Here is a 142,191-nt window from a genome sequence, read left to right as displayed (position 1 = left end):
AGCTTCAAAATCCTTGTAAGGATGTTCAGGACTTGAACTAGTCCTAGTTACTAACATAGTTACTAGTAGTAACTGGGCATTGTAAACTAAAGCACAGATTTTCATGCCAGTTACAGCTGTAAATGTTCAATGTATGTGAACTCCGTATTCTATCACATACTTGATTCTGTTTCACAAAAAGGAAGAATTTAGATGTAATGAATGTAGATGTAAAGAATGTAGATGTAAATAATGCAGATGTAAATAATGCAGATGTAATCATCACCTATGAAAAAGCTTGGCTGAAGCTCTTTTTCTAGATTACCTGTCAAGTGTGTTGCATCCTGCCTCTGAGCACACAGCTGGAAGATGGTAAGGAGCAAGTCTTCTGAGGATGGCATCAGCAAACACCCTTTCACTGAGCTGAAAAAGCTCGAGGCCACATCGCAGATGAAAGATACTGATGGCTCAGTATTTCCAGCTTCAGAAAGATCCTTTGCTTTAGACAGAGCTGCTTGAAGTTTATCAATAATCCTTTCAACAAAAGTGTCACCTATCAATGATTCTATTGGGCAGAGGAAAAAGACAGTATGCTTTGACTGCTTGATAAACACGACCATGCAAAGACATCATATTAATATGGACCACCTTGATTTCTGTTTACTAATTTTGAATGCAAAATGAAGTGCAAAGCAGTTTCAGTCTAATAGATACCTAAACTCTCTTATTTCACAGACAACTGCCAACATTCCACAGTGACAAATCTCTTTTCTCTAAACTAGCTGAAGCAGCTTTGAAAAAGGTATTTAAAATAGAGCAAATATAAAGTGACCCCTCTCCCTTTTATGCCTTTAGCTTTTGGCAACCAACTGTGAGCCTGAGACTTCACTGTACTCTTGCATATAGCCATGAACATGCTTAGTTCCTTTTACATGGGATACAAGCAAGTCAATCCCATTTATCCTCAAACTCCACAGTATCCTGTGGCAGTGAGTTCCATTATTTAATTATAAACTGCATGAAGAAGTGTTCTTTTCTCACCCCTCAAGACTGTTATCTAAGGATGTGTTAGAAACTCAAGTTCTTCCACTGAAAGAAACAATGACAGATTTATCACTGTTTGCATTTTCTATACAAATTGTGGGTTTTGGCTTTTAAGCCAACCCCATACCAAATCACTTCTACTACAAGCTAAAAAATTCTAGTCTGTTTTCTTGCCTCTGCAAGCAGAAGCCATTGCTTGTCTAAGCATCCCTGCCACATTCTTAGGGCATATTCAAATTCTATTACATGTTTTTCAAAAGCATATAGGTGAACAAGAATATTGCAGTGACCAAAATTACATGCAGTATTCCAGATATTGACAACATATTCAGTATATTGACTACATGCTATAATGATTTTCATTTGTCCTCTGTTTTTTTCACAGCAGCTCCTAATAACCTGTAGTCCTTTTTTACAACCTGTCACTTACAGGGAAACAAAACAATGACTGAAGAACTCTTTTTGAGTTTTATCAGGTCAGGGTGTATCATTGAATTGATACAGTTACAACTGTGTTCTTCCCATGTATACTGTAATATTTATTGGCTTTGAATTTCTTTTGTAATCTTTTGTATCAGTTAAGCATTCAGTATCTTATGAGTCTGTGAAGTTTCAGTAACAACAATCTTCCATTTCACTATTTATCCTGTTTCTCCTTTAATTTATCATAGGCTACTGATCTACAAAAGGCTCTTCCATTTCCTCCAGGACAATTTGCCTTAAGAAACACAGATAAGAGATCTCATTAAAAAAAAAATCCTTTCCAACGTCCAATACTCTACTTTGGTTTGAATGACTAAGTCAAGAAACACCATAGCTCCTCAAAATCTCTTAGGCTTCATCCAAAATTATTTAAAAACAGGTCACCCAACACCCAGCAGAAAATGAGCTCAGGAGTGTCTCCCCTCTAGAGTCAAAAAGCAAAACACTGAACAATAAACCCTAGAATCTACATCACAGACTCACAGGCACATCTGTTGAAACTCTCAGTGGAGAGAGGAAACAGGTTTTTCTGATGGTCCTTTACATCAAAAGTTCCAGTAATAGAAAAAACAATCTTAGGACACCTTCAGGATGCCTTTTCTAAGAACATCCACCACAGTGAGCTGCCTGTGTGCATCTTTGAAACTCAAAAGCACCATGAATGTGCACAGCATCCACTGACACTGAAATGTGTCATCTCAGGGATCAAAGAAATTGCTGAGTTTACATGGAAAACATGAAGAAAATTGAACTCCCCAGGAAGTCTATATTAGATACTAAAATTGCAAGGAATAAATTAATTAGGATGTTATTAATAAAAAAATCAGATTACATATACAGCATAAGACTACACACAGAGTTATTAAAAGACATGAAAATAAATGGAAATGGCTCAAAACAATCCAGTGTTCCTGTAATAAGGCATTACGAAAACACATACAGGTCCATAATAATTGATGTGGCCTTCTAGTTTTGAAGGTAAATTTCACATGGTATGTTCTAAAAAATTATATCATTTTGCAGCACATCTGCTGATAGATCAAGCTTACTTCAATTTTCCTGAAGTTTTCCAAACTTGCAAATCTGCATCTTCTCTTTAAACACTGCCCTTGTTTAGCAACAGGGACCAAAAAAATGGCAGCTACTGCTGCCAAGTTAGTGTTGACAAAATTAAATTGATTGTAGTAAACTGGCTAAGGTATATAAAAAGCCCAACTAAGAAACAAAAACCCCAACAAAAAACAACAAAACACTACCAGGAGAAAGCCTAAATGTTCTACATTAAGTATTCTGGAAGATTCCAAGTTCCTTTCAACCTTAAGCAAAGCATAAGTGCAGCTTTTACACTTTGTGAACTCCAAGGATTATATATGCTCACCATTTTTAACGTGCTGTGACAACACCAAGCTCAGGAGAGTCCACCTTTCTGAAGAGGCTGATCCTGATGAGGCTGCTCTAGGTTTCAAACCCAGGTGACACAGATCATCTGCCAGCATTACCAGCCTTTCTCCAAGTGTGTCTCCTTTCAGCCAGTCAGAGACCAGGGAAAGTTTCGTTGTGCTTGAGCATGCCTGGATCATAAGAAAAACATTCCAAGAATCTTTTGAGGGTATAGAATAATAGAATGCTTTGGGTTGGAAGGGACTGCAAAGATCATTTTCCAAGTTCCAATTTAAGTACCAACCCCCTGCCATGGGCAGGGGCATCTCCCACTAATTCAAGTTGCTCCAAACTCCATCCAACCTGGCCCTGAACACTTCCAGGGATGGAGCAGCCACAGCTTCTCTGTTACTAACTATTAACTTTTATTACTAATCAAAAGATTAGTATGTCCAACTTGCACACACAAAGTGAGAATTATATCATCTGCCACTAACAGCCTTTAGATTTTACATCTGCAACAACACCCCCAACTTTCTTTTTGTCAGAGACAGCATCTTATGGCTGGGTCAGATCTCTACTGCAGAGTGAAACTAGTCACCTTCTGAAAATGCTTCCTTTACATTTCTCCTCCAATTAGAGAGTCCAGGAAATTCCTAAACTGGAATTAGAAAAATAACTTCTGGATGACCAAGTTGGCTGAAATAAAACCTATTTAAAACATAAAAACTGTTTACAGGGTCTGAATTTCTTTAAGAACAAACAGGAGGTTGCAAATTAAAAATATTATTTTGCTGATGAGCCTCTGTAAGCTACAAAATCATAAAAAATGAGTATTCCTAAAATATGCAGCATATGTGAGGGAAGATCCTGTGGTCTATGCAATGGACTGGAAGTCAAATTCTATGAGTTCTTGTCCAAAAATTCATCACATGCTTCCTATTTCATCCATGCAATTACTTAAATGTCAGTTTGTCAATATTCAGTGTGAAAAAATGGAATACTACCTTTTCCTTATAAGCACCTTTTAAGGATGATGATATAAATAATTATTTAAATTATTGTTCTAATCCCCAGGTCCATTATTTCTATCTTAGAAGAAATGATCAACAAATCAGGAATCCCTCTGGCTCAAAAAGCAAACTGACCAAAAACAGAAGGGACAGAAAATTCTTTTGTTTTGGCATTTCATTTTTAAGACTATCCCCAGATTTAAAAGCATTTAAAACAAACACTATTATGAAATTGTAAGATTTTCAAACTATGGAAATTATCACTACAAATCCATGTGAGTCTCAAAGCTAGTATCAGAGATTTACTGGAAAATATGCATAACAAGAACAAAAAAAAAAAAAGATCTTAAGAGGTACCTTTTGAATTATCTGGAGAAATATAACCCATTTCAGATCCATCTGAAAAGAAAAACAAAATTCCCCAATATTTAATAAAAATCTTTGCTGAATAGAAAGCAATAATGCCATTTTAACTGTTCTATAAGCTTAAACAGAAGCTGCTAAAATCCAATAACAAAGTTATTGATTATGTCATTTTTGTCTTCCAAATCTTTCTCTCCCACAAAATTCAGTAAGGAACTGTATTTACAAAAAAGGCTACCAATGGCTACTATTAAAGTATACTGTATAAAAAAGCCAGAACAGGGAAATTCTGATTATATTTTTTTAAGATTTATATCATATAGAAAGAGACAGAACCTTTCACCCCAACACTATCATGTCCAACTTTCCTAAAACTACCTTCCTTATGCTTAAATTAACCCAAATTCATGTAGAAATATCTTCCATGTGACACTGCCAAAGTAAGATTATTAAGGAACTACAACCCACAGTAACTGTAATGACTGATAAAAATTAGTAACACCATACACAAGTCATACCTTTGTTAAATCATCAAGAATGACTTTCCTTTCTTCATTATTGTTGCAACAATGGAGTACACTGTATAAAATATCAACCAGGAAATGGGTGTCTTTCCTCCAGTCTTCTTTCAGCCAAGTTATTAAATTGAGATACAGAAATTGTACAGATGGACTTTGGTTATGAGCCTTCAGTTCATTTTGAGATTCAGCTTGAGCAGGGCTTACATCATTTCCCTGTTCTAAAAGTACTTGGAAAACTCTGTTTGAGGAGAAAGAGTTGAGCAGGGCAGAGAGGAATTTCAAATGCTGTTCTGACTTCTGTTCATTGACATACACAATGCTCAGCTCAGCCAGGTTGCAGACTAAGTTCTCTAGAGGTTCTTTTCTTAGATGTGAAGTTTGCTGCAAGTCAGCCTGAATTTCAGAGTCACCACTTCTCACTTCTGTGAGCTTTTGACTCTCTGTGTTCCTTTCAGATTCATCCTCATTTGTAAATCTGATCTTTAGAGATTTCTTATTGTTTGGTTTTGTAGCACTCTTTGGATTCTGAAGAATTTCTAGCATACCAGATATGGCAATAAGTAATTTTTCATCAGCATCCAGCCTATCAACATGAAGCATACACATTCTTAAAAGATGGTCCCAAAAATCTGACAACAGTTTCTGGAAAACTTCATCTGTACCATCATCACTGGAGAGTTCTGCTTTAGCTTCCCAGGAACTCAGCATTTCTGCTGTTTGATAAAATAATGGTCCACTTTGTAACTTGGGCTCCTTAAGTACAGTATTGGTAAAAGGAATTAGCTATAAAGACAAAAAAATGTATTAAAGAACAGTGATCCAATTTATAAGATAATTTTATTATTTATAATGCCAAGAGATTATATAATTCTAAAAAACATTCTGGAGCAATTTTGCAAATATTAGAATTATTTATGTTTGAACACTTTATAAAAATATACAGGATGAGAGGCACTCTTTTCCCCCCTTAAATATAACTTCAATTGCATAGTAAAAAGGATGATTTCATGGGAAGAAAAAACCCCTAAATTCAGTACATTTACTTTTGTTACACATTGCTCTTTACACCTCCCTGAAAGGAGGTGGGGGTGGGTCTCTTCTGCCATGTCTCTAGTGAAAGGATGAGAAGGAATGGCCTTAAACCGCAGCAGGGGAAATTCAGACCAAGTATTAGAAAAAAAAAAAAAATCACTGCAAGTGTGGTCAGGCATTGGAATAAGTTGCCCCAGAGAGGTGATGGAGTCACCACCTCTGGAAGTGCTTAAGAGACACCTGGATGAGGTTCTTGGGGACATGGTCTGGGGGCAATCTTGGTGGTGCTGGGCTGATGGTGGGACTGGATTATCTTGAAGGTCTTTTCCAGCCTTGACAATTCTGCGTGTTTTTTTTCATAAAATCTAGGGAGATTCTCAACAGATAAGTAAATCCTCACCTAAAATTCACACTTTTCTTTAATTTTGACTTATTAAATGTACACACAACAATATTCAGTATTTCTGATTAATACCTGGTCACATATAAGCATTTGATGAATTTGGCTTTGGTCTTCTTCCCTTTCCTGTAGTACAGCAAAGCACAGACACTCCGTAAATGCAGTTATAATTGCTGAACTTTCTGAAGGGCTGGTTATTGTCTTCTCACTTGACAACCTGAGGGAGGACACAAGGTCAGCTTTGCTTCCAAGAAACCCAGTATGAATGTCATCAATGTACCCTCAGTTATGTTGTTCTGAACCAGATACCAGTACAGGATCATAGAATCATTTACAGGAGTCAGATCAAAAAAAGTCAATTTAGAAAGTTAATAAACCCAGTTAATAAACTCCTACATAATTCTCTTCTCCAAGAGCTCTACTAATTGCCATACCAACATCAGCTGAGAACTAATATTTTTTAAATAAATAAAATTTCAGTATTTCATAAAATAATTTCTATATGCTTTTGAGTAAACAATGCACAAATGTACATTTAAATTACATTTGATTGAAAGGTGGTTTGGATGTATTTTAAAGGCACAAAGTAAAAGCAGTTTTACCCTTTAAAAATGAGTATGACAAGAATTACAGTTCCTGCTTAAAGGAAATGTTACTATCACAAGGCTTATCCCCTCTTTAAGAATCACACACTGGAGAGAATAGCCTGATTCTTAAGAGTCACCCTTAATTATAATTAATGTTCCATATTCAAATTGGACATGGAATAAACACAAAGCTTTGACAAGGAAAGATAAGAATGCTTCATGTAAGGAAGATGTAGGAAAATCAAAAGGAAAACTGAAGGTTTAAGGCAACAAAGGACTGACTCCAGTTTTAGACACCAAAAAGAATTTTAAAAATATGATCTCATTCATCATTAAATGCTTAAAGATTAGTTTCTTTATTTCCAAATGTAAAAGAGACTGACTCCAAACAAATAAATTTTTGGTCCATACCCTTGAATTATAGAGCTGAAAAAAATTCTGAAGTATTCCAGCTTGGGTTCCACAACATCAGGAGGCACCTTGCTAAGGAAGGGCAGGAGGTTTGGGTAGATAACAGTGGCTAATCCTCGCCCACCTTCTCGAAGCACTGTCCACAGCTTTGGCAGAACTCCTTTTCTGGCATTCACATGACTCCAACAGTCCTACAGACAGAAATTCACTTACTATAAATTAAACAACAATATGTTGCCTCAGAAGAACTCCCAAGGCAGCCATTTAACATACCTCCCTGTATTATAGCTGAAACAAATTATTGTGAAATTTAAATTCTGTTAAGTTACTCATGTGCCATATTCTTTAAAATCACATTCTCCCTATTTTGGCTGGTGAAGTTAACATGATAAAACTATTTCTGCACTGTTTAAAATCAACTGACCTTCCTTGCTAGCCAATCAAAGGTTTCTTTTTAATAATGTTTTCATGATGCCTCATAAAAATCAGTACTGTAATTAGTCCTGTATTTAATTTTAAGTTCTCATTATCAAAGCAAACAAATAACTGACCTTAGAAGTATCACCAACTTCAAAACACTTCAAAAATGTTCTGATGGTTAGAAAATGCATTGGAACTTCTCCCTCATTACACTTTTTTGTCATCTGATCTATTTTATTTATTATAGTTCAAGGTATCTATATTTATAACAAACTGAACAAAGACTGTTTAGGTTTTCTTTTCACGAGAACTTGTTACAGTTCATTCCAGCAGCTGCAAAAGGGATCTGCAGATCTAAACCCTCAGAGTATCCCAGTCTGTGACAATATCTCATCTGCTAATTCAAAGCCAGTGTTTCACTTAAAATTAAGGGTAAACAAATGAAAGAAAAAGCGATAGAATCCTTACTTTTAAAGTGGAAACACATTAACCAAAAATGTACTGCAGGTCATTTTTGTAACTGTCTTTAACACAGAAAAAGGTTTTAAGCATTATTTGACTTATTAGTAACTATATTTAATGAAAGGGTTCCAGGTAAATTAAATTAAATTCATAAAACAACTGTAATTTTCAGATATGCTGGACATGATATATTTGAAAGTTACACTGAAAGAAGGAGGATGTAGCCTTAAGGAGTTCCTGTTGTTAATCATGAAGAAAACCCAGTCAAGCCTGTCTTCCTAATTCTACACAGAGAACAACACTTGGTGAAAAGTTAAATTTGATGAAAATATCTGCCCCTTATGCCTCCCACATTACCTCAATAGTGGTGATAGTGTAAAGCACTGCTTCCCAAAGAGCAGGACACACCACTGCATCACTGTCATCAATGCTGAGAAGAACAGCAGGACAAACTCTTGGTGCTTCAGCTTTCACTGCCTCAGGCAAGTGCTGGCAAAAAGCAGAAATCAGCTCAAAGAAAGCTGAGCGAACCTGGCAGAGGCCACAGAAGGAAAAACAGAATTTGTCACTACACATAGCTCGTAAGATTCCTTTTGAAGTCAACAAAACCTTACAACACACTGTCACCATATTTTATCATATTAACAAAGGTTAAAATATTATTAAAAACAAAGAAAACAGAGACATTTTTAAACGGTCTTATCCAATATTTTAAGATAATTTCTTTAGTGATAAAGTGTTTGTCAAAATTCTGTTTTTATAAACTTCTCCAAAGGTGTTTTTTCTCAGAAGCAACTTAAAACTTTTAAACAAAAGACTATTGCATGAATTCATCACTTCATGCACCACTGCTCTTGGCAGACTAAAGACCAGTAAAATGGTTTAAAAAATTAAAATCCAAAAGCACTAAGAATACATGCTGTAAGTGGAAAAAGTTTGTATCCTCTACATGAATTTTAAATTACAGCAGATTGCCAAGAAGTAGATCATGATGATATGGAAATAAAAATTCAGCCTACTGGATAAATTTTCAAGCAATATTGTCCATATTGACTTTGGGGGTTTTTTAACATTAAGTCTGGTCAGATATTAGTACCAGATCAAGAAGATTTATAATTATGTTAACTGAACAGTCTCTTTAGCCTTTCTGCAATCTACTTAGAAACCTGAAGGCTGTTCCTAAGCAAAGTACCAAGTTCATCCTTGGAGAATATCAGTAATTAATATTTCCTTAGGTTAAGGGTATTACATTTAACAAAACCCAAGCAAAATAAAGAAGAAATTAAAAAGTCACCTGTGATACGTTGTTTTTGCTATATTTCCAAAATTTGTTTTGAGACAGAAGTGACATTAACTTTTCCTCCAATGAATGCAGCTCTTTCTTTGGCAACATGCTGAGCAACTTTTTTAAAGCTAACAAGGAACAGGTCAGAATCCGGAAAAATTTGGCTTCCCTTTCTTCTTCTGGTACAGTTCTCAGAAAGCAAAACAAACAAAAAAGTTACAGATGGACTGCAAATAAACCAGGAGGCATCCCAAGTTTGTCTAAACTAAACTACCTTCATTCTTTTGTGGTTTGGTTTTTTTATTTCAGGTGCAAAGTAAATATATAAACTTTCCATAGATTCTAAAGTACACTATAAACTGTTAGGAAAGAGTTTACAGTCATCTCATCTTCCAGCTACTCACAAATGCTACTCTTAAAACAGCTGAAACAAGAACTAGATAACTGATAACACTTTTAAAACCATTTACACTTAAGTTCCAAAGTTGCTGGGATCTGGACTCAAATAATTATTCTGTCTCCTGAAAAAAAACTAAATTCACTACTTCCAACAACAGAGAACAAAATAAAGAACAGTATCTAAAGACTTAGATATACATTTAAGCAGGCAAACATACTGAGGGTCACTGAGTGTATCAGCTGTTTCCTTCAGAAGGTGATCTTGAAGTACCTATGGGGGAAAAATAATGCATATAAACATTAAGAAATCTAATACTTATATGTGAACAATATAGTCCACACATTATTCAGGTATAGTCCTACAATAAAATTTCACAATCTCTGAGTTGTCTAATATTTTTAGACATGTTAGTAAACATGCAAGAAAAGAATTTGAGTCATGCTGAACATAGTAGCTGTGGTACTGCCTGAACTAAGTCTTCATAATACTTAGTAAATTGCAGCCCTATGCCAATGAGCTCCTGCTAAAAGGAAGCCAAACTGGGGCATATCCAAACAGCTAGGTTTGCACATGATGGGCCAGCAATGAAATCTTCTACCTTTTTTTAATTCAGTCAACTGAGGATCATATCTGACTGGCAGAAGAGCATAGAACTTGGTCAGAATTAAACTTGTAGATGCTGAAACACTGCTCAGCATTCTTCATTCCTTTTTCACTGTAGCTTAACTACTCCAGCATCATTATTCCATCTGTCAGCAACATTATATGTTGACTGGGCATCATTACATAGGAATGCACAGAAGGAAATTCACTATTCATTCCTTTGGTTACAGCCATTCTCATCCCAAGTCCAAAAAAACAGATGCATTTTTTTTTCTCTGCATTCTTTATTATTCTTCTTTTTTATACTTCCTTACAGAATAAATTCTTCCCTGTGAGGGGGGTGAGGCACTGGCACAGGTTGCTCAGAGAAGCTGAGGCTGCACCATCCCTAAAAGTGTTCAAGGCCAGGCTGGATGGGGTTTGGAGAAATCTGGTCTAGTGGAAAGTGTCCCAGCTCATGACGGGGTGGAACATGAAGACCTTTCAAAAAGGTCCCTTCCAACCCAAACCATCCTATGGTTCTCTTCACAGGGGCAAAGTTTCAGGCAAGAAAGAAATTTAATCATGAAGAAGGGGGAAAGAAGGATGACTTTTAAACTTCTAATATAACTTGATATATACAAAGACTTAAAGAAATACAAAAGGATACACTCACATTAAGAATTTCATCCTTACAGAATACTAAGGCTTCAGGTTGTTTGCTCGAAGGAAAAGCTTTTTCAAAAGCTACTTTTGCAGCAGAAGCAGCAGGGGAATAAGTGTCACACTGAGCAATCAGCCAGTAACCCATGATACTTTTTAAGTAAGGAGCTAAATGTTTTTTCACTTTAAGAATCAGTTGCTCAAAAGATTGCTGAGTTGCTTCTCGAACACGTCGATCATGATCCTGTTAAACAAAGAAAAGAAGGAAAAAAAGAGAAAGGTTTATTGGTTTAAGAAATGTACCTTTGCTTTCAGGTACTTCAAAGCAAAAGTGGTGATTAAAAAATCATATTGGCAATTAACTGGATTTGACATATAGATTTGAAAATACACATCAACAAGAAAAAAGTTTTCGTATCCCAAGGTATGAGGAGAGTTCTAATTTAGAACCATCATATTCTCAAAGTGTTGTACACTCAGAATTGTAACCTTTCCCTGATATTTCTAACAACAGTTTTTGTTTCCAATTTATACAAACATTTTACAGACAGACAAGAGGTAGGAGAAACAGAAAGCCTTGAAGACATCTTTTGAATTAGAATTACCATAAAGCTGTGCATTGTTATCCTTTATCTGCACATGAATTTACAACATCATGATTTCCTACAGTCTTGACTCCAGGTACAGTAGGAATTACTCTAATGGGTAAGAACAGTGATTAATTTTGTCCCATATAATGTTTTCAACAGTATCCATACTAGAATCTTGGAAATATAGTAAATATGTCAATAAACTTATTGTTAATCTGGCTACTATGGCCTTTTCATATTAAGATTTGGGGATTTTTTTAAAAGTGTTAAGTCTGGTCAGATATTAGTCCTAGATGAAGAAGATTTATAATTATGTTAACTGGACACTCTCTAGCCTTTCTGGAATCCACATGAAAGAACTTTTCCTAAGAAATATAGTACTGCCTTTTAAACATAGAAGTCTAACAGACCTATCAAGGAAGTACAGCCCAGACAACAAGAGTTAAAGATTCCACTCACTGCCAATACAGAATTATGTCCACAAAAAAAAGCATAGTATTTTCCTTCAACTTTGATGTTTCTCCTAGAACAAGTCAGTAATTCCAACAAAGGTAAACAGGTCAACAAAGACAACTTTAGAGGTAGTCACATAAATTAAATACTTCAATACTTACTAGTGAAATTTTACAATAAATTCTCGGCCAGTAAGGAAGAACACCTTTAACAACTTCTGCTTCTCTTTCCTTGCACATCATCCCAAACTCTTGCATAGCCTAAAATCAAAATATCAAGAGCATAACTTCAGAAGTCAGGTAGATATGTTCTGTAATTTACCAGTTTGTATCTGAAACTGCAACTCCCTTTTCCAAAAATCAATGCATCTTTTGCAAATGAGCATCTATAGAAATAATTACATGATTATACATGGACCTTGCTATAGGTTATCCAAGATACCTTCTGGACTGCAGTTCTAGCAAATCCACCAATGTGAAATTAGCGTTAGCTACTTCCTATTCCTTTTCCACCCAAAAATTGTATTATTACCCCAATTAAAAAATAAATAAATCGGGGGGGGGGGGGGGGGGGGGGACAAAGGATACACCTACTTTTAACTTGGTTGTGACATCCCTTTTAGAAAGTTTCCGCAGCACCATTCGGAAATCAGCATCCACAAGGCTGTCAATTTCCTCTGCTCCTTGAATTGCAGGAACATATCCCAGGTCACTCTGAGATGTTCCAAAGCCAATAAACCCAGGCACTGTTCCACGTTCTTTGGCAAGGAGCTCTGCAGCTCGGCCACTGCTAGAAGGCTGACAGAAAACAGGGACAGGAGGCAATTATCTATCTAATTTTAGTTTGCATATATCATGTATTTAAAAATATGATTGTATTTATATTGTATAATTAAGCTTCTAATAAAAATAAAGTCTCTCAAAGAAGAGTCCACCTGTGCTTTAAACATAGAAGTTTGACCTAGAAAATGATTCTTCTCTTTAGGATCAGGCTGAGAAAGTTGAGGCTGTTCAGCCTGGAAAAGGCTCCAGGGAGCTCTCATAAAATCCTTCCAGCACCAGCAAGAGCCTACAAGGGAGCTAGAGACAAGTCTTCATCAGGAACTGTAGTGATAGGGCAAGAAGGAATGACTTCAAACAAAATGGGTTTAGATTAGGTATGAAATTCCTGCCTGTGAGGTTGGTGAAACCCTGGCATAGGTTGCCAGAAAAGCAGCAGCTGCCCCATCCCTGAAAATGTTCAAGGCAGGTTGGATGGGGCTTGGAGTCTGGTCTAGTGGAAGGTGTCCCTCTCCATGGCAGGGGGTAGGACTGGATGAGGAGGTTTAATGTCCCTTTCAATCCAAATCTATAGACTCTGTGAGTCTACTCAATGATTCTGTGACTCAGAATTCTCTTTTCTCATAACGCACGAACACTTACAGAAAATTTCATTGCTTTTATTGCTTTTTATTGCTTTTTTTGCTATACAAAAAAGCCAAACAGAAAACTCCCTCTGCAAGCAAACAATTTATTAAGGAGATTTATTAAGAAACTATTAATCCTCCTTCACTATTTCTGGGTTTCTTGGCTATCATGGGCCAATAGAGCCACCAGGGAATGCTCCTTTCTTCTCTGAACAAATAAAAACATATAGACAAAATAAAGGATTCTCCCATCAACCAAGTGGCCGAAAATTATTTAGAGGAATGGAGCAAAAGCATGCATATGTAACAAGTACAATAAATATCACCTAAATAAACACACAGTGTGTGTTTTGGAGCTCAGCAGATCTTCTAGTTTACCCCTTTGCTCATTGTATTACTGTCTCAGGTTTGTTTCAACCACACTCTATTGGAAAGACTGCCCCAAATCTGACTGATGCTTTAATGTCCTCTGGGACATCTCATAATGCAAATACCTTTTATTTCCTAATGACAGCCAGCAGTTTTGTGAGCTTGTGGGGGTTTAAATCACCTTTTCTGCATGTGAGTTGTTAAGGGCATGACGCTTTACGTTCCCTAGTCTTCCCTAAATCCAGGGAGGAATTAGGGAACCTGAACACCAGACTTCTCCCACAATCCTGAGTGACAGGACAGATGTCACATCATCTCTGGCCTTGTGGCAAGTGTACTCTAAGACTCTGCGCAGAGGAACACACCGAAAGTACCACCGGCACCTTGATGCATCTGCAGCGCTTTTGCTGCCCCTCTCCGCACAAGCACCGTCCAGCAGAAAGCACGGCCCAGGCCAGAGGCGGCCCCGGGCCCGGCCCAGCCACCACAGCGCGGTGGGAGCCGGGCCCCGCCCGGGGCACCCGCAGCGCCGGAACCCGGGGGCCGAGCCCGGCCCGGCCCCGCCGCCCTCCCCGGCCCCGCGGGCCGCGCTCACCCGCAGGTTGCCCTTGGTTCGCTGCTTGTTCTTGCCCCCCATGGCGGCGGCGGCACCGGGAGCGGGGCCCGGCCGGAGCCACCGCGGGCACCGCGACACTTCCGGGGCGGGGCCGCGCGGCGCGGGAGGGACCCTGCCCCGAGCGGCTTAAACCAACAACACCCTTTAAAGAAAAATAAAATAAAATAAAATCCTCGATCTTAAACTGCGGGCGTCCGGCCTTTGCGCGGCGTTCTTGTACACTTACAAGGACTTTGGATTTGGGAAAAGTTTCACATTTTCGAATGGCATCGCTGTGAAGTGTCCCTATGAAAGGTGTTCCAAATCCGTACCAGAGAGCTGAATGACAGTGATTTTACTAGATGTGTACGGAAACATTTAATCAACATTTAATAAAAATATTTAATACAAAGAAACTAAAGTCTGCTTTTTCTACCATGGCATTCAGATACAGTATCCACAAAAATAGCATTCATTGATACAACTTTGTTGAAATCCCACTCAAAAACATGCGCAACATAATGCACTTCATATTACAGGAGTGAAAACTTGCAATCTCAGAAGGCTGAGGACAGTTGCAGTTTTGGAGCATGCCATAAAGTACACTGCTGTTTTTACACAAACCAAAATAACAGATATAGTGGATCCACCGTGGTATCTATCTTACCTCACACAATTTACCTACAGAAAATTCTTATGCTTTAGAGTAAACATCCTAGCTCATCTTAGCAGCATGAGTAAGACTCTTGTAAACTTGCTCCCTCCCTTTGTTCTTTTTTAAATAAAATATTGATCTCATGGCTTTCTAAACTTTCAGGTAGAAAGTAGAAAATTGTCTTTAAAAAAAGTTTTCATTAAGTATACATAAACAGTAACAAGTAATGTAAACATCATGTTCTCATTCCTGAGATATCCACTCTGCAGTTTTGTCTTTTCTTATTTGTACATTCATTCACCATATTCCATCTGTTCATCTATAGTTCTGTAAGTGTCCAGTAGGTTATAAAACACATTTTCTTTCATTTGAAATAGGTATGTACCCTAAATCTCCTTAACACCAGAAAGTGCATAAAGCATTCCTATAGTAATTTTCATTATTCAGGATTTCACTGGATATTTGTTTTCATTGAAAACTGGATTCATCACATAAATCATGGATTATTAATCCCCTATCTGGCCAACAGCTGCAGAAAAACTCATAGGTGCTGGGGCCTGTGGTGATCTTCAACCCCTTCAATGTCCTTCAACCCCAAAGTACATTTGAAATATGTCAGCACATCCTTTTTCTTCTAAAAAATGATATAGTTGCCCCAAGTCCATATGGTTTCCCCTGGCACCATGTGCATCAAAACATTTTTCTTCCAAAGTGGAGAATTTTCGTTGCTTCTGGATCTCAGCATGTCCTTCACCCTCCAAAGAAACATCTTCTCTGTGCCGAATAAGAATTCTTTTCCATGTTAATCTTCTTATCCTGAAAGCAATTGGGAAAATATTAATCTACCTAAAAAAATTAAGACTGTTTTAGGAAATACTATGGAATAACTATCATCATGAAAGTCAATAAATTTTGTTTGTGTGTATAGATTGACAGAGATAACGGTTCATGAGCTGGTGATAGAAATAGCACTCATATACAAATACTCTCATAAGGAAAGGCTTGTTTTTTTCATATCTCCTCAGGACTGAAAAATTTTAATGCTATTCTTCACAAAATAATGATTGAGGATGTGGTTTACATTTCAGGGCTCACTTCTGTCTTCCCTGTGCTAAGAATTCTCACACAGTCTTAGCTGATACAATCTAACCACAATGCTTATTTACTCAGCTCCACCCAGAAGGAAAAATGATGGGAGCAGAATTAAACACGAATGTGATGGCACACATATCCAACACAACTGGGGTACTGCAGTCCATCTCTATAAAAGTGAAACACAGAGGAAAATAAACGTCCACCATGCAATACTAGTAGCTTTGACTGTTGCAACCAACAGTACAGTGGATGTTCAGAGTTGCACATGCATTATTATAAACACAAATACTTTGCAGATCTTCACAGCTTGGCAGGTGGTTGGATTTCCCACCTTGTGGCCACATGTACAACATGACAAAATTCAATATTCTAACTACTAATTGCATTTAAGTACAAAGAGGAACTAACCTTGACCAGAACTCTTCACAACTACTTTGTAAACCTTCTACACAAACAACACCTGGTTTCCCTGGCATGCAAAACCCTGACAGAGAAAGCTCCTTGGCCCAGTCAATAATATTCTTTCTTTTTTGCTTGTTGTAAATGTGATGACTGTAGATCCACAATCGAGTGAACGTGGTGGCTTCTGACTGTGTGGCATCTGAGGCTGTCACTGAGGAGGATGAAAGATCTTTGTCAATGTAAGCAGCTGCATGGTCTTTAACCCATTCCCTCGCACTCAGCATGCAGGGCTCGCCACTGAAGTTTTGCATCAAATATGTTTTTAGATCAGAGTTCAGGAGAATCTGCTGAGAGCGGCTTAATAATGATGACCTAAAGAAAAATAGAAATGCATATGAAGATATATGTGTTCACAACTTAGCATCTTTTTTAAAAACATGGAACAATAGAATCCTTAGGTTTGGAAAAGACATCCAAGATCAAGCCCGACCTTTGACCAATGATCAGAGCACCTCCAGGGAGGCGACTCCAGCACTTCCCTGGGCAGCTCCTTCCAATGACTGACCACCCTTTCCATGAAGCAGTTCTTCCTAATGTCCAACCTGAACCTCCCCTGAACCTGGCACAGAGGCCATTTCCTCTTACTTGCCACTGGTTCCCTGGGAAGAGAGGCCAATCCTTCATGCTTTTTCCCTTTCCCTCACTTATTTGCTGAGCACAGCAGAGAAATCATAAGCATAAGCTTCAGCAGTAAACCATCAAAATAAAATGACTGTTTTCTCTGACCATGCCTGTATTTGTGCAACACACTCTAACTTATAAATGTTTTTATTAGCAGTCATACCTCACAGTAATTTCAGGGAGAACAGCTGGATATTTAAATGGTAAAGCACAGGCCATAGAGAATTCCACCTAAAAACAAATTTGCAAATGTTTACTTCACATAAGTCATAAAATCCCAAAAAGTAATACAGTATTTAAAAAAAAAAAAAAAAAAGGTGTTTACAGTACCATAGAGGCATTAGGCACTTCTGTCTTTACATTCAGAATAAATTGGACTTTTGAAGATGGCACCTCCGCAGACTCATTTTCTACATAATGTTTCAGTTCAGCTAGAGCCAGTTGGTCTGTCACAGCAAACTCTTCCACATAAGGAAACATGCTAGACAATAAATCTAACTCCGAAATTTGTATCTCTGCTTCTTCTTGGTTGGCCATTTCCGTTGTTCCCTGAGCAAAGAAAAGAATCAGGAAAAACACGGCGTGATTATGGGACAAAGTTCAATAAACTACTCCTATGCAAATCATATTACAGAATCACAGAATATGCTGAGTTAGAAGGAACTCACAAAGATCATCGAGTCTGACTTCTGCCCCTGCACAGGAAAATCACGAGTCACACCCTGTGCCTGAAGAGCATTGTCCAAACGCTTCTGGAGCTCTGCCAGGCCGCTGCAGTGACCACTTTCCCAGGGAAGCTGTTCCAGCTGCCAACCACGCTCTGGAGACAAGAACCTGTTTTTTAATATCCAACCTTAAACCTTCTCTGACTCAGCTTCATGTCCTGCCCTCGGGTCCTGCCACTGGTCGCCAGAGAGTGCCTGCCCCTCCAGTTCCCCTCATGAGGAAGCCGTAGACTTAATGCATAGTTACGAACAAGCCCACCAGAACTGGCTCGTGTGTGCCGGGTAATCTGGGCCACGCACACACGCTGACAGCCCACGCGGTTTCCGCCGCCGGGAGGTGGGACAGGACGGCTGGTGTGTCACCAAACCAGCGTCTTCCACACAGGGCTGTCGCTCAGATGTGCTGAGGTGTCTCCTGCCCTCGAACACTCCGCTTCCCCCACACCGCTTCACAGAGGAGGGGAGAGCCGGCGTGGCGCCCGCGCATGCGCGTCCCCCGCCCCGCCCCCGGTCACGGCCCCACAATGCAGCGCGCGGGAAACACGCATGGCAGCCGGTGACCGCCGCCGCGCCAGCGGTGATTGAGGTGAGAGGTCTGTCCCGTCTGGTGGAGTCATGCGCCACCAAGTCGTTCGCCCCGCCGCGCCGACAGGTGAGGGACGGGAGCCCTCCGGGGCCGCCGCCGCGCTCCTACCGCCTCGGCCACTCTCCTCGCCGTCCGGGATTCACTCCGCCGGTGCGCTGAAGCTGCCGCTCCGGCCGGGAGGCACGGGACTCCCGATTGGCTGCGGCAGCTGTCAGTCATGGCGCGGGCCAATGGGACGCGGGCGGGGCGGGGTCGCGGGGGCGCCGGGCCGGGGTTCACCTGCTGGCCGCGGCGCGGAGAGCGCGGGCTGGCGGCGTGCGGCCCTCATAGCCGGGGGCTCCGAGCGAGCTTCTGGGGGCTTCTCTCCAGGGTGTCAGTCAAACGCAGGTGCGCGTTTGGTCCTTTACAGACCGCTCTATCTTCTGTTAAAAAAATATAAAATTCTTGAGTCGCTTCGGCAGTGCATTTCTTCGTGAGGGCAGTGCCCTGGAAAGGCTGGTGCAGAGCCTGTCGGACAAGTCTGCCCAGGCACAACGTGGCGAAAATTAACAGCCCCACGTGTCCATGCCGTCCTGCCTTCCCGGCAGGAGCAGGGACAATTCGGAAAGGATTTTTTTAGTTAGAAGTTCTTTATGCAAGATTAAGCGTGGTAGCTTTTTGCAGAAAAAAAATGTGCTGTAGAGGAAGGTTGTAGGATGAACAGTTGCTTTTTTTTTTCTGAACAAGTTGAATGCTGGGTTGCAAAAGTTGATAATTCTTCTCTCGATGAAGTGGCCATCACCAGCCCTAAGAGCTCGCTCTTGCAAACATGCTCATGTTTGTAAATGGCTTTTCATACAAAATGTCCTCTGTGTGTATCATGCCTAAGCTCTCCCCTGATTAATTTTTCTCACTGGTTTTCTTGGTCTGGGTTAATTTTTTTTGGCTGTGACATCTCCAAGTAGCCAGCTGTGCTCTGGGGCTGGTGTGCTGCCAAGTATAAGCAAAGAAATGGATTTGGTAAGATGAATTAATACAGATTCAGTGCTGGTTGTGTTTACGTGAAGGGTGGGCAGCAGGGTTAAACTAGCCTGCAAAGATTGCAGAGACTTGATTTTGAACCCTTTTGGTTTCCTTGTTTTCATTGTACAACATATGTTGAGTTTTAAGTTTACCTGAGGTTTTTGAATGATCTTTTATCAGGCAAGGTACAGAGGCTACAGACTAGAAACTAAGAATGTTCTATCACATGTATGGTAACCACCCATCTGGAGCCAAACTCTTGGTTTAGGACTCTGTAGTACCCTTGTTGAGAAGGATCCTCAGGTGCAGTAGATAACACACCTGTCTGAATTATTTGCTTCTTATGTGGGAAAAGTAATGATAGGTCGTCCCAGTAAAGAAATTGAAAAATCTGAATTCCTGTTGTCTGTATATTTTGAAATATGCTGAAAGTATTTTACTTGTGTCAGACTTCGTCAAAGACGCAGGGAATTTGCAATAAACAAAATGAAAAAGTTGAAAATGCTTCGAGATTTAATTGGGACAAAACCAATTATTTTTCATAAAATCTTTGTGGTGTCTGTTAAAGTCCTTAAGGTTTATAGGATTTTTAATACTGAAGTATCAAAAATTTATTATTTTGTGCAATGCTTTTGATTTAACTTTTTAAATCATTTACGTTTTGTAATTCGCACTGTGATCTTGTCTGTACAGCAGTTACTATTGTTTCATGCTAAAATATAATTAATATTTTGGTTTGAAAATGTCACATTAAAGCAAGTTAATTCACCTCAAGGGACAGCTTAGCCATAGAAACAACTTGTATAGCAATGAACAAAGAAAACTAAAACTGCCTTCTAATCTTACTGTTTTTCTTTGTTAGGTCACTGTTCCTTTTAGGAACAATTACAGACAACAAAGATGGGGAAGAAACGCATCAAAGGCAAAACCACACAGTCTGATGAGGCTCTGGATATACTGAGTATGTTTCCTTGGAGAAGTCTGTGGACATAATGTTTCTTTTAACCTTAAAGAAGGATTGAAAGCTGGTTAACATTAAAAGGCCTTCACACTAGTCACTGGCTTTGAAGTCTCACTTACAAAATCTGGATTATTAATTGAAACTCAAGTCTAACAAGAAATATTGTTGTCATGATTTTTCTAAGTATGTTAGAAAGTAATAATCCTGTCTTGAAAACTGAGATTAGTTTCTGGTTTTTCAGGAAACTCAAACACACAGTTCTTTGCTGATACAGATTGTGTAAAATTACTCAGAACATAAAGGGTTTGTGGAGTCAGCTGCCAAGCTTAAGTTGCATCTTCTTAGTGAAAAGATTCTTGCTTTATCAGTAAAAGCTGTGACTAAAATACTTTTTGTGAAGCAATTTGCCTTTATTTTAGCAGCTAATTTGGTATTGATTCTGGACACTTCAGCTCTCATAGTGCATTTTGGTTAAAACCTTTCTGTTCTGTTCCTAATAGTTCCTAATCCCAGATACTAAATTTTATTCTCCTAGCTCCACTGGATCTCACCTGTTCTTTTTTTTTTTTTTTGTCTTGTTTACCCTTGTTATGTAGCTTTTGTTTTTACTTGTGTTGTGTTGCATTCACTTCTATCACCTTATCTACCAGGTCACAGATTGTGTCTTCTCATATTTTTTTTGTTGATCCCAACTGGGGAAGTGAGTTGAACCAGATTAATTTAGTTGAGAGAGAGAGAGAGCACTTAGTGTTTGAGGAGGCTTGGTGGGATGGTGTGGTGGTTTGTATAAATTTCCTGATATCACTTTCCTATTGAAGTCCACTCTGCTTTGGTTTCCTGATTGTCCTGGTCTTGCTGTGTTAGTTTCTGTCTCTAATGCCTTTTTTAACTGCTTTTGTCTGGTTTGGCTCTTGGGGCTGTTGGGGGCTTTTTTTGTTTCCTGAAATCAGGGTCAATGTTTACTGTAAGTGTTCTCCTTTTTCTCCTGCAAAGAGATCAGTTGTGTTCTACCTGCTGGCATCTCAATTTTTTGCCTATAAATAAATTATCTTATGATGACAAAGACCTATAAAGCCACAAATTAAACCAAGGCCAGTCATGGTGGATAATTCCACTGCAACAGGAGTTGCCAATATACAGAATTTTTTTAGTTTTGTTTTTTAAATGACAATTTTGAGGTTGTAAATGAAACTTATGTTTTTCAAAAAGGCTAAAAGAATGCTGAATATCTGTGTTTGTCTCTTGTTGACTAGCATTTGCACTTTGATAAAATCCTGTAATCATGGATAGGAACAAAACTGTAGGTACAAAGATTTGCACCAATTTCAGATTATGCCACTAGAAGTTTGCAATCTTGAGACTCAAAGATGGATTCAGAGCTATCACACTATCTGAGCCATAAAAACACCTCAAAGTACAGTTTAGGATGCAGCAAGAGTATACCCAGATTGTGAATGGTGGTAACAAAAGGTTTCTTCTTTCTTTGGCTCTAGAAAGACTATCCTAGTTTCTGAATTGCTGCCTGTCTTCAGTGCTTGCATTTGTTATGCTCCCTACATCTTTCTTGTGCTTTTTAATTTGTAGAACCTGTGTGCAAGCATATTCGTAAAGGACTGGACCAAGGGCATGTGAGAAAGGCACTGCAGAATGTGGAGTGGCATGTTTGTCAGGACTGCAAGGCAGACAGTAAGACACAAGAGAAGGCTGAGGAGGAGGAGACTGATGAAGGCACTTCGATATGGTTATGCCTAAAATGTGGCCATAGGGTATCTCTTTTGTTGTTAATTTGTCTTAATACCTTTCAGTGTCTTGTAATACAGTGGAACAAGAGAGTTTCTAATGTAACTCTTATATACCCTCTTTCTTATTGTGAAGATGGTGCTACCTAGATGACTTTACATACTGTAGAGTGTGATTTAAAGATGTCAAATGAAGTACTTGGAAGATGGCCCAGAGGCATTTAGCAGGCTTAAGGCTAAAATTCTATTTTGAGAACTTGTTTTCCTGGAAAGTTTGAATAATTTTGCTGAGGAAATCAAAATGCTCCTAATCTGTGATTTTTTTTACAAGATCTTAGTGCTCACATTACTTCATGAAATTTAGAACTCTGCATGGTGGAGAGGTTTGGGTTCTGTTTGGTTCTTTCAGGTGGTCAGACTGGAATCTGTTCATTAAATGTTCAGTCCCATAGCAGCTTTATTCTGCACACGGTAAATTGCCCATCTGCAGAAATAGGTATTTTGAAATAAATAGCCATCTGTTGATCCCAATTACTTGAGCATAATTGAAAAGTTTTGATTGTAATACTTTGTTTTTACTCTGACTTTGTTTCATTGACAGTCAAATGGATTTTGTGACACTTTGGTTATCAATGTTGTAGGGCTGTGACAGAAATTCTCCAGAGCAGCATGCTTTAAAGCATTATAAAACACCAAGATCAGATCCCCACTGCTTGGTCCTCAGTTTGGACAACTGGAGTGTGTGGTGAGTTTGTCAGGCAGCACAAGAGCTGGAGGGGAACAGAGGCTGGAATATAATTTGTCTTTTCTTTGTGATTTCTGAGATTTCTCCCTAGGCATATATTAAAGAGTCTCCAAACATGTAATTTCCAGCAGCCTTTGCTGAGATTTGAAGAATAATGTTATTTTTTTGTAAAATTTATGTTTAGAAAATTTTCATAATTAAGGTTTAACTCGACCGACTAGTAGATGTGGTTGACTTCATATTTTACTGCTTTTACTTGGTCTGAGTACTAACACATGGAAACAAATGTTGATCTGTAGCTCTAAATCTTAAATTTTGACCTTGGGAGAAGGTTCTTTCTGATGTGCACTTAGTGACAACCTAACTTTTATTTCCTTGGTAAATACAATTTTTTAATACCACATATGGACAGGAAGCACAGCTAGAATTATGAGATGCTACTGGATCAAGCAATACAAAATCTGTGTCCCTGGTAGTTTTTGTTTCTCTCAAAAGTAATTATACCATTATATATATAGTAATGTTCATTTTATATAATATTATCTATTTATTTGATCATACTTGCCACTTTCATGTAATGATTACTAGTTTTAATGAATTCTAGCATGGAAATTATTAGTAATATTATTAATTAACTAGTGGATTTCTCTTTGTTAATTTAGATTGATGTTAAAATTGTGGGTTGGAAGTGCTCTATTTTCCCTGTTTTTTTAATCAAAATATTTGCAAATGAAAGTTGTCAAAGTAAGGTGTTTTGGCTTCATTCTGGAATTTCTTGGTTGTACAAACTTGCTCAAGAAGTGATTCAAAGATTGATATATTGGCTATATATTAGTTATAAATCCAACCCACAGTGAGAATAGTCAAGAACTGTATTTCACAGTGGATCTAGTACAAAAATTCTGATCAAAACTGCTTTTGCTTTTATTAATTATGTGAATGTGTGACCAAATTGCTCTGTGGTTTGCATGCACATATGGTTCAAATTGGATATAAATAATACCCATAAAGTTTAAAGACATCTTTTTGAGAGGAAAGAGAGAGTTGTAGGAATTCACTAAGTTCTGCTCTTATGGGTTTACAAGTGCTGTTGTACTTTGTTTTCAGTGCTGATTAAACAGCCATCACTAACAAAGCCTTTTCCAACCCATTGATTCCTTCAAGGTTGCCTACAATGTTTTTTGACAGGTAGAAGTTTATGGTGTTAAAACACACCATGGATGTAACTATCCTTTGTTATTCCAGGAGTGAGAATGTCTATTTTTGTGATAAACCAGATAGACAATAGATAAACAATCAGGGATCCAAAAGCTGAGCCAATTTTTTAATGAGATACAAGGAAATGTCATTACTATACCTAATGCCAGGGATGCCAGAAATTTGGGGAAACACTTTGCTGCAGACTTCTTCTGCTTTTAATATCAGAAAATTGAGTCTGACTTACAGTAATCCTGAAGTCTGCCTAAGAACTGTAATTGGGGTTTTCCAAAATGCAGAAGTATCAGTACCTTTTGTTTCTTCAAAGAGTTGATTGGGTGAAACTACAAAATTAGTACATATAAAACTCCTTCAGCTCTTTGTGTTCTGTCAGGGTTTTATCCTTCTTAAACCTTTATGACTGCAGCTTCTCCCACAATTTTCTCTAAAGCAGATTATTAAATACAATTAAGTATTTGCTGGACTAGAATATTCAAAATATTTTTCCATGCCATAATATGCATAAGTCATTTCCTTTAGGGCTTGATAGCTTTGTTTCTTGATTTTTGGCAAAATTTTCCAAGCTTTTCTCTTGAAGCAAGAAGCACATATCTTAAAAGTATAATTTATACTTGTAAATTGCAACTGCCAGTCACCAAAATAATTTACTAAAGATAATTTAAAGTGTTTTATTTCTTTGCTAAGTAGTTTCAATTCTTTTCTAAGACCTATAAATCTTACACTAAGCCTTGTAATTTTATAACTTTGTGTGATGAAACAAGTTTAGGATTTTTAATAATAGAAAAAAAAATAGGATTAATTGTTTTCTTTTGGGGGCGGCGGAGACAGGTGCTACCTATGTGATAAGGAAGTTCCATATAAAACTTCAACACTTTTGGGCCAGACTGTGGATTTTGTTAGAAAACAAGTTGGTATTGACTCATCACATGCAGGTAAGTAATTATAGTATAGATATAGTAAATCAGAAGATCTTCTAAATGTTGGAGACTACTATAAATCCAGAATTTACACTACATTAGATTTAACACCTTATGGTAAAGGAAAAAACTAATTTCTCCCCTTTTATTTATCTTCTTTGTTGCAATTCTAATAGCATAATTAACATCCTAGCCCATAGACCTAATTCGATCAGGATTTTCCTCAGCATCCCCTAAACTTTTACAGAAAAGACATACAAGAATAGGAGGAAAAAAGGCAGTTTTATTGTGACTTTTTTAGAAATGTGACATTCAGTTTTTCTGCAAATAGGCATTTGCCTTTCAGTAAATAGGGTGCTGTGTTTATTCATCAGTGTTGTTCATTCTGTCTTGAGATCTAAAGAAAAATTGCTTAAGGATAATCTAATTTGATTTTTTTAAAGTCTTTTTGTGGGTATTTGTGAATTTATCAGGAATGACTAAGACTCCAGTTGATGCAGCACATACCCTAATGGAAGGAGTAGTATACAGAGTTTTTGTCACTGGATCTGTACATTTAGTATAGGCAGCTGCAATGCTTTTAGAACTCTGAAATATTGTGTTCAGCCTGCAGTCTATGTGAAAGATGCAATTGTTTAAAAGAAAACAAACCCAGCAAAAACCCCCTCATTCCCATAATGGCAAAACTGATTTTGTACAAGACATTTCCACCAGAAAAACTGGAAGAATTTGCATATGAAAATAAATCCTATAACAAATAACTGTCAGAAATTTTAACACTTGAGTGAAATCACAGGCCTTGTGGGAAATGGAACACAAACATCCAGTAATGCCACGTGGTTGTCTCTGAATTCAATTTTTTCAGAAAGCACCGGAGATTTTCCTGCAGGGAGCACAGTTTTTTGAGTGGTCAGCCTTTCCCAAACACACAGTTGAACTTCATATCAGTTGCCAAAATTTTCTTCTTGGGTTTGAACTGGAAAACCACTGAATACCTGGGTGCAGTTGTTGTTTGTTTCATGTGTTCTGTATGTTGTTGTCCATCTATCTGTTTCTTGTCCTAAGATTGTATTGTCTGTTTTCCTTGCTTTCTCTGAACTTATGTTACTTTAAAACCAAGTTGGTATTAGCTCTCAGCCCTATTTACCAGAAACCTAATCAATAGCTGACTGCCAAACTGGCAGAACCAGTTTGGATGTTATTTTGAAAGCTGCTTGAAACTCCCTTACAGCTTTATTCAACAGGGTCTTGAAATTTTCAGCAATACACTGAAATAATTTGAGGAAAAATAATTTTAACTAGCCTTGAAGGCTGTAAACCTTTCAGTATCATCTGTTTAGATGAACATGAAATGAATATGAGAATGCTTTGACAGTGGGAGCCTGTTGGATGTTGTAGAAAGCCCTCACATAAGTGATTTCGACAGTAACGAAATTTGAGATAACACTTCAAGAATTTCAGAGGATGTTGGCATGAATGGCTTGTGGGCCAAGAGATGTTTAATTTGCTGATTTGAAACAGCATTTCAGAGGGTTTGTGATTTGGTTTTTTGTTCTGTTTATTTTTCTTCTGTTACCTAGACAATTTAAGAACCTAAACCAGTTGTTTTATATTTAAAAATTAAATAATTAATTATCATCTGTATAAGCTCTAAACATGATAGATTGCTGCTGGGTGTAATAATTTCCCTAGTCTGTACCCCATAACTATGCTAATATGTGCTATGTTTTTATTATTTCTGTAGAAAAACAAGAGAACAAAAAAGTTGAAAATAAAAAGGTAGAAAAAGACAGCAAAAATGAGCAAGAAAAAGAAGATTCACTAAAAGAAGAAAATTCTCATTCAACTGCTAATGGAGAAATCACTGTGAAAGGACTTAGTAACCTGGGGAATACATGTTTCTTTAATGCAGTGATGCAGGTACAGGACTTGCTGTTATTTTTAGAAAAACTTTGAATAGGAAAAAAGCCACAAACAAAATGAAAAACAGCCCACAACAACCCTGCCCCCAGCATTTTACAGTGACACAATTAGAATGTGATTTTTTTTTTTTAATCCACCAGGAATGATGGCTTCTTTCTAAAAATAGTGTGTTGGCCCAGAGAAATAGGAAGAAATGGAGCTGCAGGTTGAGACTTGCTCTAAGTGGCAATACAATAAATTGCCTTGTCCTTGAGGGACAGCATTTTTCACTGACATTAAATAACCATTCCAACTTCTAGGTATTTTAAAAAATATGAAATAGTCTGACACATCACCCTTGTGACCTCTTAGACTATAAGAGGTTAGTACTTAAAGACCATGGGTGTTTATTGAAATAAAAATACCTCTCTCAGCAACAGAAATTCAAAACTAAATATTGGATGAAAAAGCCAGGATGAGCATGTTGCAGACATTGCCATCTTGTGTGATTTGTTCATCTGAGAAGTGTAGAATAAACTTGTACTTCCATGTGTATTGGAACTGATGTGATCTTGTGTTCTTTGGCTCTTGATACTGAAGCTTTATTTGAACAAAATTCCCACTGTTCTTGTAGATTTTAGTAAACTGCTTTTGATTTACTTTTAAACACTTTTTAAACCAAGCAAATGCACACACTGCATTTTATCCTTTGATTTTTTTAGAAACAGACATTAGTAAATACACTTGTCAAACAGTCTGAGAAAAAAAATATATTTAGGGTTTCTGCAAAATGAAGTAATATTTACAGAGGGCATTGAAAGTCCCATTAGCTATATGGGACCTTTAAGTCTAAGTCTTAAACACCAGTGGGGATTCTAGAGTAGCAATTAACCACTTTAGTCTGTGTTTGGGAAAATAAATTGCTGCTGAACTGGTTGCTACAAATTCCATGACAGTTCAGCTGCCTTTCCTGTTGTTCCCATTTTCCAATCTCTTTCTGTCTTTTATGTTCTACAGAATTTATCACAAACTCCAGTTCTGAGGGAGCTGCTTAAAGAAGCTAAAATGCCTGGCACAACAATTAAAATTGAGTCACCTGAGCTGTGCATGGTAATATGCTTTGACCTCCATAGTGTTTGTCCTCACCTTTCAGTCTGTTAAGGAAACAAGCAATATTTATCTGTCAATTTTAAAGCTATTCCTGCTAAATACTAGCAAGATTAGGATATAAAATCAGCAGGAGCTTCACCACTGATTTACATCAAGTTGCTTCTGAAGTCAGTGGAGGTGTTTTGTTCAGAGTGTAAGAGGAGTGATTCAGTACTCTGTGGTAGGAGGAGTGCTTGCCTTATGATGATGTTATTTAAAGGATGAAAAGATGTCATTCTTGCTGTAGTGCTACTTGTCTAAATGCAAAATAAGAAATTAGAAGATGTCTGTAGCACTAGCTTAAATAACACAGCTGTCATTACAGTTAAGAGATTGGGACAGCAAAGAAAATGCACAACCTTTTTAAAGAAATTGGGGTTTTTTCCTAGTAAAGACAAGAAATCCAGACTTTGAACTAAGTAATAAATAACTGAGCTTTGCAATTGTTTCATGATAAATCACATGCTGTTTTTGTCAGTTTAACTTATTGCTATTTTGAAATTTTGTGTATTCTATTTGACAATAATATTTTCATGAACTGAAAATGAAAAACTTACTGCAAAAGAATCTCCCACCGAATGAAGGCAAAATAGATCTGTTGCTTTTCTTTCAAACAGGAACCTCAGCTAATAAAACTAGATCAGCCAGGTCCTTTAACACTAGCCATGCATCAGTTTGTGACAGAAATGCAAGAGACAAAAAAAGGGGTAGTGACTCCTAAGGAACTTTTTGCTCAGGTTTGTAAAAAGTGAGTATCTGTACAATTGCACGTTATAGTGAGTATGAAAAAGTTTGTTTTAAGACTGTCAGTTTTCCCTCTTTTTTATCTCTAGCTCAAAACACAGCATATAAAATTTGTAGAATGCTTAACAATTTTTGAAATAAGAACAAAATACAAATGAATAGCAGTAAAATGAAAGATTCTCAGTGACATATTGAGTATCTGGCATCATATTTTTAGAAAATATGATATGTAGACACTTGTTGCTTTTATATACATACATTCTGGAGACTTTGTCCATGTGTGTTTAGTGTGAATAATTTTTGCCTTATCTCTGAGTTCAGTTATACTTTACAATTTCATTTAACAGAGCAATACGATTCAAAGGTTATCAGCAGCAAGACAGTCATGAATTGCTTCGTTACTTACTTGATGGAATGAGAGCAGAAGAAATCCAGGTGAGTGCTAAAGTCATAGTTGTGCATACCTTTCTTCTTCATACCCCAGACCCAGACTCTTTCTTCTGCTGAGGGGAGAAAGAATCTACTTTCTGAGATATATCAGCCTCAGTACCATGGTCGTGCTGTCCATAGCTCTCACTTGCTGCATTTTAGCAAAGAGAGCCCACAGAAAAAGTGGATTTGGAGTATGTGTAGTCACCCTAAAGAATGTCCTTATGTCTTCATTTCTGGAGTGACTTGTAGAAATTCCATAAGGGCTTTTTGCCAGTTTTAATTTGAGGACATTTCATCCTTAGACTGATTGTCTTACATACTAATTAGAACATTATGGTTGCAACTTCTCAGTTGATTTTTCTCTTTGTGATTTCTACAGGAACTATTGTGTGGTTCTACAGGTATTTTTGTTGTTTGTATTGATTCTCTTAATTGGTGAAGGTCATACTTTTTCCTCCATCTGAAATACATCATAAAATGAAGTAGCTAACTGAATTAATTTAGGAAATTTTACAGAGTATATTTGTTTTGAAAATTTCAGCAAATAAGTGTTGGAATACTAAAGGCGCTGAGTGATTCTAGCAAACAAAATGAAGAAGAACTTAAAAAGAAAATTAAAGGTAAAATAAATTATCACACCATTACTAACTTCTAATATCTCTTTTGTTGAAGTATATAAAGTAACATTAATAGTATCAACTAAAAGATACACATTTACTTGTTTAACTTTATGCCACCTCCTGAGTATGTGTGTACCTATACTAAGAGACTCAATAGTTTTAGGCTTTATTTAAATGTCTTGCTGAACTTGGTGATATTTCCTTCTTAACAGGATAAGAGAGTTGATTCTATAGACATCATACATTAAAATATGTTTGGGCTATGATTAGTTATTCAAACGTGTAAGAAATTAAAATACTAGTATGTGAATATAATTTATGCAGCCACTAATGCAGCCCATTGTTACTTACTAGTAGTATAAAAAAATCCAAACCATGAGCAGAAGAATTTTTACATTTTTCAACATGACTTAGAAGATGAGCTGCCAATTTAAATTCAGACTGTATTACTCTAAAATTACAACTTGAGGGAATTGTTTTGTTTGTCAGAACAACGTTGATGCTTGGTTTTATTTGTTCAGATAGTTGTTTTAGTCTTGAGAGAAAACAGGAATTCTTACTGAGAGGCAGTACTTCTGAAAAAATAGAAAATGCTTTTGAACAGAGAAAGTGGTAGAGGTGTGGTTTAACCAAGCTGCGTTCAGGGAATGTGTTTTCACCCCCATTCTTTTGATACACAGAAGAGTCTTAATTTAAGGATCTTGCTGTACTTGCTATCCTGAGGAAAGCAGAACAGGCCAACATGTTTTATCATACACCTTCTATGTTATATTATTCTTTTTTATTCAGTGTACTGTAATGAAATTGATTGCCAGTATACTGTATGTGATTTTTAAACTTTACTGTATACTTTTTGAATTCTCAGAATATGAAAAGAAAAAGGGAATACAAAGTTTTGTAGATCGAATCTTTGGCGGAGAATTAACCAGCACAATTATGTGTGAGGAATGCAGAACTGTAAGTAAACTGCCTGCTGTGAATAACCTAGAGTGTTATGTCCTGTAATCTGCAGGAGAGCCCCAAAGTGATTGTCTGTAGAAGTAACACTTGACTAGCTGGAATTTGGCTGGGATCTTTCTTCTCATGTGTTTTAAAGTTAATCTTTCAGTTCCTTTCAAAACCCTTCCAGAAAAAGAGGTCAGCAATAGCAAGCTGCCTCTGCCCAAATTCTCTCCTAGATTCCCAGTGAACACCTTCCAGTGGTACAGATCATAGAGCAAATTAATTGCTATGGGGCCCTTTTGTTTTTCATTCAGGGCTTTCCCCTTTCCCACAATGAAAAGAGACCATGGGATTGCCAGGAGATCAGTTAAGAGGGCACTACTGGGATAATATATCCTGAGAATGAAGTAATTGGGTGTATTAGTAAATGGGCTCTCTGAATATCATGATAGATTACAGCTATGAGTCTCTTAGGCCCTAATTAGGGTGCAGTCTCACTAGATACCTGAAATTCATAAAAGTATGTCATGTTCATTTCTGTGGTAATATGTCTGCTGGATTTTTGGTCATTGGAAACTATTTGTGGAGGTGAATAAGCTGTGTTTTACTGTTGTGTGCACAAGTAAAAGCAGGCCTTGAATGCAAACCTGCAAATACACCTATTGACACAAACCACCTACTGCCAAACAAAATTTAATTGGAGCCTTGATTATTCATTTAAAGGTATCCTTGGTCCATGAGTCCTTCCTTGATTTGTCACTTCCTGTACTAGATGTTCAGGTAAGAAACAGTACATAGGTGCTTCTCAGCTTTTTTGTTTATTTGTTTATATGAAAATACTTACTATACAGCCATTAGGAAGAGCATTTTATTATACAGTCATTAGGAAGAGAATTTAAGCTTCTTTCTAAAAGTCTCTTTAGCAAGTCAAAATTGCACAGAAAGAAAGTAAGATTTTTTAATGAGAGTTGGTCCTATAAGTTGTGGCTCATAAATTGTCTCTGGAAAGTCAAACAAGTAGTTTGAGTTCTTTGGGGATTTGTTTTCACTTTTTTAATCCATTTTCCTGCCCAAGTCTAAGAACACTTCTCCTAGTATTCAGGTTATGGAATAAAATTAAGAAATGTTGATAGGGTAGGTATGTGAATACTTATTTGATCAATCTCCAGACACTCGAAGTACTTGATTAGCTTTGTGTTTTGTATTGTTAATCTGTATATGTAATATTTCAGATTTTTTGTGTAGCACTGCTTATTCATAAATATTAGAATGGAAGCCCCAGAGTCAAAGGGGTCACACCTTCCACTACAAACAACTTTCATTTTAACAGAAGCAAACAAATTCTGTGGCAGGCAATCCAACTGAAAATGTCTCTGCTTGTGTTAAACATTACTCTTCAATGCAGTTAATTATATCTGTCAAAGGCAAAGGTGATGTTGCCCCTTTACAAGTTTAGAATTTGGCTCTCTATAGTCTTACTTTTCATACTGTTTGATTCTGTTTATTATGGACTCTCTGAAGTGTGGCACTCCTGCCATTAACAAGGGTTTGAGTGAGTTGTATGTTACATCATTAAAATGTTACATTTGAGCTGAAAACTGAGATAACATCTCTATTTCTGTGGTTGTTTGGCTTTTGTAGAAAGTGAAAATTACAAAGAGAGAAAACATTAAAAAAAACAAAGAAAAGGAATCTGAAGATGAAGAGGATAAAATCAATGACCATTACCTTAAGCAGAAATATGAGCCCCCTGGTATGAGTAAACACCTTCAGAAAAAAATGAAGAAACAGACTAAAAAACAAGCCAAGGTGGGTTTGGATAGGTATTTCACTTTGTGCTTGCTATTTCTGTTAAAAGAAATTCTTTTTTGTTTCCTTAGTTCACATAAAGGAGGACACAGCTTAGAATTTCTTCTTCAAATATACAGCTGAAAAGACCAACGATATCCATGTCTTTGCTGTTAAAATGTTCTCTTGAGTGTTTCTGTGTAGGAATAATATAATAATATCCAGTAGAATTTGTTACCTGTCTGAAGTAGCCTTAATTTGTATCAGACTGTTTTCCAGTCACTGATTGAAAGAATATTCACAAAATTTTAGAATACAGACACAAGAAAGATCAGGAAGACAGAAAGGGCGCCATTAGCTGTATTTTGATAGTACTGTGTAACAAGGAGCAGTGGGAACTACATCTGAGTGAGGATAAATTCAGTATTAGTGGAACTGATAACCTCTGATCATTAAATCATAGATTATTCTTCCCCCTCCTCCCTTGTGCATCTATGGCATGCAAGAAATGCTGAATGTAATTTATATTTACTTCGCTTTTTGTACTCTTGTTTATTCAAATGTGCAGAGCCAACGCCAGCAGCAAAAGCGTCAAGGAAAGGTGCTTCAATTGACAGGTCTCTCTGCAGCTGAACAGCCAGAGAGAGATGTCCAGTACAACCAAGAATCAGAGACTGAAATGAGCTCTGAAACTCTTGATAAGAAGCAAGAAGAGGAATCATCACATGACTGTGAAGATCAGTGCTTAACTCAGAAAGACTTGAATATACAGGGAAATAGTTCAGAAATTAGTTCAGAGAGCAGGCATGAAAATGCAGAGAAGCCTGAACAAGAACAAGAGTGTGAAGAAAATGAGTCTGTCACGGATCTCTCTGTGGAAGGCTCAGATTCTCCTGTGAAGTTTGTCAATGGCCTTGACAACTTGTCTTTGAAAGAGGAGGATGATGACAATGAAGATGAGGAAGAGCTTGCTACGGACTTTGCAAAACTCCACTTGGGTACCAGTGAATCTGACACAAGTACCTTGGATGATCTTCAGCCTGTTCCTAACAAGACATGTGAAGTATCTACAGATGACCCTGAAACAGCATTTTGTACTCTGGCCAACAGGGAAGAGCTGAACCCTGAGGAAGATTCCATCTATCATTGTTTGTATCAATTTACCCGTAATGAAACACTTACCGAGACCAATAAACTACTGTGTGATGTGTGTACACAAAGGCATTGTGGACCAAAGAACAACATAAAAAGTATGACAAACTTTTTAAAAAGAAAACTTTAAATATATACTTCTTTACTTCTTGAGTGGGTAAAGGGTACCCTAAAGTAGTATTTGTATAACTTAGTCTACTTTCATTTATCATCTTGAAGGAAAATCCTCAGCTTCTCAGTTCTTGTAGTAGATGACATTGTAACAGTTTAAACAGTGCAAATTAATTTAATGCTGTAACATTTGTTTTGATATAAAACACTTGTTTTAATCTTTGGCTATTTTTCTTTTCTGCAGGTGTAAAGAAGTATGTTTATACTAATGCCAAAAAGCAGATGCTCATCTCTCTGGCTCCTCCAATTTTAACACTTCACTTAAAGAGGTTTCAGCATGTAAGTAGCAGGCTGATACATATATAAAGCCACATGTTAATATGTATATGTATGTACAAAAGCATATAGTACTAGCTTAACTTGAAAACATGCTAGTGTTATTTTTGTTTTCTATAAAACTCACTTGCTTTTTTCCCCCTAAGTTTAGAAGGCATTAGTGTGCAGCATTGTGTTTTGTGGTCTTTGAAGTATTGAGATGTGTTTTCCTGAAAGAATATTCCCTTAATTAACTGGAAAACACTGTTTTTTGAGTGTATTCACAATAGATCCCCTCATTATTCTTACTATTTACTGTATTAAGCAGAATCTTAACATTAATGGTTTCCTACTATTACAGCTGTTCATGGGCTCATATATTTCAGTAGGTATAAATAAATAGGATCCCTTACTAGTAACAAATAAGTAAAAAGTTGGCAGAAGTGGAAAAGAGAGGATTCTGAGCCTTGTGGGGAGATAAGGAAGTATGAAAGGAAAGCAGAGTAACTTAAGTTTTATTTACAGACACTGAAGTCACTTACCTCTTTATTCCCAAGTTGTAGAAAAATTTTAAACTCAGGGGTTCAGTTTTTCAAGAGAGAAGGAGGAAAGGAAAAAGAAAGAGTACTGCCTCTTCTGAATTTAAACCTGTTTGGTGTTTTGGTCAATATACTTGAAAAACAAGGGAGGCAACGTTAATTAGATGAAAACCAATTTCATATAAAAATGGAAATGTGTAACCTGTTCCAAGAGACTGTAATAATGAAGAAAATAACATTTATCATCATCTCCTTTTGTTTTTCCAGTTTGATACTGGACGATTATTTGATTAAGGTGGGAGCACAGTTTGCATCAGTTCGGATGCTCTAAGATCAGATCCTCAGGCATGTTACAGTATCTGAGAAGCAAGAGTTGTCCTCATAGTTACTGAAGTACATTAGAGCTGATTCTTTTTCCACTTCTGCTACCATTATATTAATGGATGAGTGAGCTGAAGAGCCATCTTAACTTGTGCTCCAGTGCAGCATGTAGGGGCAAGGAAATAATGCTGGAATACTGGACATCAGAGAAAATTTAAAAATTGCTTTTTCCCAGTTTTGTGTAATGTAAAACTAATTTGTATTGTCGAAACTTTAACCTGAAACATTTAGTAATTAAATAAGGTTATATTATGCTCCATTTTAACATTATGGGGTTTTCCTTCTACTTTGATTGTTTAAGGCTGGATTTAATCTGCAGAAGGTTAACAGGCATATCAAGTTCCCAGAAGTGATAGACTTGGCTCCTTTCTGTACAGCTAAATGTAAAGTAAGTGGGAAAACAATCAGATTCTCCTTTCCCATGTTCTAACATGCTTTCACAACAAAGCTGCTTAGCAAAATCTTTGTAAAACGCTTATTAAACCTGTTACTTTGTGTGGTAACTTGTATTTCACGGCTTGTAACTCTAGTGCTTGCATGAATCTTTAATAATCAGTTTCCATTTCATCAGCAAAAAATCAAAGAGTTTACATTCTTCAAAACCCAGAACTTGGCTGACATAGCTAAACTTGTGGTTTTCTAGAATGTGGCTGAAGGGAATACAAAAGTCTTGTACTCTCTCTATGGAGTTGTTGAACACAGCGGAACAATGAGGTCTGGGCACTACATTGCCTATGTTAAAATGAGAGCTATGACCAACCACCTCTCTGATCTTGTCCTTCGAGGACAATCTCAAGGTAAATCATTAGAAATATTTTACAAATTATTTCTTACAGAATCACAAATGGTTTGGGTTGGAAGGGGCCTTAAAGATCATGTAGTTCCAACCTCCTGCCATGGCCAGTAAGTTCTCTGAGAAGGGCAATGAAGCTGGTGAAATCCTATGAGGAGCAGCCGAGGGAGTTGGGAGGGCTCAGCCTGGAGAAAAGGAGGCTCAGGAGGGATCTTACCATTCTCCAGAACTGCTAAAAGGAGGGTGTAGGAAGGTGAGGGTGCAGCTCTGTTCCTGGGCAGCCAGTGACAGGACAAGAAGAAATGGCCTCCAGCTGTGCCAGGGGAGGTTCAGCTCAGACATTGGGAAGAAATTAAGACAAAATGGTGGTTAAGCATTGGAAGGATCTGCCCAAGGATGTGGTGACATCCCCATCCCTGGAGGTGTTCAGGGAACACCCAGATGTTAGCACTCAGGACTCCGTCCAGTTGCCAAGGCAGTGATCAGTCACAGGCTGGACTCAGATCTTGGAGGTTCTTTTCCAACTCAATGATTCTGTGATTGTACTCTATGTTTCTTATTGAAGAACAGTAATAGAACTGATTGTTTCAATTCTTTGTAATAACTTTTACTCCTAATTTTTTCCCTTCAAAGCCTCAGAAACGGAGCCAGTCAAAGGTCAGTGGTTCCACATCAGTGATACCCACGTCCAACCTGTCTCTGTGTCCAAAGTGCTGAGCTCCCAAGCCTATCTTCTGTTCTATGAGAGGCTGCTCTAACTCATCAGAAGAGCCTGCTTGTGTGTGCAGCCACTTTAGGAGGTCTGAGAGAAGGCAGACTTGCTAATCATGTTGTTAACATGTTGGAGCTACTGTATAGCAGGAATTCACATTATGCATTTTAGACACAGACAAGCGGTTAACTTATACTTTTTCCAGTGTTTCCACTACTTTTCAATAAAAGGTTTTTTTCAAAATTACAGCTTTGTGTTTTTGTTGAGTAATTTTGGTGTTGATATAAATCTTGGTCAGCAGCTTTTTTACTTTAAAGCAACCAGCTCTACTTTTGAATTGTTTATCTTGGCTATCATGTGTTCCCATGTGTTTTTCAGACCTGGGTTCCAAGTATAAGAAGCCATTTCTTACTACACATTTTAGGAGCCTAGACAATCCCAGCTTCAGCTCTCTTTTCACTTTTGGTTTATGTCCAACAGAGGAGCCTTCAAATTTGCAAATGCTCCAGGAATTATTTTGCTGGTGCTTTGGCAAGGCTGAACACTTGGCTCTCTCTCACTACAGGCAGTCCCACGTACCCTTTCCGCAGGCATGAGACCAATAGTCCTGTGCTGACTTGTAACTTTGAAGTTCTCCACAAGCTTCATGTTGGCTTTCATGTGAGTAAAATCTTGGCTCTGCCATGCTAGAGCAGCAGCTGCTTACATTCAGTGCATTTTTCACAACAGCCTTACTAAGAAAATGGGCGTCTTGTTCTTGTAACCCTTAGAGTCATCAGCAGTGGCCCTCATGCAGCTGACTACAGCAGTATGCCAATCCTTCTGAAAACTTGCTGAGTTTATTTTTCAGCCTCACCAACTACTGACTATAAAGCCAGCATTAGTAGGGCTGTTGTATGGCAGCCTTATTTAGGCATAAGATAGTTCCAGACTTGATTTAGCTTTCCACTCCCTTCTGGTTGTGAGATAGAGTAGCGCTGGCAAGAGTAGTAAAAGGATTAATTATTGAACTGGCTTGGATTTCAAGTGCAGTTCTCCTTTCAAGCTACTTTGAGACACATACGCTGTTTATTTCCCAAGATTAATCGTAATAGGGGGCTTCAGTTGAAAGATTCCAGCATTCTACATCATCCTGACTAGTGCTGCTCTGCATTTATTTTTAAGGTCATTAGAATGTGATGCAATTCACTGCTGTCAGGATGCCCTTTTGAGAGCATGGGAACTTAAAAGGGTGAGAGATGCATGTTAAAAAAAAAGATGAATCATAGAATCATAAATTGGTTTGTGTGGGAAAGAATCATCCAGTTCAAACTCCTACCCTGGGCAGGGACACCTCCCACTAGATCAGGTTGCTCCAAGCCCCATCCAGCCTGGCCTTGAAATCTTCCAGGAATGGGACAGCCACAGCTTCTCTGATCAACCTGTGCCAGGGCCTCACCACTCTCACAGGGGAGAATTTCTTCCATGTATCAGTCCTAAATTTCCATTATTTCAGTTTGAATGCATTCCCATTTGTCCTGTCACTACAGTTCCTGATGCAGAGTCCCTCTCCAACTTCCCTGCAGCCCCTCCAGATACTGGAAGGTTCTGTGAGGTCTCCACAAAACCTTCTCCTGGCTGAACAGCCCCCCACTTTCTTTGCCCCTCTCCATAGGGCAGGTGCTCAGTCTCCTTATCAACTTGGTGAGCCTACTCTGGATTTGCTGTAACACTTCTCTGTCTTTCTTATGTTTGGGGCACATCTGTACACAGTGCTGCAGGCAGGGCTCAGGAGAGGGGCTACTGAATGCAGGAGACCTGCTTCTAACAATTATTTCAACATCAATCTGACTGCTTACATCTAGTACTGGCCAGGAAATGCAAATAAGAGCACAAAGAGCCACAACAATTGTGGATCATGAGCTTCCTGCAGCAGGCTCATGGTCAGCCTCCCTGCACATTGAGTTTCTTGTGCCCACAGCAGGAATTGGTATGTGATCTCCCCCTTTAACTCAGACCCTGAGAAGTTCTGCTTCCTTCCTCACCAGAAGAGTGGCAGCCAGCCAGCCAGAATCAGCCCATCACACCCACTGTGTCATTCATCCCCTACACATTCACAGATTGGGAATGACCATGTCAGGCTGGCTCCAAATGAAGTAAGTGAACATTTTAACAGTGAGTACGTTTATTGAGGTGTCTGAAGTTATGCACTCCATTGGACACTGTTCATAATTTAAAGGCAAGAGAAAAACATTGTGACAGGCTCCAACTGGGATATTAAAAAACTCACACAGTCATGTCACATAAGAAATACAATTAAATTGTTCAGTCATTTTGGTCTTCATCCCAGTCTTTCTTTCCTGATGGAGGTTTTGGGCCACCAGCTGGTTTTGCCATAATGATCTTGAAGAGAATAGAGAAGCAGAAAAAATTAATGTTAAAATCAGGTTTGTACCCTTCTCCTACAGTCACACAATACTGACTGCTAGCATTCACTACATTCATGCAGTTTCCCTACACTGAATCAAGCCAGTGAATATCCATCTAATTGAGGTATTAACAACTTAGTTATTTTTTTTCTTGAGTATGGTAGAGGGTGAGCTCTGATACAGTAATGAAAGGTATTTTACCTCATTTTTGCATGCAAAGTAAGACTTCAGTTAGTCTACAGAAAGTGAATGCTTAAATAGGCCAACAGCAGAGTAGTTTACAGGGTGCACACAACAGAAAGGAGGATTATCAAAGCTATTGTTCTCAATTCTTGTCTCTAAGTAGCACACTTTAAAACCATGAAGTCCATCAGTCCTACCATGGTAAAGCTCATTCTCTGCACTGGCTACATGGACAAGTAAAGTAAATCTGAACATGTACTTATCAACTCTTCCATGAAAATTTGGATTTAGGAGCAGAATCCATTTGCAAAGAGCACAAATACAGGATGTAGCAATCAGCACACAGCAGAAGACAGCAGTGTTATGTGTTCTCAAGGAGCATCCAATCTGCCATGTGCTTGTCAATGAACTCATGCATGCACTCACACAGATACCTCTCTCTGCTAGAGAAACAGAGCTTACTGCACACTAGTTTTCAGGCTCATCTTGCCAGTCATCCTTATCCCAATGTCCTTGTTGCTTAGGGGCTTTTGGACCGCCTGCTGTTTTTGCCATAATAATCTACAGAAATTTTACATGCAAATTCATTTTTGCTGAAGTTTCACAAAGTAATAAAATACTTTTATCATCAAGACTGTAACCTCTAATTTTCCTAAAAATTGGATTTTCATGTAAAAATATATGAGAGAAGGTTTCTTGCATTAAAGCTTGTCCCTACAGAAATTAGGGCAACTCTCTGGATACAAATATCAACTGTCTTCAAAATATCAACAAAAATCTTTAAAAAAATCCCAAATCAGACAAACATTAATAGTACTCTATAGAAGCAGCCACATTCCAGATTACAAACTCCTGAACAACCTCCTGGCTTCCAGAAATAAACAAACCACATTCTCAAGCAGCATTATGTTTACACCTTGCATTTCCAGGAGGTTCCATCTATTTGCATGAGGGTTCTGCCAGGCTTTAATTCAGCACCCAAATGATACATAATCTTACCTGATCAACCCTTAGGACAGTTACTGCTGCATTTGTAGCTAGCTTGATACCCCAGAATTTTCCAAGATATGTGTCTAACACACCAGCTTCCAACATGTCCTTCACTGCAGCAGCTTCAGCCTGTGAGATGGGGGAAAAAAAATATGCAAAATTTTCTCAGGCTTTCACCTAGCAATATGGTATCACTTTTTATTAATCTCATCTTCTCCCTTCAGAAAACCTTCCTTTCTAATCCATTAGCAGGAAGACAAAGTCAGTAATTACTGAAGATTTAGTCCCTGTCACATTAGTTCAGGATTCCCCTCCACCTCTAAGTGGAGGCCATTATATTGTACTGAATTAAACTGCTTGCTGATAAAAAGAACATTTACAGATCTCAATTCCAGAAAGTTATTATTCTAGACTGTGCAACACAGATCTTGCAATAATTTAAAATAATCTATAAATACTTCATACTGATAGAAACACTACTAAGTATAACCCTGTACTGCAGGGCAGCCAGTAACCTGAGAGACTATTTACCTCAATATCAAATCCAACATTTTTCTTCCCTTCCTGATGCACAGCATAAAGTTTGGAGATGACCTCATTAGCCTTTACTCCAGAGTTTTCTGCCAGTGCTCGAGGAATGGCTTCAAATGCCTCAGCAAACTTCTTGATGGCATATTGGTCAAGCCCAGGACAAGTCTAAAATGAAGTTGAAAACCATGTCAGCATTTCAAAAACTGTAAGACAGGGAGGCATTTTCCCCCACACTTGTTATTACACATACATATATGCTGGTATGAAATAATATCTGTATTTTTGTAAGATGTGTGTGTGAAGATGAAAAGCCAAGAAGCCTGTTTGCTGTACCTCTCCATAGGATGTGATCTGCTTGGCTAATTCAATCTCTGTTGCACCACCTCCAGGAACAAGACGTTTATCCTGTGGAAAGACAACACCAAAACACAATGTTTTGCTTAAAGCATCCATGACTTATTTTTTTAGGATTTTTCCAGTCTATCAAGAATGCAACAGAACTTTATTCCACTCAGACTTACTAAGAATCCACTTCAGAACAAACATGCACTGTAAGGGAAATCTACAAAAATTTACTCATTCATTCCAATGTCTTTGAAAAAAACAACTTATTTTATAAAAACCAAAATAATAATGCAGTGGGTTTTGTGTCTGGGATTTTTTGGCGTTTTTGTTTTTTTTTTTTTTTACATTTCAACTCCTGGTTAGCTGTAACAGCATTCCTAGATTTACTCATATTTTCTATTATTTTGGTGGGAAATATCATACAGGAAACCAATCTACAATCTACTGTACACTAAGTTTAATATGTCAACAGGTATTACAAGGTGTTGTGAGTTCTTGTTTTGTTTACATTCATTTTTAATTAAGCCTTTTGGACATCTTTTGGCAAACCAGAATTTACTTACTAACTCTGGTTACACACAAAGTAATCATCATAAATCTTAAAACAGAACAACTTTGGAGATAGTAATAAATGCACAGCATTTCTATACTCAAAATCAATGTTCATGTCTTGGTATGTACAGGAGATTAAGATTCTAACAGTTTTAACAATTCTTGCATGCTGTTTTCCAAGTAAATGCAGGAACATTTTATTTTGTATAAAAAAAAAGAAAAATTAAATAATAATATTTAAGACCACATGAACTGCTCCCAAAAAAAAAAAAAATTCCTCTGTAAAACCAAGTTCTTCCATCTATAAAAAGCTATCTGTATTATGTGGAAGAAGCATGAATTATCACCAATGAACTAGAAATTGAGTCTGCAACCAGTTTCACCCAATCCCAAGTGACAAAGTATCTAACTTTTCCTCTGTGCCTGGTTTCCAAGGAACATTATAAAACATTTAGGCAGTAACTCAAGGAAAAGCTGACTGCCTTTAAAAAGTGATAAGGGTAATCCACCTTCAAGAACTCACTGATTACTGGAACACTGAGAGCAGCCCATGTTGAGCACCACCTTTTATACACCCTATGTTCAGAAGAACAGCAGTCTTCTCCACACAGCCTCTCTCCAGCTCCAGAAGGCACCTAAGCAGATTCATATCTGCAGCCTTTGTAGCAAAAGAGCACAGAGCAGGCTCAAGCCTTGCCTCAAACTGATCCTCTTCTCATTTCTGACATCCCAAGTGTTCTCATTACTTACCCTTGTGAGTACTTTGAAAGTATTGACACCATCATCCACTGCTCTCTCTATGTCATCCATCAGGTTGTCTGTAGATCCACGAATGAGGATAGTAGAAATGGCACCATCCTCCTTTTCTGTTCAGAGACATGCATTAATGAATTAATTCCTTAATCTCATATCCAAAACACATACAAACACACTTTAGAACAGCAGTGTCAGCAGTTACACAGAGCATACATACCATGCTTAAACACCACAACCTGTGTATCTCCAACCTCTGATAAATACACACTATTGCAGTGACCCATTTCTTCAAGAGTAGGAGGAGTCTAGAAAGAAGAACATGAGTTAAGAACTGAACCTGCTCATCAGTTCTCACCCTCCTGCACTTTATTTGGGAAGCACATACCAGTCTGGGTAGGGCTGTTGCACCAACAGTTTTGCACAGTCTTCTCAGGTCCCACTTGGAGTTCAACCTTTAAAAACAATTTTCCATAATGACATTAACACATACAAGAGTATTCTCTTAACTTGGCAAGTACATTTCATAAATCTGGTATTCCAAATGTTTTCATGTGCTCCTAGTACTTACCTGACTAGCATAAGATTGTACTTGTTGGCATAATGAAGAGCCATATCTGCCACTTTGCCACCAGTTACTACAACATTTGCACCACTATCTGCAATAGCTTTGACTTGCAAGTCCATTAGATTTTCTTCTCCTTTGCTGAAATTCATCAGTTCTTCAGCATTCTTTATTAGCACGGTGCCCTAGAAGAACACATACACTGTTACAACTCAGCATTAAACCATATGCTTACAAGTTTCTGATACACCATTTTGTTTCCCAACCTATCTATAAATCTCAAGTCATCCTATTTTGTAATACTGACATCCTCCCCAGGCAACAGAGTAAAACAAGAGGGGAAAAAAAAGAAAATCACCAGGCAATTCTAGACAACCTTGAGTTCATAAAATTCATCTGTAGTTTACTTCAAATAACCCAACAAAACCATGACCATTTCCCTGTCTCAAAAACCCTGTGAAGTAATCAAAGTTCAGAATTTTTCTATTAACTTTTTTAAACTACAAAAATCAATATTAACCAAAATATCTCAAGTACCAAGTGTCGAGAATATTTATAGCTAAGTCTAAAAATAAGAGCACATATGCATAAATAGAGATGTAACTTATTTTGAGCTTTAACATACCTTAGTTTCAGTTATCATACCATCAAAAGGGCAGGAATACACAGCTATTTTTGCATCTTTGACAGAAGTAACATCTCCTTCAGTTTCTTTTTTAAAAACCATGCCATGCAGTACTGAGGAAGCAGAAATACCAGCACCCTGAAAGGAAATAAATAGAATCTGAGACTTTTTACAAGGGCAAGTGGTGACAAGACAGGGGAGAATGGTTTCCCACTGAAAGAAAGTCAGTTTAGATCAAATATCAGGAAAAAATTATTCCCTATGAGGCCCTGGCTGCCCAGAGAAACTGTGGCTGCCCCATCTCTGGAAGTGTTCAAAGCCAGGTTGGACAGAGCTTGGAGCAGCCTGGTCTACTGGAAGGTCCCTACCCATGGAACAGGGCTGGAAATGGGTGATCTATAAGACACATTCCAACCCAACCCAAGTTGTTGCTTGATTTTATGAATGGGGGAACATTGCATTGCTGACCATTTATTGTCAGAAAGCTGCACTACTCTGCCTGAAAAGGAGACCTTATAAACATTTGGATTGATACACTCCCCAAGTATCAGACTTTAGCTTATTCAGCAACAACAAACATTGTCTAAGAGGTTCCCATTTTACATTTCTTTCAATATTAATGGTTTTTGTTTGTGAATGCTCCTACTGGCACTAAACTAATTTCAAAAATTTAGTCCACGTGCCACAACAAAATTAGGAAATAGTCTCTGGAAGTTGATAGATTAACCCTCATTACACTCTTTACCTCAATAATTACAGTAAAGCCAGCTACTTCAAACTTACCACAATTTTGCACACTCTGATATTATCAACATTGAAATGACCAGAATCAGGAAGAATAGAAACTGGCAAAAAACAAACAAACAAAAAAAATTAATATGTCTTGCCTAATGAGTAAAGAAGAACAATGACACCATAAATAATGCCTGGAATTTTTCTGAACTACTAAGTTTCAGTGGTTTGAGAAACTGCCTTAGTTCAAGACAATTATAACTTGCTACTACCTGGCATTAAGAGAAAGAGAAATTTTGGTTTTACAAAGTAAATCAGAACATTTATTCAGACTGCTCAGTTAATTAAGTTCAAATATGCACTCATATTTGACAGGTAGAGTCAAGAGATAAGTCTGACCCAGAGTATTTAGATAAACCACTGGAACTAAAAATGAAGGTTTTATCCCAGAAATTTAAAGGGAGAGCAACTCAACAGAACTACAGTCTTACTTCCATTGTTTTGTGGCTGTGACTAATAACAGCTTATGTGAAGCTCAATACGTCCTCCTAATGATACAAAAAGAAGGAGAAAGATGAGTTTCTGCACTAAAGGACCTGAAAGCTATTTCTAGAAATGCCTAGTAGAAAAGGCAAACCTTTTCTGAGCTACAATGCCAATACAGAGTTCAACACGAGAAGATTACTCTCATGTCAGAGCTGAAGTGTTCCATCCAATCCAACCTGCTAAACCAACAATACTTTCTATCCTACATGAAGATGCAAGGACCATCAGCAAACCTACTCAGCTTTTTAGCTGTGTGCCCACACCCATTCCTGCCCACTCACCACAGGCCTGAGCAATCAGCTTTGCCAAGAACCGTTCATTGCCATACTGTTTGCTCATCACTGATGTGTGCAACAAAGATGCCACTTCTTCAACATCCCGAAGGTTCTTTGCAGAACAGCACACCAGGTCTGGAAGGATTTCTAGGGCTTTCTTGCAAGCCTTTTCATATCCTTCAATCACCTGTGCAGCAAACAGTAAATAATCACTACAACACTTTATACTGCTTTTATCTGCTTTACAATTAGCCATAAAACATGAACAGATGCAAAAGTTTACAAGGGAAGCAAGCAATCACAAGCAACAGAACACACGGCTCCCCTTCAAACATCTTTATCTAAAAATTAGGTAAGAAGAAAGCAAATGATTCACAGTATTACGACCCAAGAGTACTGATTAGTGGCAATCTGGATTCAAGCTGTGTGAACTGTAAGGAGACTATAACTTGCCTCTGAGACAGATAATCCCATCCTCAGAAGGTCTTCTGCTAACTCCAGAAGAACTCCAGCAAAAACAAGGACAAAGTTTGTTCCATCTCCAACTTCCTGTTCTTGCATGTGTGAAGCCATCACAAGCATTTTTGCAGCAGGATGCTGGACCTTTAAAAGAAGTTACACATCTTGGTGACTAACACCCCATCTAAGATTGCAGCTTCAGGCTTTTCTACACATCTTTCTAAGCTCTCTTATTTCAAATTGTACCTAGAGATACTAAGAATGCACAAAATTGGAAAAGAAAGCAGCACAGATAATCTTAACTGGCTAGCTACCCTAGTAAGAAAAAGCACAAACACATATTTAAAAAAAAATCAGAGAACTGAACTGGCACTACAACATGCATTTGACATCCTTGACACTGGTTCTGAGCTACTTATACAGAATGCAGTGGCTTCACAACTGAGTTCTGCAAGAGGAAGAGTTTGGAGTTTAGATCTTCAAATTGAATTTATGTGTAACATACAAAGTATATGTCTAAGTAACAGTTTCATTTTAAGGACAGGGGTGTGGCACAGTTCTGCTCCAAGATTGCTTCACTTTTCTTTCAAATACATGCAATAAAACACTATATTCCTGAGTATTTATACCTGACATTTTATAACAGAAAGTAACATGCAAAATGTATCAGATTAGGTCACTAGTATGCAGATTATATATTTTAAAAACAGAACTGAGATTTCCAGTTATTTTACTCATACTGAACACCAACAAACTGCATTCAGTGAGGAAATACTTACATTATTTCTATCACTAAGTGTAAAATTCAGTGAAGTATTATCCATGTTGTGTCACAAATATCAATTTGATTAATTTGAGGAAGAATTAGGAGAGGACAACCTTTACATGGCTTTACAGTATTTACACAAGGATGCTGCTATAGCCTCAGATTCTTAAATTCAACTGATGGATTCTAAGCAGTCAGGAGAACATGGCAAGCAACAACACTGGGAGATGAACTCAACAGCTATGTCATGCAGACTTTTCCAAACCACTGCACTTCTAGACATATCCTACTGGTTTTGGGGGAAATAGGGAATTATTAAGCATCTCCTACAACTATTAATGCTGCTTCACAAAAGAATTGTATTCTTCATTGTGGACCTCAAATTCAGTGAAAAAAAGTAAATGATTTTCAAAGTGACATATGTAAACCATCTGGCAGAGTGACATTTCCTCACTGACAGTCAGAACCATGACAACCCATGAGAAGAAACTCTGGTTCACACCTGGCATCACCTGAAGCAAGAAAACTTACCTCTAGCTCTCTCAGGATAGTAGCAGCATCATTTGTAACAAAAAGCTTTTCCAGATGATTGATAACCATTTTGTTCATTCCTAAATGGGAAAACAAAACAATTTATAAAAATCATTAATTATGCAAACAATATTTTGTACACAGACACTGTTTCCTAACTTTCAGGTGTATCTTGCACATAAAATGTTAGCTCTGTTTATAATTTAAGAACTTTTAAACATTTTTGTGAAATAACATTCGAAGTGGGAGACATTAAGGGGAAATCAGTAATTTCTGAGTAAGCAGTTTTCTGTTCAGAAGTACTAGCACATTATTTCATTAAATGATACAGGAGAATCTTTTTGTTTCCATATATGTGACTGAACAAGATTATGTTCACTATGACTACCTACCATGTTATTGTGTTTCCTTAAATTTTTATGCTTTTTCATATAGTTTATACCATGTTTCAAAGAGAACACAGTAACTGCTACAAAAACTTGAGGAAAGCAGACACTGAGCATAACTCAAGAGCTGTCAAAACAAAATCTGATTTCTACAGTCACAAAGAGTCACATATTTACAGTTTCAGAGCAAGTCCAATGTGTTTCCTCAAGAAACAAACAGCTGCTTCTTTGTCAAGGTATATTTAGCCCCCAAACACAGCATTTGTCTCAAAAATGCAGCAATAATTTTAGGATTTATTTACCATTTGGTCCATACGCTGTACGGGTGGTTTGAGCAAGTTCTTTGCATGCCTGGATGTTTCTGTAGACAGCTTCTTCTAGTCCTGAAAAATGCTAAAGAGAAAAATGACTGATCAGAATTAGGCTAACAAAAAGAAAAGTACTGAACTAGTAACTTCTCATCAAAGCAGCATCAATCTACTGAGTCCTTCAAAGTTTTTTATTAATATAAACTTGGTATTTCACTTACAGTTTAAACAGACACCAAACCTTACCCCAAGACAATGACATCTACTGTGTACACCTTGTCAACTAGGTTGCTCAGCAGGCACAAAAAGCTTCTAAATAGAAAATATGAACAGTGACCTGACTTGCAATACAGTTTGCATCCCCCTCAGTCTTGTCTTGTGACATGCCAGAGAAACAGAGATCAATCAAGACTCAGTTGTTGGGAGAGGGGCAGGGGTTTCTGTATCTGCTTCTTTATTTGCACCTTTGTACACTACAAAAATAATTTAGCTCAGTTCTGCGTTCAAAACGTGTGGTTTGAAAATTTGGAAGTAGAATGATTGAGAAGGTGATCAGCCTGGCTTCAGTTTGGAAACCTTAAGATGGAATCCTCAGAAAGGACCTTAAGGAATAAAAAGCAGCAGAAAAAGTACTGTGCAGCCCATAAGGGAGAAAAGTAGCAATAATATTTACTCTCTAAATACAAACCAAACATCTTAGATTGCCAGCTGCCTCCTTGTTTTGCAGAAAACAACTCTTGCTGTTCTGACCTCGAATTTTCTAACAATGAGGCCACTCTGCTTCCCTGTTCTGCCCCTGCCCTGAACATATGCCATTATTTGCCTCCAAAGAGGATTCTGAAAGGAAACACAAAGGGCTTTCAGAGCTGCTACCTTCACTCTTCTTGCTATTAAATAACAGCAAACAGAAATTCTTCCTATTTTCCCTCTTTCTTGGAAAGAGGGATTTTGGACAAGAACCTGGAGAGACAGGAAAAGGGGGAATGGCTTCACATTGAAAGAGAGTAGGTTTGGATTAATTTTTAGGAAGAAATTCTTCCCTGTGAGGGTGGTGAGACTCTGGCACGGATTTCCCAGAAAAATGTGGATGCACAATCCTGGAAGTGTCCGAGACCAGGCTGGATGGGGCTTGGAGCTAAATGACCTTTAAGGTCCCTTCCAATGCAAACTCTTATGTTGATTCTATGAATAATAATAAAAAAAAATTAAAATAAACACCAAAAAACCAAAAAACCCCACACCTGTTTGCTTTCTGTCCACTTTTCAAAGAAAGCTTCTCTTTTATTAAGACACAGTGCTTCAACTTTACTAAAATCTTTATTATATTGACGTTAGATAGAATTAAACCGGATTTATTGCCAAGCAAATACACAGGAATCATTGCATTGTTCTGCATCACTGACAAAGGAATCAGAAAAAGTCAAGCAGAACCACCTGGACACTTCCGAACAGCTTCAACACCAGGGCCCGGCTGAATGCTGCTGTCCGGCCCCGTGCGAGCCCCGGGAACAGCGCGGGCACGGGCCGGGCCCCGGCGCCTCCCGGGATGGAGCGGCAGGCCGGGCCCGCGGGAAGGGCGGGGAGCGGGATCCCGGCCCGCAGAGCTTTCTGGAAGGCCATGTGCGCCGGGCACCGCCCCGCGGGGCCGGCCAGGCTGCGATCCCCGCAGCGCTGGGGCCGCCGAGGGGCCCGGGCCGGGAGCGGCAGCGCCCGCGCCCCCGCCCCGCGGGACACGTGGCGCCGCCGGGCCCCGCCGGCCTGCCGCGGCTTTGCCCGCACCGCCACCCCCCGACTGCCCCCGCACCCATCCGCGCGTCCAGCCGCGCGGCCATCCAAAGGCGGCCTCACCTTCGCCCCCTCCTTGAGCATCTGGGCGAAGCCCGGGGCCTTGGGGACGTGCAGCGCCATCTCCGCTCCGTGCCGGGGCTGCGGCGGCGGGAGCGCGCGGGGCACGGCGGGAGCGCGGGGCCGCGCAGGCGCGGGGCGGGCGGGCCGGAGGCGCCGGGCTCTGCCGCGCCCCCGGGCCGGAGCCGCGCCGGCCGCGCCGCCCCCCGGGCCCCGGGCCGGAGCCGCGCCGGCCGTGCCGCCCCCCGGGCCGGAGCCGCGCCGGGCTCTGCCGCGCCCCCGGGCCGGAGCCGCGCCGGCCGCGCCGCCCCCCGGGCCCCGGGCCGGAGCCGCGCCGGCCGTGCCGCCCCCCGGGCCGGAGCCGCGCCGGGCTCTGCCGCGCCCCCGGGCCGGAGCCGCGCCGGCCGCGCCGCCCCCCGGGCCCCGGGCTCGCCCCGCTTGGGCCTGGCCGGTCCGCAGCCGGGGAGCGCCGGCAGGTGGGTTGGCTCCCTCAGAGCCTCGCTCTCCCTGTCCAGCCCAGAGCGTCCTCCTCGGGCGTTCCTCGGTACGCTTTGCACTGGGTGGCTCAGGAAAAGTGCAGAGCTTTTATGGCCGCCGGTGAAAAATGCTGGTCGTGAAACTAACCAGACTCTAGTCAAGCGTTTTGTTTTGTACATGCTTGTCCACGTGGAAGCACAATACACAGATCAGAACATTAAGTATCACAGAACCACGGAGTGATTTGGGTCGAAAGGGGCCTTAAAGCTCATCCAGTTTCAAATGTTGCCATGGGCAGGGACACCTTCCACTAGACCGGATTGTTCCAAGCCCTTTCCGAAGTGGTTTCGGACACTTCCAGGGATGGGGCAGCCACAGCTTCTCTGAGCAACTGTGCCAAAACCTCACCACTCTCACATGGAAGAATTTCTTCCCAATAACCAATCTAAACCTGCTTGTTCTCTGTTTGAAGCCATTTCCCCTTGTCCTGTTGTTGTCCACAAAAATCAGATTTGTCAACCTCGTGTGCAGCATACCCATAATTAAACACTCAAGAGAGTCATTGACAATTTTTTTCAGAGCTGTACAAGCCTGGGTTCTGTATGCCCACAAATAATACATGCCAACTATGAAAACGTATATGTTTTAGCAATCGTAGGAGTTAGTGTTCACTGGCTGCAAGTTACATAGTTCTCTTATTAATTATTATTCTATCTGCCTTTTTTAATGATTCTTGCTCCTCATACCAATTAGTCTTTTGAGTCAGTGAGTTTCTTGAGTTGGTGGCCCGTGAGTCAGTGGTAATGATCTCCCCCTGCCAGATTTATCCTTCACCTAGTTCAAGCTGATTTCAACTGTATTAGTTTTTGGGGTTTTTTTCTGCCAGATATCCTCATGGCCCATAAATTCTGTATTCTCTGTGTCCGATATCACTGGGTATTAGTCTTCCCTTTGTTTTCCTTCCCCTACATCTGAGCTCATTAAAGTGTATCAAGTATTAAATCTTAACAAGACAATTCTGCCAACAAGTAATTTGATTTTCTGACACCTGGACATCACTTACAACTTGCTTGTTAGGTGCTGTTCAGAGGTTAAATTTCCCTTCTTGTTGATTTGGCTTGAAAGTATACAAAGACCAAACATTAAGGAATATCGTCTCTTATGAGAATTTTATATATTCCACATTTTGCAAAACTGTCACTGCATGCCCTTGTAAATAGTCTCCCATCTTCCTTGTAGGCTCCCTTCAAGTGCTGAAAGGCTGCAATTAGGTCACCCCAAAGCCTTTTCTTTTCCAGGCTGAATCCCAAGTCTCTCAGCCTTTCCTCATAGCAGAGGTGCTGCATCCCTCTAATCATCCTGGTACCTCCTCTGGACTCACTCCAACATGTCCTGCACTGGGGACCCCAGAGATGATGCAGGACAGTCAAGTCCTTGTTATCCAGGGTAATGCCAAGTAATATGCTCACTGCAGAACATGGTGAAGAGCAGTTTGGAGCCTCACCTTGACACCTTTACAGGTATTTTGAGGTCCTGACAGGAGACAATGGATCTACTTTAAGTTCGACAAGTTTTGTTAACTTCAGTGCCACACTAAATCCAATACACTGCTTAAAGACAAGAAGTTCAAGACTTTAGAAATAATACTGCAGTACCTGGGCCTGTAAGCCAACAGAGACTGTTACCCCTACCTCTACAGCAGGCTCCCTGCAAGGTTCATTAAAGCCCTTGATATGTGTTGCTTAAGTAACCTCAGAAGAACACAGTTTACTTTAACTGTCCTGTAATTCTTAAAATTAAATTGTTTTACCCTATAAAACAGGGTAACAGGGTAACAGTTTTGTATACTGTCCCTGGAGGTATTAAAAAAAGTAATGATAGAGGAAAACTACGTAATTTGCTGCAGAAATGAACTTTAAAAATTCTACATGCAGTTTTGCGAGAAGTGTTTGGAAGTAGATGCCACTTGAAGCAGAAACTTACTCAGCCGTGTCTATCATGACCAAGGAGTGTGTGGGCATTTCCAAAAAGAATTGAAGGTAGTTGGCACAAAGGGTGCAACTCCATTTGTCCCTCTCTTCTTTTTTCCAGTGTATCTTGCACCAACTGCAGTAAGGGAAGAAGAAATAGCCATCCTGTTCTAGGGTCAAGATACTTTAGAAAGCAACATCTGTAATCTAATGTTAGCCACGAAGAACAGAGGAGGTACTTACTCCTAAGTCAGCACAGAAAACTAGATTCTATGGATGGATGTCTGCTAGTGATACAGCTTGAATAACTCTTAGTATTTTGCCCTAATTCTGCAAGTCTTTGTACAAATTTTTCTCATTATAATCTACATTCTCTCTGTGCCATTGCTGTTTTCTGCTGTCTCCAGGTATTTGTAAGGAATTTAACAAAGACAAGTGCCAGATTCTGCAGATGGGGCAGCCCCACATGTGTGGACAGACTGGAAAACAAAATGCTGGAGAGCAGTGCTGGGGAAAGGGACCTGAGGATCCTGGTCTATGGAAAGTTGGATATGAGTCACAAGAGGGTCAACTGTGTCCTAGGGGGCATCAGGCCAGCATCACCAGCTGGACCAAGGAGGAGATTGGCCTGCTCTGCTCTGCTCTGCTCTGCTCTGCTCTGGGATGGCCTCACTTCAAGTATCAGAAGGATGTAAAGATATTAGGGAACGTCGAAATGAGACCTACAGAGGTGGTGAAGGACCTTGAGAAGAAGCCCTGCAAGGAGTGGCTGAAGTGACTTGGCTTGTCCAGCCTGGAGGAGAAGTGACTGAGAGGTGTTGTCATTTAGGAATGGTACTCCTCAATTTATTGCTTCCACTGAAACCATGCACTGCTCACTGCCCTTCCTTCCCACCCTACCCCACCACACAGTGGGCTAGAAAGGAGAACAGGCAGCACAAAAGGTAAAGATCACTGGTTGAAGTAAGAACAATTTACTTGAAACACTAATGAGTTTAGAAAACAAGTACTAACAGCAACAAGACTTCTGACAGAAGAAATCAGCAACCCACACAAAAACCCCCCAGCAGTAGAGAGTACTTGACTGCTCCATCAGCAGCACTTACTCAACTGGACTTCAGTGATCCTTGTGGGTCTCTTGCAACCCAGGATACTCTATGATACTATAATTCTGAACTGCCCTCTTGGTACAGTGCTTTTATCAAAACTCATGCTACCTAAATTTTTTAAAGCCAGAATACCACTAAAACCATAATATATATGTATGCTTGTGACTATGAATACAGACAATATATGTGTATTAAGCTGTATTGAATTAACACTAAAACACCTCTATGTGTTACAACCAGGATTTCTTTGGGGACTCAGTGACTTATCACGCCTTTTGACTTGGCCTTGATCTTTTTTTAGCTATGCATCTACACCATTTATTTTCTGCACAGACATTGCCGTGCTAAAGGACCATACAAAGGTCAGAGGGCTGGCTATTGGCTGTTGGCTGCACTTTCACCACCTAAAATCTATAATTGTGCACATGGAAATCCCCAGCTTATCTGTCAGGACTTGTTTGTCAAATGCCAGGACGGTAAAAATTTAATAAGATCTTGGGAAGCTCGTAAAAAGGGCAGAATGTTAATTTTTGTTTGCTTATTCAGCTGTGGGAACCTGAGCAATGGAAGAGTTTGAAAAGCATCTTCTGAAGTGCAAGTAGAATAATTGTGTTTCACCAATAATACTGGCCAGTGAAAAAAAATGTGAGTGGCATCTTGATGGAGGGCAAAGAGCCATGCTGAATTTGCAGAGAATTATGCTTAAACCTGAAACAGAAAATTGTGAGCCACATAGTCCTGAACATTCAGAATAATTCTTTTAGTAACACTAGCAGCAGATATTTTAGCTTTCCTCCAGACTGTACTTACGTCACTTGTAACATAATGGGAAGGAACAGGCTAATCAACTAGAGTACATCCAGTCAGCTAAGTACTACTTAGGTCATTGCTTTACAGGTCCTGGGTTAAACACTGCCCTCATCCTGGCCTTCTCTTGCTTGTGCAGAGGATTGCAAGCTAAACAGGAAAGCAAGATTTCCTTACCATTTGGTATTCTCTCCCCAGTGTATGCTCTCTCTGCTATAGCTAATCCAGTAGCTTGAGTCACAGGAAAGTATTTCTGGGGATTTTAGAGGAGTATAGCCTTAGCTGTGCCTTAAATGCTGTGCATATGGAAGTGTTCAAAAGACTTTTAGATGAGGCACAAAGGGACAAGGTTTAGTGGTGGGTTTGGCACTGCTGGGGGAACAGTTGGACACAATGGTTTCAGAAGTCTTTTGAAACCTAAACAATTCTGTGATTCTACCTGCACAAGTGACAAGAATTCAGAAGTTCCTCAAAACAAGCAAATTGGAAAGGATGAGTCTCAGAAAGGAATCAATGCTGTTTATATTGAGTTTGTATTGCAGGTACAATCAAGATGTTGTGACACTGCTACAGTACTCAACAAAATACAATCCAAAAGCCTTTATTTCATGAGAGAAAGCAAAATTGTTGAGATCCTTCTTGTTTTGTTGTCATAAGGAAAAAAAAACATAATTGGGCAAAAATGACATGTCCACTAGATGATGAGTTCTGTTTCACTTGAGAAAATGAATTACAAGATCACATAAAAGTTAGAAAAATACCTCTCTTCAGTTTTCAGCTTGGTCATATGGGAACTCTTATCCAGTAGAGTGCACAGGAGCCTGGAAATATCTGGAAAAACATTCCTACTGCTACTGAAAGTTCAACTGCTGTTGTTGGGTGAGAAGGACTTACCAGGACCTATGTGGTGATGGAAACTTGGAGAACACCAAATTGAGGAGTGAGGGAAATAGGAGTTTTAGGCTGTAAGTGGAAAAGATAGGAAATAGTGGAAGAAAGGGGCAAGCTCAGTATTGAATAAATGAAGACTTCTGAAGAAACAATACCCAAATGAAGTAATGAGGAGTAGGATAAATAACATCTATCTGCAGCCTCCTGGAAATAAGCTGCTACCACCCCTGATTTGCATTTCTTTCAGCTTTGAAAACACTGAACAAAAAAAAAAAATGTAGCTAAAAAGGCAGGATTCTGAGATCAAGACCAAAATTTATGCTGTCTAGTGCTGAGACACTGACATCTGTGGTCTTCTTTTTTCACTTTTTCATATTGTTACTTTGATGCCCAATTTGGAATTTTTTAAGGATCCTCTAGTACTACATCTTCAGTACAGAGACAAAAGCTTTTCTAATTCTTAGTACTTTGTTTCTCCCCTAAATAATTTTAAAGGCCTTCCCCAAGTAACTAAAATTATTGTTTCTCATATTGTCCCCATTATTATTTGAGGATTAATTTTAGGGTTATTCATTGTGTGCCATCTGAATATACCTGTTGAATATACCTGTTCCAGAACTCAGGTCAGTGGGAGTCTTCTGGCCCAGAGTCTGCAAGGGCACTGTCATTCTTGCTTCCAGTGTGGAGTGTAACCCACCAGAATGACCTGGGGAACTTCAGCATGTCCCATTATTTCCTGGCTATTCTGTCAGCCTCATGTATCTGTGTCCTGGTTTGAAGGACAGGTGTCTGCCAATAAAGGCAGGAGCTTCTCTTTGAAATAGAGAATGTAACCCCTTCCCTCCAAATAATTATAATTTTAAAATTAAACAGCTCTCAGGCAAAGATATGGGAATTAGGAACAACAGTTCTTTACTAGGAAAATTAAAATAGAAATGCAGTATTACAAAGAACAATCCCAAAAACACTGACACAGTCAGAATACAGCCTGACACCCTGTCAGTCAGTCAGGGTGTTGGTAGCAGTCCCATTCAATGGTGGCTGCATCCTCCTGCAGTGGCAGATGTGGTTCAGCTGGAGCAGTGCTCCTGTAGAAGGTGCAGTTTTCCTCTGAAGGTCCAGGGATGATGTGGAAAGGTCTGGTTTTCCTCTGGAATCCAGTGGGAAGAAGGTGTCTTGGTGTCCAAAATCTCAGTTTTTATCTAGGTAGGAAATGTTTGGCTCCTCCCCCTGGCTGGAGCATCTCCCAGTGGGATGATGTAATTTTATCAGTCATGCAGTGGGACTGAATGGGCCCAGCAGCAGATGATATCTTCCTGGAGGGAGGATGGGTTGTGGAAAAGATAAAGATGATTGTCCCACCTGGTTTTAAAGATGGCCCATTAGCAGATGGTATGTGCCACAGAGATAAAGGTCATTGCCCCACCTGGCTTCAACACACGGTGATATAATAGAAATCTCTGATCACAACAACAAAAGATAACATCCTGCTGTTAAGTCCCAAGCTCACTGATAATAGCTAAAGGATGTCACCAGACACTGAAGTTCCAAACTGAAGGTGACAACAGTCAACTGTTTGACTCAATGATCCCTGGAGGTCTTTTCCAACCTTAATGATTCTATGACTCAGGCAGATTTAATTTCAAACCCTGTATTGGGGTTAAGATTCTTGAAACAATAACCAAGCTGTAAAGAAATCTCTGCCTTTTTTTTTTTTTTTTCAGGATAATTGTCCAAATGCTGTTTCATTATCAGTACTGCTTATCTTAGTAACTTTGCAGGGTAGGTATTCATTGCTTATCAAGAATAGATTTTATCCATGATGTATCTGAGTGTCCTTTTCCTTTTTTTTTTTCTTTTTATTTTTTACATAGTACAGTAAAGTGAATGTCCAAATGTTTATTATGACTCTTTATGGCCCAGGTTCTGAGTTCTATTGACTAAAATGTGGGCATCAAGGAGAAGAGTGAGGGGAGACCTCATTGTAGTCTACAACTTCTTCAAATCAAGGGAAAGTGGAGGAGCAGCACCAATCTCTTGACTGGTGATTGGTGAGAGGACTGAGGGAACAGCATGAAGCTGTGTCAGGGAAGGTTTAGGCTGGATATTAGAAAGTTGTCTTTTCCCTGAAGTTGTTTCTCCATGATTCTAATCCTCTACAATACAGTGTAACCAGCAATTTGTCTTCAATGTTGAATTTTTATTACTGCTGGCATGTACAAAGAAAATATAAAAGAAAATGTTCTGTTCTGATGAGACTTACAAAGGATTATGAATTTGAGAGCTAATAATTGATATTGCATACTAGAATCACACTCCAAGCTGAAACATGGAAAGGGTGCCATGTACAATATTTTTGCTGTTAAAAATTTTAAAATTATTTTACCCACTGATGATGTAGGTTAAGTCACTAATAACAGTATGGCTTATTCAGTTAATCTATTGTCAGACTTAGGAGCTACAATAAACTATCCCAGGCCATCAGTAGGGTGAAAATAAGGGAAATCTTAGAACAAGTGGGATCACCAGTTGTATGACACCAAAAGGTTGAAAATGACCTGCAGACTTCTCAGTAGCTCTAAAGAATAGATAATTTTCAGTTGGGCATGTAGCTCTACTTGCCTGTGTTAGAGGATTCTGGACACATGATTTCAATGTTTCTCCCTAAAATCTAGAATAAAACAATGAGTCCTTTGCACATCATCTAACAGTCTCACAAAACCTGCTGCTTTAACTTTTTGTGTCTATTTCTTGGTTTAAGGAAGCTTAAGTGAGATTATGGTGAAAATTGTGAATGGTTGTGTGAAGAGGAATAGCAAAACTTTCTAATATGTGGGTATACAGAACTTAAAAAGAAGGGGGTTAATCAGCAAAAGATTGGACAATGTTTATTAATTTTCACATTTTTGTAATCATTAATGGAAAATTATGCCTTGTAAAAAAATTTTGTAGAAGGAAAAATATTTGAAACTGTTTTATTATACTTATTTTTTTGCATGATAATATTTAAAACCAGTCTCTCATGTCTGTTTGCCACAGATTTTGTAACTTTTGAAAGTAATGCTTTAAAATTCAAATATCATCAGCTGCTAAGCTGAAATTATATAAATTGTCAGTTCTCTGTGCAAAAAACACTCTATAACTTTTCAAGAATTATGAGCTGTATTAATAGCTGGCTTAGTTAATTTTAAAACCACTTTGATTTTATTTATAGCTGTAAAACTAAGAACTAGGTGAATGGGATGGGAGTTATTTCTATTTTAACTAGCTCAACAGTAATTTTCTAATTTTGAGTTGTGTTTGAAGACTTGAAATTCTCAAATAACAGGCAATTTGATCATCTAAATTATAACCTAGAATATACAATTTAATAAAAAAAATGTATGTGCCCTCTTTTTTTTTTTTTTTTTTTTTTTTTTTTAATCAGGACTTAGATGCCTCAAACAGGAGCTACAGCAACCTGTCTTTAGTTCATAGTGCTAAAACAATTAGCTGGTACTGCCAGTGGATCTTCTAAAAATTTATTACAGGTTTAGTTTGGAGATTTCATTTTGCTTTTGGATTAATATGGATGATTATATGAACAAAATCATAAAATTAAAACAAGGTTGTCACTAGGCGCTAGCATGAATGTGGAATGGGGCATCAAGGTTCTTTTTTGGACAAAAATTGCTGTGGCAAAAGCAATTTATTAAAGTGATTAAGGAGTTTTACATGAATGTGCCACATGGTGAACAGTCAGTAGCACAGAGTCAATAGGTTTCAAATGCACAAAAGGGACACGGACCTGCTGGAGCAAGTCTGGAGGAGGCTACAAAGATGATCAGAGGGATGGAGCACCTCTGCTATGAGGAAAGGCTGAGAGAGTTGGCAGTGTTCAGCTTGAAAAAACACAAGGTTCCAGGGTGCCCTAACTGCAATCCCAATACCTGAAGGGAGCCTACAGGAAAGATGGAGAGGGACTTTAGACAAGGGAGTGATGGGACAAGAGGAATGGCTTCCCACTGACAGAGATAAGGTTTAGTTTGGATATTAGGAAGAAATTCTTCCCTGTAAGGGTGGTGAAGCCCTGGCACAGGTTACCCAGAAAAGCTGTGGCTGCTCCACCTCTGGAACTGTCCAAGGCCAGGCTGAACGGAGCTTGGAGCAACCTGGTCTAGTGGGAGGTGTCCCTGCTCACGGCAGGGTTTGGAACCAGAGGATCTTTAAGGTCCCTTCCAAACCAGCCCATTCTGTGATACTGTGAATTTCTAGAATGTGCCCTCTGAGGGGCAGCATTGAAGAGCAGGTTTCTGTAGACAGCTACTTTTAGTCATACTATGGATTAGGTGTAAGGAAGGGCTTAAAAAGTTAGAGCTTATTCTCTGATGTTTGTAATTACTGGTTTTCAAAGGTAACTCATATGTTTGAAAATATTAATGCCAATTTGCTAAAAACTCTCTAGCAAACATGTTGCAGTTTAAGTGATAAAACACAAAGTCAGAATTCTTTCTGTGGAGTACTCGAAATCAAACAAAAAAAATGGGCATTTTGTTAATTTGGAGTTTTGTTTGCTTGGGTTTTGGTGGAAAAACTATGGCAGAGCCAAATAGCATTTATTTTATTATGAGAAATATCAATATCATCATTTTGAGAAGCAATATGTGATCTTGAATACTTAATTAGGTGATGCTGAGTTTTTCACGTCAATATTGCACTTAGTTGGCTGCAAGTGCAGATAAATATCTAGAGAAGGAGTGAGGATTTCCTGAACTATTATGAGCTGCATTTGCTAATGAGTTCTTTTTGCTAACAAATATTCTAGATTTTGTTGTTTTTAAACCTCTCCTCTGTGTCTGCAGCTGGAAGTATTACCAAAGGCAGTTTCAGTGCTGAATCAGTAGTGAGGGTTCAGGTATTGCCAGAATACCAGCTACTGGTATTTTGCCACATTCTTTTGCATGCTGATTTTTTCCTCAGAAAGCAAAGCTTCATGAAGGAGTGTGCTGCCTTGAAAGTCTTGTGCATGTACCCATGATAGCATGATGACCTCAGCCATCATCAACAAATGAGGCTGTCATATCTTGGAGTGTCCTCTTCAGGTGAGGTCTTAAATAAGGTAAGCTAAGCATTTCCTTTAAGAACAGCAAGTCCAGTTGCAGTGGAATGATTACTCCATTTTACATGGATGTGAAACAACTATATTTCTCATCTAGGACTAAGCTGAGTGTAATTTAGCTGCACAATTGGTAAGTAAAACTGTTGCATTTTTGTTTAAATGCAGGTGTTCCCAGTTAGCCAGTGCTAGCCAATGCTGGCTTTGAACATTCAGCTGTTGACCTCCCAGTGAATTGCTGCACTCTGGCTGTATCCTCCTTCCACATTCCCTGCTCTAATGATCCACCATCATTCTTCCCATAATTAGCTTCTAAAGGTTATTTTCATCTCTGTGCTGATGTGAGTAAAGTGTATAAATTTGCACCTGTTTATTTCTGACAATAGTGAAGCTTTTCCAGTAATATTTCTAACTTCAGCTTTCATCTTGCCTTCCATGCCGAGTTACACAGGGGTCTTTGGCAGCATCATATCTCTAAGGCTTCAGCTTTCTTTCTCTCAGCAGAATTAGCTTTTTGCAGTTTCTGCCTGGAGTTTGCTGTGGAAGTGATGGGGTTTTTCACCAGTCAGGTTTTCAAATAACTCGCAATGTAGTGATTTACAGATGATCTTAAGGCAGGTGTAAAAATCACTGGGTCAGCTGCTGTAAATCCACATTACCTTGATTAAGCCAATCTTTAATTTCTCAGCAATGATCTCATTTATTAAACCTGTGTGATCCTATATAAGTGAATTCATCTACTGCATATCGGTTTGCCATTAATTATAAATTTGCTTATGTCCTCTTTTGCAATTCAGTGCCCAATTTATTTTTACTGCTGGTGGTAATGATTTAATTTAATCTGGTGGGGTTCAACCATTTGTGACAGTAGAGCTTTGGGGAAAGTGCATTATTTTACCTGTGTTAAAATACTACCTAGGCAAGAGAACCAGAGGTAATACCTAAGAAATGCTCTATGGTTACTCCAGTTTTCAGGATGTGGTATGTTGGATTGTGAGTGATTTTGCTCTGTGTGCAATTTCAGGCAATACCTTTTTTTTTTTTAATTTCTTCTTGGAACATCCTCTGCATGCTAGAATATTTAAAGTGTATTTTTAAATAGTCACTGGCAATCTGCAAACACCATTTTAGCATGAATGAGGTCATATGCTACTAAAATACTACTTATACTGGGACACCAAGATGAATTTAAAGTAGCACAGCTAAAAAGTGAAGGCAACAGGTGTTTTATTAGATTGCAGATATTGTCTTTTTTAACATCTGTAGAATAACTGATACTTCATCTGTAGAATAACTGATACTTCATCCTAAAACTTTTGAAAATTTGCATGTTTCCACTACTGAATATCAGTAAATCTCAGTGTTCTGAACTTAGAGTATATTCCTTTAAGGTGTTTTTGACTAATAAAATGTGATATCCTCTTCTATCACATCACCAGTTTCATAATGTGATGCAGGACTGAAAGAATTTTGGTTAGACACCAGGCACCTGATGACTAAGAGTATTCTGAAAAAGGAAGAGGGCAGGCTGTGCTTCTACACACACACACACACACATGCAGAAAAAAAAAAAAATAAAAAAACAAACAAAAAACCACCACAAAAAACAAAACCAAACAAAAATCACCCTGGAGTGATCAGCATTCTGTAATTTTCAGAGATGACTGTAAGGTATATGTACAGTCTGAAGGAGAAGTATTTTTTGTGTTGCAAGAAATAAAAGAGTAATTTGTTTTGGTACAATTATTTTCATCGCCTCTTTAGTAAATAAGAATTGTGGGATTCCTCTCTACCCAAATGCCTTGGACTATTAATTTGAGCATCCTAATCTTTGATTTCCCCATTGTGTAAAATTGTTTAAAATTAAATTAAAATAAAATTCTCTAGTTTACTCTTATAAAGTAATTTCAAGAACTTTTAAAAATATGCTGTTTGAGTCCATGTTGTTGAGCGTCCATGTTGTTCATCCCAAGAATAGATAGATGATAAAGCAATTATATTCATCCTTCAAATTTGATCTTCTATATGAAGAATGCTGTAATAGTCTCACATTTTAAAAATATGCCAACTCCCATAAAGTAGTAGTTTCAGGTGACTAATCATTGTGTAAAGCAGAGAGCTGATATTTAAATACAAATCGAGGGGCTTCTGGTTTTTGCCATTTGGGATCTTAGCCCACAATTCAGAGGTAGCACACTTCACAGAAGTGTGTAACTGTGTCCAGTTCTGGGCTCCTCAGGACAAGAAAGATATGGAGCTATTGCAGAGGGTCCAGCAGAGGCCACAAAGATGACGAGAGTTCTGGAGCATCTCTTATGAGGAGAGGCTGGGGGAGCTGGGCCTGTTTAGTCTGGAGAAGACTGAGATGAGATGTCAATAATCCACACAAATATTTCCAAGGAGGATGCCAAGAGGGTGCTGCCAGACTCTTGTCAGTGGTGCCCAGTGACAGGACAAGGAGCAGTGGCCATAAACTGAAACACAAGAAGTTTCACCCAAACATGAGGAAGAACTTCCTTCCATGGAAAGGGGCAGAGTACTGAAACAGGCAGCCCAAGAGTCTTGTGAAGTCTCCCTCTCTGGAGATACTCCAAACCCACCTGGACACATTCCTATGTCACCTGCTCCAGGTGACCCTGCCTTGGCAGAAGGGGTTGGACAGGGTGATCTCCAGATGTCCCTTCCAAGCCTAAAAACTCTGTGATTCTATGAGTCTGTGAATAATACAGATTTAACTAGAAACAGTGGCATTTTAAAAAACATAGGTACAGTGGCTGCAGTATATAAAATGATGATGTACTTAATTTGCAAATGTGCATGCTATTTAAACTCAGTGCAACAGAAGTGTCAGTCTGGAAATGTGGAGTGTCAGAGCCATTTGGAAAAATATACCCTGCATTATTCAGACATCATTTCTGTCCCAGACCCTTTCTGTCATGGCCACTGGAATTTTTTCCTGTCTTAAGATTTTATGTAGAGAGCCTTTATTAGGCTTTACTGCAATTTTATGTAACAAAGATACAAATGCCATCTGAATACCATCTGTCCATACAGAGCAGTATCTTATGATTTGGGGAAAACCCTGGCTCCATGAAAACTGATGCAGAATATTTTTTGTGACTCCACTGGAGCCAGGATTTTCTGTATCTTCCTACAAATAATTTCAAAGTAATTGGATGTGGAGATGGAGATCAATACCAACTGCTGATAATATTGAGCTGTAGAATGTTATTTGCATTAATGGTTGTGATTGGAGGCAAATCTGTCTTCTGCCCCTTCCAAAGGAGACATTTAGGGAGGAATCATCAATCTTTTCAGAGACACATCTAGAGAAGATAAAATGGTCAGTGCATAGGTGCAGTCCAGCTTTCCACTAACTTTTTGGGCCAGAGCTCTGAAATCCCACTTCAGTTAAAGACAACCTTAAGAGATACCTGACTAATGGTGTATCTGTCTCATGCCTTCCCAGGTCATTGCTGGGGTAGTGTGGCAGAATATTTTTGCAGTTTTGTAATTTTGTAGTCTAAAAAAGGTCCCAAGGGCAACTCCTAGCTTCCAGAGTTTTGCCCTGGTGAGATCAGTCCTGGAGTAGGGCCAGAAGGTGAGTGAGTGAGGAAGGATGAAAGAATGACTTCAGACCTTCACATCTTTATCTGTCCTGCAACCTCTCTGTATCTCAGCTGAGTCAAGAGAATCTAGGAATGTGTCTATATAGATTAAATAAGATTAAATAAGATCTTTCCATTTGGAATTTAAAGATTAAATATACCTTCACATACATTTTGAAGGAGACCCCCTTTTTAAGCACAAAACAATAAAGGTATTCTGTAAAATCATTCTGTACTTGTTGTCAATTTTTCTCCATTTGTTCTAATGACAGTGTTAGCACTCAGTCGAAGTCATGTAGGCAGTACATGTGCGTGACAGAGCACAACATAAATTATTTTTTATTTTCTGGCAACAGAAAATAAAACTTTAAGATGAAGAAATTAATCTCTTGTAATACTTCAAGATTTATCTATGAAATTGCTTGCCAGTAGTTTGGGGGGGAAAAAAGCTATCTGAAATCACACTAGGAAATCCTCTGAGTTCAGTCAAATCTCTGATTGAGTCAGCTTCATTTATCACCGCCATCACCAGCTGATCTATAAATACATCTGCTTTACAGCCTACACATTCTGAGATTTGCCTGTTATCTCCTCAGAAGACAAAGCCTAATGGCTTCTCTTAAACAAGCCTGGCTTAGCCAAAGCCAGCCTTAACGTAAGCCTAAGAGGCCAAGCCTCAAGGCTGTTGTTAGCTTTGATAGTCACTGCTATCATTTGAGAGTGTGCTTGTAGCCAGTCCAAGTTGGCAGTGTCAGCCCAAGCTGATTGGAGCTGCAGACATTTTTGCTGACTGGAGTCATGCTATCTTTGCCAGTTTGCTGGAATAGACACAGACACTGATTGGGTCATGCTGAAAACATTCCTGTCCTATGAAGCAAGTCTGTTTGTATTTCAGGTTTGCCAGGACTAATGAATTAAAAATCTTGGGCTCACTACAGTTTTCTGCTTAATAATGCCTGTGACAGAAGGATTTTTTCCTCCCTGAAGTGTGACAGCATCATAATCCCTCATCCCTGGCAAGGAGAGGAAGGAAAAGCAGAATTGTGGAGAAAAGTGGAAAAGGGTTATCTTTTGGGACAGCAAAGCCTATGGGAAGTGCAGGTAGCAGCATGTTGCCCTGACAGCTGTCTCAGCTTCTCAGACCTTGTCAGTTTGTTGCTATGCAGCAGGTGCAGCCTTTTCTTTTATTGAAGCTTTACTCCATAAAGGCAACGACAAGCCAAGGCAGTGGCTGGCCCTGGATTATACAAGTGCAGACACTCCGCTAAGTGAGGTAAGGCAACAGGTGTGAAAAAAATCCTTGAAGCTGTAACAGCTTTTAATCTGAGTTCTGCTGCAGGTTTTTGACAGAGGAACAGCAACCAGCCAGCTCTACAGGCAATTGTTGGGAAGACAAGAGCTGCTGATTAAATCTCATTAAGTTCCAGGTTGCCCACTCACTCTCATCTGTGTCTACAAGGATACTATTCTTCATTCATGGAGAAAGCATGTGGGATTTGGGGGCAGTTGGTCTGCATGTTTCCTAATAACACCTTGTTTGCACACAGGCGTTTTCCATCCCTCTCTGTTCTCTGTGATTGCTTTTTGTGATGAAGAGCTCAAGGATTTCACAAAAAGCAGTGAAGGGATAAATGCAATGTAAAAACAATAACAGGGTAAATGATGTGTATAAAGATGAGATTTCTTTTTTCTGAATTAGAATAAAATGAAGACTTTCTTCTGTATTTTGATAGAATTTACCATGTCTTACTGAAAGAGTATTGTTTTTTGCCCTCATAGAGTAGATGGTTAAAAGAGTTAATTTAAAAACCTTGCACACCACAGAGTGTGTGATTGGAATAAAATAACAGTTTTGTAGCAATATTGTTATGACAACTTTAAAAGTTCTAGCAGAATGCATCCTTTTAATTTCTTAGGCTATGATGAGAAATGTGAAGTATACTCTTATGTGGAAGATCACTTGAAATAGTCACTGTCAGGGAAAGTGTACGAACAGCACAGAACAATGGACAGCCTTGTTTTAAGGATTTGTTTATCACTCAAAATCTCTTCATTCTGAGGGTTTTTTTTCTTTACCTTGTATTGGTAAGTAAGGAAGGAAAATATGTTAAAGAATTTGCATTGGTAATTCTGTCGTATTTTAAAAGTAATGAGATGTCTCAGATGCTTCCTATGAAGTGAGGGTGGGGAAGAGATCAAGAATGTTCAGAAGGTAAAAATTATTTATTCTGATGCAATGCACTTCAAAATAAAATATTTCAATTGACTCCAACGGTCTTTTCCTGAATCTAAAACATGCATGGTTGCAATTTATTTGGCTTTTCTTTGCCTCTGCTCCATAGATAACAGTTCCATTTTTGTAGATCTTGAATACTAGTAATGGGGAATTAAGAGCAGTCCCTGATATCTTAATCATTTGTATACTAGCAGAAAGAGACACTTTCAGCTTCAAATAAAATTTATTTTAAAAAAGGATTTTAGATTATTTGTTGTTATTGTAAGAAGAGATTGTGCACTTCAAATAATAAGTAACCATATCACTCTGCTAGATAAATATCAAGAGGGACAAAGCAAATAAACAAGAAATGCTGAAATTAATGGACACAATGCAAATTTGATCCTCTTCCATTGCTTGCATGGCAATGATGCCAGAGAAGTGTTTGATTCACTTGTGCTCTACCAAGGAATATTATACTCCTGAAATTGTGTCCTGTTGCATTGACTTTTTGAGACTGCCAAATAATTCAGTATGAATTAGAATGACTTGGTAGAATTTTCATGCAATAAAATAGCTAATTTACGGAAAAACTGCAAATTTATTGGCTTAGGGAACTGGCTTTTGTTTTCACTAAATGCTCTGTTGTCTGCTGACAATGAATTAGTAAATTCATTGCATTTTCCTGATGAATTTGGTTTCTAATTCCCTCAGAAGTTTGTATGGTAATTTAAAAGCATAATTGTCCACATATTTGGTATGAATACCATGTGTGCTGGATAGCAGTCCAGAGTCCTAAAATAATTTCTTTATGGGCAGATCTTTTGCATGCACAAAGTACCACCGACTTCACATTCCCCACACATGGTGCTAATCAGAAGATTGATATCTTTGAATTTTAGCAGCTTTGTGCTAGATAATCAAGGGGATTGTTTGTATTCAGCTATCCAATAGAGTTTAACCAGAACTGTTCATTCAAAAGGTTAAATATACACAGTAGAGCACAGAGTACAACTTGTCAGGGCACAGAGATGTTTTAATTACACTATTAGAGATCAAAAGTAGCTAATTCTTCTGTTGCTCAACAATTCTTTAGTGCCATATTTGAAATTAACTTGCAGTTTTCTTAATGGACAGGGTTTCATCACAGTAAAACCACTTTTTGGAATTGATGGTCTCAGAAGAAAGACGGAGGACTGAGTAAGGTCCCAACCCAGGAGCCAAATCCATGCAGACAGACTCCTAGACCTGCACAGGCTTCCACTGAAGAATCACCACCAAGGTTTGGAGACCCCATGGATTTTTGGTCGTAAAGTGTGTGACTTGCAGGCACAGTTGGCCTGGGGGAGCCTGGGTGGAAGGTAGGAGGATGAGAGCCTCCTCGTTGACACCATGTGGAGTGGTGTGCACGGTTCCAATCACAGGGCAGCCTTGGGGTCATGTTACTCTCCACTCCCCACCCCTTCTTCCTTCTTCACCTTCAGAACCAGGCAGCATTGCCACGAGTCAAGGCTTGCTGAAGGGGCAATGGCGGGGAGCAAGCAGGTGAGAAGAGAGGCAGCTTCCTTTGCCATCGTTCTTTCTAATCTATAAATAGCAAAAATAAAAGCAGTCTCTGAATTTCACTTAAATTCTTTTTGAATGGAAAAGTGAAATGGCACTCCCTTGACTTTGATTCTAAACATTGCTTAGCTAGGATGGGAAAGGCAGCTCTGAGTGCATGAAAAGCATTAAACTCATTTGTTGAATGATATCACATGCTCTGTAATAAATATATTTTTTGTATTATTGCAGCTGGAACAAACAAGTAAAAACATTGACTCAAGTGCCCACATGATCACCACCGCCAGGGTACCTGCTGATAAGCAAGTACGAATTGCCTTCAGCCTTAATGATTCCCCAGGTACAGTTTAATTTATAGAGTAAAGCACAATGCTTTTAAATGTAAACCACAACTGCTTTTAAATTTTACATCAACTTACCAGTGTTTACAATATCAAGCCTAGTGCAGTGTAATGGATGGATTTTTTTCCTGAGTGGTAGCATGTGATCAGTTTTCCTGTCTGATAACCATTAATGTTTCCATTAACAATTTCATTAGACTAAACCCATTAGATTGACAGTTTCAAGCTTTACTTTCTTTCAGTGGTTTGTGGAATGCAATTAGAACTGTAATTAACTATCCAATTTACCTGCATGTGCAGTATGTCTGATTTTGTGGAATTGTAGAACAAAAAAAGTAAAAGGACAAATTTGCATGAGCCTAGAGCAGGAAGAGACTTTTTCTAGGGGGAAGGTTGGAAAGTGCCACACATGCCCAGCTTGGTGAAAGGTTTCAGGAAACAGGTGCCCCACATGGCATGTTGTCTGAGACAGCAGCAGAAATTTCATTGATGTTATCCTATTAGCTCATGCTGAGGGAGTATTACTTTCCCCAAACATTCCCTGTACACACATGGACCCTTTGGAGTAGGTAAATATTATTGGTTTGCACTTTCAATATTATTAAGGACCAGAGAGCTGTTGCCAAACAGTGAAAGTCAAAATTGAATAAATCAAAGGGGAAGCTGGAGCTGAAAAGCATCCAAAAAAGATCAGCTGTTGCTTTTGCTACAGGTGATTGCCTGGAGTCAGGACTGAGATGTGTTTATGGCATGAGGCATAAGGAGAATTGTTGAGTGCTTATGGGACTCTGTGCATTGTAGCATAATGTGTGAGATCACTGCCTGAGGTTTGTGTGAACAGAATCTCAGCTTGAATACAATTTTGTATTTTACAAATATTTTAGAATATGCATTCTCTTTCTTGGCTAATTGCTGCATACTATTAATATTCAGTTACAATACTGAAATACAATCTCATCCCCTAAGCAAGGGAATTAAAAACCAAATATCTTCATATATTATTGAATGTAACTGTCAGTTCATAAAGATGAGTGACAAAGAAAGATTGGGACAAGGAATATAAAGAAACATGTGATAATCTATGTGCCCTTTTTTATAAATAAAAATAACCTGATAATTACATTTTTATTACAGAAAGCAGTAAGGAATCATTCATATCTTTTAAGATACAGTCACATGGTAAATTGCTTGCAGGAATTATGGCATAAATAGATCTTGAAGAACGATGTAAAAGAAAGGGGAGTGCTCTTACAAATTATGGAAAAATAATGCCAAAGTGAGACACTGAAAACAAGTCAGAGAAAGCTGAGACCATGGGAAAATCAAAGACAGCAGAGTGGTTTGTGACAAGAGACGGCAGTAGGAAATGACAAGGTTGTGAATAGCTTGGAAGAAGGGGATATGAAAGGCAGGAAGCCTAACTTCCTTAACATTGCATCATACTTTATTTTTTACTTTTTTATCCTGCTCGTAATCCCAGCCTCTCTCTTAACATTTACAAAAATAAACTCAATTAGAGAAAGGTAATCTTTTTCTTCTATATATTTTTTTAATTGTTCCAAATGTTAAACATGTTAGAATTTTGAGTCCTTTAATGTATATATACAAATGTTCCTGCCCTATGCAATCCAGAATCTTCACAACTACTGATGAGTGTCATGTCCCCCTCTGCATCACATCCCTTTGGGGACTATCAGGAGGTCTAAACTAACCTTATTGTTTTACTATGTTGTAAGAATTTCAGGCATTTTTATGTTAGATATATTTCAAGAAGGCAAAGGAAATAAGCTTTCAGGAGGTGTGAAAATTTCCAGCAAACCACAGTTGAATCAAGAGAGTACAAACAAGTTTGTTTTTTTTTTTTTTTAAGATGAGCTACAAAAACATTCAATAGATAGACCTTTAGGTACTCCATAGCAGGTGCACTTCTTTTCCCTTATTCTTTTATATTTTTTCACTTTTTTTTTTTTTTCTCTCCTTGACAAGGATATTTGTTTTCAGTTCAAACAGGAGTTACCTGATGTGTGATAGTAAAGCATCTGCTGAAGCTCATGCACTGCTAGGATACAGTAAGTTCTTGGCAAGGGCTAAGTGGTGAGGAAATCTCTCTGACTTAAGCTTTTCCTTAAATTCTACCTCACTTGAAAGGCACAGTGACACATTTCACCAAGAAAGGCTGCATTCTTCTTCCGGGGGCTGTGCAACTGCTTACTAGGAGGAACTGACAGCATAACTGGATATAAAAAGAGGAAATGGAATGTTTCTTCTGGGTGGCAATTATCTCACTGGCTAGGATTGTAAGCAAGCAGTGGGTGTGAGGAGCAGTGAAAGGAAAAACTACTCTCAGCTCATGAGAAGAAATTACTTTGTGTTAACTGACCTACAAGACCAGAGCTGGCTTATCCTGTGTGTACAAGAAATAATGTGTATTACATTATTTGTCAGTCAACACCTGATGGCTGAAATTCTGGCCAGCTTTGTGAGGTATTTTTAATGTGAAAGTAGACAAACCAGTTCCTTAAAAGTCTCAGGAGCAGCCCATCAGTGGGTGCTATATGAGAAGACAGTTTTATTGTGTATCTCTTATTCCTGTATATATAAATGTCTATATTTGGCTCTTACACTCAAGTTCACCAGCAGGCTTCCCAGGGTGTGTCTGTGCACTGTATTGCAACAGTTTGACTCAAGGTACCATTTTAAAGTACTCAATTGGAAGTATTCAACTATTTCAACCTATCTTATATCACTTGGAAACTAATGCAGGTTGAACTGAATGTGGTGTTCTAAGATTCAAATAAGTGTTCCAAAGTTGAAAATTCATTGTGGTTTGTCAGCATCACTTTCATTTAACTGGTGAAATTCAGTATGTCCTGACTTTTATCAGTCTTACAAATACATGAACTTCACAGAATTTAGAGAGCTGGATTTGTTTTGTGTAATAGTTCAAAGGGAATATTTACAGGTTCATATCTCTTCCACTTGCTTCCTAGAATAAAAGCTTGAATCTAGCTGAAAAGTTCTGTTCATAGTATGTGATGATAAAGGAATGGGTCTGAAATTGTTAGTGAGTTCTTTAATTTGAAATTAGTCTACCTCTGACAGCACTTTCCAAAAAAATCACTGACAACAAAGGCAAAACATACATCTTCTGATGAGCCTGATAGACAGTGGAACAGTATCATATTTTTGCAACCATAGCAAAATTACTTATTTTATTCCTCTTTATGCTCATTATCAAGGATTTTTTTGCTTTTCTAGTTTCATTAAAGATTCTTTTGCAGTTTGCTTCTTCAAAAGCAACCTTCAAATTCCTGCCCTACCCTCTTATTGGTTGTAATAGCCACAGAGATTTTCCAGCACATTGATTGACAGCCGGTGAGGATTGCTAAAATATATGGCTGAAATTTACAGAGCTGATTTCCTAAATCCATACCCAACTACAGGGCTCAGTTCTTGGGGAGTTAAATGGGAAATCAGGTGAGATATGTTCATCTGAGGCTCTTGGGCTTGAGTGAAGGTATATGAAGTAGAATGATTTTACTCTTACCTCTTCTGTTATGGACTGTTGCTATTTTTGGGAGGTCCATAGCTCTGATTATTGAGCAAGCCTTCACATCCTATTCCTGGGTGGGGCAGTGACCGTTCCCCACTATTTTATGAGTGAGGTAACTGCGAGGTTGTGTCAGGTCGTGTCGGGCAGGGCTGTGAATAGAAGCCCTGGAGCTCCAGAGAGCAGTGCCAAGTCGCAGTCACTTAGCCACACAGCCTTCCAGGGTGAATCTGATGAGTCCAAGCTTGTCTGTCAGTGTCCAGGCCCAGAGCTGCTGGATCTCACAGCCCTCCCAGGGCCAAGACTGGACCCTGACAGGCAGCTTGATGCTGTTGTTGGTGCAAGTTGTGGTGCTTGCAGTTCAGTTTGAGCACTTTGCCTGTGCAAGAGCTGATCCACTTAGGATAGCAACCTACTTGTGTTACCAATTTAATTCTTTAATTTAGAAGGAAGAGATCTGAATACATTGGCCCACACATGTAGGAGAAAAAAAATAGGACCTGACTGTATAATTAAATACTGGATCATAACTCAGTTACTCAAGGAAGCAGAGCTGTGATTGGCATTTCCTAAGTTTCAAGTGCTTGATTTAGCAACCTTAATGTGCTTTCAACACATTTAAATTTTTTATATTCTATTTCTGTCTATCTTAGTGAAGATCATAGAGAAACTAATTTTCAAGATTATACTGCAGGTGAATCAATGTTGTTCCTAAAGGATTTACTGCCTTTAGCTGACAGTTCAGTTAACTGGAATAGCCATGTAGGAAACAATTTGGATATTACACATAATTGTGTCAGACGTTGTGCTAGTCAGACAGGTGTGAAGGATTTCTCTCATTTGACTATATTATAAAGGTCTGGGATATTGGAATCTCCAGGAGGCCAGAACATGATTAAATAAGTGAAGTTTTCCTGAAATCAAGCATCATTCTCAAATGTGCAACTTTAGCTGCCTCAGGGCTAGTATTGAGTTTTTTTGTGCAAAGACAATCAGTGCTCATAGAGTTCAGATGCTCATTGTTAACAAATATGAGTTTTCAGCAGCAGGCCAAGTGAGCATGTGAACCTGATGAAACAAACATGAAAATCACACCATTTCATGCACATGATCTGAGTTTTTGGTTAAAGCATGGGTTTTAATCAGGGTACAGGTCTTTAGGACAATTTTTAATATAGAACTTCAAAATCAGATTTGGGATCTATGAGAAATCAGGATATGCTACTCATTTAGAAATCATCTTACAGCTCTATTAACTTAGGTGGCTGCAATGAAATCCCTGATCTGATTTTTTCCCATCACAAGATAGTTCTGTTGAGTTTGCTGGGATGGCCATGGTATGCACATTTACATTTTTCCTCCTTTCTTATTTCCTTTTGATCAAAATCTTGACTCATTTTCAGGGGCAGTGAGTTGCTGTCTCTGTTTTTGAAATATATTTTTATTTTAAACTAAATAGGTTTTCAACATCCAGCTTGAGTTATAAATAATTTTTCTTTATGTATTTCTTTATAGTGACTATAGGGATGAGATGCTGTTTGTAGCTGGTGAAGAATCAGCCTAGATACTTTCAGGGATTTGTGGCACAGAAAAGCAACCAATTCTATTATAAAAGGGGCCTTGATTATATCAGTGATTCTTTAAAATCTAGGTATTTATTAAAAATTGATAATTAATTGAGAAAAAGGGGAAAAGAGGTATTTCAGAATTTTGTTTTCTAGTTAAGATGAGGTAGACTAGAAAATAAACGCAGATCAGGAGATAGTTTTGAGAATGTTTTGATCTTCAGAATAATTTCATTGCCATTTCAGACACTTCTTGTATCTGATTTTCAGAGTCAATAGAGTTTTAAAGGTAGAAGTCAATGTGATTTTGACTGGTATTCTGCGTGTAAGGGCAATAGCAATTCTTCAGGAAGAAAAATGCAAGAGTTTATATTTTTGCTCTTGACTTCCTGAAAACATCCTCAAAAAAGTCTTAGGAGGTGAATTACTGCCTTCATTTGCTTTCTCCTTTTGTGAAATTTAAGTTTTCATTAGTATCAAGTGTTTTTTACTATTATTGTTGTGGTTGTTACTTTGACAACACTGAAATAAGGACTGATCTGGGGCAATAATTTATTTCACTGAAGGGTGTGGGGAAAGCCCTTTGTTGTTCTTTTTGTGTAAAACAAGATTGCAGTTAGCTATGATCATTTATGTTAATTTTTGTAAACTAAATACTTCAGCTGAAATTCTCAAAAGAACCTAAGAGAATTAAGAACTCAGGATAATTTCAAAACACTGAAAGTCTGTAGCATTTCTCAATGATGTTCTGCACATCAGATGATGATTTAAATAAGTCTTAAACTAGTATAACTAAAAAAAAACCCTAGCAGCTGTTCAATAGATGCTAGGGCAAGCCCATTATAAAATGTACTATGGTATGTCATAATGGTTAGGATACCAGTACATTCTATTTTTAGTACCATTGACTCAGTCACTTGAGTTCAAAAAATAAGCAGGGAACATCTGTTTATTGAAAGGATTTCCTCTACATTAATTTCTCTCTCTATTCCATCCTTTATAAAGTACTTCCAAAACTTTAAACTGGTTCATTTTGGAGTATGATCCAATTTATTTTCCAATATTCTGACATTGTATTAATTTTATTTTCTTATTAATAGCTGATGGTGTGAAAATGTAATTACTGTCTGACATTTCTTAATTTTTTTTTTTTTAATCACTTGGAGTGTTGCTTTTGCGATGTTTTTCTGAATTTTAAAGCGTTCAAGATCCCTTCATAAAGCTACTGCACCAAAGATTGTATTGCTGGAATTGCCAAAACAAATAGCAGTTTAACTGCCATCCATGACTCTGGTCCAATATCCCTGTCAGAATATTTAACAGCTATTCAGCCAAATACTTGTGGAGCAGCTGTAGCCCTAGTCAGACTGAGTCTTATTCTGTCCTTCCTTTTAGCCTTGCCATATGATTCATCCTTCTTCTTTTAGAATAGTAGGCTATTTATATATTGCACAAGAGAGCAATAGCAAGTTAAAGGTAAACACTTGCATATGAGCATGATCTATACAATGAAAGCAATTTAAGTATTTTCCAAAATGGACATGTTTGACATATGGTGTGAAGAAAGAAGGGGGACACTCACATGACATGGGTATGACTTTTTGATAATGTTAGCAAGACAACTACTCCACGAAAATACAGGAACTTCAGTTTGTTTTCTGAGGAAGTTCAAGAGCTTTTGCTTTTGTATCACTGTGTTTTTTTTCTTCTCTGAGCATCTCTTCCCAGAGGTTGCCCAGCTCTAGCTATGTAGTTGAGTAAAGCTCTGGCCGTGTCTTAGCCAGTATGTTTATTTTTCATAGGATAAGGTGACTTATTTTACTTCTTCTCCCCAACCTCCTTTGCTATATAACCACAGAGGAGAGGAAAAAGAGATATCAAATATTTGAAAAATAATTTAGATGCTAGTCTGTACTCTTTTAGAATCCTGCTTTGATATGAGGTCCTCTTGATCTTGTTGGGGTTTTGTTGCTGTGTTCAAGTCTACAAGTACACAGCAGGTTGCAGGATCTGTACTGTGTTAGCAATTTTCTCCTGTTAGAGCCATCCTTATTTAATTTTGACACATTACAAATAACTGACTGTAAGCTAATAGCAACACTCTCCTCACCTCCCATAACCTGTAGTAGGATGAATAAACAGTCATCATAATCCAATGCAAAACTGAGAGTGTGAAAGTCACTGAGAAAGAAATATTGCACTGGCACTACCAAGTGTGATTCATATTTCTGATCTTGGTCCAGGTACTAGTGGGCAGGTGTCCACATCACAACCCTGACATAACTGGCACAATCTGTCCCACCTTTTCTGGAAGCCTTACTAAAAATAAACAAAAAAAATCCCAAACAAACAAATAAAAACACAGCTTGGTTTGTTGTCACGATTGAACTAACTCTAGCCCATGAGGATTGCAACTGACAGGTTAAAGTCCTTTAAAAGACAGTTCTTTACTTAGCAGTGTAATGGAGAGAGCTCAGAAAGAAAAACAGTTTAGATTTATTTGTTTTACTAAATTATCACGTGTTCTACTGGACTAACAGCTTTGTTTCTTAATCACTGCAATGCAAAAAGACTTTCTCTTTTTCCAGAATGTAAATTTTTCTTATTACCAACCCACTAGTATCTTCAAGGATTCTACTGAGGCATCTGAAGTGTAAAAAATAAGATATAGAAGTGTTTTCAGGATCCTGATATTTCTCTCCATATATGCAATACAGAACTTCATCAAGCAGATTACTTGAAATGCCCTCTTTGGTAGACAATGACTTTTAACATAATGTTTACCTTTTAGATGATGCTTCCCCTGAAAACTTCTCTTTGGCATTTCCAGAACTAGATCAGCAGCTGCAGGTAAACTTCTTATGACAGTTCTACTTCACATACATTGTATTTGTTGTTATAAAAAGCCTCTGGTTGTTACATTCTGGTGGAAGTTTTTAATGGTGTTTTTCTAGCCTATTAACATTTAGTAAGATCGGATATATCATATAAGAAAACATTATCTTTTCAAGATCTACAGAAAATTTTTTAGTCCAGCTGCAGAGAAATTACTATTCTAAAAATCTTGCCTGCCTTTAAGATTTTCAACCAATTCCTGCAATGCTGCTGTACTGCAATGAAGACAGTTCTTGTTCAATTGAGGGGAGAAAGAATGAGACCAGCATTATACATTCTAATGCCTGCAGGCTGTGCTATGACTGATATCATCAGTTTTCTCAGAAGGATTCCACAAGGATCCTTTGGTGACCAGTCTGATTTGTCAGCACAGGATCATGGCCCCCCATATACTGGACAGTGAGCAGGTGATGGCAACTCCATGGTTCACCGGGCACAAAGCCAGTTCCACACCCAGGGATTATTTTTCTTTCCTCTGTCGTGGTTCTGGAGTGTTTGCTGGCTTTTGTAGACTACTTCAGATCATCTGTTTTCCCAGGAACCTTTAGACTTCCTCTGGTATTTCACTATGAAGGCAGTTGTTTCCTGGCTGTAAATTGAGAAATGGCATTTGGTAGGGCACTCTTAGTCGCCCAATAATGTCACCTTTCCTGTTCTCATCAACTCATGAGACACAGGAGGGCTGCTGACCTCAAGGGCTGATGCTTCTGTGCTGCTGCTCTCATCAAAAGGATGACTGAGGAAGGAATGGAGGAGGACACAGACTCTTCTTGCTCTCTCCCTCTCATCCTGAGGCCATGAGCAAGTTCTTTAGGCATACGTAGGAATTAATAACAGTTTAAGAATTGGGACAAAAGGATTGGATAGTATGTTAACCTCTTTATTCCACTAACCTTCCAGTGCAGCAAACATGATTGGTATTCTTTTTCCTTAGAATAATTCAATTTGAGAAAAGCAATCATGTTTCATAGCTGAAGCACTGAATTGCAAGTAAAGAATTTGCATTTTGTTTCCAACTCTCTGTGACACATTGCCTAATCCTGGAGTTGCTTCATCCCTCTGTTAATCTCTGAAATTAAATTAATAGTTTTTACCTTTTTTGTTAAAGAATACTAAGACCAGTGGATGAGGATTGCTCTAAAAGAGCAAAGTATGATTATGATTGCTGCTGTTAATACAAAAAACCAAAATTACTAGCATTACATATGCAGGACTAGCATTGCTCTGCAGGACAAGCGATTTTTATATTAGGACTTTTATGACTTTTTCATTTCTGCAACCTACAATATCCTCTGAATATGGTATTTCATAATAGTCTGAAAATGCTCCTCTGGAAGCATTCAAGTGTGATGGATAGAAATAGCCCTTCAGTAAAAGTTTTTAAGTGCACACTACCACAGTGCCACTAAATGTACCCAATTGGTCTGTTAAGTACTTGACATTTGTTTCACAAAAACCTCCCTTTACTCTCATGATACTCAATATGATAGCAAATTCAAATTAACAAACTAAGGCTTTGATTCATGTAAAGTTCTTTTTATTGTCCTTCACAAACTCTCTTGGTAATATCAAGGTAGCTGAAAGGATAACTTATGAGAACTACGTGTCTGACATAACTGCTTAGAAGTATAAAATTTGTGGTAGCACTTCATCCTTTAGCTTTTCAGCCTTATGTGCATATTTATATTTTGATGCCTTTATGTTTATCCAAGGGCAGTGAAGTCAATACAGGATTCTGAGCTGATGCAGAGGTAACATTGCATTCAAATTCAGCAATAAAAACTTGAATTTCCTTGCTTTTGTCAATCCAGATGACAGCTTCATGTGATAACTATTTAATGTAATTACAATATTTTTAATCTGCTTTAAATATCAAAGAAGCAAAAGCTGTTATAAAGTTATCGTTTATCTTGTTACATTTCTTATAAATTGTGGCTTTTTCAATTACTACAATCCAAACTGCTGTGGGTTTGTCAGAACTGTATGGCATGTGCTTGCAATTCATGCCAGCTTTGAAACAGGTAACTCCTGTATGATAGAAACAAAGTAAAATGGGCTTCATCAGGACCTGCAGAAGCAGTGAATGGTGGTGTCCTTGTCATTCCATCCATTCTTGTTTCTGTCCTAAAGTGCTTTAATATAGACCACAAACATGAAGGGTCATGTAAACGAAGCTTTTAATCAACTGTAGCAATAACAACCTGAAGTGCTTGAATTTGTAAGAATGCTGGTACATACATTCATAATAAAAATATTGTACCTTAAAGCCACAAGATTTTCATCAGTGTGCCATAAAAACAGTAAAAAACATTTGAGTTTTATTTAAAGAAGCAAACTATAAATGCAGGTTATGTGGCTATATAGCAATAGGCACCTTAAAGAAAAAGCAATAGCTTTACAGATTTCAAGCATACAAAGGAAAATTTTAAAAACTGTTTTTATAACAAACCAACAAAAAGCCTAAATTAGCAGATCTTTAAGCTGGATTTTGAAAGCAGCTTGAAAGCTATGTAAGTTCAGCCAGCCACTTGGAAAGCCAGAGCCTTAGAATTCTATGCATGCAGGCAGCAGACCACAGCCTGAGTACCAAGCAATTTGCACCTCTGTTTTAGGCTTGGAGCCCTCGGCCTCCTATGTTAGGCTTTGGCAGACAACTTGGCTATTTGAGCAGAATTACCTAGTGGTCCCACTTTTCCTCCCACAATCCTTCCATACCTATTCCCTGGGCAGCAGTATCAGATGGCAGGGCAAAGTTCAGAGCAGCCTCCCCGTGGCAGGGTAGCAAAGCCTGCTGTCCAAGCACCCAGCTCTGCAGAGGTGCAGGTGGGATTGCCTGCAGAGGAGTCTCCTGTCTTTCTAGGAGACTTAGCCAAAAAAGCTAACTCTCTATAAGGACTCTTACTAAAAAACAGTCCAAGTTACAGCTTCTTTCTGAAGAGTAAAAATGGTCATTCTGTGTGTTCTGATGAAATAGTGAGCTTCAGACTAACATGTTTTATTTTCAAATTACTTTTTTGAGTGTTACATTTTTCTGCACATTCCAAGAAGCAATTTGTAAGAAAATACTTAAACTACTGTAAGTGAAAATTGATATGTGGTCAATCAGACATGAAAGCCCTATGTATGAGAACAGTTTAACCTGTTTTTGCAGCTTTATTATTAGTAGTAAAGGAAAATACACACAACTTCCTGCTATAACTTCCTGCTAAGTTATCAGTGAAACAAAACTCATGTTCTTGCTTTCAATTCCTTTTGTTTGCAGTATTGGGAATTATTCTCTTCCCACTGACAAGCAATACCTGCTTATTTGAGCTTTGGTGTTTTTTCCCCCTCCCATGTGTGCCCTGTGTGGTGGGTAGTGCAGCAAGGGTAGGCTGGGTACACCTGCCCCTCTGTCACTGGGAAACTTTAACCTTTGCTTTGTGTGAAAGCTGGATGAGTCCTTGGAAGGCATTTCCTTGATTAGCAGCATAGTGACCCCTCTGACAGACACTTTACTACGGGTTATCTGCTGGATTTAGAAACACACATCAGCACCCAAGGCCTTGCTGGCCAGGTCACTGAATGCAGAGGAGGGTATCTAGTGTTAAGTACCTGCATTGCTATGCCCTGTGCATTGCCTGTTCCATTCCAACACTTCCTGTGACTTGCTCAGTTCATCTCTCTGCTCCCCATCAAAATCTTTACTCCAGCTGAGAGCTTGATCCTAAAGAGGGAAGAACACAAGTCACGTATGGATACACAGGGTGCTCTATAATTCTTTATCTTTCAAAACCAGGTTGCATGGGACTCTGAGCAACCTGGTCTAGTGAAAGGTATCCCTGACAGGGTTGGAGTGAGGGTGTCTTTAAAGTCCTTTCCAACACAAAACAATTCAATGGTTTTGTGATGTCTTCTCATGAAATTGTGAGCTTGAGAGACATTTATGTAATATTTTGTTTTGCAAATCTGTGTAGTTAGATGACTATAAAATTGCTGCAATAGAGAAAAAGCTGCAACCATTTATAATATCAGTTTTTAAAGTATTTTTGGGTTTAAGTCTTTTTATTTCTTTAGTAGAAAATGCTCATATAAAAGAAGTAATGAAAATTATGTGAAAGGGGCAGTGTGTTGTGTGTGACAAGCATTTAGCAGAAACCTTGTTTACTCTGCAACTTTAATTGCTTCTACTGAATGCCAGGATTCTTGTTAGGCATAAATTTATTTTAGAAAGTTTAAAAGCATACTGTGATTTTAAAGAGAATGCTGTGTTGTTTTTTGGGTTTTTTTTTACTATGTATTGATTTCTATGAGAATTCCTAGAGCACTGTGTTGCTCTATAATCAGATTTCATTGCCTACGAACTTGGTAAGTCTCCCATAATGCTGCTGTGATAACTTTGGTCTTAGATTATGTAAGACCATTTTATGCATGTATTCATGTTCACCAAGTCAGAGCATCATGCTAAGGTTAGAAAAGAATGGAAAATCTCCCAGGAGAGAGAGCAAAACTCACAATTGCTCTCATCCAGTTGACCTGAATTGTTTGGAGGAAATAGAACTGTTTGCTTTCATAACAAAACTAGACTAGATATATCCTAAGATGGGATCTGAAACTGGTGGAAGAGTTCCAGTTGCACAACAAAAAGTAGCTGCAGTGTGCTGGTTTTGCTTGGTACAATGTGGTTTTTTCCATCACAGAAGAGTGTACAAGGCCATATAATGAACATAGGATACATTCAAAATATTGGCATTGGATTTTCCACTTTTCCAGAATAGTTCAGCTGAAAGTTAGCAAATTTACAAAAAGCAACACACCACTCTTTAATTAGATCTGTGCTGAAGACTTCTAGACAAGTTCACATGAGCTGGAAAAAATGCATGATACAATTTTTTCTTGAAACTTCAACTTTTTCAGGAGAAAGTTTTCATTTTTTTCACAGTTAAACAAACGTGAATGAAAATAAATGATGGTGAATTTAAAAATCAGCTGGTTTAAAGTTTTTAAATGGTTGAGTGGCACGGTCAACTATACAGCCTTGGTGGATATGGAATGCTGATTTTCATATGGCAAGGCAAAAGGACTTGTCATGTGAGTGAAGCAAAAAAAAATAAAAAAATCAAAACCTGAAAACTTTCATTCTGTGTCACCTCAGCAAAGATTTTATTTAGAAGATCTCCTTCAACCTGCCTTAAAAAGCAGGCAGAGAGGAGGCCATCCAGATGATTAAAGGAATGGAGCACCTCTCTTACAAGGAAAATAGGTCCCTTCCAACCAAAACCGTTCTGTGATTTTCTGTTTCTTCATGAACTGCTTTGGCATGTCATCTTCCAACATCTTTTATATCTGGATTCTGGTCAAAACTCTAAATAAACAGTACATGTGTCTTGTAAAGATCTGCATATATATTTGCAGTTTCAGAGTGGTCTATAAAAGGATCTCTTAGAGTCTAGTTGATGAATTTTGCAGAACATTTGTCAACGTTACAGTGAGTTACTCAATAAAATACAAGGAAAAATCAGACCTTGTTGAAAATCAAGCATAATAGGACAGACCACCAGTATAACTTTTGTACTAGCTTTGTGAACAAAATCAGAGATGCTTCATGTGCATATTTTGCCAGCACAGGAAAATGAGGATGGATGATGCTGAAGACTGAACAGGAGTAAAAGTAGCAACTGTTGCCATAAAATGTAGCTTACTTTGCCAGGGATGTTTTTTGCTTGTCTAGCAGGTATGTTTTTATTTATATTAATTTATGGACAGGCAAGACGTGCTACTTCATTAAGTAGCAAGCTCAGGCTGTCAAAAGAGGAAGTTAAAGTATGGCTGTTTGCTTCTGAGTGAAAAAAAAAACCATACTGCAAATTTAACTTTATAAAGGCCTCCTGAAATAAATCACCTTGGTAAACTAACAATCTCTTAACATAAAAATCTTTTACAGACTTATGGAATGCCATTGGGCATTCTGTACTGCAGTATCTGCAGTACTTCCCATTGCCTGGCCACAAAGTTCTTCCAGGTGTAATGGAGATTTGTATCTCTCCTTTTCCCATTCTATTGCAGTAGAAGGTGTTTGATAAATAAGCCTGTTTCATATCCTACTGACCAGAAATTACTCATGGATGCTGTAGATAATGTCTCTGGAGCCTTTCTTAGAAGTTTTCAAATTACAGAGGAGCAAACCAAAGTCTCCAGTTCTGGCTGCCCCATCCCTGGAAGTGTTTAAGCCAGGTTGGATGGGGTTTGAAGCAACCTGGTCTCATGGAAGGTGTCCCTGCCCATAGCAAAGGGGCTAGAACTAGATGCTCTTGAAGGTCCTATCCAACCCAAACCACTCTATGGTATAATCTAATGATATTCAATCTAGCCATTTGGAAACTTAATCACATTTATGTTTTAAAGAAAAATATACTAATAATTTAAAAGATTCTTGATATAGTGCTTACTACCATCAGACAAATTGGAAAGAATTTTGTGAACAGAAATTAGTAAACTGATTGTATATTTTAAGTTTAATTTAAGTGTTAAAATATCAGTGTATGAAAAAATTTCACTGAAGAGGAAACAATAATAGGATGGGGTTTAAAAGTCAGCAACTGGTTCTAAGTGAGATTTAGGTACTAAGTTTCAGCATGACTAGATAATTTTTAGCTCTCTATATATATCTTTTGAGTGGGAAGCTGGAATATAGAAACTGAACACTGTTTTAATTTTTAAACTGGTTTAAACCAGCTAGGTTAGCAGAAACTGAATTGGAAGCAAATCCAAGATATTTTTTTCTTTGTTTTGTTGTGTTTTTCTTTTGCAGTCCCACTGTTTGGGGACTTTCCCCTTGGTACTGTTCGAAATTGTTTTATTGTGATGCACTTGGTGGCTGATATCTGGTAGACAGCAGAGATGCTGCTTTGGCTCATCCACACATTCTTGGATTAAAGCACTGAGACTTCTATATTCAGTCTTGCCAAATTTATGCTTATTATTTGGGTGGCTATATGAGTGGTGCTCTTGCTCATCCACATTGAAATGCAATTAAAACCCCTTTTAATTAGGGATTAGATTCATCAAGTATTGGGCTGCCCTTTTCCTGGGTTCCCAAAATCTCCAAGATCAGGGAGAATGCAACAATGTGCTGTGAAGCAATTCTGCTGCAGCAGTTTTACATTTAGAACATGGAATATGAGTGTCTGTGTTAAAATTTCAGTGAAGAATCACATGCCAACTACAAGTACTTGCAAGCTCCATACATTACATCTGTGCTTTGGGTTATGCCTGAAACCAGTTTACCTTGTCTCCTGAACAAAAATGTTTTTAATCTTTGTCTCTGAATATGTTTAGCAAAATTTAAATTTCCACTTTAGATAAAACAAAGGATTACAAGATCATAAATAGGAAAAGTCTGAATAGTTGTGCTTTTCTTTTCCTAATAATATCATTAAGGGAAGAGTCAAGGTAGGACAGCAAGAAATGCAATATAATCTACTAATGTTGTGAAATGCTGTTGGATGTTATTTAACTGAGCAGTAAAGGAACTATTTTAAGTGTTTCCTATTACTTCAACCAGGTGGTTCAAGCTATTTGGGGTACATTTACAGTCAATAGATTCATGGCTAATAACTTAAAAATACTTCCTAAAAGTGTTACAACCAAAATGTGATAGTCAAACCTGAAGTCTGAATTAAGATGCATTCTTTTTTAATGAGCCAAAAGCACCTACATTTAACAAAAATGTATTTTCAAGAATTATGATTAAATTCACATAAGGAGCCCTAGAACAGCTTGGTTTTATTTGCCATATTTATTACATTCAGTGTGCATTGAAAAAAAGTTGATGTTGCTGCAATGATGTCAGTTCCTGGCAGTGTAAAGGTGTATGTGACCAATGCATCAGCTTCAGCATTTACATATCACTCTAGCTGAAAGAGAGGGAGGAGAGGGAGAAATCCTTCTTTGAAAAATCTTCAGAGATATTTTGCAAAGATGACAAGAAGAGTTCTGAAAATTCTCACAATGTTTGCAGTTTTACACATATGTTTGGAGCTTCACACATATTCTTAGGCAGGGAACTGTTTTGGTTTTTTCCTTCCATGAGAGACCATCCCTAGGAATAGTTGGCCATATACTGCAGTTAAGGAAAAAAAAAATCTTTAGATATTCTCACAGGTATTTAGATAAATATTATATCTTTCAAAATATGTGGAGTCTTAACTAATATTTCATTCAAAAAAACAGTGGGTTTATTTCTTCTTCTTTTTTTTCTTAAAGCCTCTGCCTCCTTGTCATGACTCTAAGGAATCTATGCAGGTGTATAAACAGCACTGCAAAATAGCAGAAGAGTACCATGAAGTCAAGAAAGAAATTGCTCTGCTGGAAGAAAGAAAGTGAGTAACCTTCCCAAAGGATTTAATATTCTCCTTGTAAAACCCTGTTTGAAACATGAAGTTTTAACATTGTATTTTCTGACCTTATATACATATGCACTTATATATGTGTATACTTATTTATACATATATTATAACTGTGGCCTTCCAATATCTGGAGGAAGCCTGCAAGAAAGATGGAGAGAGACTATTTATAAGGGCCTGGAGTGACAAGACAAGTGGAATGGCTTCAAACTGAAGATGGGATATTGGGAAGAAATTCTTCCCTGTGATGGTGGTGAGGCCCTGGCACAGGTGCCCAGAGCAGCTGTGGCTGCCCCATCCCTGGAAATGCCCAAGGCCAGGCTGGATGGGGCTTGGAGCAACCTGGTCTAGTGGAAGGTGTCCCTGCCTGGGGCACAGGGTTGGAACTGGGTTATCTTTGTGGTCCCTTCCAACCCAAGCCATTCTATTATCCTGTGAATTCATGCCTCTGCCTGATGGTCACAGTAGAGCACAAGTTGGCCATTGCTCTGTAGGATCAACTGAGGCCACTGAGGGCTGTCACAGTTTTGGGCCCTCAGCTTTGTGGATGTCCCTTAAAACCTTCACTGACAGTCTCCAGGTCACATAACAATCCAGTTCAGCTGGTACAGGTTCCTTTTCAATTTTAGTTTTTCAATAAACGTTGCACACTTTAATGAAGAACAAAATGGATTCTCATTTAGGCTTAGAATACTTGACAATATTAGTAAACATGTTTCTATGAGATGCTTTTTTTTGTGTACACTGGTTCATTGGCATTTCAGATGTTCATACACAAAGTGAATAAACTGGAGACTTTTTTACTTGTCTATGGCCTATGCTCATAGCTCTATCATTTTTGCTTAACTGTTAAATGGAAAAGTGCACTCTGTGGCTGTTGGTCCCTTTCCACAAGACCCTGAAAAAGAAATTCAGGGAGAGGGGAGAAGGTGAGTAGTGAAATCTCTGTCCAGCTGACCTTGCAGTTCAGCCAAGTTTGCATCCATGGGAATCTTCAACTGCAGAAGCAATGCAAACAGGGAAACTGTTGAAATCCTGTAGTCTTACAAGACAGCCTAAGAACTCCCTGAAATCCACATTATGTTGGGTAAGAAAGTGAGTTGTTTTTATCCAGGTTCATGGATATGGGCACAATATAGTTACTTTTTACCTTAGGTGTCAAAGCTAGTTGAAGTTTCCCATTCCAAATTCCCTTTCACTGAGGATCTGTGTGGAACTCAGATGCTGACAGACTGGAACAAAAGCTAAAAATATGTCCAATGTCATGGGAAAATGCATTTTGCATTTGCATTAATGTTTGCAGCATTTGCATTTGATTCACCATTAATTGAACTTGGTCAATCAAAAGCAGTTGGTAGTTTTAAAAAGATTGGAAGATATAAGCTGCTTATATATGTATTTAGCAATCAAGTCAGTGGAAACCATGTGTCTTTGTCTTCTCTGAAAATCCAAGCACAATACAAAATATGAAATAATTGTTTAAGTTCTTGACTTTAGTTGTATAAACACCATAGGTAGCCTCCAATCATTTGGGTTTTAGAGTCAACTAATAAAAATCCATTATTATTATTATTATTGGCACAACCCTTAATCATTTATGCCTATTTATGGAGAATGCTTGGAGCCCATGAAAATGAGACATTCGTGTATACTTTTGCACTTTCTGGAATAAAAAAAAGTTGCTGTTTGAATGCAATTTTTTTATCTGTAAGTCTATGGTATTAGCTAAATTAGAAATGGTTTGTTTCTTGACAACAGCAGGTAGATGCACAAATTTGTTTACCTGAACTCACAACTGTCCCAATCAACCTCTGAGTCCAGAGATCAGCCTCTCAGTGGTGCTTATCCTGGATGAATTAAAGGGCTTCAGGCTGGCATTTTCCTTCATTCCACCAGTGGATGTCAACAGTGGAACAATGCCAGGAAGCTTCCACCACTGCTATCTTAGCTGAACCTGTTCTGGGGATTCCATGCCCCAGTAAACATATGTTAGGAGTGGTTGTTTAAGCCAACAAATTGAATTGTATTATTGAGATACATATGCACTTTCTATTTATATATTTGCAATCCTTTGTTCACATGCTGTGAAATGCCTAAACAGGACAAATATCAGGGCAGCACCTCTCACACCTCCCATGTGTCTTAATCTGAAAACATGGTCCAATAGCACTGGGATCAAAGATGTTTAATTTCCTACAAACTGATGCACCGTGGTTGCCTGATTTTGAGGTTTAAAAAGCTGCAAATGCCAACTGAAGATATTTTTTCTCCAGATGTGGACTGTTTATTACTATTTCCTCCAGGTAGATTATGAATTTTGTAGTCTTTTGGAGCAGTTCTCATGAGACTGCCTTCCCCCATTGCATATCTTTCCTTTCTGTAGCAATCTGTTTTTATTAAACCCTCCAGAAACTAACTGGGACCTCTTTACCACATGAAGTTCAGTTGAAATTGAAAGGTGGATTAGAAAGTCATTAGGTCTCATGTAACTTAACACATATATAAGCAAACAAAACTGAACATGATAGCCTTAATTTTCTAGATAGAAAGAGAGTATAAGAGTGGAGGAAAAGGAGTGAGCAAGAAGTAAGAGGCATGTTCACTGATTGATATCTAAAAACATTCTCAGCACTTACAGTAAAAGAGTTAAAAGTAGTTAAGGGGCTATCATGTTTTGAATAAGGAGTGGATTATAATGGCTGGGGTGGCATGCATGATTTGCATTGAGTGTGTACATACATGTATCTATATATATGCATGTGTATATTCTTATATATGTATATACTTACATATGCACCTTATAATTGTGGCCTTTGTCTACCTGAAAGGAGCCTGCAAGAAAGATGGAGAGAGACTATTTATATACAAGGGCATGTAGAGACAGGACAAGGCAGAATGGTTTTAAACTTAAAGAGAGTAGGTTTGGATTGCATATTATTGAGAAGAAATTCTTCCCTGTGAGGATGTTGGGGCACTGTAAATGGTTGCCCAGACAGCCCTGGCTGCCCCATCACTGAAAGTATTGAGTATTCCATTTTTAAAAGGGAAGAATGCTTTGACTTGTGTAAAAAGTCTGATGAGATGCACAAGCTTTTAGCCTCAAAACCAATTACGATCAAATTGAAAACATGGAGTTTGCAGTTTTCAAAAAATTTGCCCCTGCTTTGGTTGTCTTCTTCTATATTTGAATTTGCACGTATAGAAACGAAGATTCCCAATTGTCTACTACACCTGCTATCTATTGTCTATTTCTCTTAAATATTATTTTGATAAAATAGATAATGATCAAGTTGCATCCCTTGTAATGGGAGCAAACAGCTTTTATAGTGGTTTTCAGTGTACATTTTTACCAAAGGCAATACAAGTGCTGTTGGATGGTACCCTTGCCAGTGCTCCCAACTTCTTTCCACCTGTGTCATTCCAATGACAAGTCTCACCTGCCAGTTTCTGTACCTTGATGCCTGCTGACAGTACACACAGAATGCTGAAGGTTATGACTGACAGAAAAAAAGCAGAAAATAGATTCAGCAAATATTTTTATTTGTTGACTAGGAGGAAAAAATATTGTTAACCTGACATAAATATCTGTATAGGTATTTAGAGGTTTTTAGGGGAAAAAAAAAAATAAGTTAATTCTACTTGAAACAATTTTTGTTCCAACCTCCAAAGTACAGTGTAATCTTTCATACATAAAATAATATATGCAGGTATATTTTTATATTATTTTATAAGAAATAGAATGTTGTAAAACATTGTTTTAACAAAAGTGAAAAACATTCTTTTACAACTTTTCAAAGGCTTTTACTTCTACTTAGCTTGACATGTAATGTGAGCATCGAGTATGGGCAAAGTAAAAAGTCAGTGAAGCAAAATGACAGGAATTTCTTTCCATCAAGGCAAGAACAAAGCTTACTTAGTTTTTTTCTTTTGTGCAATATAGATAGCAAGAGAATGTATTAGGCTAGCAGTGGGAGAGAAGATGACAAGTATTTCACAGGAAAATGGGAAATGTGAGAGACAAAAAGGGGTTGCAATTTCAAAAAAGGGAAAATCAAAGGACAAAGCAAATAAGGATGGGAAAAGAAGGTACTCAAGAACAAAAAAGGAAGCAAGAATTTGAAAGAATATTGGGAAGATTTTTTTGCTAATTTAATCATAGCTTTGTTTGCTGTCTTCACTCAAACTCTTCACATTTATGCCAGCAATATGTATTACAAGGGAAAAAACCACTCTGGAATGGGAGACATGATTGAAAATAAAGAAAAGGGTGTGGAAGCAAGAACACACCACATTTAGGGCACAGAATGTAATTTAATTTATGTTCCAGAAACACACACGTATTTCCATAGCAGATGGTTTTGGGTATCTAACTTTGGGTGAAAGGGATGAGATGGCTGGTTATTTTGAGCACTTGTTATATTGCTATTACTAGATAATGACCCTGGATTATGTAGTTAAATATTAGAGTTGCCATGGTTGCTAGCTGTATCTTATATTCTTAGCTCTGGATGGTTATCTCTTTTTCCTCCCCCAGACAATTCTAATATAACTCTACAGAAAATATAATTCGATCACCACCTTGTTTAGGATCACTCACTTTCTTGGCCGTGGATATGATTCCTTTTCCTTCTTCTACACATTAGCATAGACATAGAATCATAGAATTGTTAAGACTGGGAAAGACCTTTAGGATTATCATGTCCAACCACCAACCCAGCACCACCTCCCTGTTCACCATTAAACTGTGTCCTCAAGTGGCACCTCCACATGTTTTTAACACCTCCAGGGATGGTGACTCAACCACTTCCCTGGGCAGCCCATTCCAGTGCTTGACAAACCTTTCAATTAAAAAGTTTTTCCTGATATCTAATCTGAACCTCCCCTGGCTCAACTGTAGTCCATTTTCTCTCACCTGTCCCTTGTTCCCTGGGAGCAGAGCCCAATCCTCACCTGGCTGCACCCTCCTGTCAGGGAGTTGTGGAGAGTGAAAAGGTCTCCCCTGAGCCTCCTTTTCTCCAGTCTGAGCCAGTTCAGCTCCTTCAGCTGCTGTGGTGTTCCAGATCCTTCTCCAGCTCCATTCCCTTCTCTGGACACAATCCAGCCCCTCAATGTCTCTCTGGTAGTGGGAGCCCAGAACTGGACTCAGGACTCGAGGTGTGGCCTCAGCAGAGCCCAGCAGGGGAATAGTCACTGCCCTGGTCCTGCTGGACACACTATTGATGATAAAATCCAGAATCCCAGGGACCCTTTTGGCAAATGACAAGCAGTGGAGATGTCTGCTTAATTTTGTGGGAGTCTTTCATGTGTTTTAGCTTGCTCTCATGACCACAGAAATGTTTTTATGCTTTTTAGTCCAAAGGATTTCTCCAGGTACACTGTTTCCTGAGTGTCTTTCCCAACACCATGAAGACAAGTAGTTTTCAGACTTAAAGTTGCTTCAGAAAAAGATTGGTGCAAACCTTAAAGGCAATGTTTTAGCTTAATAATTTTCTCATTCTAGACCTGTTTATTCATCATCTCACATGTATGGAAAATATGTGTTACTTGAAAAATACTAGAAATTAAATTACAGCTTTTCTAATACAAAGAGAGACCTCCTCTTCTAGAGGAAGTGTCCTTGCCTTTGGAAGGTCCTTTCCAACTCAAACTATTCTGTCATTCTATGACCTTTTATGTGTTAGCATATAAGACACTTTCATTTACATGAAAGGAGACTTTAATGTCTTTAATTGTGTTGTTTTTAAATTAGCTAGTAGACTTTGAACATGCAAGGGCAGTCTCCTCAGACAGCAGTTACCTTACAGGGTCACATAATTCCCCCTGATGGGAAAACCATGCCAAATGTGGGAAGAGAAAATTACCTTATGGCCATCAGTACAACCAGTGGTTGAAGATACTGAACTGTCACAGATGCATGACCCTGAATACCTTGTTCAGAATGGAGGAAAGGCAAATCTGATTCTTTGTATTCTGGAAACTGTTTTCTTTGTGCCTAGTCCATCTCTAAATACACTTATCTCCAGACAGCTTTATCTGCTTAGTCTGTCACCTTTCTTTGTATTTATTCCTTGTGAATATGAGTGTTGAGGAGCTCTGTTTAATCATTAAGGCCAGAACAAGATAATTAATTTCCCTAAAACCATGCTGTGTTTTTCTCCTGTTTGTGGTTTATTAGTTCATGATGCAAATCACTAATGTTGCCTCCCAAAACCCTCCCCAAAAAAGGACACTTCAAGTGCATGTTACAGATTATCTCAAAGCTTTGAGTACCTCAGCACTAGTTTAGAAAATACCTTATCAATACTGTTAATGTTTAAACTTGGGGTAACCATTAACAGAGAACACAGATTACACAGTGATACATCTATTTATTAAGCATCCACAACAAAGTCTAGATGGTGCAAGAGCTTAGTATGGTGTTCTTTAACCTCTGAAAGATAAGTTCAAATCTTGGATTAGATCAGATGTAAATGTTAGTTACTGTCCTCATCCTTTTGTGAGCTCCGTAAACTACACCATTCATAACATTTAGCAATTCCCTGGTTCTCTAATTTTAGATCTGTGGCAGGCTGACAGTATTAGGCTGACACGTCACCCTATCCCGTAAACAGGTGCTGATCCTGATGGGAAGGGACTAAGTAGGTTGTGCTGACTCAGAAGTGGGCAATTTTACTACCTCAGTGCAAGGAAGCTGCTTTCTGTGAGGGAAGTCCAAGAGTGTGGACTACAACAATGAATATATTGTGATTTTAATGTGTTTATAGATTTTAGTGCATTTAGCAAAGCTAAATCCTGGGGAGGGAAGTTATCTGTGCTGCTTGAATATTACTGGAGAGTGTCATGAAAGCCATGCCTGCACAGAATGCCATCAAATCAGGACTGGCCTTCAATACTAGAGCTGTCTGAGTTTGCATGTTGTCTGTCTGTGCCTCTCCTGGCTCAAGTCCAGGACAGTCAGGACCATTCCTTTTCAAGTTCTGAAAGTTCCCCAGAAAAGATTTACCTGCTGATTACCTAGTACTGTGTTCACTTCATCTCCCTTTTAGGAAGTTCATGAGTGTAAAAAAAGTGAGGAAGAATGATTCTGAATTCGTTTGGACACTTCTGATTTAAGAGTCTGTAATTTGAAAGAGCTTAATTTAGCCTTTCAGTCCAACACTGCCCCATAGAATAATTGCAAAGAAATATTGCAAAAGTTCTCATTTGGTCTCCAGAGATAAAAGTCTTCCAGAGGAAGTCCAGGAAGACTAAAAAAAATAACAAAAAAACCAAAGACATCATATAGGAGGATGCCTATGTGCTGCCTCTGTGGCTAATTTTAAAATTCTATAACAGCTGCTAACTCTTCTCTCTCTCTCTTTTTTTTTAATTTTTCCTTTTATTTTTTACCTATGGGAAACACAGCTGGTAGAAATGACTGTACCAGGGATCTCTTCTAGATTGTGACTCCTTGAACTGCTATAACTGTGACTGTAAATAGTCAGCTAAACCATGGGCAAACTCTGCTATCACTGAAAGCTGGAGTAAAGACAGAAGAAGGTTAAATTGATCTAAAAGAAGGCTACACAGAAGTGTTTTTCAAAGTCCAGATTTACCATTTTGCTGCTCTAAGTGGTAGCTTTTCAGCTAAAGTAACATAAGTGATCAGCAAACACAGTAATGTTATCTTTTCATGAATACTCTGACCTGTGGGAATAGAATTCCCAATCTGTAGGAATTTCCTGTCTGAAAGCACTGGTCTAGCCTGACAAGTGGCTCCTTTAAGGACTGCAGTGAAATCTAACCTCTATGAAAGCATTAACAACTTCCCACGGATGATCTACAAGCATTGTTTTGACATGACTGAGAAATAAAGTCACAGGGCCATGAACAGTTAAAAGATTAATTAATCTCTGTGATAGAATGATCAAAAGAACTCTTTAGAAGAGACTTCCTGTAATTTTTGACTCCAAAAAGAAACCCAGAGGCCAGGCTAGCCTGGTGGGTGACTAAGGGGAGAGCAATTAGATACTCTGTGAGTTACTCATGCCTTCAGTGTGTTTTAAGATCTCTTTTATCTTAACTTGTGCTGAGGTAATTTCAGTTGATACTATATAGGAAACTCCTGCTCCTGGCCAGCTCTGGGAATACAGGGCACTGTGTGACTCCATCCAGAAGCAGTCACAGCTCAAATCCTCTTATGTCTGTACTTAAGAGGACCAGGAGGGGGCAGGTTTGCAGCTCTGTAGTGCTCTTCCGCAATAATAGGGCTAAGGTCTGAGCCTAAACATATTATAGAAACATATATAATTCAGATTCAGTGCCTACTACTTACTGGATTTGTTTGTAGTAGAGAAAAGGAAACCAGTCAGATTTCATAAAACTTACTGATAAATCTGACCAACCAAACAAAAACACCTCCCTCTCTTTCTGGTATCAAGAGAAAAAATAAATTGTTATTCTTCTGGCAAAGTATTAGCAAGTCATTTCCAGGAACTTGATTCTCCACCGTGAACTCTGTGCTCAACTCTTAGTGAAGTTAGAGATCACAAAATCATACAATCAGTAGAATAGTCTGGATTTGGGAGGGACCTTAAAGCTCATCCAGTTCTACCTCTTACTATGAACAGGGACACCTTTCACTCTCCCAGGTACTCCAAGCCCCATCCAACCTGGCCTTGAACAATTCCAGGGATGCAGCAGCCACAGGTTCTGTGCCAGGGCCTCACCACCTTCATAGGGAAGAATTTCTTCCCAATATCACATTTCCTGCTCTCTTCCAATTTAAAGCCACCCCTTTGTCTTGTCACCTATGTCAAGAGTCCCTCTCCAGCTCTGTTGGAGCCCCTTTAGGTACTGGAAAGGGCTCTAAGATCTCCCTAAAGACTTTTCTCCTGCTGAACAGTCCCAAATACAGACACATAAACATGGCATTTTTCAGTCTTAGTCACTGAGCAGAAAACCTGTCCAAGATTTTGGAAGTTTAGTCTTTTAAAGGGGAAAAACAGGACTCTAAAAAATTTATTTTCTAGGTCCTTGTTTCCCACAGGTTCAAGTAATAAAAAGTAAGTTAACAACCCACAGCCCATCTTTGACCTAACAAATGACAACAAATTTTTGCCTGCTGTCATTTTTAATATTTGGGGTTTTTTTTTTTCGTAATCCTCAGGAAGGAGCTGATTGCCAGACTGGAACAAGTGGAGAAAGAAAGCATGGATGCTGCTCAGCTGGCTAAGGAATATGCAGAGCTGACAGAGGAGAACCGAACACTGAAGCTGGCCCAGACACAGTGCGTGGAGCAGCTGGAAAAGCTCAGGATACAGTACCAAAAAAGACAGGGCTCCTCATAACTCCCAGCTGGCTTCATACAGGTTTGGTCCTGTGCTGGAAAGATATTTTAAAATAAAAATCTGTTTAATATGTTACAACACTTTACTACGGATACAGAGTATGTAGAAGTCTATATTTGATCTAATGCTTGCATCCCAGTAGCTTAATATAATGGATATTTCATCTGTTATATAATGGATGTTTTATTTCAAGCAATGTAATTGAAGTTAATCTATCCCCATTATATGTTCTAGTGGATCAGGTTTCTTTTCTAAACATATTTCTTCCAATTTAAGAAGATATGGACGCACTAGAAAATTATATAAATAGTCTCTGTGTTGGAAATTTGGATCATACTGACGCATACGGCAGGGACAATGTTAATATATGGAATAAATGTATGTTAATTTTAGTTTGGTGAATTCTTTCTAAATTATTTTCCTCGTGCCTGAAGTGTTTGGAAGTTATCTTGAAGCAGATCTCCTCACTAGTAAAAACTATACTTCGTGTCATCTTCACACTGTTGTATGAAATTTGCAAAATTGCACATTAAAAATTGAAGTAGCAAAATCTTTTTTTACCCAAAGGTGCACTGCCAATGATAATTAGCAAGTTATTAAATTAAAAGGAAACTGATAAGATCAAACTTTCCTTCCTCAAGTGTAAAGATTACTTGCATGTCATTTTACTGTACTTTTTGGCAAGAAATGCAAGAAATGAAAAATTAATGTAAGAATCATAGTTTCATTATAGTTTCAACTGAGACTATGTCAGTAAAATTATTGTGAGGATCTTTTGTTCTTATTTTCTGGTCTACTTTGAAACATAAATGGCTGTAAGTAGGGACAGGAGTTCTGTGATACACAAATAACTGGGAAGTAAAATGTCAGTTTTACTTGCTCTATTTATCCCTGTATTTTCTTAGATCAGCTTAAAGTTCTTCGTTATACTTCCATTTCTATTCATACAGCAGTTTTTTTCATTGAAAGTTGATGTAGAAAAGTTGTTTTATGTTCTGAATGTTCTCAAATCACCTTGTATTTTAAACTCTGCTTGACAGATGAAGCTTGTTACATCCTCATGAGCTGGGAATTCAACTTAATGTGTTATTAGTACTGAAATGGGTCTTACAAATTGAAAACTATGAACTTAAGATTTGCACCAGGACTTTAGCTTTGATTATTATCATTAATCTATCATGAAAATGGAGTTTCGTGTTAATCAGAACAATTCCTGGCAGCAAAGGGGACAACAAAGGAATTACAAGCTGCCTGTAATTTTTCTGTGCTGATTGCCTACAGTGTTCCCTGCAGCACAGGTGTGAAAACTGGCTTTGTGTTACTCCAAGCAGCTGGCACTGCAGCAGGAGAGTGTGAAGAGGGAGCAGGAGAGGATAACCTTGTTCCTACATCTCCTCCTGAGCCACCAGGGCAGCATCAGCATCCAAACCTGGCACTGCTTCCTGCTTTACCCAGGAAATCACCACTCTTGGGCCATGGTTTCCTGATGGGATGCTCCTTGAGCAATGTAACGCTGGGTTTATTCCTCTTATTATCTGAGAATCCAGTTTTCACTGTACCTTGTGGAAGTTGAGGAGGAAAAAATCCATAGCTAATAAAAATCACTTGGAATACTGGGCATGGAAGTGCTGGAAAAGTCTTGTTTGAGTTTTGCACTGATTGGAAACATAACTTGAAGAGAAATCAAAACACCACAGAAGCTAGAATGTACTTTTTTTTGCCTGTGTTTATGTGTTTTGACAAGAGAATTCTCTTTTTAAAATAATCTGTCATTTTAGTAAAACGTTTTCCCATCTATACTTGAAAACATCATCCAGTCAGATTATTTCAGTGAATTCATTGAAAACCATATAAAGTACATAAAATTAGTTTATTGACAGACTGGCTTTGGATGCAAAGGGATCAGACAGCAGACCTTTACTTACAAATAACTGTGTTCACCCTTGAAATTTTCTATTGAAGTGCAGTCACTATGCTTTAGATATCAGAAAAATAACAGACCATATTCTGGGAGAAAAACCTGAGGCAGAGCCACAGGCAGGTGGAGAAGGAAAGCTGGGCCTCATTTGTGACAATCAGTACTTTAAGAATAGTCAGGGAATATGTTTTTCCTAACCTGTAGGTACTGACCAGTGTAGAAGAATTCAAGAAATATTTTACAGATGTGCAGACACCAATTTTTTTGGTGTGGTCCAGCCTACCAGCCTGGATAAATATGAAATTCTTAAACCATCCCAAACTAATTTAAGTCAAAGATCTATATTCAACTTGGACTGTAACTATGTGCAATCAAATTTTCCTCCTGCTTTCAGTTATGGTGAAAGTTAAAAAACAGCCTTGTATGAACATATTTGCCTACATGCATGCTCATGTGCCTGAGAGCAGGGACTCAGAGAAATTGTATGGCAATACAAATGAGGAAAGCTGATATAGAAGTACCAAGGAACAAAAATGAAAGTGTCTCTTGAAAACTATTTTTAAAATAAAAAAATATTTGGGGAAGTGGGATTCAAAGGCAGGAAGGTAGGGAAATGGAATTTTCCAAAAATATTCATAGGCAAGTTAAAATATAGCATAGTCAACATAACACCAAAAATAATCCAGGTTCAAAAAAGAGTAAAAGTAGCTGGAACAACCTCCTGAGAGGTAACTGCTGTATCTGCCACCCATCTCTCTATCAAGAGCATAATAGTAAGAAATATTTTCACATTCAGTAAGTCTGCAATTTTGTCAGAGTTTTTCTCTAAATACAGTGGAGCTCTGCTGACTAAGTAACTGAAATTAAGCTTTTTAATACAGCATTTATTAAACCAGTCCTGTAATTTCCACATAGACAATACGGTTTGTGTCCTGGTTGAAGTGGTCTGCATGTTTGGTCCTGTTGTATGTATCACACTATAAAAACAAGTTTTATACAATTATTTCAAAGGTGGTTTTACATTGTATTTCTATTTCTACCCAAGAACTTAGAGACCAGTTTTTGAATTCAAGTAGCAATAAAAGGCTCAATTCTGTAACATGTGACTACAACCTGTGAGAAATACAGTTGTATAACAGACAAAGTGTATTTCTTGCTGTTATACAGGTTATTCAGGTTAGCGAAAATAAGCATGCCACTACCATGGTAAATGCATTTGCTTCAGAACCACTTAAGGCACAGTGAAATACATGGGTTTAAAATGAAAACAAGACCTGTGCTTTCCATTTTCTATCATTGCTAACTTCCTTCCATCGTCAAGAATGCTGAACAAACTCAATTTAAGGCTTCCAGTCAGCAAGGATATGACTCATGCAGTCTTGAAACAGCCTGAGCCAAGGGTGACGTGACACTCAGAAAGTCTGGAAGACAAGGAGCTTGAGTGAGTGTGAGTTCAATTGAATTCTTTTTTTTTAAGAAAATGTTTCCCTTTCCAGGACTACCTGTATTCTGTCTGGTTTTGTGAATTAATGATCTTTGGAAGTGTGTCACCTTCCACCAGGGGTTTTATTGCCATCCAGGCCTTTGTGAGGATTACACAGTGTTAGGAGTGGGGACAGAGAGGTGATCTCAGCCTTCCTTTGGGTTGTGTGGTTGGGGAGCTCTTCCACTTGACCCTTTGCTGCTTCATCTCCAGTTACAGGACACCTTACAGAAATGAGCCAGTAACAATCATGAACCCACTTGATGCTCTTCCCTACCTAAAATACTTTTCTTGATCAACACACAAAGTGGAAGTGTCTAAAGGACCAGGACACATATGCCTGGAGGAGTCTTGCTTCTCTGTCTGTGGGGGGTACAAGATGTGCAATGGTGGAAGAACCTGCAGGGAAAGGAAGTTTGATCCAGGCAGTGATGTAACAGGAAGAGCACTGGCCCTGTCCAGCAGGATTATGAGGAGAGTTCACAAAACCTGTGGGCTGCCATGACATTTCTTTCCCATCCTCATACTTCCAGAGTCATACCTGTGCACCCACAGCTCTGAGGGTCTTCTCCCTCCTGGTGGAATGTCGTGGCATGCACATGCAGGGATGATATGGGGATACATATCCTTGAAAAACCCACGATGAAACTATTAACTGTCCTTGTGACAGGCCTGGAAGGTGTGCAGTGATGAAAGACTAAGGCTGAACAATACCAAAAAGATGGGCTCTGTTGTCCATCTTGAAGTATTTCTCTGGGACAAGACCAGACACCATGCATGACTGCATTTCATGGAAGGAGGGAAGGTAGCAAAGCAGAGTTGGAGGGGCAACCTCAACCTCACCATTTCCTTCACTGAATCATTTGGTTTTGGGATGTTAAACTGGGAATTATCAAGATGGTCTTTCACATGCACACCAAAACTATGAGGCTGACACTTTAAATTCAAAGTAGATTATTTTATAAGAATGAAAAATCTACCTTGCTGGGGACAGTGCCAGTGTTCCTAAGAAGTAATGTCATGTGTTACTCATACCTGTATGAATGAAAGATGACAACCATTCACAAATCACTGTTATCCTCAACCCAGGCTTCCTCCACTGCATGGTTTATTCTGTAGAAAGCACAAGATTTAGCATGAGTCACTCTGCTTTCCTACACACCAATTATCAGTTCCCCCTTCTAAACCTCAGTTCCTGTAACCCCCCTGACCACAATCCATCACCCCTGAGTAAGCAGCATCAGCCTAGAGCTCAGATCCAATTGTCTGACGATCTTATGACATGGTCTGATGATCACCATGTGCCCAAGGTGGTTTCCAAATGCTATGTATGATGCTTTGTGGTTCAGTGCTGGTATGTGGCAGCAAGGAATTCTACCAGCCTGCAGGTGCCTGCTGTGAGACATGCTTGGTTTCCTTGAACTGGTTAGGAAATATGGGAGTAGGTAGTCTGTGGATTTAGTTATTCTTCTGAATCTTATACTAAATTTTAATACAGGAATTAGGGAAATGAAATGAGGATGTGTGTGCTGATGTCACAAATATGCAGACAGATGCCAAACTGTGCTCTGGGTGCTTAGAATGAGTTAAGTGATAAGAGAACTGTGAGTGATGGAAAGGAAGTAGGTACAGCTAGGAAGAGGAACTGGTGAGTGAGCTGTTGCCTTAAGTGCTTGTTTTCTGGCTGCTTATGGCTTGCACCAGTAGAATGCACAGGCTGCTGTCCTTAGCTCAGCATTAAGGAGCTTTTGTTTGGATGTGTCCCAATGCTTTTCCAAGCCTAGTTTATACTAAAATTTTGTACTGGAATATTTACTTCATTGAGGTTATGTTTCTGTCAACTCTGTATAGAATTAACAGAGTTATGATGTGATACAGATATCAGAGCATTGCAGATGGTTCTTCTACAGAAAGAGGAATAACCAGTATCAGGATATGAGTATTCTGCTAATCATGGAATCATAGAAAATCTTGAGTTGGGAGGGTCCCATAAGGGTCATTGAGCCCAATTCTATTCCAGCTGCTGTATTTGCATTAAAGATAAATAAAACCTTGATAAATAGCCTGTGTAGAATAAAAACTGCACCAAAGCCAGAACACTTCAGTACTAAAAGAGCTGCAGCCCTACGAATGGCCTGTTGCTGATTTCACTGCACAAGTAGAGTTTGGTACTTTTATGAGCTAGATCCCCAGTTTCCCACATGAAGGAATAGCAGCAGTGTGATGTTCTGTGGTTGGAAAACTTTCACCTCTGTCTTGTAACTTTCCTATAAGTATATGACAAAGCTCAGTGCACAGCCCAGATTGCCTTGTGGCCACAGACTTCTCCACAGTCATTTCATCACAGTGCTCTCCCCAGCTTGGGTCTTTGGCTCTCACATTCCTCTGCTGTGTGTGAACAGCTGAAATCAGTCAACCACTCTGAACTTTTTCAAGCTGTCAGAAGCAAATGTATCATTTAACATTACCTGCCAAGAACCTTGACTGTCTTGTGGAAAGACCTTTTTGTGTTCCATGTAAATATGTACATATGTTTACTGATTAGATGTCAGTACAAAAAATATAGATGTTAACATTAATGGAAGAGAGAGGCACATTCAGACATACTCCTGTGAATGCTGTTCTACATAATAGGGTGTTATTCCCTATTTTTCAGGGTGTTCCCTCCATGGCTGTGAAAATAAAAGCCAGCTACTCACATATGAAGAAGAACTTCCTGATGAAGTTATCTGTGCCAAGAATGCGAACACTTCTTTTTGAAATCATTTCAAAAAAGGAGTATTCTTTCAAGCAAAAAAACCCAAACCACCCACATTACAGTTCCCAGCTAATATAAATTACATCCAGCTATGCACTAACTGCTAAAATTGTGCTTAAAGCTATTTGTAACCCTTCAAATAGCTCTCACTAATTTACATTGGTGGAACAGGCCCTTACATTTGACTGAGCTCCCTCTGGTGGGTAATGGGACGTTATTATTACAAAGCAGAGATACCTAAGAAAACATACAATTATGTTTGTCCAAGTGGAGTTTTATTTATTTGTTTATAGCAAATATTTTTTTATATAAATAGGTAAAGGTCAGTGTACAAATTTATGACTATCTGATCACATCTGAAACTACCCAAAGAGTGATATCCAATATTTTTAATATACTAGAGATACTTCAACAGAGGAATAGTTTTCAACAACCCCTAAAACTGAGCAGCACCTATCAGGAATCCCCAAGTTAAATGAATTCTGGCATCCTACAAAAACTGAGAGAGCATATAATTAAAAATTATTACTGAAACAGGGTAGATTTAGATATTCAGAAAAAATTCTTCTTTGTGAGGCCCTGGCACAGGTAGCCCAGAAAAGCTGTGGCTGCCCCATCCCTGGAAGTGTTCAAGGAAAGGTTGGACAGAAATCAGAGAAACCTGATTTAGTGGAATGTGTCATGCCCATGACAAGGGGAGTGGAACTGAATGATCTTTAAGGTCCCTTCCAAACCAAACCTTTCTATGATTCAATCAATTATATAATAAAATCTCTGCTTGTTCAAACTACTTTTGGAGTTCAGTTGGATTTATATGCCCTAGAAATCTGGTCTATATGGATTTAGATAGTAGTGACCAACTGCAGGCACTTTGCAGTGCTTATTTAATGGCACAATAACTAAGAGTCAAATATGCTTTAAATAACACAGCAGAGAACAAGTGACCAACTGCCTCTTTTTTGCTGGTAAATTTTAATATGCCCTAAATCTCATACACCCTGGTATTAATGAGCGACTATTTCTTAATGAAAGCACAAGTGTTGTCTTCCTATTTTTCCCTTTGTTTTTAGGTTAAGTAATCTGAATAGGGGAAGTGTCAGACTTTGGAAGAGTGTCCTACTGCATGGGCAAGGTTCTAACCACAGTTTGAGTTTCAACAACCTGAAGTGGTTGTGCTGGAATATTAGGACTGCTTTTCCAGTAATGAATTTAGTGGCTCTTGCAAAATTTCACAGTCTATTTGAACAAACTGTTTCTGGAAAATTTGGGTTCCTAGAACATGCTGAAAAGAAAAAGAGCAGAAAAAGCATGCTACTAGATTTGATCTTCTACTTTAGCGGCTTCAGAATGCACCTTCAATTAATAAAAAGAGGTTTCTGTTTTGTCATTTGGCTGAAATATGGTAAGATTCTAGTTACACTGTATTTAAAGGTGAGTAATGAAGACAAAAGATAAGGAGGATTTTACCAAAGACACCATTTTTACTGGCAGGTTTTGAGACCTTTGTATGTCCTGAGTATCACTGTGTGTACAGCATTTGCAGATGTTTATGATATTCTTCTAATCCTGTAAATTCTGTCCAAGGGAATTTCAACTCATGGTTTGATTGACAGAGTAAATCTACCACTATATTACTGTCCAAAAGGAAATCATCACTGAATGTTTATCATGAGAAAGTGGCATTTAAAAGTCCTTAACATTGCTTTTGAAATGAAGGTGTCCAAGTCTAAGTGAGCAAGACTGCCTGGTAAGAAATCAGCAACACCAAAAAGGCACCAAACTGGATTTAGGCTCTGGTTCAAACAGCACTTACCATGGGGCACTGTGGCCACATCAAACAAATCTCTTGAACATACACCTAACTGGAAGCAATGAGTAGTTCCCACTGATTTGCCAATAGGACTATACAAAATAGGTTTATTCATGCACTGAAGTGTTTTGCTGGATTGAGGCCAGAGAGACCAGTGCCTCTCTCAAGCTTAAACCTTGACTGGTTTGGGATTCATTGGAATTTCATTACATGCTTGGAGTTTTCAAACACTGTGCTGGAGCAGGGCCTTTTCATTGAGCTGTCTGTCAAGGGGCTAAAAAGGTCTTCTCAGCATCTCTCAGCAGGGAGGTGTTACCTTGGTGTAGTAAGATCCATCCAAAGCCATCTTGCTGCAGCACCATGAGCTGGGCTAGATCCAGCTGCAGCTGCCACTCAAGCCAGATGCTTGAAATGCAGAAGTGGTGAACAAAACATTCTCTTTGTCATTCCTGGTAAGCACATTTGTTCCCACTCACACAACTGCAGCCATGCCAACCCATATGAAGTGACTCTGTAGGGTCATTAGATGAAACTATATGAGTTTAAAAAGAAAAAAAAAAAAAAGCAGGCAAACAGAAGAAAGGTCAAGTATTTACTAAGCACTACAAAATACATTTTGAAATAGTTCTTAACTGACAGACTAACAGCATAATACCACTAAAACTTTTAGAAATGCTCCTCTTGCTTTGTTTTTTTGGGGAAAAATGTAGCAGAAATACTGGACTAGGACAAAAATGCTATAGGTGTTTGTCAGATGGGCCCCATTCCTCCTTTTCTCTCTCTTCATGTACCCCTCCCTGATCTTCCAGCAAGAGGGGATCTCAGCTGCTTCAAAGATGAGATAAAGAAATGAAATATTTCCCACAATTGTGGTTGTGACACCCTTTTGTTGGAGAAAATAACTTTTTGTTTTGATGTAGGAACTGGGCAGAGGAGGAGTGCTTGGGTTAAAGGTGGATCGTCTGCTCTCCACATGAACTGCTACTAGAATTTGGATGTGTGATAAGCAAATGAAATTTTCAGTTTGCATGTGGTAAGTAAAGATGTAGAATTACAATATTTCCCAGCTGAATTTACTCTGTAACCCAAGAATTTTGATGTATTGGCAACAATTCAGCCCACAGATCTCTCTCCTCACACTGCACACAGGCATATGTGGACACAGACAATTTTGCTTGTGGTTTCATCTTATAATTTGAGTCTCCAGTGCTGTCAATGCCATTCCTTTGGTCCTCGTAAATTGTGAAGGAAGAATATATCAAGTTCAAACACAAAATAATTCAGTATCTAGACCTAGGAAGAAGGAAGACTGCCTTTAAATTTGGCTTGAACCTGTCACTACTTTTCTGATTTGCTAATAAAAATCACCAATTAGTACTAATCAAAATCAAAGCTTTTCTTCCTTATTCCCTTCCCTTCCTTTACTTTTTCTTTTCTTGTTTTTTTGGGTTTTTTACCTAATCAGGAGTATTGAAAGATATGCTTACAAAAGGTAAGGAACTTTATGTGCCTTTATAAAATGTCAGATAGCAGTGAGCTCAGACCTAACATGACATGTATGACTGAATAAACAAAATTACTATTTCAGCATTTGGAGGGTTTTCTCTCATGATGCACTTTCCTGTTTCAAGAGAAGGATTTACTTAACATCTCTCTTCTGCAAGCAGAGGATGTATGAAGCACATCATCTTCAGCTAGTCTCGGCCTTAGTGATATGTAATTGAGGACTTTTATGCAAAAAAAAAAAAAATTTCCAGCCCCATTTAAATATTTATTAAGCACATTTCTAGATACCGTTTTAGTTAAAAGGGTCAGAGCCAGCTAAAGGATGAAATTAGAAGAAGAGGAGTAGTCTACACTGGGCTTAGATTTCTCACTGTGAAGTTTGAGTTTTCAAAACAAAGTAGTATTTGCATAAGCAGCATGCAGAATCACTTGGGACTTCATCCTCGGGGACTGGGTAATAATGAAAAAACCAAAGCAACAATTTTAAAAAATATTATTGGGTTGCTGCAATGAAGAAGTATGAGACACAAACTGACATTTTTCTATACTGTATGGACAATTATATTCAAGAAGAGCTTGAGCTTTTTCAGGGCTCAACTTGCAGCTTCTTCTAATAAGTGGAAATCCTGGAGAAAGACAGGATAAGGGAAGACAGGAAAGACTTACAAGGGACAGAACTCTGCTTTCCTAACATGCTGGAAGAATGTTAATGCTTAGTGATCTGTGCTAAGCAATGCAAGAAATGTACCCTACAAGTAAGTGCTCATCTGCACTCTTTGACCTCCAGAAGGTTTGGATGATGTCTCAGCTTAAGAACAGACTTAGCAGAGTAATAAAGATCTGGGAAAATGTGCACTATAACCTTTGTGACAGTGTAAGTGGGTCTTTTGGAACTTCCTTGGAAAACTGCTTGGGGCTGTGTCATTCAGGTGCAGTGAGCAGGAGGAGAAAAGCAAGCAGTGATTTCCTACCAATCCTCTCCAGAGCCAGTCTGTAAAACCCCCAGGACACATCTGCTGAATCTGAGCCAACAGTCCTTTTTGATAAAGCAGAAATGTTTAATTTTAATGCTGTTTACTAACCCTCTCAGGGCTGAACTTTTCTGTTACCTGTTCTCTACTAGAGTTTTTGTTTCTCATTTCCTTTTTTAAGTTGAACCATTTCATTGTGTTTTGCATTAGAACTGCTCAAACCTTCATCAGACAGCTCCTTCTATAGAAAAATTAAATTAATACCCACACCAATGCTTTATTAAAAGAAAAAAAGGATTTACTGCTGGCAACAGAATTATCTTAATTTATTAGTAGCCAATTAACTTTCTTAATGGGCAGCTTTTCCCTGATTGTAAGAGTTTGTTGCAATTAACTACTTGTTTTATAATTAATCTGCTTCCCAATCTCTTGATTGACTCATTGATTTATTTTTTCTCAATGCTCCTTTTTTTTTTTTTTTTTTTTTTTTTTTTTTTTTTTTTTTTTTTTTTTTAACTATCAGCAACAGGTTTTCTCCCTAGTACAGCTTATTTCTCTCTGACAGCTTGTAGGGTAGGAAGAGGAGTCTATCTCTGGTATGTCTGCTCTGGCACTGATATGGAGGCACCTTTCCTTTCCAGAACTCATTTTCATAGAGCTTTGTTTTCTGTTTTCATCTGATAATGCAAATATATTTTGTATTTCAACAGCTTCTCACTGTTGAAGTACAAAATATGCTGACTTTAAATTCAACCCACAACAGCACAAATTTTCTCAGCACTTCTCATTTGTTTTCCAGAGAAGTTTTTTGGTTAACTAGTTCTAATTCATTCCATCAATGGTTAAACTTTATGCTTTCACTGTAAGGATATTCCATTGGAAATACCATTTTTTTTCCTTTGGATAAAGCTTCACTATTATAGATAGATATAGATATAGATATAGATATAGATATAGATATAGATATAGATATAGATATAGATATAGATATAGATATAGATATAGATATAGATATATGTAGAGGTATGTAGATATATATAGATATACACACACACCATAATATTTGCTCAGCTATGATGACCATGTAGCCAATGAATCAAGGATATCTTGGATCTGGAAGTTAGCTAGCAGTTGACAATATGTTGTATTTTGCTGTTTGAAGCTCTGACAGTATCTGGAAGAGCTTGGTTTAATCCAAGCTAATATTATATTTTTTATGGCCTGCTCCCTTTTATTTAAAACTCATTAATTCCAAGCATAAAATAATGCACATGGATTAAAATAAAATACAGGTGATATCTTCAGAAGAGCAGTGTTTGATCAACATAAACAGGCTAATATCTGGAGAACAAATGATCAGAAGGAGATGAGAAGAACTAAGGAAAATTGGTGATGTCAGTTTTGGTTTTTGTGGTTTTCTAGTAATTTCTACCAAAATGATTCAAAGAATGCTCAGAGGAATAGAAAGTCTTGTAAGCTTCAGAGACAGTGTCCCCACCACCAGAAAACAGGCTGAGGAAGTCAGAGGACACAGGCAGAGGATGAACCCTGATCCTGTCATGTTGCAAACCGGGTCTTTCCCAGCAACTTTTGCAAAATTTTGTGAGTGAGGGGAGAGCAAACAAGAAACAGAACCTCAGTGTTTGGGTACTGGAGCTCTCCACCGAAGTCTCACACTTTTCTTTTTGAAATACAATTCCTGTGGTGAAGGGCCAAGTCCTCTCTGTTTCCAGCCCCAGGCAGGAGGCAAAGGGCTGCACTTTGTCAGGGGCCAGGCTTCCCCTGTGCTCACAGACTGGGGACATTGGAAATGCCTCAAATGCACCTCAAAACTCAAGCACTGCCTTCATCAGGGAGGAGGACACTGCTTTTTTCCTGGGCTGTGTGTGCACAGCCAGCAGCACTGGAAGATGCTCAGGTCTAAGGGGGAAGGATGGACCAAATGGAGCAGGAGGAGAAGCAAGGAACATATTGCTTAGTTTTGCATTTTGGATATAAGTGGAGGTCAGTTTTAGAAAACCAGGTGTATTTGTATAGCTAGATATATCCAGGCATATTTCCAAACTCCTCCCACAGAGCAGTATTTGCAGTTGTGCTACTCTGTCACCAGCTCAGGGCTGCTGTTTGAACTGCTTTATCAAATGCAGTGCTTCAAACACACCAGCTATTATGAAGGTGCCTCCCTCCCCTTTCAGTCCAGTTAATATTTTACTTCTTCTAGCTCCCCAGAAGAATCACTGAAGAGCAATACTTGCAAATAAAACCTATGCTCTTTCATTTGCAACACAAGTTTTGCTAATGTCTTTGCCAATTATTTAGCTAGAGGCCCAGCCTAAGCTGGGAGTGGAAGTGAAGGTGAGTGCACAGACCAAGCTAAAACAGTGACCCTTGCAAGGAAAGACACTGAGCACAGCAGGTCCCCCAGGGCTGAGCTGTGCAGACCCCTGGAAAGCTCTGGGGTGTGCTCTGCTTTCCTAGGGATCACTTGTTTTCAGACTAAGAGCCTTGAAGAACAGGTTCCCCAGGGCTGTGGTCGTATGTTCAAGCCTGCCAGAGCTCAAGGAGCACTTGGATAACACACTCAGGAACAGGATGGGATTCTTAGAGCTGCCCTGTGCAGTGTCAGGAGATGGATTTCAAAGATCCTTTTGGGTTCCTTCCAGCTGAGGATACTCTGTGATTCAGTGATTCAGTGATCATGCTTTTCTTTGTCAGAGACCTCCATCACAGGCTTTACCTGGTGAAAATGCTGTCTTTCTTGATTGAGAGAAATATATTCTTTGTTATCATTCATCAGGGGATTTATAGTACCAGTGGCATTGTGTTCACCTTGCACATTAACTCACAACCTTCTGGTTGTCCATGTGTTCTGGTAAATCACAGCTTCTGCGCAGCAGCAGACTGCTCTCCAATGCACATTATTCTTTACACTACTCTTAAGATACATTGTAATTTAAGAAATGTCATGAACATAGTATGTGACATTTGATTTAAATATAATTTTGTATTTAATATTGAAAGTAATAAGATATGAGTTAAGAAGTTGCTTCTAATGTTGATTTCTCTATTCTCACCAGTATCAGCAGTGTAAAAGCGTGGCAGCAGTTGAATTCAAACAACTGCACCTCTTGTGATAATCAATAGTGTTATTTCAAACCAGAAAGTACCTAGAAAATACAACTGACTCTTCAGCAGTTTTTTTTCTGCTGCATCATTTCCACTGCAACTGGCAAATAACAAAAAATCCCAAGCAGGCTGTTCATGTCCTGACAGAAATAAGTTTTCCTTTGCCTTGTGCAACTGAGAACCTTTAAATCCAAATCTATACCACAATGTACACTTGAGAAGTATCTAGAAAAATTTTAAGTAGTTATAAAAGTATTTCTCTCTTTATGCAGCAGCAAGTATTGTTATCAATGGCAGCCAATTTTATATTACTAGAAACATGTGAAGCTTAGTCATCATGTCCTTACAAATCCAACTGCTGGCAATATAAAATGTTTAAAGTTTCTTGTTGGAAGAACAGCTACTAATCCAAATCAACATGCCTGTGATGACACATGACCTCTCTCAGTCAAACAGGAAAGATTTGGACAATGAGAGACAGAATGGGTAGGACCTCAAACTGTGTTTTATCTATAAATCACTTTACATTTAAGCTAATCTGAATGAATATTGACAGACAGGTTTAGAACCACCATTTTCCAAAGACAGTGAAATTGGTCATTAATTATTATTTTTACAAAAGGGCATTTCCCCAAAACTTGTTTTACACAAGATATCTATTACTCCTTGTTTTTGAGATTAATGTCTAGAAGTTGCCTTCTCATTTTATTATATCATTTCAGTTTGTTAAATCACATTGTGCCACCAATGAAACTGCCAAGTGGCATTAAAATAGCACAGATAAGAAACATTTCCCTGACATTTTCTGATATGCAACAGAACAGGGTATGTTTTGAATAGGTTTTTAAAGGCTTGTTCATTCAGATCTTAGTGAGGCTACTCTTCTACTTATGTGATGTGCTCTGTTAAATGTCTTAGTCTTAGCAGAAGAGGGATTCAGCCCATACTATATTCCATTTTACTCTCTCTTTGGAGTATTTAACTCACAATCTAGAGCTGTATAATTTGCATAAACATTCCTTACATAGGCTATAAGTGCCAGTCCCAAAGCCTACATCCAGATGCAGAGGCAGTTGATTGCATTCCAAATGCTTCAGTTATATTTATTATTTTACTTCAGAAACACTGTTAAAAATGCCCCTGTATTGTTCACCCTCATGCACACCACATAATCTAATAATAAAGCAGGAGTGGCTACTGTGTACTTATATACAATTTCTGCATGTATTTATTAAATTCATGTTCAGAGAAAAACCTCTAATTTTGATTCATATGAGGGAGCACTCAGAGCTCAAGGCTTGTGTCTTATCAGGTCCAAACCTTACTGCTGTGCTGTGGCTGCAAGCAGAGATGTAAACAAGTTGACCCTAACTTGCAAAACTCCACCTGAACTCCAGAATCCCAAATTTCCCAAGTCATTCTGAGGTGGAGGAGAAGTAGGTAATATGCACAGGATTTTCTCCCAGGCTTTTGGTAGTGTGGCAGCCCTTCACTTCCTCTGCCATCCTTTCTTTTGCTCAACCTTCCAAATACTTGCTGAGAGATAAAACAGCCAACATGTAACTAAACTGGTCTCTCCTGGAGACTGGAAACCCGATGTGAGCTCTGCAAAGGAGAGATAGGGGCCAATTTCAGGAAAGAGACACAATTTGCAAAGAAACTATCACAAATGTACTCACAGGCTGCTTTTCACCACTGCACTCAAGCCTACCATACCTTTGACCATTTTGGATATCAAAGCAGCCAGGCACACTGTAACAGTAGGATGCTGCACAATCCAGGATGTATTTTAAAAGCCCTTCATTGACTTTTTAAGGGTTTTTTGGGGTTTTTTTGCAGACTGTTTTGAAAAGGTCACAGGCTATGTAAGCTCTGGCAGCAGCAGCACCCAGGCTCCAACAACACTCAAGACCTGCACTGTCATTAAGAGTGATGTTTACATGTTTGTCTGGGAAAAAAGGCAAGCCTCAAAATTTTTTGAATCATGCAAGAACAGCACCAAAGATTTTTGCTGAGTAAATATGTCTTTCACTAGGCTCCTATTTCAGCCTTCCTTTAGTATTTCATCCCCATTAAACAAAAGCTGAGGAAGGATCTTAGCAGGTAAAACACCAGAAGGGATGGTATGAAGATGATGGACATGGGGTCTTCTCAATAGCATCCAGTGACAGGCAGCTGGCACAAACTGGGACACAGGAGGCTCCATCTGAGCATCAGGGAATCCCTTTCCCCTGTAAAGGTGACCAAGCACTGGCATGGGTTGCTCAGAGAGGCTGTGGATCTCCATCCCTGGAGATATCAAAAAGTTTATTTTTGATATTCAAAAGGTTTCTAAAAAAAGATTGTGAGTCTCCTCCAGTCCTGTTACAATCAGACTCCTAAGGTGTGGATCCTGAGTAGTGCAAAGGAAGGAGAGGAAAGGTATGAACAGTAAAAAATTCACTGATTATTGTGTGCTAAGATACACCTCACAGGACAAAAAAAAAAATTAACTAAGAACCAAGTTATCAGGAAATGACAATGTATAATCAGTTCCATCAATTCTATAACAAGTTCCAGATTTGCAACTGTAGTTTCCAATTGTCAGCTTGCTGTTTTCAGCAACTTTCATCCTCTGACAAGCACCAACCACTAGTTTGAGCATCATCCAATGATCTGGTTTTGTGAAGCTATCAGAGCCAATACAGAGAATTGAAGGTTTATGTCTCTATCTCTCTCTTCTTCTTCTTTTTTTTTTTTTTTTTTTTTTTTTTTTTAAGTTTCATGTTGATGGCAGTATCTCCTTGTGTGTCTGATTTGCACTAGGTTACTTTTTGCTGTGTATGGCAATTTTGGTGACTTTCACAGAACTAACCTGGAGATAAAATCAAGAGTAGAGTTAAAATTGGCCTCCTTTTCCCTTCAGTAGAGCTGTGTGCTTAAACCATGACTCATCATGACTTGCAGTCACACCCAGGCCCATGATGAGCTGACTGGCCAGTCCTGAGAACAGAAGGCAGCCCAGATAGACACAGCAGATGGGTGAAGGTTTTCTCCCTCCTCTCACTGGATCACCACAGTGACAAACAAACCAGCAATCACTCTGGTTTCTCAACTGAGGTTCCAGCTTGGTAATGAGTCCCAGAAACTGAACAGCCTCTGTTGTGGGGCATTTTAATGTGCAGCTCTAGACAGAAGTAGATACTGAATCAATTTTTCCCCTGTTATGACAAATGGGGAAATGTAGAACCTCAGGAAAATAAATCACCTTTTCTGAAAGCTGTTACAGGAGAGCCACTATGCCAAAGTCAAACTGTTTTCCTGGCAAGTCATTGCATGATCAATACATGAATAGCAGGTTACAATAAGAACCTTATGCTATGAAATTAAAACTTAGCCAAGTGTTTGAATGCATGATACTCTTTCCTACTTTTGGTGTGTTTTCCAGCTTTAGCCAGGTCTTCAGATACATCACTCACTTTTGCAATCATTCTGTGTAGCACAAGCAAGGTGGGTGATCATAAAGAAGAATTTATTTAAGCAAAAGAATAGCTTCATAAAATATTTTTAAAATTATGTAATCCTCCAAAAGATGTGTTACTTTATGCCACTGTCAGACACCTCCAAAAGCAAGTGCAATTTCATTGTTCTCTATTCTGGTCCACATATATTCACAGTCCTCATATATTCACAAACAGCCTAACTGTAAGTCAGTCAGCAACTTTTTACCAATAAATGTTAAAATTAATCTTTCTTCAGGCATTTCTTCAGACTTGAAAAGATGCTTTATTTCCATATTTTCTTTCAGAGTCCTGTTCAGAGTACTGTTTCAGTCTGGTGCCTGCAAACCCAACCTTTTGAGTCATTTAACCAGTGTTTGTGTTGTTCATCTGTCTGTCTTGGTTGCGTCTGACCTCTGGGATGACTGCAATAAAAAAACATTCAGTTTTTCTTTCTTTCCTTTCTTCACGATGACTCAACATCCTTCTCCTCTCAGGAATATGACTACAGTTCATAGGGAATAGGTCCAAAGTTTCAACACTTCAAGTGTCTCACCCATGAACACTTTTGTCATTTAAGAAATCTCCGGGTACCTTTTTGCATATGTACTGAACATTCCCTGGGTTGTAAGCTGGGGTGGGGAGGGTTAGCATTTTTCTAGAGGAGCAACAAGCCAGTACTGCAGATATCCCAGATAATGAAGCTAGGAGTACAATTCTGGGTTAAAGCAGTTCAGAGTGAAAGCAATAACCAGATATGTGTGAGAATATTGCACTACCAGCAATCAGTTCTCCTAAACTAAACATATGCAGAGCAGTCATTCCAAGTTGCTACTTCAGGAGACTCTCAATAGACTGTATTATAGATTAAAGAAAACAGATGAGTTCTTCCCACCCTGGTAGCATGTTTTGTGAAGAGATGACTCTTTCCCCCAGCATGATCACAGGGCACATGGAAACTGTGGGGTCTGTTATGCATTTAGTCTCTGCTCCTCTGAATGCACATCCTCAGTCCCCTGAGCATCAGGAGTTTCACCAGGTCTCCCTCCATCTTCCCAAACTCCTGGTATTTCCATCATCCATGTGTGAATATGCATCTGGCTGGAAACAAGGAGCCTGATGGTTTCAGGCTCAGCAGTTTTCTGCCAGGGATTTAATTCTCCCAGAGCCCTCCCAGGTGTGATCCCACAGCATTCCTCCAGGCTGGAAACACCCATCGTTCCCTGCATGACCTACTCTGATTTTCCCACCTACATTTCCCATCTGTACCTGCATTTCCTCACAGGGTTCAAGTGTGAAAATGCCTGGTCTGGACAGCCTGGCTGCAGTAATTTCACTTCACCTCCTGAACACCTCTGGTCTTTTCCCAGATCAATCAGCTCAGGCACTGCTGTCTGACAAAATTACAGCCATTGACAGTGTTTACTCCAAGCTTCCAGGAAGGCAAATCCATTTTTCATCAATAAATAATTTCCCTCTTTTAAATACCCTTATTAAACTTTTTTAGCTGTCCTGATGCAATTCTCATTCTTTGGTCTTTTCATAAAGCTCCCCCAGCCTATCTAAGCAGACCTCTTATTTTCTGCAGGTAGACACTTACAAATGTTATGTTTCCCACCTTTCTGCCATTGTTTACACAAGGTTGATATCCCTTCTCTTGGAATCAAAAATAATTCTCATTCTATTCAAGAAAAGAAGTCCCTTTTTTCCCATTGAAATGTTACTGCTGAATTCAAGGATTATGGCTTTAAAAATTATATCTGGGAAAAAAAAAAAAGAAAACAAACCAGATTTAACCAAGATACTAGTTTTCATTTTAAGAAGATTTGATGTGAATCTGGACCATATTAGCTGTAGATTTCAGAGACTAACCCTTACAATTTCATTTTAAAAGACAGTTTACTAAAATAGGTCTTACTTCTAGATAGAAAGCATTGTTTTTCTTCCTTTTTTGTAAAGAGGAAATGTAAAAACATTTTCCTATGATTAACACCATGCTTTCCCAGGACAAACAAAAGACTTTTGTAATCCAGAAACCACAAAAAATAAGCATGTGTGTTCCCAAGGATTAGAACAGTATTACAAGCATGCAGCAGAAGACAGTATGGAAATAAATTCTTAAATAATGCATTCAAAGGCTCCAAAAACCATTTTAAAACAAGAGTCAGTTTTTTCAGCTCATACATATTGACACAGCCCCGAGGTTTCAATCACTTAGACACATACCACAGTAGCTCCTTGATAGCTCAATTTACAGTTTGAAAATGTTATCTAAATGTAGATTAGAAAACAGCTTTTGTGTTTGCAAGTTCACAGGAGGGAGTGGTTTGGCTTTTGTTTACTGGAGTGTAAAATGGAGGAATCTTGCACATGATGCCCACAGAAGTCACATTTGGTGTGGCCATGTGTTCAGCAGGGTCATCATCCTCTGTCCTGTGAAACTAGAAGATTGGCCTCCAGCATCAATTTTTCCTAATGACTCCCCAGCACTTTTGCTGTGAAGGATTCTGGTGGCAGCATGGGTTTAATCTGGGAGTCATGTCTCTAGCCTAACCCAGTTCTACCCAGTCCCACCACAAAGGAGTTTGATCACAGACAGCAGCCACAGAAAGGGAATAATAACCCCATGGTCTATCTAGTTCCATCTCTGCATGGGATCCTAGGTGATAGCTTAGACTAGACAGCCAAATTTTAGATGGCTGAAGATAGGTGAGATGAATCTCACCTTTAGCCTTGGGATACGTCACAATTTACCTTTGGAGAATTTATTAGTCAGTTATAGTAGGAAACCAGCTTCAGTGTAGAAAGGATAAAAAGAGGGGACAAGGACAGAACACACCCAATATAAAGATGGCTAAAATATCCCACAGTACAGCATGTACCCTGTAGTCCACATAGCTAACCTGCAGATTAGAGCACTTTAATCTTTCTGGGCCAGTATCAATCCACAGACCAGCCAGAGCTCAACAGATCGAGTTACAAACTGGTGGTAGCTGAGGCTGGAGCTTTTAGAGTGCCAGAAGCAGTAAACAACACAGAGACAGCTACAGCCAGGCTTGACAAGGAATTAACATTTGACAGAATGGGACTTAGAGTCCCATTAATGCCACCAATGTATATTTGGAAATAAATCTATTTCCAAAAAAAAAAAAGGGACATTTTCCCTTCTTCTGATGATAGATATTATTTGTTATCATGCACGCTAACTTTGTGAACATTTATCACCTAAGTTTTATTATGATTCATCTGCAGGAGGATGGATGTCCTTGATTTTTAGCTTAGATTCCCAGATCTCCTTTTTCATTTGTTCTACTTCTCCTTTTTAGGAAAAAAGTGAACTAGGTTTTTTTTTTATTTTTCCTCTTCTAGTTGGGTCTAATTTGAATGCAGAAAGTACTTGTGCAGTTCTTCAGTCTGACTATGAGTGAGAACCAAGCTATTGCACTGTAACTTCACTCCCTATTGTGTGGGAAGTAAGAATTGCATCATCCCTAATATCCAGAACAGGAGATGAAGATCCCTTCTTGGTGGGTGCGGTCCAAGATTTTGTAGTCAATCTTTCAACCAAAGTAAGAGCTCCTTTTGTTTTGATTCATTTCTTCCCTCTTCTGTTTCCCTCTCTTCCCCACAAAAATCTTTGTGGAAGATTTAAAAAAAAAAAAAACAAACAAAAAAAAACCCCAAAACAAAACAAAAAAAAAACAAACTGAAAAACCTCAAATTTCAGTCTAATAGTAGGTATTTTAAATTTTATGGCTAAACATTGTAAACATCTCATACCTCTGCAACTCAGTTTTTATAATCTAAAGAGTTGTCTTTAAGCTCCCTTCTTCACGTGGGAGTATCAGGGGATTAGGAACTCCCAACAAGTGTACACTATGACAACTGCAACTCGTAGAAAACATAAAAAGCAGGCATAGAAACTTTCATTCAGAATACCTTGAGCATTGTTAGTACCCAAATCTCAAGCCAAATGCCACTTTTTGGATATCATTACCTAATGGGTGTTCTTAAATTTAAACTCCAATAAATTGCTTAGGCTATTTTGTAATGCAACTCTTTGTACTGGTGAATACGTTGATCAACTAATAAATAAAATAATTAAATTCTGCCTTCTTAACAAGGTGAAAGGCATTAGCAACTGACATTGAAGGAAAACCTGAATTAGCCTCCACCGAAACTGAAACCCTACTGTAAAAACGGCCTAAGAAAGTTACGTGACACTTAAATACAGTGTAAAACAGTGTGTCACTCTACATGAAACCAATGATTCAAAGGCACACTAAATTGTTAAACCGGGTTAAAATATCTTAACAATGAAATTCCCATTAGCACTCTTGGCAGTGCATCGTTTGCTGCCAACAGGGGAAGGGAAGGGAAGGGAAGGGAAGGGAAGGGAAGGGAAGGGAAGGGAAGGGAAGGGAAGGGAAGGGAAGGGAAGGGAAGGGAAGGGAAGGGAAGGGAAGGGAAGGGAAGGGAAGGGAAGGGAAGGGAAGGGAAGGGAAGGGAAGGGAAGGGAAGGGAAGGGAAGGGAAGGGAAGGGAAGGGAAGGGAAGGGAAGGGAAGGGAAGGGAAGGGAAGGGAAGGGAAGGGAAGGGAAGGGAAGGGAAGGGAAGGGGCCCAGGGGCGCCGGGACCCGGCGCTCTGCAGCCGCCCCGTGCGCCGGCGGGGCCGCGCATGCGCAGCGCGCGGTGGTGTGGGCGGCCGCGCGTCGGCAGCGAGCGCCGCGTCCAATGGCGCGCGGGGCGTGCGCGGGGCGTGCGCGCGCGGGGGGGTGTGGGGGGCGCGCGGGCGGCGCTGCGGGCAGTCACCTGACGGGCGCGCGCCGCAGTCGGGCCGCAGCCGGAGCCGGGAGCGGCCGGGCCCGGGCGGCGCGCGCGGGGCGAGAAGGGACGGCGTGAGGCGGCGGCGGCGGCGGGGCTGCCCTGCCCTGCCCTGCTCTCCTCTCCGGCCCGCGGCGGCGGGCACTGAGGTACAGCCGAGCCGGCTGCTGGCGGGAGTGTGCGCGGTGCGGGGTTGGCGGCGGTGAGGCGGGGGTCGCGGCGCGTTCGCGGGGCGGTGTCAGCGATGCGGCCTTTCCGCCTCCGTGACGCGTGCAGGGTCGGGGGTCCCGGCCGCGGGGGCGCCGGGGCGGCGGCGGCGGCGGCCGCTGTCCGTCGGCAGTGCCTGGGTGCGGGTGGTGGCCCCGCGCGGCTGCCCCGGAGCGCCCGCGCTCGGTGCCGCGCCCCGGCTCGCACGCGTGCCCTGTGCCCGCTGACACCGGCGGGACTCCCCTCGCCGCGCTGTGCGCCGGGGCCGGCTCGGCCCCGCTGCAAGAGCTCCGCTTCGCCGGTGTGTGTTGCACTTTGGGGGGAGCTGGGGAAAGTCTTGTTTTAGACTGTAAACAACGAAATACAATTCCTGTCCGTCCTGTTCTGTGCGGTGAGATCCTTGGCGTGTTTTGGGGCTTGTTGGAAATGTAGTAATCGCAAAAGAACAGTTTTAGCCTGACAGTAATCCCAAAATCATCTACAACTCGGACTTCCAAATCTTTATTGAACTAAAAAACGGAGGGAGAAAGTGTTCTAGCAGTAAAGATAACTGTGTAGTAAATTTTGACAGGCACATTAATTTGAGGCACTTGAGGAAGGCAGTTCGTGTGCAAAACATCTGGCTGCAGTAATGGAATAATTGCAATCCAGAAGCACTGTAAATTAAGGTGATGTGGCACTCAATGCTCTAGTCTGTAGGGTCAGTTCTTTAATCTCAAATATTACACCACACAGCAAGAAAAGGAAAAACTATATTCCTGTCAACCTGAGTCTGAATTCAAGCATCTAAGGTAGACCACGAAATAAGATTTGTAATATGAGTTTAACTGTAAAGGTGACTTAAATGGCATAATTACACTTGGATGCCCTAACTCAAGTGAGTCAGCTTGTGTGTACCTTAGCAAACAGTGAGGCCCAAAATAGGCAGATTTGCAGAGAGAAACAGTTGTCACTGAAAACTGAATACCCACCGTGTTTTTCAGAAGGGCTGCCTTTGATCTGGCTTAATAAATCTGAAACAAAAAAAAAGCTAGTACTAGTATTTGACAATGTTGACAACTTCTAGAGTGTTTTCCAACTTACTCTCAAAAAGAACGTACTGTTGTTGTCTGGGTTCATCTTGTAAAGTGAATAAAAGCATGGTAAGTAGGATGTTTGAAAAGTTTGCATCACTAGCACACTCCTGATTTTAATCAAAATGCTGAAGTACAGCTTTAGCTTCCATCAGCTTTATCTTTGAGTTTATATGTAAAAATGTGGAAGATCTTAATGTGTTAAATGTTTAATGGCTTTTAATAGGCTCTGAAATTCTCATGTAAAGGATATTTTGAGCGCTGATAAATTTGTTATGATACAAATGGTCTGGTATTAAAACCCATACTCTTTACCTGATTATTTAGATCAGGTGGGCACTCTTGTGAAAAGTCTTTGCACTTGAGTTCTCTAAGTCCCAAATAACTCTGCCCTATGGTTCAGGGAAACAGCTCAACAAATCTTTGTCATGTCAACCCTACCTCCCAAGTTTGATAATCAGAGTGTTTCTATGAGCACTCCATGGGTTTTCTTTTAACCACAGTCCTCTTTCTCTCTGCACTGGATGTGCTGATGTGGGGGCCAAGAAGAGTGGTAGATCATTCAGAGGGTTCACATTTGTGTCTGAATGCTGGCATTTTAATTGTCCTGTAGAATTCAATCACTGCAAGTTTCATGGGGAAGGTTTTGGGGAGTAGGAAGAAAACTTGTGGTATTCATAACATTAGTCCTGTTTGTATGTAGTCCTTAGTAAAACCAGAGGTAGTGTGTTAATTGTTGCAAGTGTGGATAGGAACATAACATTAAGTGAGCCAAAATTAACTGCTGAACCAATCATTAAGTTGTGTAGAGTCAGTCTAGTGTGACCACAGTGGGGATAATGTGTGAGGATCCCCCTGCAGCTTTCCCTGCCCCCACCTCTAATTCAGAGGTAAGCAGTCTGGAGAGGGGACTGAAAGGGATGGAAAGGCTTACTTTGCTGTAATAAATCATAGGCTGCATCACAAGTCATTGTTTCCAGCAGTATGTAGTATTTTAAGGGTAGATGAAAGTTTTGTTCTTGTTAAGTATGAAGGGAAAATGTAGTATTTGGTATAAATGTGAGTTAGAAGGTCAGAGTAAGGCTCAACTGACTGATCAACTACTGAAGCTTTAAAAAGGGGAAAGTGTGCTGTGAAGGGTAAATTGACTTTAGAATCATTGGTGAAATACAAATAAATTGAGTTTAATCATTAAACATACATCGCAGAGTGGGAGAGGTGCAGCCTAGGGTATCAGTAACTCAGTGTCTTTAAATGAGAGCCTGTGTCTTGAAGAATATTCAATTAATCTTAAAAAATGTGTTGAGATACTTTGTGAATTACTTTATTTGAACTGTCAATATAATGTTTATAGGTGTTTGGATTCCAGTCTTGGCCTACTGACAAATACTTTGATAAGTAAATATATGGCTCTTGCTCACTCTGTTCACGCTACTTTAAGGTCATCAAATCAGAGAGTCCTGCAGTGATTTGTGTTGGGACCTTAAAGATCATCCATTTCCAGCCCCCTGCCATAAGCAGGGATGCTTTCCATTAGATGAGGTTGATCCAAGCCTGTCCATGAACATTTCCAGGCATGGGACAGCCACAGCTTCTCTGGGCAACCTGTGCCAGGGCCTGACCACCCTCACAGGGAAGAATTTTTCTAGTAGCTAAGCCTGCCTTCTGTCAGTGGGAAGCCACTCCCCCTTGTCCAAAGTCCCTCTCCAGCTTCTGCAGAAGCCTCTTTAGGCACTGGCAGGGGCTCTAGGGTCTCCCTGGAGCCTTCTCTTTCCAGGCTGAGCAGCCCCCGCTCTCCCAGCCTGTCTCCAGAGCAGAGGGGCTCCAGCCCTCAGACCATCTTTGTGTTCTTCTCTGGACTCATTCCAGAGGATCCATGTCCTTCTGATGTTGGGGTTCCCAGAGCTGGAGATCAGTATTTTATGTGGAGCCATCCCAAAAATGGTTATTTACAAGTCAGCTTGTAAGATCATGTCTTTTGGCATTATATGTCAGATAGGAAATAGTCTGCAGTTTCAGGATGGGAAGACTGAGACAGTTTGATGTGATTTGGTGGAGACCTTTATTAGTTCTACTATCTGAAGTCTGGTCTAGTGCATATATATATATGTATTTTATTTTAATTTTATATCAGTATTGTTAGTTCTGATAAACCTGTGTTGTTCTGTTTTCGTAGAAATGTTTCTGAGGTTCTTTCTGATTTATGTCCAAAAGTATTTGCTGATTTCTTTCAGTTTCACATACTGTGAAGAACAGTTGTGGAAGGAAATCAAAGTTAAACAGATAATACCAGAAATGAGATTCTAAATGTAATTTCCAACCAGTATTTTCTTTGACTTGGCAATATAGCTGTTTCACAGTTCTTTCAGGTTGTTTCTTGTATCCTTGTAAGCTAAAGTATATTAAATGGTTAATTTAGCATTCATTATAAATATTTTGACATATATACTTGTGAATGGATTGTGGTAGTCATTCAGACAAAGTTATTCATATGGTTTGTTTAACTGTAGCAACGAGTAGAATATGTAGTTCTAAATACAAATGTGTTTGTCCTTTAAGTAAAGGCAGGAGTTGGCAGTAGATTTTTAGTTGTGCCTGCTTTACTTATCTGAAGTGAATATTTTATTATCTAACCTAGTTCTTATTTGAGAAAAAAATAAAACCAGGTTTTGCTTTTATTTTTGGGGTGTTGTGTTTGTTATTTTTGTTGTTGATAGGTGTTTGGGGGTTTTTTTAAAAGTTCTTTAGAGAGTCTGTGCATCATTATCTTTCCCAAGTAATTCTCTTTGAATGCCAGCACAACTGAAGGTCTGTAAGTGATGGGATTTTTCAGAGGAGTCTCTGAAATCCCTTCAGACTTATTTAATTTTTTAGTAGTGAAACAAAAGAAATCCTACAACATTATCTTTATTCCTGATCCAAAAATTAAACAATTAGTGTCGTTAAAATAATGGGAAACTGCCGAGTAGTTTGGAGTTTGTTTGGCTTTGATACTGACTTTGTGTTATCCTCAGAGGGAAACTTTTTAAACTTGTGTTCTTTGGAGAGTCTACATTTGATTACATGGTATCAATCTCTTTTTTTCCTTTTAAAATCGTGCCTTCTAGAGGCCTGTGACTACTAATGTTCTCAGGATCCCCCATGCTCTCCTTCACATGTCCCAACTTCTCATATAGCTTGCAAATATTGAGAAAAAGTATGTATTCAGTCTTAAAACCTGGAAAACAAATTAAGACTCTTAGCACAGACTTAAGACTTGCCAGACTTCCCGTGATTCTTTTTAATACTCGCTTGTGACTTGACAAGAGTCCAAATGCAGTGTTTAAAATTATGCTACAAAAATACAAACTAGTAATTTTAAAAAATCTCATTTATGTAATTAAACTGTCAAGAATATAATCTAGGTGTTGGACTAATAAAGAAGACAATTTAGAATTGTGACTCTGTTAATAATTGAAGATTAAATGTACTTTTTTCTTAAAGGAGAAAGCATTGTTCTTGGGCAGCAAAGCTTGCTTTTTGCTTTTTTTATCACTTTCTTCTTTTGCAGTCTGTTTGAAGATGAAGCAATGAGCATGCACACTAAAATGCTTGTTCATTCTTTGTCAGCATAATGTGAATCAGCAGCTATTAACCACTGCAGGCATTCATCTGTAATATAACTATTTCCTTAAAAGGAGAGATAGCTGGGGGCAAAGACAGAGAAATAAAACTGTAGAAAAAACCCTTTGCAGTATGTTTTCAATGAGTTGTGTCTTATCTAAACTGTCTTGTTTTAGCAGTAGTAAGTGATAGTTGTCACTTTGGACTTCACATTTGTGGATGGCAATTTTTTTATAAGCTAAAGGAAATGTAAATGTCCACCCTAAGAGACCTGATGGAATTACTAAACTGCTAGAACTTACTCAATAGATTCACATAAGAGTATCACCAAGGGTTTGTTTTCTCCAGGCTATGTTTTTGAGGGTCTATAATTATATTTTTTCCAACTGTTGAGAAATTTAAAGTGTTCCAAGAATACAGATATGTTAGAAGCATGGTGCTAACTGAACAGACCCTTGTTGTTTACTAAGTGGTAAATTAATCTTGCTAGTTTATCATTTTGGTGTAAACTGAATTTACATCTGGGTGCCCACATTCAAGCAGCTTAGAGAGCAGTGGCAGCCTGAGTTCTGCAGCTACCAAGGGGAGCTTTCTTTCTCTGCTCTCTAATTTCAGAATTTCACCTGCATACAAGTGACACTTACTGTGGTTGCTAGAGAGGATTGATATCCAGTGTGGTATTGATAGATACTTGCTCACTTAGACTAAGGAACACGGTTTTGATTACATTTTTAGTAATTTGGGTAGTCTTTAGCTGGGTCATGTCTGGGAATTATATGGTAGGTGCAGATCAGAAAAAAGCCAAGCACATGTAGGCTGAGTTGATTTGGATGGTAGGGCTGCATAATTGATATCTCAGTCTAAGAATAAAAGTTTAGCTCTTCTTTATAAGATTATCTGAATTTGGTTTATTCACCAATGGAAAATAAGAGGGTTTTGCTCTTTAAAAAAAAAGCACTGAGCTCATAGGTTGTGATTCTTGTAGCTCAAGTGTTTTTGCTTGGCTCCTGCTGGGACTATGGCTTAGTGGAGCTTAGAACAGAAGGACCACAGGTCTGTATCAGCTAGTTTATTGCCCCGGTTGCTCTTAGGTGTGTTACAATTGATGGTAGCAAGCTAGATTACTGTGTTTTATTTGGCAGTGAGTCTTTGAGACAATTGTGAGGTTTGGATCCTAGATTGAGTTGGGGGCCTTTGGATGAGTCCTCTCTTCTTCCATGTTCAGCTGATGATAAGGAAATTCCTTGTCACAGGGGCACAGTGAGGTCCTGCTGGATAGGAGTAGCTGCTCTGCAAGACTGACTGGAGTGCAGGGTCCTCAGCTGTCCAGGAGGAAAGGGAGAGCATCAAAACCTTCTCCAGTCTACTCTGCTCTTCAGTCTGCTTTTCTTGAATTTGAAAAACCTGTAGTTTTGAGGGGGATAAAAGGATTTGGAAGGCAAACTTTATGTGGGGATGGATGCTGCCTCTGCATTTGGTGTTTGCATTGTATCTTGGTGACCATTAGATACTGGAATTTCATTTTCAAACTCCTTGGATTTAGCATGAAGAGTGAAGATTGTAAAATGTAATCAGCTGTTTTTCTGAGTCTTAAGTCTTCAAAATAGTAAAGGTATGGCTGTCATTGATTTCCATGGGTTTCTGTGATGTGATTTAGTATTTTTAATGACACTTGAAACATTCAGACTCAGAATGTTTAGAAAGCATTTTGGTAAACATGTACACAAATGTGTGTATGCATTTGTCAGCTTCAGTGACAACTTGATGACTTTTAACTTCCTTCAACTCTTCCAGGACACTCATTTGTCCACAGGATGTTGATTGCATGTGGTGCAATGTGGTGGTGGTGCTGAGCTTTGTCTAAAAGTTTGCTGAAAGTTTGTCTGCCTTGTGTGGGGTGTTTGTGTGGATGAGAAATATATCACATGAGTTCCACTCTGGTACTCTGTTCCTACTCTAACACTGCCTGCATTGGGTACATTCCTCAACAGTGTTATCTGTTTTACTACTATTTTCTTCTGTAATTTAGCAACAGCAGTTCCTTATAGCTTTACCTGGTTTCAGCAATCATGATTCTCATCTTTGGAATACCTTTTTTTTTTTTTTTCCCTTAAATTATCAATGGAGAGACTTTATGGTTTACCTGAGGATCTGCACCAAGTGACTCTTTAACCAAAGATTGTGGTGGGAGGAAGTAAAGGATTTTATATCTACCTTTATTCTCCAGTCAGCTAGTAAAGAGCAGTAATTGTTACCAGTTGTAAGCAATCAGATGAGCTAACCTACAGCTAATTTTAAAGTACCCTTACACTCACTGTACCTCACTATTACCTTCCTGTAATTATATAATTAATGACTTTGAATATATGAGGAAAAATGAGCTGTGGATGAGATGTATTTTACAATGAGTCCTGATTAGCATCTTGCTTTGGTCTCTATACTGTGTACTTAAACAAAAGTGTATTCCTTTTTGAAATGTGGTAGCAGTACCGATTTTCATTAAGATAAGTATTTATATGTTCTTTGGAAATAAATATAGATACATATATATAATCATTTGGATGTAAAGATGTCTTAAGTTTACTGAAGATATGGTAATTTTGCAGGTAACTGTTGGGCATAGTTTTCAAAATTGTATACTAGTAGGGAGGGGAAAAAAATGGAGTTACTTCTCTGTGATAAAGCAGAATGAAGTTTTATAGCTGGTACTTAGGAGGAAATATTCCTGTTCTTATGTGAAACATTATCTCATGATCACTGATAAAGAATGAAAACTTGGTTGTGTTCTCAAAGCAGAACTTGATTGTTTGTGCTTCAAGTGCTTATGTAGGTTTTATATTAGCAAGTGTGTATGCTTATGTTCATGGGGTTTTTAAAATTTTCAGTTCCAACAGTGAGAGGTTATTAGGTGTGCAGGGTTTCAGATGAGAGGAATTTTAGGAATGCTCACATTACTAATTTTCCTCCATGAACTGAGGATTTGAGTAAGTGAGCTTTCATGATGTTACTTCTTTAATCCTTCCAACCTATATTATAAAAATTGTTTAAGTTTTGGAAGATATTTTTGGGCTCTCCATATTTTTATGGCAGTGTCTGTTACAAATATCGTAAATAATACTCTTGCATGGTTTTATTTCTTAGTGTCTTCTGCATTCAGTCACATGGTTGTTGGCACCTCCTTTATGTGATTTCGACACACAATCATCTGCTTGTGGAATACTTTTCCAAGTTCTCTGTGCTTGCTTTTAGTCTTCCTTACTTGAAGGTTACTTTTAAAATACAAATAGCATTATAGAAGTTTTAGGCTGCTATCCAAGCATATGATTTGTTATTGTTGTTTGTAGTGTCAGTTTTCCTTTTTAATGCCTGGTTGCTGATGTTAATAATATTGAGAGTGAAAAGAAGAGCCTGATTAATAGTACTTGTAGAAAATTAAATGATATAAAGTGGACAGAAAAGCTTAGAAGTCCTATTCTTATGACACTTGCAGCACAAACTTGTAAGTTTAATTGAATTGTTTTCTCTGCTTCATACCTTTTCCCCTCTCTGTCCATCCATTCATAAATAAAACTAATTTTAAGAATTGAGTGCTCTAGAAGAACAATTCTGGTAGAAGAGAAACAGTTTACAGAAGAGATGTACTTTTTTTTCTTTGCTGTGACAGTAAGTGTTCTTGTTGTGGATGTGTGTACAACAGATCTAGTTACAGAGAAGTTGTTTTGTACTCACACTGCTGGGGAAAATCTGGTTGGCTGTCGTGACAGATACTGTGACCTTATTACTCAACTGGAAAACAAAATTCAGAGATTGACAAGTTTAACCTCTGTTAGTTCTTAAGTGTAACAGCTTTTTACTGTTGGTTGCTTTTTCTCTTTCCCATTCAATGCTTTTGTTTTCACCAGCATTTTCAGTTTTCTGGTGCTTTACCTCTGGAATTTTTTTTTTGTGTTTGACAGTACCTAAATTTAACAAAGGCTGAGATTAACTTAGTGTTTGAGTGTAGTGTAGGGGTGCTTCTTTGGTTTTGTGGGGTTTTTTTTGAAGGCTGTCTTAAAATAGAATACTTTAGTAAAATAAAGTAAAGTAAAATACTTATTAAATGCTGCATTTTATATTATAGATACATCAAAAAACTTGTCATCCTGTTCAAATATAGAGGAAACATAACTTGGTTGATGAACTCACAATTAGGATGTATAACATTCTGTCAGAGTAAAGTGTTAAATAGAGTTATGCTCAAACTATGTATTTCATTCACTTCTCGAGAAACAGAAGGTAGTGTTTCAGTGTTGAAAGCTATTTTATTTTTTTTGGCAGCTGAAACATTGGAAGCTCTCAGTGCTCCAAGTAGTCCACAAGCTGTTTTGAAAGGATGGTGTGTGCCTCACAGAGGTAAGTGAGAAGGAGGGTTAGCTCTTCTTTGCATTCATTTGTCTGTATCTATAAAAATAGAAATAAGCTAGTGTTCCTTTTAGCCTTCTGTGCTATGGAAGTGTAATGAACTGAACTGGATATTGGAATTGACTATTTTATCAGGAAAAACCCAAAACCAGCATGTATGATATGTGTGTTGTCTGAAGGTTTTTTCTTCCAAGAAGATACTAAAAAAAAAAAAGAGCATTTTAAGGCTTGCTTTAACTATAGTCTCCCTCATGAGTTTTGCCAGAGTGTTTGCCCAGAATATGTCCTGTGCTCTCTGACACTGTGGATTTAGTCTTCAGTTTTTCCATTTGTCCTCTGTTCCTTTTTGGTGTTTTGGGTTTTTTCTACCTTGTAACAAATGCAGAGTTATGCTTTATTAAACTCTGTGTGCTGTAAGATATGAGCAATATGATGAGTTAGGCTATGTGTGAAGCAATCCAGTTAGAAGTATATAGTTTATATTGCACTAGTTGCTTCTCAAAAGCTCTTAAAAAAATAGAATTTAATGAATAGCAGTTCCTTGAGGAATTATTTTGTTCCCATGAAAATTGAATGGAAATTAAATATCTCCTAAGTTAATGAATCTGTAGTCTTGTTATTAGGAATATGCAAACATTTAAATTGTTTTCTTCCAGAAGTATGCCCTTTAGGATTAACAGTGCATGGTATATAGCACTTTACCACTTCTTAGAGGAGAAAACTCATGTTTGTGGAACTTCTGGGCTTTTTCCCTCAAAGCTTTTGTTTTCATCATACACTTGTACACTTTGTTTGAAGTTAAGCATACAGTGTTCCATAAGGGTGTGGGAAGGGCAGGTAATGCTGATGTGCTGTGTGCTTTACTGGGGTCCAGACTAGTACTGTGCTGCTATTGCCACTGGAAATGGGGATCTTTTCCTTCCCTCTTTCTGTTCAGAAGTTCACTCAAAATGCCTTTGTGCCATGCAAATAGCTTGAACAGTGAGTAACCAGGAGCACAGCTGGCAGCATGGTTGATTTTTTTTTTCCACAGTGTGTTGAAATATGGTCATGTCCTCTGCTCTCCCCATGTTGTGAAAGTTTCCCCACATCTGAAACCTGAGGATGTGCACTGGCTACAGTTTTATTATTGTTGGGAGCTGGCAGATGGTAACAACCTCTGTTGAGCAATAGAATGATGAGGTAGTCCCATGTCAGCTGAAGTGAGTCTCTACAGCTGTGCTCAGTTACAGGAACTCTGGGGTCAAGTGTAATCTGAATGCTTGGTTTATTAAGGTATAACGTGTCCTAGTCATACCATGTTTTCTTTGCAGGATAGTTCCAAATCTGACTTAAGTGGTTTCTTGATTGAGCAAGGGCACTTCTTAATAATCGTTTTTCTTTCTTTTAATTGGAAGAAGAGCTCAATTGAAAGTGAAATACAGTGTAAAGATCAGGCTTGGAAATACTTTCAATCTTCACATACTCTAGGAGAGTTGCCTTTTCCCTAGCCCTTCTGTTTTTCTGCAAATTTAGGAATCTTCAGAATTCTTGTGAGTTATATATTTGAAGGTTTTAAATACTGTATACCTTTTAACTATTGTTTATTAGCCAGTGAATACTGTTACGTGAGAATTTTGTCAGAAAGACAGTATTCCATTGCCAGGTGATCTGAATCATAATGATCCATTGGGAAAGCCAACTTGTAACAAGTATGACAAATCAAATTATCATGAACAGAAAAGGAGGAAAAAGTTTGCATTAAGGCAGGTAGAGAATTCAAATTTAAAAACAAAACACCAACCTACTGGACAGAAAATCGGTATTTTACCAATGTCTGGTTTAGCAGACAAAATACTTTTGAAAGAAGACAGAACACATATATTTTAGTCTGCACTAGATGAATCAGTAAACAGAAGTAGCTCACATAGTATTTTGGTGAATTTTAGTATAATGCATCTGTTTTATTTCTCTACATTTTTATAGTGTTGAAATTAGAATATACCAATTACTAAGTGTGAAAGCCTAGATAAATTTACTGTAACACCTAGAAATTATGTCCCTGACTCCCTTGACGAGGAAAGAACTGTTCTTTTGCTGAAGTCCATTTTCTGGTCTATGAGACTACAAAAGCAGTGTTAAGATATGCATATCACAGTTTGGGTACTTTAAATGGTCGTAAGCATGTATTTATTTAAAGTACCAATTTGAAGAAGAGTTGGGCCAGGGAGTGCATGTTTAACATGCTCATGTTCCAGTACCAATGGGTTCCTGTTGGACATGACTTTCAGGGGTCCAACTTGTTTCTTTGCTCCCCAGGTGTGAAGCACAGAAGCATGCTTTCCACTGAGCCTCACACTACCACCTGTGATACAGAATGTCTCTAAGTGAGAACAACAGTGTGGTGTTTGCCTATGAATCCTCAGTGCACAGTACCAATGTGCTCCTCAGCCTGGATGACCAGCGAAAGCGAGATATCCTTTGTGATGTTACAATTTTAGTGGAAGATCAGCGATTTCGGGCGCACAAAGCTGTGCTTGCAGCTTGCAGCAGTTACTTCCTTTCAAGAATTGTGGGCCAGGTGGACGCTGATCTTATCATCACTTTACCGGAAGAGGTGAGTGTCACTCCCTTCTGCAGTTACCTGCCAGTGCTTCTAGTATGCTTTGTTCAATTCTCTTATGGTAGGCTGGGGTTTAACTGACAGGTTACAGTAGGGGATTTAAGAGCTGAAAGACACCAACCTGCAATCTGGGATACCAAAAATATTTTTGGAATTTAAGTACTTCAGATATATATCTTGTAAAGGCTAAGTACTGTCATCTTGGTGTAGGGTTTGTTGGTTTTTTGCCAGTGTTTTTATTCTTTGACTTTTATCCCAAATAAAAATTAAATAAATGACTGCTGCAAGAGTTGCCTTTTCTAGGTCAGTCACACAAGAGTCTTTTTAGGGTTTGTTTTTGTTTGAGCATAGCTAGCTAGAAATGTATAAGAGAAAGTGAAAGGAGTAGAGTGTTTATCCCCTCTTGATCCTTGCAGTTTTTGCAGTGTTTCTCACTTAAATAGAAAGAAGGTACAGTTTTAAAATACCATTGTATGTTTTTCTTTCAGTTTCATTTATGAATGCTACTTCTTGGCAAAGCCACTTTAATGTTTTGTTAACTGCACTAAGTCTGAAGACATCTTGACAGCTTATGGATAAACTCTTTCCCATTCTACTTCCCCACATTATAAAGGATGAATTAATCTGATGGTGTAATCTCCAGAGCATATTTCAAATGCTATTTTAAGGATTCTTTAGGTAGATTGTAAGGGTTTACAGACAGTTTTTAAAAACTGTTCTCTGTGCAGATCTCATAATCTTCTTTTCATGTGTTGTCTTCTTTAAAAGGAACATACCAGACAACTACTAAAAAACAAAATAAACAAACGCTCAACTGGTTCTTAAATTGAATTACATGAATAATTCATTATTTTGCTGTCAGAAGGATTCCATGTAATTAATGCATTGATATTGTGCTTTATTTAGCATAAAATACTGTTCATTTCAGTAAAGACAGGGAGTAGAGTGTGGACTTGAGTTTAAGTACTAATAGTGGACATACTGCTTTATTCTTCATTTTCAGAGAAAAGGCTAAAGGAAGTGTCATGTAGTTGGTAATGTGTTTGTGGGATTTGTTTGTGGCTTTCTGTGTGATTCCTTAGACATTTTTTCGTGTGTCAAAGATCTTGTGCAGTTTCTAATGATGCAGTTTTTGTTTATCTCTGGATTCTCCGATAGGCAACTCTTGTGAAGACATAAATGAGTAAAATAACTTGCTCGAAAGGAGCTTTAAAATGAGAATTCTGTTTGGTGTGCAGTTGTTAAGTGCATTTCTTTAAATCTGTGGGAGGAAGAAAGGAGTAGGTGGCTGTAGTAGTAAATAATCATATGTGGTCAAACTCCATTTTTTCAATTTTTTTACATCAATGGTGCATAAGACTAAGCGATTAACAGTAATTGCACTTCAAAATCTACAGCTAAATACTAGCAGCATATTCTAGAGTAATTAATATACAACTTGCTTTGAAATATCTTTGTGAGGCTGGAATCTAGTTACTGGTTTTCAGTGTACAGCAGTATTTTTCACTTCTAGTACTGCACTGCCAGAACATTTTATTAAGAGACTGATCACAGTGAAGAAAATAGTCACAAAATGTGCATGATAAAATTCAGACTATCAGGAGAATTGTTTCAGAATTAATTTGACCAGGATTTTCACAATAGAATAAGTCTGCTGCATTTGTCTTGTACTCTGTCTTGCTGGCAGGACAGGTGAATTAATGTATTTCTCTGCTTAAATCAAACTTGACCATACTACTGGGTTTTTTTCTGTTTTTGTAATAGGTAACACTTAAAGGATTTAGTCCTTTGCTTCAGTTTGCATATACTGCAAAACTCGTTTTAAATAAAGACAATGTGTCTGAAGTTTGCAAATGCGCAGAATTTTTGGGTGTACGCAACATTGAAGAGTCCTGCTTTCAGTTTCTCAAATTCAGATTTTTGGACTTTAAATTGGATCAGCAGGAATGTCCTAGGAAGAAATGTTGCACACAGCATTGTCAGAAAGCAAACCCCAAAACTGGGAATGCAGATGATGGAGACCTAGAAATAAATTGTGAAGTAGAAGCACTTCTAGAAAAGGAGTATAGTCAAATTCCTGACTCAAAGCCCTGTAAAGATGAAGAAAATACTAAATCATCACCTGCTTTCCAAGATAATGCCAGTCAAAACTGTGATCCTGCACATTTAGAAAGGGGTAGTGCTTCCAACTTATCTTCCCAATGCCCAAAGTATAGAAAATTCCAGAAGGCTTTTGGAAATGACAAAGTACATTCTTCGGAGTCCAATTCCAGTGTTAAAGATGTTCAGGTACCACCATTTTCAACTTCTCTCGAGAAGGAAACATCTGATAACGATGGCATACAAAAAGCTCAGGAGTGTGTGCCTATGCAGCTGATCTCAAACTGTGAAGAGACTCAGGTAGAAATGGAAGAAGGGGAAGAAGGCATTCAGAAAAAAGAAGAGTCAAAGAAAGATTCTATTACTCAGAATGTGTCATGTCCTGTGGAGAAAATGGATCTTGCTGCTTTCCCCCAAAACTCTGCTGCACCTCATGGACTCAATTCTGTGTCAGTTTTACATAGTTGTGAGCAATATGGTAACTTGAATTTCAGTAGTATGCAAAACAACACAGTTTTAGCAGAAAAGACTGTGTCAAGTACTGAAGCTGGAAATGACAAAATTGAAAGTCAAGGTAACCCATCTTCAAAGGTGGATTTGTGCGTTAGGGAAGCCACTAACATCACCTCAGCTGGAGATCGAAGCAGTGTGGAGAGAGAGATAGCAGAACAGCTGGCACAGGGGTTCTGGAGTGATATTCACAGCACAGATGCCTGTCAAGTACATCTGCCTCCTGCAGTTTCTAAAGAGTACTTGGAGCCGGTGTATTCGGGGAAGAAGTCAGAGTGTCCGTGGCTGGGGATCAGGATCAGTGAAAGCCCTGAACCGTGCCCTCAGCGAACTTTTACAACCCTGAATTCTGTCAACTGCCCCTTTATAAGCAACCTTAGTGCTGAAGGATGCTCCAACACCTCTGAAATGAACAGTGGAGATTATGCTCAGGGACCACAGCAAGAACAGTGTCCCTACAACTATGTGATAAGTCTGGGAGAGGATTCAGAGACTGACACTGAGGGAGACAGTGAATCCTGTTCAGCAAGAGAACAAGAATGTGAGGTAAGAACATCCTGATGTATCCTTTGCTTCCCAGTCTCTTAAAGCCATATTCAAACATCCAGTTCTGAGTCTCCTGTGTTTTGTTGTTTTGGGTTTTTTTTCTGTGGCTGCTTGTTTTAAAAAGCAAGGAACTGAAACTTTAAATAACCATTCAGGGGTTTGTCTGGAAGGTCTCTGTTAATTCAGGACGACTGAATTAAAGTATGAAAGTATTTTTGGCCAGATACTGAAGTGTTAGATTCTTGCATATTAGATCTTTAAGATTTTTTTTCTGGAACAGCTGTCAGAAAAGGTTGTGAGTCTTAAATCAAGGCATGAAGGTTTGTTCTTAGTTTTGTTTTTTTTTAATCTGCTTCAGTTAGATTTAGGAAAACTAAACCTCTTGGAACCTTTGTATAATACAAACTCACCAGTTTTCTTGGTTTTATTCTGAGCTGTGAGGTGAAGGTGTGAGAGAAATTATGCTTTTGATTTATTGTGAAGTGAAAATTAGGTTTTTAAGCTGGCTTCAGTGGGTGTGTATTTAAGACTGTTTAATAATATCACCTTCTCCAACACTAAGGTTTATTTTTGTTTCTCCAACTGTAGTAATTATCTGGCACTTTATTTCTTTGTTTGCTTTAGTAGTGATTTAGGCAGATACTATACAAGAGTAGTGCAATCATAAAAGATATACCTGGAACAATTTCCACCTCTATTCTTGAAATCATAGAATTGCAGTGCAACTCTGCATGATGTATCATTCAATATTACAAAAATTTAGTTGTTCTCAAAGCACTAGAGGTTTTATCTTTTCAAGACACAGGGCCTTACTGAGACTGAACATAAGTGAAACATGCCATCAATACAAAAAAGCTGGAATGCCAGACAAAAGGCCAGAATTTGTTAAATGCATTCCTCACCTTTGTGATGGAGAAGATGGCATCATTGCTGAGGATTGCTGGGATTTTTATTATTTTTTGCCTGTTTGTCACCAGTAGTAGCAAATCAGAGAAAAGATTTCTGTGTTCTTTTTAAACTATATTCAGATCTTTGACCACAGCAAGGTAACATACTTACTATACTCAAATGTAAAGATTAAAATAAAGTGTCTTTAGTTGGATACTCAAAAAAAATGGTGATTATTTTGTAAAAGTAAATATGTTTTTCAGTATTAATCAACATTTTGTGATCTCAAATGCTTTTGTAGCTCAGGTATACAACAGTAGCAAGAACCTGGTCCTCTCTCTTCTCCAGCATCAAGAAATAACAGATTGTAACTTCTGTATTTTAAGGAAATGCCTGTTTCAGATGAACTTTTCCTGCAGAAAAAAAAGCATAGGTATAAAATGTATGCAGGATGCAATCTTAATAGCAGCTTTGGGAAAACTTAAGACTGTATTAGTGAGTCTTGACACCTGTTTTGTACCTCATCAAACTGTGACTCCTCTTCTTAGAGTGTATCACCTGCATATTTGATGCACAAACAAGTAGCTTTCATTCTAGTCTGAATATGCTTGTAAGAATCTAGTGTAAATGTGCAAATATTCTCTTGCACCTGTGCTTGAACATCCTGTAGTTTAATTCCCTGGATATTATCCCATCATCTGATGGTTATGTTAGTTTGCTCTTGTCTCTGAGATGCAGGAAGAAAGATGGGTTGTGTAGTAAAGAATGCTTAAAATGGAAACTTGACTTGTTGGTATTTGTGTAATCTTTCCACCTTGGATTTACAACCGTATCTTACATTCTAGGTAAAACTGCCCTTTAATGCACAAAGGATTATCTCACTTTCCAGAAATGACTTCCAGTCATTTCTGAAAATGCATAAATTAACTCCTGAACAATTGGACTGTATTCATGATATCCGAAGACGAAGTAAAAACAGAATTGCAGCGCAGCGATGTCGCAAGAGAAAACTTGACTGCATACAAAATCTTGAATCTGAAATTGAAAAACTGGTATGTATAAATGTTCATTACTGTTGTCATGTCTTTCTCTAAACATCTTGACTGGCTATCTGGCAGTAGCTTGAGGGTGAGGTGGTTTACTACTTTTTCCACTGCAGCTTAAAAAACTTTATCAGTATTGTATAACTTCTTGATAGTGGTTCTAAGTTTTTCTGAGCTTGCTCTAAAGTACACACATCTTTCCTTCTGTGCACTTGTTTCTGTCCAAGTAAAACATGCATCACAGCATGATTTTTGGTGAATTATGTTTCTGAGACCCATAAGCTTAGAAGTTAATTGTACAGAATGATTCCCAGACTGTTATCCTACGCTGGTTTTTTGCCTCTTCCCCTTTCTTGCTTTGAGATTTTGTTCTTCAGCTCATGGTATTGCTCATGGTCAAGTTTGCAGTTATGCAATTGTTAGTTGTGTAAGTGCTTTTCTTGGAACATGTCAACATGGGCTGGCAAACTGCTTCCTGAGCCTTGAATGTTAAAAATGAGACCCCTGCAGAAAGGAGGAAGATACAGAACAACTTGGGAAGTTGCTTGCTTTTTTAGCAGTTGCATCAAGTTTGTAGCTGAGGAATCGATGCTTCCAGATTTCTCTGCAGCCATCTGTTAATATATTTTCTCCTCCTTAAGAAGGCAATAAAAAGAAAAATATGTAATTTAAGAGAAGTGTTGGTAATCTGAGGTTAGGATTATGCAAAAAATAGCAATAGCAAGAAGATAATTGAGTGGCTTTTCAGAAAAACAAGTCTTTGTTTGACTCTCTCATCTCAGTTTCATAGTCAGGCATACCATGTGCACAAAACAGTTCCATTGTTTATGACTACTCTTGTTCATGGAGCTTTTTAGGCTTGGTGTACCTGAATTTGGTAGCTGCATCAGCTGGAACACAGCAGTCATGTTACATCTCTTTTGACGTCAAAGAGAAAAGGAAAATAAAATCAGAGCCAAATGTCAAGGACTGGAAACTTATTTTCCCATGATCATCATTTTTCACTGCATCTACTCCTACTTCTGCATGGAGGAGATAGGCTTTGGAGGGTGTGAGTGCCATAGAGCTCTAGTGAGCTGACAGGGCAGGTTGTGCTCAATGAATAAGGTGCTCTGTGAGGGAGGGTAATCAGGTGATTGTATTAATAATATCCTTTCTGAAGAGAGAAGTTGCATTTCTGACATTTCAGAACTTTTTGCCTGATTTTGTCATCATGTTGTCATTTGTTATGTAACTCTGTCAATATTTTGCAATACTTGGGCAGGGAATTAAAGGTTGGTCTGCAAGATTAGACATGTGGTTGTTTCAGACTAATAATTATAACATAATATCCTTCTTTCTGTGGACCTGCACTGGAACAGACTGAATGTCTGCTGTTTGACAGGTAACACTGTGCAAGACCTAGATAATGAGTGTTGAGTCTTGAGAACTGTGAGGTCAGGTATGAGTTATATGATTCATTCTCTAGGCACAAACATGTTCCAGTTGCGTATTTTTTTTCAACTGTGCTGGTAAGTTTGTTCAGAAATTCCTGAAAAGACCCTGTTTGGAACTGTTGAACTTGCCTGACAGCCACAAATCATCAAATTTTTGTGAGCTGTACACAAATACAGAAACATTAAGATCTATCTAGGCATGATTTCCAGGTGGGTGGAGGAAAGGAGATGTCTCAGAAGGACTGCGTGTGCTACAACCAGGTTGCTTCATGCATCATGACTCCTGCCTTGTTCCTGTTCTCTGGGTCACTAGTGTCTCAGACCTTTTGGACTTTGATCTTATGATGGTATCATCTGTCATGTGGCTTTGAGAGGAAAGAGAATGTTGTAGCTATAGTTTGACATCTCTTGACAAGTAGATAAATACTCTGTACTACCAGTTAGGAAATACTTCTTGGTGGATTTCCTCATCCTGGTTTCCAGTATGTTGTCCAGTGTGCAGCATGTTTTCTTGTATTAGTTTCTATTTGGTGCTGCTTCAGTGTTTTTTTCTCTCTCAGAAGTTGCTTGTGTTGTGTTTCTTGGAAAAGTCCTATATTTGGAACAGACTGACCCCTGCCTGGCTAGAGGCTGGAGACTGACAGCTGGCAAGTAGCTTTGCTGACAGGCACCTTGGGGCCTGGGCAGGCTGCAGGCTGAGCATGGATCAGCAACACGTCCAGACTGAAGAAAAAGCCATCAGTGTCCTGGGCTGTGTAACTGGAGCACAGCCGGTTGTTGGAGGGCAGTGGTTGTTACATGTCTTGGCATGTGTAACACTGAAACTTTTGCTGGGTTTTCACCCCTCCCAGTTCCAGAAGCACATTGATAGACAGGAGGAAGGTTGGGTGAGGGCTTCTGGGATGGCCAGGCCTGAAGCACTTCTGTGGTGAGAGGCAGAAGAAATGGGGCTTCTACCTGGAAGAGGGATGGGGAGATCTAATATCTGTGGGGCAGCCTTTGGTGGTGGAAGATATTCAGCTTCCTAGGGGAGTACTTGACAGCAAGAGGACAAGAAACATGGTCTTAAATTACAAGGGAGGATTTCATCTCAGTGTAAGGAAGCTTTTTCTTCCAGTGGGGACAGGCAGGCAGTGGAGCAGTTCACCCTGAAAGGCTGTGCATGCCCTGTCCTTGAGGGTTTTGTGGCATGACTGAGCAAAGCCCTGAGCAGTCTGATCTTACTTGATCTCTGACTTTGTTTTGAGCAGCAGGTCAGACTACAGACTTGATGAGGTACCTCCCCTACCAAGTGATTCTGCGTAATTGGAAATCTTAGGTTAAGTTCTACTTACATTGAAGAAAAATACTGTTCAGTGCTGAATCTGTTATCTGGGAGAGTTACCTTTGATTGCATCTCTTGATCTTTTGTACTGATAAAGTAATTTTTTGCCTCCCTATATAGCCTTTGCTTATTGACCTTTCAGGTGAATCTGAGTGTTCTTGTTGGTGAGTAATGTTTTGTATTTGAGAATGCACAAGGGCTACTTAAGGAGTTGTAGACTTGTTAGAAACAGCTCTTTCAGAGACTGTGTATATTCACATTCCTTGTACTTTCTTCTGTACAATGGGATGACCCTGCCTGAGCAGGGAGGTTGGACCAGATGACCCACTGTAGTCCCCTCCAACCTCACTCATCCTTTGGTTTTCACTTTGAAACTTTTTAAATGAGGGTGCTTGCAAGGGAGAGCAGAGTAGAAAGGCATCTTCTTCACTGAGGATTCTGTAGCTGAGGAGGAGGATGTCAGTGCTCCAAGAACAATGTAATTGAGATCTTATATATATTATAGCAGGATGAGATGTGTGAACTAAGTACAGTCTTTAGCAGAAGATTCAACTCTCAGTTTATGACCTCAAATCTAACTGACATTACTTTGTAGTATTAGTTTAATGCTGATAAAATAAAACAATATTTAAATGTATTAACCTGTCAACAGCTTCAGAGGGGGGTGAGAAATTTGGGCTGGAATAACTATTTCTGAATATTCAATTTGTTTCAAATAGCGGTCCAGATAATTTCATCAGTCCATAATACACAGCTGAATGCTTCTACATACCCAAAAGTTATTAGGTGATCTGCCTAACAGAATGGGAAAAATTATTCTGATAAGTATTAAACACCTGGAGGACAATGCAGGCATCTGACACTGGCAGCAAGGCTCCATGAGGGGAAGGTCCTGCTTGTCAAACCTGATTTTCTTGTATGACAGGGTAACCCACTCAGCTGTCTAGGAAAGCCAGTAGATTAAATCCTCTTGAATTTAACCAAAACTTTTGACAGGCTCTCTCAGGATCCTTCTGAACAAAATGTCCAGCCCACAGCTGGATAAACCCATCATATGGTAGAGCAGCTGGCTCATGGGTCAGGAACAAGTGGTGACAGTGACTGGGGTGGCATCAGGCTGGCACTGGTCCCTGGTGGGGCTCTGCAGGGCTCCATCCTGAGCCATGCGCTCCTCACCATCTTCATTAAGAACCTGGGCACAATGGAAAACACTGGAAGTTTGCCACTGGCACTAAACTGAGAGGAGCTGCCAACTCCCTCAGGGAGCTGCAGAGAGACCTGGACAAGTTGGAGACTTGGGCAGTCACCAGCTGGGTGAAGTTTAACAAGGACAAGTGCCAGTTCTGCTCTGGGATGGGGCAGCCCTGACTGTGCATGGACTGGGGAGTGAGAGGCTGCAGAGCAGCTGCACAAAGGGACCTGGTGTTCCTGACCCGTGGCCACCTGAGCACAAGGCAGCAGTGTCCTGCCAGCCAGGAGGCAGGAGGGGGGATTGTGCCCCTGTGCTGGGGCAGCCTCAGCTTGAACATTGTGTGCAGTTTTGGGCACCATGGTTTAAAAAATGTCATTAAGCCATTGGAGAGCATCCAAAGAAGGGCCATGAGGATGGGGAAAGGTCTGGAGGGGGGAAGTCTTATGAGGAGTGACTGTGGGCATTTAGTCTGTTCAGCCTGGAGTAAAGACTGAGAGGAGGCTTCACTGAGGTCCTCAACTGTTGCAATAATGCAGATGGGACTCAGTTTCTTCATGTAGAAAGCTACTTCTTTATTCACATAACACATTTTAATACAGTTTTCATAGATCTGTGTTTAACTCCAATTGGCTAATAGTTTTTTTGCCACTCAGTTCATTGGTTAGAAAGTGTGTACATGTTAAGACTCTATATACAGGTGTTTGCATTCTTTCTTTGTGGATTCTCATGGAACAGATATTTTATTATAGGTGCAACTTAACCATCTACTCTTGTATAGAAAAAATGTGTTAACTGACTTTTTCATTCCTCTGATTCTTTCTTATAGGAACTTAAAACTTAGCTGGTAATTCAGCAGAACAAGGCCTGATTTTATACAGCCTTTCTTTTATAATATCTTGTATGCAACATTCAACATCCTCAGGAGGGGGAAGGGCCAATCTCTTTTCTTTGTGACCAGTGGCAGGTCTTGAGGAAACAGCATAAAGCAGAGTCATGGGAGGTTTAGGTTGGATATTAGGAAAAGTCTCTTGCCCCCAGAGGCTGGTTGGACACTGGAGCAGACTCCCCAGGGCAGTGATCACAGCACCAAGCCTGACAGAGTTCAAGAAACATTTGGACAAAGTTCTCAGGCACAGGGTGTGACTCCTTAGGTATCTATGCAGGCCAGGAGTTGGACTCGGTGACCCTGATGGGTCCTTTCCAGGGTGGCATATTTTATGATTAACAGCTGCTCCCAGTATGCTGACAAGTAGAAATTTATTCACAAAGTCCTCTTTCTACTAATTTTAGACAAGGGCAGGCAACAACTGTTCCTCTTGCCAAATACTGCCTAAACTTAATCAGTTCTTTCAAAAAAAGCTGTAGAGGTTGCAGTATGAGGTTTCTCTGCAAAAAGGGGATGTCAGGAGGAGTGAAAATAATAAAACTTTCCAGGAGTGAATTGACATAACAGTAGTTGCAACACATAGTCCCTATGATTAAAACTTGAAAACTATTTAGAACTTGTGTGTCTTGAAAACCGTATTTTCTTTTAATTATTTAATTACAGAATTTAAAGTGTATGTGTTGCAACATGTTTGGATTTGGGCTCTTTGTCCTTTTCATTCAACTTCATGATGGTCTTGCTTGTTCCCTGTCCTTCTTTGCCATTTCCTCATTTTTCTTTATTCAAAAAGTTGTTTGTTTCCATGATTAAACATCTCGGTTATCAGTGTCTTTTCATTTTTAGCCACTTCTGTCAGAAAAGTTCACAACATTGAAACAAAAAAAGCCTTAATTTTATACAGGCTATTTTCTTCTACTTGATCTTTATTGGTGAGTTGCTGTCCTGTTTGTTGCTATTTGTTTGGACAATCCTGCTACATTATCTCTAGGCTGTCAGTTATTCAGCACATCTTTCTTTCTTTCCTGAATTTTCTACCTAGTTTAGGAACTATACTTAACTCCATTGTTTGTCCTATAGCAGATTTGGCACTTCTTGAGAATGGAAGTTAATTTTTCACCTAGTGGAATAGCATCAATAATTAAAATGTGATGCTTGATTTTCAGCATTTCAATTTTAAAATACAGATTTCTGTGAAGACTGCTTAATGTTTTGTTGAATCATTGGTAATGGTTTGTGTTACCTTCTAGAACTAGTGTTTCAGAAATATTTACATTAAGTGCAACAATGTTTCATTTGTTCAATCAATAACTACAAATTACTTCTTTGTCTGCCAGCATGAGTTTGAAAAAAGCAGTATATGTGAAAAACCACATCAAATAGCTTAGCTGATGATGCTTCCAGAGAGGTTAGGATTGACCTTTTGATATGTGTTTGATTTGTTGCTGCTTACTTAGTGCCAATTTACTTCTGTTTCAGCAGACCAGGGTATTTAAAGTTCTGGTTTAGCTTTGATAGGAGCTTAAACCATAGTTTTTATGAAAATGTAGACTAAAATATTGTTTTTCTTTTTGCAGCAAAATGAGAAGGAGAATTTGCTGAAGGAAAGAAACCACATTTTATCAACTCTGGGTGAGACAAAGCAGAATCTGACTGGACTTTGCCAGCAGGTGTGTAAGGAAGCAGCCTTGAGTCAAGAGCAAATACAAATCCTTGCAAAATATTCTTCTTCAGATTGTCCACTCTCATTTTTGTTCCCAAAAAGAGAACAAACAGCTCCATCTGATAGTGAGCTCGTGGTAGCAGCCTCTGTAGAATCAGCCAATGGCCTTTCAGGTGTCACAGCTGCAGCTGAGCAGAGTTGCTGCTACCAGCGCGTCCAGAGCGCGTGCGAGGCCGCGCTCGATCAGGCACCAGAACCGCGCCCGCTTCCTGCCCCAGCAGCAGAGCACAGCTCGCTCCTGGAGCCCTCTGGAAAGGGCAGTGGCATCACTGACTTCTGCCAGCAGATGACTGACAAATGCACTACAGATGAGTGAATCTCTCCTTCCCACTGCTGGCCTCAGCATTGCAACTAGAAGTGGGATTGAGCACTATTGGAAAGTAACTTACTAAGTGAGAGCAAAGAGAAAAGTGGAATCTTTTGAAACTATATTGGCAATTACATGGTCACCATTATTACTTGGCGAGCTTTGGGTTTGCTCTGTGTAGTTCCAGAAAGTAATTTGTATGTGTCAGCCTTGGAGTTTTTTCTGTGTGGTGATGCCAAGGAAGGTTCAGGAAAGCTGTTGGAAAGTACAAATTCCATGCACAGGTGCTTATTTATGAGGAAGTTTTGTTCAAGTGTAGAGCAGCCTACTCTGATTTATGCCACAGTACTTAATGCCACTCTGCATTTTAAGGAAAGCCTCCTGACAGCTGTTAATGCACAATGACTTCTATACCTAGAATGCTTCTAAGACTTCTTTTTTTTTCCTGGTAGACAAACCTTAAGAAGCATGTATAGCTCTGTAAATTATCATTTTGTAGATGGGCTAAGTGACATGACAGGATGAGGAGATTCTGGAATAGCCCCCTCTCTATTACAGAGAAGACTTAATTAAAGTAGTAGGTGACTACTACTACTACTAGGAAAATTGATTAGTAGTTGGCTTTTATTGAATAAGTGCTCTTGTCTCTGTAGCACAGAATTAAAAGAACTGGAGCAGGAGAGGTGCTGCCACATACTGCTCTCTTCTCTAAATTTAGTGAGGGGAACAACAACATGCTGTGGAAGGCAGACATCTGAAACTGGTGCAGTTCTTGGATGAGTGTGCATTGGATCCTCTGGCATCTGAATCCCATAGGCTTATTAAAACACACTGCTGTATTGTGACTTCCTGTCCTAGCACCTTCAAGCTTGCCACTTGTTTGTGGCAAGTTGGAATCAAAGTATTGTGAAAGTCTAAGGACAGATTTTTTTTTTTTTTTTTTAAGGTATTCAGGCGCCGCATTTTTTTCTTTCAGTGCCTAACTGCCTAAAGTAAGTTACAAATATTTGTTCTCTGATCACTGGGACCAGTAAAGTTCTATTTCAGAATCAGTCTTCAGAATGCTTTCTGGCTAAACCTGTAGTATATTTTCAATGGCTTGTGCTATTAGCATAGATATATAAAAAGTTTATTGAAGAAATGAGCTGGAGATATTTCCTTTATTACTTTGTGAAGGAGAAATTCAGCTACTGAAAATAATCCTCATTTTCTAGATTTTTACATAGCAGTGGATGCATATTGTATACCAATGATGCTTTGTTATTTTGATGTCATTCTCACACCAGAACTAAGTATTGAACCTCACCACAGAAAACTTTGGGTTTGCTGGTTTACAAAACATGAAGAATCTTGTACAAGCCAGTGGAATTCTTCATTTCCTACCTCAGAATGTGTATTAGCTTTTTGTGTCTTTGTGTGCATGTACAGTAGGCAGCAGCTAAGCAAAGGCTCTTGTAAATACTGCTTTTCAGTTCTACCTTGCAGTGAGACAAAACTTGTTCTTGGCAAGGCTCTTTTTATTTTTTTTTCCTTCCCCCACCATCCATTGGTAAAATAGCATTAATAAATACAGTAAGCCACTTATTTAAAACAGAAATTTTAAAATTGACAGATTTCAACAGGACTTCTCATAACCAGCACATAACACAAATGACTACACTACCTCACCTATGGGACTGAAAGTTGATTCAAATCTCTAGTAAATCCTTGGATTTTCATCATATGTCATTACTTTTTAAGGGAAAAAATATGGATCATAGCTTGTATAAATCACAGTACTTGCAGTAATTGAAATTCAGAAATAAGTACTACACGGCAGACATCATGATAATTGAATTGAAATTCTTTTAAGTTTCTATTATTGAGTTATGATGATTCTGTATATGTATTACTTTATGAAGATCTCTGGGCTTTTTCTCCAGTTTCTGTAGATTTCTGGTTAATTTAATCCTGTCTCCCTCCCAGGCTGCCACCTGGGAAGCATTTTTCTCTTATGTCTCCATTTTATTTAAAAAGCAAACCAACAAGAAACAATCAAAACAAAATTCAAAGCCCAAACCTCTACTGTTGATTACTACTCTCACTTTTAAAGCTGGTGATATTCTGAAATGACGTGGACAATGGCATTAAAGCATTGTCCTAATAGTGCACATAGTTGGAAATAGAATTCCCTGGAGTAAATCCTTGTTTTAACGAGGTAGAGCATCTTTGTAGGGAATGGCTGCCTGGGAGCTTATCCAGTGCCCAGAGCCCTGACACACTTGGCTGCAGGTGAAGTTTGAGGGTAGGTTTTTGCCTGACCAGCTGCATCTAAATAATTTTTTAAATATTTATTTAATACCATAGACCTACAAGTTGCATGTTGACTTCTATAAGCCTATATCATCAACTTGCAAATGTTATGAATGAATGACAATTTTATGATACAGAATTCTCAGGAAAATGTTTTTGGAGTTTGGTTTTGTTTTTTTGTTTTTTTTCTTCCAGTAAAGAAATACTCGATTTTGAAATTGTAAAATACTTTGTTAAAGCATGTTTTAAAATACTTTGGTCAGACTATCTTAAAGCCATAAGGGTATGATGGCATACAGATTGTAAAATAAACAGATAATTACAACAGTTGATTTTGTATTTTTCATAATTCAGTATTTTCTAAGTCTACAATAAAAACCACTATCCTTTCTACAAAGGCTTTTCTATTTTGTGTAAGTCCTCTGCTGTGAAAGTTTCGTTGGTGCATTATTCATTTATGTAGTACTGCTCAAACAGTTCTGAAAACAGTACCAAAATAGTCTCTATAAGTTTAGATTAACCTTGCCATGTGGAAGACCTGCTGTTTCATATGAATGGCAGAGACAAGAAAGGCAGAATTTGAAATAAAAACCCTAAAAATTGTTAACAAGTAAGTAATGAGTCAGAGTAACATTGCAAGTAAGTTGAGTATATCTTGTTAACTTGAGAAATAACATATAAGCCTTTCTTGATATATGATAATAGTCTACTAAGAATTCAGCATGATACTTTAACAAGGTTTCCTAATTTTTTGCAATCTACTATTTCATATTTACTGTGAAAGGGGAGGAGATGGGTGGGAGAGACTTGGAAAGAAATAAGACTAATCAAAATAGCACCCCAGA

At 38.8% G+C, this 142,191-nt stretch overlaps 6 protein-coding genes across 20 annotated transcripts in view; 3 read left to right on the top strand and 3 right to left on the bottom strand.

Annotated features, from left to right (window-relative positions):
* The window catches only part of LTN1 (listerin E3 ubiquitin protein ligase 1), a 30,614-nt gene extending 16,042 nt beyond the window's left edge, over nt 1-14,572 (bottom strand). The window contains exons 1-13 of the mRNA XM_079318399.1: nt 14,438-14,572; nt 12,662-12,865; nt 12,230-12,328; nt 11,039-11,269; nt 9,998-10,050; nt 9,390-9,570; nt 8,453-8,626; nt 7,214-7,404; nt 6,291-6,432; nt 4,781-5,566; nt 4,257-4,298; nt 2,885-3,077; nt 305-544 (exon numbers count right to left, since the gene is read on the bottom strand). Coding sequence (XP_079174525.1) covers nt 305-544; nt 2,885-3,077; nt 4,257-4,298; nt 4,781-5,566; nt 6,291-6,432; nt 7,214-7,404; nt 8,453-8,626; nt 9,390-9,570; nt 9,998-10,050; nt 11,039-11,269; nt 12,230-12,328; nt 12,662-12,865; nt 14,438-14,479 — 2,578 coding nt within the window. The 5' untranslated portion in view covers nt 14,480-14,572. The remainder of the gene's footprint in view (nt 1-304; nt 545-2,884; nt 3,078-4,256; nt 4,299-4,780; nt 5,567-6,290; nt 6,433-7,213; nt 7,405-8,452; nt 8,627-9,389; nt 9,571-9,997; nt 10,051-11,038; nt 11,270-12,229; nt 12,329-12,661; nt 12,866-14,437) is intronic.
* Nucleotides 14,573-14,790: 218 nt separating this feature from the next.
* On the bottom strand, nt 14,791-18,774 carry RWDD2B (RWD domain containing 2B). Of its 3 annotated transcripts, XM_079318342.1 has the most exons (6): nt 18,690-18,774; nt 17,939-18,090; nt 17,601-17,819; nt 17,434-17,501; nt 16,596-16,961; nt 14,791-15,908 (listed from the first exon to the last, which is right to left on the bottom strand). In XM_079318342.1, the coding sequence occupies exons 2-6, from the start codon at nt 17,945-17,947 to the stop codon at nt 15,671-15,673; spliced, it is 900 nt and encodes a 299-aa protein (XP_079174468.1). In that variant the 5' UTR covers nt 17,948-18,090; nt 18,690-18,774; the 3' UTR covers nt 14,791-15,670. The 3 variants fall into 3 exon arrangements, with proteins under 3 accessions (XP_079174468.1, XP_079174470.1, XP_079174469.1); XM_079318344.1 differs by lacking the exon at nt 18,690-18,774 and having other exon boundaries at nt 17,939-18,112; XM_079318343.1 differs by lacking the exon at nt 18,690-18,774 and having other exon boundaries at nt 15,643-15,908; nt 17,631-17,819; nt 17,939-18,062.
* Nucleotides 18,460-36,989, top strand: USP16 (ubiquitin specific peptidase 16). Of its 9 annotated transcripts, none has more exons than XM_079318267.1 (18): nt 18,460-18,581; nt 20,446-20,544; nt 22,129-22,310; nt 22,925-23,028; nt 25,075-25,178; nt 26,905-27,083; nt 28,083-28,175; nt 28,832-28,962; nt 29,306-29,393; nt 29,932-30,010; nt 30,876-30,967; nt 31,676-31,732; nt 32,594-32,761; nt 33,309-33,990; nt 34,248-34,342; nt 35,540-35,626; nt 35,882-36,035; nt 36,665-36,989. In XM_079318267.1, the coding sequence occupies exons 2-18, from the start codon at nt 20,484-20,486 to the stop codon at nt 36,787-36,789; spliced, it is 2,481 nt and encodes an 826-aa protein (XP_079174393.1). In that variant the 5' UTR covers nt 18,460-18,581; nt 20,446-20,483; the 3' UTR covers nt 36,790-36,989. The 9 variants fall into 9 exon arrangements, with proteins under 9 accessions (XP_079174393.1, XP_079174397.1, XP_079174394.1 ...); XM_079318271.1 differs by having other exon boundaries at nt 18,509-18,581; nt 25,075-25,182; nt 26,908-27,083; XM_079318268.1 differs by having other exon boundaries at nt 18,510-18,647; nt 26,908-27,083.
* Nucleotides 36,990-38,889: 1,900 nt separating this feature from the next.
* CCT8 (chaperonin containing TCP1 subunit 8) lies at nt 38,890-49,693 on the bottom strand. Of its 2 annotated transcripts, XM_079315407.1 has the most exons (16): nt 49,547-49,693; nt 47,693-47,783; nt 47,005-47,084; nt 45,702-45,851; nt 45,255-45,435; nt 44,479-44,540; nt 43,696-43,833; nt 43,077-43,255; nt 42,894-42,960; nt 42,726-42,813; nt 42,503-42,618; nt 41,189-41,260; nt 40,856-41,020; nt 40,334-40,453; nt 39,797-39,895; nt 38,890-39,125 (listed from the first exon to the last, which is right to left on the bottom strand). In XM_079315407.1, the coding sequence occupies exons 1-15, from the start codon at nt 49,604-49,606 to the stop codon at nt 39,803-39,805; spliced, it is 1,662 nt and encodes a 553-aa protein (XP_079171533.1). In that variant the 5' UTR covers nt 49,607-49,693; the 3' UTR covers nt 38,890-39,125; nt 39,797-39,802. The 2 variants fall into 2 exon arrangements, with proteins under 2 accessions (XP_079171533.1, XP_079171534.1); XM_079315408.1 differs by lacking the exon at nt 39,797-39,895.
* A 14,487-nt stretch (nt 49,694-64,180) lies between these two features.
* On the top strand, nt 64,181-96,297 carry MAP3K7CL (MAP3K7 C-terminal like). 3 transcript variants are annotated; one of them, XM_079302716.1, is made up of 6 exons: nt 64,181-64,773; nt 66,853-66,997; nt 67,510-67,618; nt 75,526-75,584; nt 83,874-83,989; nt 93,162-96,297. In XM_079302716.1, exons 3-6 carry the CDS (start codon nt 67,549-67,551, stop codon nt 93,340-93,342), a joined length of 426 nt encoding a protein of 141 aa, XP_079158842.1. In that variant the 5' UTR covers nt 64,181-64,773; nt 66,853-66,997; nt 67,510-67,548; the 3' UTR covers nt 93,343-96,297. The 3 variants fall into 3 exon arrangements, with proteins under 3 accessions (XP_079158842.1, XP_079158841.1, XP_079158843.1); XM_079302715.1 differs by lacking the exons at nt 64,181-64,773; nt 66,853-66,997 and adding an exon at nt 67,066-67,260 and having other exon boundaries at nt 93,162-93,999; XM_079302717.1 differs by lacking the exons at nt 64,181-64,773; nt 66,853-66,997; nt 67,510-67,618 and adding an exon at nt 74,306-74,325 and having other exon boundaries at nt 93,162-93,999.
* Nucleotides 96,298-115,189: 18,892 nt separating this feature from the next.
* Nucleotides 115,190-141,673, top strand: BACH1 (BTB domain and CNC homolog 1). 2 transcript variants are annotated; one of them, XM_079302699.1, is made up of 6 exons: nt 115,190-115,365; nt 126,799-127,096; nt 128,867-130,258; nt 131,992-132,198; nt 138,602-138,694; nt 138,861-141,673. In XM_079302699.1, the coding sequence occupies exons 2-6, from the start codon at nt 126,857-126,859 to the stop codon at nt 139,035-139,037; spliced, it is 2,109 nt and encodes a 702-aa protein (XP_079158825.1). In that variant the 5' UTR covers nt 115,190-115,365; nt 126,799-126,856; the 3' UTR covers nt 139,038-141,673. The 2 variants fall into 2 exon arrangements, with proteins under 2 accessions (XP_079158825.1, XP_079158824.1); XM_079302698.1 differs by having other exon boundaries at nt 115,191-115,365; nt 138,602-141,673.
* The last annotated feature ends 518 nt before the right edge of the window (nt 141,674-142,191 follow it).

Source organism: Erithacus rubecula (assembly GCF_903797595.1).
Source record: "Erithacus rubecula genome assembly, chromosome: 1".
In the NCBI taxonomy this organism is placed as follows: Eukaryota; Metazoa; Chordata; class Aves; order Passeriformes; family Muscicapidae; genus Erithacus; species Erithacus rubecula.
Note: the sequence above shows the minus strand (reverse complement) of the source record. Positions and strands in the feature narration are given on the sequence as shown.

Coding starts and splice junctions, on each gene's coding strand:
- RWDD2B (XM_079318342.1), bottom strand. Junction 16,962..17,433: donor CTCCCTGAAATTACTGTGAG/GTATGACTGCTA, acceptor ATTTTTCTTTAG/GTCATCATTATTAAGCCGCT. Junction 15,909..16,595: donor TGTGAAGAGTTCTGGTCAAG/GTTAGTTCCTCT, acceptor AATTGCTTTCAG/GATAAGAAGATTAACATGGA.
- USP16 (XM_079318267.1), top strand. CDS start 20,484: ATGGGGAAGAAACGCATCAAAGGCAAAACCACACAGTCTGATGAGGCT. Junction 27,084..28,082: donor TCTTTAATGCAGTGATGCAG/GTACAGGACTTG, acceptor TATGTTCTACAG/AATTTATCACAAACTCCAGT. Junction 35,627..35,881: donor TCTGTACAGCTAAATGTAAA/GTAAGTGGGAAA, acceptor GTGGTTTTCTAG/AATGTGGCTGAAGGGAATAC.
- BACH1 (XM_079302698.1), top strand. CDS start 126,857: ATGTCTCTAAGTGAGAACAACAGTGTGGTGTTTGCCTATGAATCCTCA. Junction 127,097..128,866: donor TCATCACTTTACCGGAAGAG/GTGAGTGTCACT, acceptor TTTTTGTAATAG/GTAACACTTAAAGGATTTAG. Junction 130,259..131,991: donor CAAGAGAACAAGAATGTGAG/GTAAGAACATCC, acceptor CTTACATTCTAG/GTAAAACTGCCCTTTAATGC.
- CCT8 (XM_079315407.1), bottom strand. CDS start 49,606: ATGGCGCTGCACGTCCCCAAGGCCCCGGGCTTCGCCCAGATGCTCAAG. Junction 45,436..45,701: donor TGGGATTATCTGTCTCAGAG/GCAAGTTATAGT, acceptor TTTGCTGCACAG/GTGATTGAAGGATATGAAAA. Junction 42,961..43,076: donor TACAATCTTATGCTAGTCAG/GTAAGTACTAGG, acceptor TTGTTTTTAAAG/GTTGAACTCCAAGTGGGACC.
- MAP3K7CL (XM_079302715.1), top strand. CDS start 67,108: ATGTGGAGTGGTGTGCACGGTTCCAATCACAGGGCAGCCTTGGGGTCA. Junction 75,585..83,873: donor AACTAGATCAGCAGCTGCAG/GTAAACTTCTTA, acceptor TTTTTCTTAAAG/CCTCTGCCTCCTTGTCATGA. Junction 83,990..93,161: donor GCTCTGCTGGAAGAAAGAAA/GTGAGTAACCTT, acceptor CGTAATCCTCAG/GAAGGAGCTGATTGCCAGAC.